At 48.9% G+C, this 138,930-nt stretch overlaps 1 protein-coding gene across 1 annotated transcript; it reads left to right on the top strand.

Moving 5' to 3' along the window:
• Positions 1-71,616: 71,616 nt before the first annotated feature.
• SLCO2A1 (solute carrier organic anion transporter family member 2A1) lies at positions 71,617-138,062 on the top strand. Its single transcript, XM_070433433.1, has 14 exons — positions 71,617-71,979; positions 101,615-101,752; positions 103,883-104,045; positions 120,531-120,758; positions 121,721-121,819; positions 123,309-123,445; positions 124,927-125,002; positions 125,727-125,891; positions 126,859-127,048; positions 128,839-129,004; positions 131,128-131,291; positions 133,425-133,489; positions 134,828-134,951; positions 136,101-138,062. The coding sequence occupies exons 1-14, from the start codon at positions 71,884-71,886 to the stop codon at positions 136,219-136,221; spliced, it is 1,932 nt and encodes a 643-aa protein (XP_070289534.1). The 5' UTR covers positions 71,617-71,883; the 3' UTR covers positions 136,222-138,062.
• Positions 138,063-138,930: the final 868 nt, after the last annotated feature.

The following is a 138,930-nucleotide window of genomic DNA, read 5'->3' as shown; positions in this document are numbered from 1 at the left end:
CTTTGTATTCTTCTAGAATTTTTATGGTTTCCTGTCGTACATTTAAGTCCTTTATCCATTTTGAGTTTATTCTTGTGTATGGTGTAAGTTGGTGGTCTAGTTTCATTTTCTTGCATATGTCTGTCCAATTTTCCCAACACCATTTATTGAAGAGACTATCTTGGCTCCATTGTATGTTCATGCCTCCTTTGTCAAAAATTAATTGAGCATATTGGTTCGGGCTAATTTCTGGACTCTCTATTCTATTCCACTGATCTATATGCCTGTTCTTGTGCCAGTACCAGGCAGTTTTGAGAACAGTGGCTTTGTAATACAGCTTGATATCTGGCATTGAGATCCCACCTACTTTGTTCTTTCTCAGGATCGTTGCAGCTATTCTGGGTCTTTTTTTATTCCAGATGAATTTTTGGAGAGTTCGTTCTAGATCTGTGAAGAAGGCCATTGGTATTTTAATGGGAAGTGCGTTGAATGTATAGATTGCTTTGGGTAGTATGGACATTTTAATGATGTTGATTCTACCAATCCAAGAACATGGTATGTTCTTCCATCTGTTTATGTCTTCCTCTATCTCTTTTTTCAACGTCCTGTAGTTTTCTGAGTAGAGGTTTTTAACCTCTTTAGTTAAGTTTATTCCTAGGTATCTTAATTTTTTTGGTGCGATGGTAAATGGGATTGTTTTTCTGATCTCCCTTTCTGAAAGTTCACTATTGGTGTATAGAAATGCCTCAGATTTCTTGGGGTTAATTTTGTATCCTGCTACATTGCCAAATTCATGTATTAAGTCTAGTAGCTTTTTGATGGAGTCTCTAGGGTTTTGTATGTATAATATCATGTCATCTGCAAATAAGGACAGTTTTACTTCCTCTTTTCCAATTTGGATGCCTTTTATTCCTTCTTCTTGCCGAATTGCAATGGCTAATACTTCCAGTACTATGTTGAACAGGAGTGGTGAGAGTGGGCATCCCTGTCTTGTTCCTGTTCTTAGGGGAAATGGTGTTAGTTTTTGTCCATTGAGTATGATGTTGGCTGTGGGCCTGTCATATATGGCTTTTATTATGTTGAGGTATGATCCTTCTATTCCCACCTTTCTGAGAGTTTTTATCAAAAATGGGTGTTGGATTTTGTCGAATGCTTTTTCTGCATCAATTGATATGACCATGTGGTTTTTTTCTTTCAATTTGTTTATGTGATGTATCACATTTATTGATTTACGGATGTTGTACCATCCTTGCATCTCTGGGATGAATCCTACTTGGTCATGGTGTATGATCCTTCTGATGTACTGCTGGATCCGATTTGCTAAGATTTTGTTGAGGATTTTGGCATCTATGTTCATGAGGGATATTGGCCTGTAATTCTCTTTCATTGTGATGTCTTTACCTGGTTTTGGTATTAGGGTGATGCTGGCTTCATAGAATGAGCTTGGAAGCGTTCCTTCCTCTTGAATTTTTTGTAGTAGTCTGAGGAGGGTAGGTTTTAGTTCTTCCTTGAATGTTTGGTAGAACTCCCCTGTGAAGCCGTCTGGCCCTGGGCTTTTGTTTGCTGGAAGCTTTCTGATGACTGCTTCAATTTCTTCCATAGTTATTGGCCTATTGAGGTTTTTAGATTCTTCCTGATTGAGTTTTGGAATGTTGTATTTTTCTAGGAATTTGTCCATTTCCTCCAGGTTGTCCAGTTTGTTGGAGTAGAGTTGCTCGTAGTATTGTTTAACAATCATTTGTATTTCTGTGGGGTCTGTTGTTATTTCGCCTCTATCATTTCTGATTTGGTTTATTTGGGACCTCTCTCTTTGCTTCTTGGTGAGCCTGGCGAGGGGTTTGTCAATCTTGTTTATCCTTTCAAAGAACCAGCTCTTGGTTTCATTGATTTTCTGTATTGTTTTTTTGGTCTCTATTTCATTGATTTCTGCTCTAATCTTTATTATCTCCTTCCTTCTGCTCACTCTGGGGTTTTCTTGTTGCTCTCTTTCTAATTCTTTGAGTTGTAGAGTTAGATGATTGACTACCATTTTTTCTTGTTTTTTGAGATAGGCCTGTAGAGCTATAAACTTTCCTCTCAGGACTGCTTTCATTGTGTCCCAGAGGTTTTGGATTGTTGTGTTTTCATTGTCATTAGTGTCCAGGATGTTTTTAATTTCTTCTTTGATGTCATCGGTAACCCAATCAATATTTAATAACATGCTATTCAGCTTCCAAGTGTTTGAGTATTTTGGGTTGGTTTTATTGTAGTTTATTTCTAACATTATGCCATCGTGGTCTAAGAAGAAGCTTTTTATGATTTCAATCTTCTTGAATTTGTGGAGACTTTGCTTGTGACCCAATATGTGGTCTATTTTTGAATATGTCCCATGAGCACCTGAGAGGAATGTATATTCCGCAGCTGTGGGGTGAAGTGTTCTGAAGATGTCAATTAAGTCCATCTGATCTAGTGAGTCATTTAGGATTGCTGTTTCTTTGCTGAGTTTTTGTCTAGTGGATTTATCCAGTGATGTCAGTGGTGTATTAAAGTCCCCTACTATGATTGTATTGTTGTCGATCTCTCCCCTGATATCTTCCAGAAGTTTTCTTATGTATGTGGGTGCTCCTGCATTGGGTGCATATATGTTTACCAGGGTTATATCTTCTTGTTGTATTGATCCCTTTAGTATTATGAAGTGGCCTTCCTTATCTCTGGTTATGGCCTTCACTTTGAGATGTATTTTGTCAGATATAAGTATTGCTACCCCAGCTTTCTTTTCCTTTCCATTTGCGTGAAAGATATTTTTCCATCCCTTCACTTTCAGTCTGTGTGAGTCCCTTCTAATGAGGTGGGTCTCTTGTAGACAGCAGATGTATGGGTCATGTTTTTTTATCCATTCAGCCACTCGATGTCTTTTGGTTGGAGCATTTAGTCCATTTACATTTAAAGTTATTATTGAAAGGTATTTGTTTGTAGCCATTTCTTTTTTGTGTGTGTGTATGTGGCTGTTTTCTTTCTGAGCTTGATATTTCTTCTTTTTACACCAGTCCCTTTAGCATTTCTTGCATGGCTGGCTTGGTGGTGATAAACTCCCTTAGCCCTTTTTTGTCTGTGAAGCTTCTTATTTCCCCTTCAATTTTGAATGATAGCCTTGCTGGATAGAGTATTCTTGGATTCAGTCCTTTGCTTTGCATCACTTTGTAGATTTCCGTCCATTCTTTTCTGGCCTGATGTGTTTCTGTTGAGAAATCATTTGATAATCTAATGGGAGATCCCTTGTATGTTACTTTCCGTCTCTCTCTTGCAGCCTGTAAGATTCTCTCTTTATCCTGAACATTTGCCATGGTAATTATGATGTGTCTTGGTGTGGGTCTTTTCGGGTTCACCTTGTTTGGAACTCTCTGGGCTTGTGTGACTTTTTTCTTCCCCACCTCAGGGAAGTTTTCTGATATTATTTCTTCGAATAGGTTTTCTAATCCATGTTCGTCTTTCTGTTGTTCTGGCACCCCTATTATTCGTATGTTGTTTCGTTTCATGTTGTCCCAAAGCTCCCTTAGGCTCTCCTCCTGTCTTTTAATTTTTTTCTCCATTTGCCGTACAGTTTGAGTGTGTTTTGCTTCCTTGTCTTCTAATTCACTAATTCGGTCCTCCGCTTCTCCCAGTCTACTGTTGATACTTTCAATGGAGTTTTTTATTGAAGCTATGTCACTCTTCATTTCTTCTTGGGACTTACTTAAGTTGTTGATTTTTTCATCTGTTTCTTCTAGCTTCTTGCATAAGTAGTTGAGTTTTTCATCTGTTTCTTCTTGCTTCTTGAACATGTGGTGCATGTACTCTAGGAACCTTATTCTGAATTCTTTTTCCGTCATGTTGCATATCTCTGTCTCACTTAGCTGCTTTTCTGGGGAGTCCTCCTTTTCTTTCCTTTGGGGGTTTCTTTGCCTACCCATGTTTGATCTCGCTGACATATGTAGATGTTGAGATGTTCAGTGGCTGCTCCCTGGGTGGCAGGGGCTCCTTGGGTTGTGGTTGCTGCTCAGATGGTTGCGGTAGCAGCTGCTTTCCAGTTGGCAGCAGCTCCTCTGGTGGGTGTTGTTCACAGCTGTGTTGGCTCTTCTGGCTGGTAGGGGGAGGCTTCAAGTACAGTTGCTGTTCCACAGACAGAGGGTGTGGTGATCAGGAGGCTGTGGTGATCAGGAGGCTGCGGTGCTCAGGGGGCTGCTGTTGCTTGGATCTGCGGTCTGGGAAACGCTCCTCTCTTATGGGCACTGCATGGTCTGATCAGTTCCTCAGGATGCCCCCTTAGTCTCAGTTCTCCGCAGTCACAAAATCCAAATCTCAAATCTCCTGGCGCCAGCAAACCCGCGGAACTCCTTACCCTGGTCAGGGTCTGTGTCTGTCCCAAGAGACGCGGCTGTCTGCCATGCGGTCTCCCTCCGACCCTCTGGGCTCAGGTCTGGCAGACTTTCCTGCCCAGATCCCTGGTTTTTAACCTTTCCAGGGGAGGTCTGCCCTTCCAGGCTGCAAGCCGTCTCACCAGCTGAGTAAATTTGCCAATTCGGGGTGGGTGTTATTAGTTTCAGCTGCTTACTCCGTTTGCTCCGGGACAAGACCTGGGACGCGTCTGCCTATATCGCCGCCATCTTCCAACCCCCCAGTTTCTTTCTATCCTTGAAAATACTTGTCTTTTTTCATCTGTCTTTTTTTTTATCATAACCATATTAGTGGGTATAAAGTGGTATATCATTGTGTTTTTGATTTTCATTTCCCAAATGGCTAATGATGTTGAGCATTTTTTTTCAAGAAACGTCTCTTCAAATTATTTGCCCATCTTTAAATTGAGTTATATGCCCTTTCATTATTGAGTTGTAAGGTTTTTAAAAATATATTTTCTTGATAGTAGACTCATATATGATTTGCAAATATTTTTTTCTAGTCTGTGGGCTGCCTTTTCACTCACTTTTTCTTAAATCCTCACCCAGGATATTTTTTCCATTGATTTCTAGGGAGGAAGGAAGGGGGTGAGAGAGAGAGAGAAAAACATCAATGTGAGAGAGACACATCGATTGGTTGCCTCCTGCACACATCCCTACCGGGCTGGGGAACCTGCAACCAAGGTATGTGCCCTTGACCAGTAATCGAATCCGAGACCCATAGGTCCCCAGGCCAATGCTCTAATCACTGAGCAATAGGCCAGGGCTTTACTTTCTTGATAATGTTCTTTGAGGAACAAAGTTTTTTAGTTTGATGAAATTTAACTTACCAATCTTCTTTCTTATTGATTGTGCTTTTGTGTTATGTATAAAAAAACCATTGCTTCACCTACGATTGCAAACATTTACTCCTGTGCTTTCTTCTAAGAAATTTACAGTAAAACTATAAGCTTTTTAAAATAAAATAGAAATACTTAATATTTACATTTGTGACCCACTTTCAGTTAATATTTATGGTGATCTGAGGTAGGGGGGGGTCCAAATTTATTTCCTTGCGTGTGGATATTCAGTTGTTTCTAAACCATTTGTTAAAAAGAATATTCTTTTCCCATTTAAATTTTTTGGCCATTTTGTTGAAAATCAATTGACTATAAATCTTAGGGTTTATTTCTGGGCTTTCAATTCTGAACTGTTGACCTATATACCTATTCTATGCCAGCATCACAGTGTCTTGATTACTATAGCTTTATAGTAAGTTTTGAAATAAAAAAGTCTGAGTCTTCTAACTTTATTCTTTTTCATGATTGTTTTGGATATTCTGGGTCCCTGTATTTCCACATGAATTCCTAATTATCTTTTGTTGTTATCAGTTTCTAGAATAAGTTCATAGTGGTCACAAAGCATGCTCTGTAGTTTTCATTCCTTTGAAATTTGTTTTATGGCTTTATCGTAAATTTTTGTAAATGTTCCCTTTATGCTTGAAAAGAATGTGCATCTAAAGTTTTTAGGTGCAACAAATATGTCCATTAAATCAAGTTTCTTAATAGCATTGCTCAAATCAGCTAAAAAATATTGCTGCTTTTAGTGTACTTGTTCTATCAGTTCCAAATAGAAATATATTAAAATTGGCTAAGCCAGCTTTCTTTTAGTTAATATTTTCATGATCTATTGCCCTCCTTTTTACTATAAACCTGTCGGGGTTTTTTTTTTTTTTTGCTATTGTTGTTAATCCTCACTCAAGAATATTTTTTTCATTGATTTTTTTTTTTTTTTTTTTTGAGAATGGAAGGGAGGGAAAGACACCGAGAGAAACATCGATGTGAGAGAGAGACACCTATTGATTGCCTCCCACATTCTCCCTGGCCAGAGCTGGGGATTGAGCCTGCAACCGAGGTACATGCCCTTGACCAGCATTGACCTTGGACCCTTCAGTCTGCAGGCTGACGTTCTGTCCACTAAGCCAAACCATCTAGGGCCTGTCTGCTTCTTTTTAAATATAGCTTGTAAATATTATCAGTTGTATTTTGTGTTGATTTAAATAGTCTGACTATTGCTAATATCTTTCAATTTAATTCACATCTATGTGCTTACTGTTTGTCTCAGGGGTCCCATACTTCTTTCTCCCTTCTTATGTTTGACTAGGCATATATTTTAACATTTTTATTTCCCTTCAACTAGCTTCTAAGTATACCCTCTATTTTTATTGTTAATAGTTAACCAGGATATCCTAACATTCACTTTTTGATGTTCCCAAAGATTAATGTTAATACCTTTACCCAGTTCTTGGACAATGAAATGACTGTAGGACACTTTAATCCCATGTATTCCTTTCCCATTGTTATCAAATACAGACTGTTCCACTGATATGTTTTTAAAATGAGGATTAGCTCATACATGACTGATAAACAATGATGTCAGCATAATACTGAAATTCTGCTAGTGTGTGTGATTTTCTCTAGCACATGAGTGTATTGAAGTGTGTTTTCTCTAGCATGAGAAAGCAAGCTTGCTTATAATGAAAACAAAGCCTAATGCTATGTGAAGATGTTTAGAAAAAAAGCTAAACATTCTGCAGAATGCTAACTTTAGGGCAAAAAACAGGCTGTTTTAGTGGATTTCAGAAGCCCTAAAAATAGTTTCTCCCTAAAAAAATTCTTTCTCCCTAAGAAATGGTGCATCATTGATTTTTCATTCTTCCTGTTTTCAAGATTTTTTTCCTTATCTTAAGTTTTCAGCAGTTTGATTATGAAGTATTTGGCATGGATTTCTTTGGATTTATTATCTTTGGGATTTATTTAGCTTCTAGAATCTGTACACTATATATCTTTCACCAAATTTGGGAAGTTTTCAGCCTTTTTTCTTCGTGTATTTTTCCTGCACTACACTGTTTTCTCCATCTGCAACTGTGATAATGCAAGTGTTTCACCATTTGATATTGTCCCACAGGCCTCTTAGGCTCTGTTCACTCCCCTACCCCCCCCCCCCCCCAATATTTTTCTCTCTGTTGTTCAGATGAAATAAGTTTTATTGCTCCATCTTCAAGCTCACAACTGTTCCTCTGTCATCTACATTGTTACTAAGTCCATCCAATAAGGTTTTATTTTTTTACAACTATTTTTTAAATAATTCTTTATTGTTGAAAGTATTACATATGTTCCCCTTCCCCCCCCCCCCCCATTAATCCTTTCCAGCCTGCCCTCACCCTTTGCCCCAGGCTCTCACCGCCCCATTGTCTGTGTCCATTGGCCATGCATATATGCATACAAGGTCCTTGGTTGATTACCTCCCACCCACCCACCCTCCCCCACCTTCCCTCCTAGATTCCAATGAGGTTTTTGTTTCAGTAATCGTATTAGTTCTAAAATGTCCAAGTGATTCTTCTTTGTAGCTTCTATTTCACTGTTGAGGTCTCCTTTCCTTTTATTTAACAACTAGAGACCCAGTGCATGAATTTGTGCATGGATGGGGTCCGGCTGGCCCGCACTAATGGGGGCCGATAGAAGGTGGGGCTGGCTAGGGGGAGGGGCCGTGGGCGGTTGGCAGCCGAGCGGGGGCGGGCTAGTGGGGCTGGGAGTTGGGGGGTGGGGGGCGAGATCAGGCTGGTTGTCTGCTGCAGTGCGCTTCATAGCCACTGGTCTTTCTGGCTACTGGGCTTTTATATATACAGATAGCTATTTTAAAGTCTTTGTCAGATAATCCCAATATTTAAGTCATGTTGATGTTGGCATCTATTTACTTTTTCCATGAGAGTTGAGATTTTACTAGCTGTATTTTGTGGGGGTTTTTCTGTATGCCAAGTAATTTTGAATTGTGTCCTGACAATTGTGATTATTATGTAACAGTATTCTGGGTCTTGTTTGAATCCTATAAAAAATGTTGTTGTGTTTTTTTTTTAGAGGCAACCACTCACTTGGGTTCTGGCTGCAAGTTCCAACCAGCCTTCTGTGGTTTGTGGCTTTAAATGAATTCCATTTTCAAACATCTGCAAGTGCTCTTCAGATCTGTCCTGCATGTATGACATGCGTGGGTCCTAGGAAGCAGTCCATCTCTTGGTTTAGCTCTCAAATCCTTTGGTATGCTCTTTGGGATTAGACCCACACATGCACACGGTGAGTCCAGGACTTCGTCAACTTCATGAGTAGTTTTCCCAAGCTCCTGCTGTTCTGCAGCCTTTCCATGCTGATTCCCTGTGGCTCCCCATTTTGGTCCTCTTGTCTAGGAAACTAAAGCTGGCGCTTTAGTTACTCCACTTCCCACCCTTGTCCTCACGTCTTGGGCTAAGTGGCAGAAGGACAGAGGGGTAAAAATACCAACAATGGAGGCTTGAGTTACCCTTTGGGGACACTATTGAGACCACAGATACTCTTATAAAAAGAGTAAGGTTCCCTCTCTCTAAGTTGTAGGTCCATCTGTATTTCCTTTCTGGGAATTGCCTGTTCCTAGTTTTTGCCCACCTTTCCATTGGATAGCTTATCTTTTTTTCTCTTCTTTTCACTATAGTTCATTATATATTCTGGATATTATTTACTGTTTGATATGTACTATGCAAATATTTTTCCCAGTTTATCACTAGTTTGTTCACATTTTTTTGGTATGGTCAACTTCATTAGTGTGGTGTTTTTTTTCCTTTTGTAGTTTTTACATTTTATGTCTTAAGAACTCCTTCTTATCTGCTAATTTTAAACATATCAGCCGAAATTTTTTCCTAGTACTTTTATAGATGAATTTATATTTATGAAGGGGTAAGGTAACTTTATTCTGTTTTCTCCTTTCACATTATATACTTAATTGTTTCCAAATCATTGTTTGAATAGTTCATCACTTTAAAAACTCCTTTGCAATGCTCAGTTCCTGTGCATGCATGGATTTCATTCTGTATTCTCTATTCAGTTTAATTATTTACTTGTTTTACCTGAATCAGTAACTTTTTGGTAGAACTCTCCAGTGAGCCCTAAGGTCCTGGATTTTTTTTTGTGGGGAATATTTTTGTTTACTGATTCAATCTCCTTGTTTGTTATTAGTCTGCTCAGATTTTCTATTTCTTCTTGATTTGGACTTGTTATGTTGTATGTTTCTAGGAATTAATCCATTTCTTCTAGGTTATCCAATCCATTGATATATATAGAATTCTTTTATACTTTTTTTACTTCTATGGCATTATTTATAATACCCCCTCTTTCATTTCTGATTTTAGTTATTTGAGTCTTTCTTTTTTTCTTAGTTAATCTAGCTAAGATTAGGTAAATTTCATTAATCTTTAAATAAACCAACTCAATTTCATTGACTTACAAATTGTTTTTTATTCTCTATTTTGTTACTCCTCAAATTGTTATTTCCTTGCTTCTGCTAGCTTTGGGTTTATTTTTTTCTAATATTTTCTAGGTATTTAAGTTGTTGATATCTTTTTTAATATACATGTTTACAGCTATAAACTTAGCACTGTTTTCATTGTATCTCATAAGTTTTGGTAGGTTGTGTTTTCATTTTCATTTAACTCAAGGTATTTTCTAAATTTCCTGTGCTTCTTCTTTGACCCATATGTAGTTTAAGGGAGTATTGTTTAATTTCCACATATTTGTGAATTTTCTGTTTCCCTTGTGCCCTTGATTTCTAGTTTCATTCCATTTGTGATCAGAAAAGACACTTTGTATAATTCAATCTTGAATGTGTTAAGACTTGTTTTGTGGTCTCTCATGGAGGATGTCCCATGTGCACTAAAGGATGTATGTTCTGTTGTTACTGGGTGGAGTGTTCTGTGTATGTCTGTTAGATCAATTGATCTGTAGCATTCAAGTTCTCTATTTTATTCCTGACCTTCTGTCTGGTTTTTCTATTCATTATTGAAAGTAGGCATATTGAAGTCTCCTACTATTATTGTATTGCTGTCTACTTCTTCCTTTGATTCTGTCAAAGTTAGCTTCAGATATTTAGGAACTCTGAGGTTTAGTGGAAAATATTTATAATCTCTCTATATAAAAGCCTAAGCGACTGGCCAACCAGCTGACCGTTGAACTGTCTGACTGGTCACTATGACACACACTGACCACCAGGGGGCAAACACTCAACACAGGAGCTGCGGTGACTTGGCAGCTGTGGTTCTCAGGTGACAAGCCTGATTCCGGGGTACGTCACCCAAGAACGGTCCTCTCTCAATCTGGGGCCCCTCAGGGGATGTCAGAGAGCCAATTTTGGCCCGGTCCCCACAGGCCAGGCCGAGGGACCCCACCAGTGCAGAAATCCATGCACCAGGCCTCTAGTTGTTATACATTCTTGGTAAATTGACCCCTTTATATTTTAATGTACTTCTTTACGTCTTATAACAGTTTTTGACTTGAAGTCTCCATTGTCTGATGTTAGTGTAGCCCTCCTCTCTTTTGGTTCCCATTTGCATAGAATATCTTTCCATCCTTTCACTTTCAGCTTGTGTGTGTCCTTAGATCTAAGTAAGTCACTTGTAAATAGTATATAGTTGGATCCTGTTTTTAATCCATTAAGCCAATATATGTCTTTTGATTGGGGAGTTCAATCTGTGTACATTTACAGTAATTACTGATAGGGGAGGACTCAGTATTGTAATTTTGTTAATTGTTTTCTGTATGTATTGTGGCTTTTTTGTCTTTCCTTTCCTTCCTTACTCCCTTCCTTTGTGTAGTAGTGTGTTTTGATTCTCTTCTCATTTCCTTTTATGTATGTTCTACAGATATTTTCTTTGTGACTACCATTGCAATTGCATAAAACCTCCTAATATAACATTCAATTTTACACTGACAACATAAGTTCAATTGCATATAAAACCTCCGCTTCTTTATTGCTCCACCCTCCCCAACTTTATGTTATTGATGTCACAGATTGCATCTTTATGTATTGTATACCCATTAGCGTAGATTTATAGCTTTAAAGAATGTCTTGTCTCAATCACATATGTATATAAATTCTGTGCATTAGGATTACAGAAGTACAGGTTATATCTATCCATGTATTTGGTTTTCTCAGATATGATTATATTTTCAAACAGCTTTGTGCTGCTCTCTACCATCCTTTGTTTCAGCTTGAAGGACTCTCTTTAGCATTTCTGGTAGAGCAGGTCTAGTGGTAATCAATTCCCTCAGCGTTTGTTCATTTGAGAAAGTCTTAATTTCTCCTTCATTTTTGAAGGACTTTTTTTTTTGCCAGATAGTATTCTTTGTTGACAATTTTTTCTTCTTTCAGCACTTTAAATATAGTAGCATCCCACTTCCTTTTGGCCTGCAAAGCTTCTGTTGAGAAATCCGCTGATAATCTTACGGATTTCTCTTGCTGCTTTCAAGATTTTCTCTTTGTCTTTGACTTCAGACAGTTGGATTATAATGTGTCTCAGTGTGATTCACTTTGGATTTATCCTAGTTATTCTTTAATCTTCTTTAATCTGTCTGTCCATTCCTTTCTTCAGAATTGGGAAATTTTCAGCCATGATTTCCTCAAATAAACTCTTTGCCCCTTTCTCTCTGTTTTCCTTCTGGGATCCCTATAAGGTGTATGTTGGTGTCCTATACATCCCTTAAGTTCTCTTCATTCTTTTACTCTCTTTGCTCCTCTGACTTAATGATTTTAAATTGACCTTTCTTTAAGCTTTTTTTTCTGTCTGATCAAGTCTGCTGTTGAAACCCTCACTAATTTTTCATCCCAGAATTTTTATTTGGTTCTTTTTATAGTTTCTATCTCTTTGCTGATAGTCTCATTTTGCTCATGCATTGCTTTGTTTTGTTTTCTGTGTGTATTCACTTTTAGTTTATTGAGCAGCTTTATAACACTTATTTTAAATTCTTCGTGAGGCAGCTTATAGATATGCATTTCTTTAGGGTTGTTTTCTGCAGTTTTCTTTTGTTCTTTTGATTGGGTCATGTTTTCCTATTTCTTTGTATCCCTTGTCATCTTTGGCTGAAATTTGGGCATTTGAGAAAACAATCACCTCTCCCAGTCTTTGCATAGTGGCTTCATGCAGGAAAGACCTTCAATGACAAGCTCCGCCAGAGGTTCTAAGACCTCAACCTGTTCTGATGGCTTGCTGTAGCTGGTGTCTGCTATGGCAGTGCAGCTCTAATGTGCTGCTTGCCTCTCTTTTCAGTGGCTTCCAAACTCTGGTGCTAGACTGTCTGTGCTCCAAGTCAGGCAAGACAGAAATGAGTTCCTCGGCAAACCAGAATGTTGAACACACAATCCAATATTTTGTTTCTGTGCCAAGGAAGGGACACCAGAATTCACGGTGGTTCCTGGTTGCTCCAGACTGTGCTGCATAGCGAAAGGGGCATGAATGGGCCCACCAAACATCACACATCTTCCTGTCCTTTTCACTTGATTTTACAGTAGCCTGGTGCTGTAGCTTCTCGACTGACTTCCAGAGTTCTCACCGAGGTATTCTGGTCCATATGTTCTTTTTAACTCAGTGTCTCTGCGAAAGGGAACAGGGCTTGTAGTTTCCTAGTTTACTGTCTTGCTTACATGACACCTCATTCCTACATATCCTATAGTCTGATTTTGTTGGGGTTTTTGGTAACACCCTAAGTAATTTAGAGAATTGAATATCTTTTCCAGGTGTGTGTGTGTGGGAATTCTTGGAGCTTCTCTTTGTGGCTACTATGTGGTATGTTTTTGTGAAAATTTTATGTGTATTGTGTGTGTTTTTATTTTGTAGTACAAAGTCCTAATTTTATCTTTGGGATCCAGCTCCTTACTTTACTTTTTCTTTGCTTTCTAAGTTCTGTATTACATTGCTTCTTACTTTAAACCACATGATCTGCCAATTTCTAAAAGAAATTTGAGAGAATCTGATGAATATTTCTGGGCCTTTTATAGCTACCCGTTTTTATTTAATATATTGCAAAACACGTTTAGTGCATAATGGTTCATAACTGCCATGTTCTATTTTTAATAAGAGGGATAATCTTCTTATCATAACTCTTATCCAGTATCCTTCTTTGTTCCAGTTTGTGATTTTTACTTTGAATTCTGTTTTGACTGATACTAATACTATATGCCTACTTTCTTCTTATTAACATTTGCATATATCTTTACCTGTAGTCTACTTCCTGCATCATTTTAGTATGCTATATTTTCTTAAAAGAGCATAATTTTTACTCTTTAAAATGTAATCTGACAAGCTTGTAAAAATAGATGAATTTATCCAGTTACATTTACTGTGATTGTTGATATCTTATGACAGTCATTGATTACCACCAACCAGAGACCACCAGAAACACATTTGCAGTCAAATAAACTTGGGTTTATTGGTACTTATTGCCAAGTTCTTCCTGCTGTGTGGTCTCCCTTGTTTCAACAAAGACCAATAACTTTGTTTAACTTGTGATCTTTGACATCAACATAGTAAAGTGCTGTGTGTGTGTCTTTCCCTTGTTCTGTCTCTATTTCTGTCTCTATCTTTGTCCTAAATACATGCCATCTCTCCAAATGTGTCTTACTATCTAGCTACCTTGGGTCTCCGTTTCTCTTTTTTTTTTGTCTTTACCTACATAACTGTTTATGTCTCTATGTGTTGCTCTGTCTCTGACTCACACACACACACACACACACACTTAATTCTGCCACAGTTAGTTCAGCCAGATTTATCGGTCAGAGCAATGCTTGCCTTTGAGTCTGGGAGTGGGCACTTGAGAGGAGAGATTGTGGACAGTAACTTAGCTGAGCAAAGAAGCTATTTCAAGAGTTTTCCTTATATGGTCACAATAAGAACCATCTCCCATCTTGATTATTCTTGATCGTTGATGACCCTGTATACTCTTATTGCTTGGATTGTATTGACCTGTGTAATTAAGATCAAAACAATACAGTCTGTACTTTTTTTCCTACTTCCACTTCCTTCTACAGCTCTAGACCTCAGGTGTCCCAGGGCCAGCACTTTTACTTGTGATCTTTGGAACAACATTTGCATGATAGATAATCAGAGTTAGGCTAGAAAGAATCGGATGGAGCCCTAGTCAGTGTTGTTCAGTGGTTGGAGCATCAGCTCAGGCACCAAAGGGTCAGGGTTTGATTCCCCGTCAAGGTCGCATACCTGGGTTGCAGGTTCCATCCTGGCTCCGGATGGGGCATGTGCAGGAGGCAACCAACTGATCGATGTTTCTCCCATATTGATATTTCTCTCTCTTGCCCCCTCCCTCCCTCTCTCCTTCCCTTCTATTCTCTCTAAAGTCAATGGAAAAAATATCCTCGGGTGAGGATTAACAACAGCAACAAAAAGAAGAGGGTGGAGACTTGGGGGAGATGAGACAGAGGCCTTGGACCAGAAATCAAATGTGGAATGACTTTATTAAGCTCTCCCACCCATATTCCAATCATCACTAAAAAAATGCCTTCCATCTACACTGTACGCTCATAGATACTATCTCTTTTGCTTATTGAAACAACCCTGTGAGATAGATAGGAAAAATATCAATGTATCCTTTTCACTGATTGAGAATTATTGTTGTGATTGGATGCATGCCTTGTCCATTCATTATGTGTGCCTACTGTGTACCTGGTTATGACCAAGCCTTATGAATTGAACATGCTGGCTCTCTGGAGGAGACAGGCATGGTGAAGGAGGCAGACTGTCAAAAGTCCATAGGAATGATCAGGGCTAATGTAGAGGCCAGGTAATGCCTGGAAGTGGTTGAGGGTATACGGCTGGGAGAGCAGGCTTACTTAGCCCCAGGTACTCTCTGAGGGCTCCAGGGCCATGAACATGGCCTTATAGCAGGGCTATTTCCTTCTCCTCTGGGGGAGACCTACAGCTCAAAGGCCTATGTACATTACAAAAGCCTTCTCCTGTGAAGTTGTTAAAGCCAGCCTCAATCCCATCCCATTCCATTCCATGGCCACCTTCATGAGTACTGCCAAGCAATTCTGTTAGGTCAGGTTTTTGTCCTGATGGAGCTCATGAGGGGATGGACAGGAGAGAGGGTGTGGTCCTGCACATGGAGGTAGGGGTGAAGGGCCACCCCGCTTCCTGGATTAGGCTTAGAGAGGTGCATCCATAAGTCAACAAGCTTTCATCTTCCCCTGGCACGCCCAGGTTCATTCTTCCTGCTGACCTGGTCCCTGCCTGTCCTGAGAGCTGGCCTTGGGGCAGCCTCATCGGGGAGTGGACTACAAGATACAGACAAGCAGGACTGATACGGTGGCAGGTGCACTTTATGGCTTCCTTTATCCTAGTTTCTGTCTGTTTTCTCCACCTTACTCAAGATAATACCTCCTATTATCCCATTAGCCTGGTATGGTAAGGGCCAAAGCCCCAGAAGGAAAGTAGGTTTGACTCCTATTCCAGGAAAGGTATGAAGAGGAAGAAAACTGGAAAATTCTGCTTGTCCACATAACAATCTGATTGTCACACAGGATAAAGGTGAGGGTGACGCATTCTTGGACCAAGAGAGGGCTGTGCAGGTTGTCAACACTCTATACACACAGTTAATTACTTGCTGGCTAATTAGCTGGAAGGCCCATGAAGGTGGGGCCTCTGTAGATCACATTGGATCCTCTGTACCCAACACTGTGCCTGGGACATGCTAGATGCTCGATAAATTTGACAACCGTTTAGTAGTGAAGGAACTTCTGGGTAAGAGAGGGCTCTACACAGAGCAGAAAGGGAAAGGTATTGATGAGAGCGGTTTTGCCAGCAGACCTTTCTGCTGGGGCAAGGCGCTGACAAGGCTTTCTCTGTTCCAACTGAAGCCCTGCTCCACACAGGGCCTGGCATCCCCCAGCCTTCGGGGCTGCCTTCCTTCTCCACATTGTCTTCTGCCTCTCAGATATGTTCTGAATGCAACCTTCCCAGGGCTGGAGACAAACAAGTCCCGCGCCTATGTAATAAAGTCCCTGCACTTGGACGGTGCTGGGAAGTCACCCAGTCATTTATTTTTTCTCACAGGCATATGAGAAAACGGTATTCCCAGTGCCCCCTGCTTCTGGATGGGGTCATGTGATTAGTTCTGGCCAATGGAATGCCATTTCCTGGCCCAGCTCCTAGGATTTCCCATGAACTCTCCAGCTGCTCTCCTTACCTGTGAGGTCTCTGTATGAATGCAGAGGACTCAGCAGAGGTCTGCAAGGGGATGGAGGAGCCAGAAGGTGGAAAGGGCCCCCAACCAGGAACATCCACTTCGCTTATGTGGGGGGAAGGCTTTGTTCGATGAAGTCACCGAGATTTAGGTTTGTTGTAGCTGTTAGTCCATCCTGACTGATGCAGAAATTGGTAAAGGAACTGGAGTCTTGGTGAAACAAAATCCTACAATATGTGGCACTGGCTTAGTAGTAGGTGGTAAGCAGTACAGAAGCTATATTACTTAAAAATTTTAATTATTTGAGAAAGAGATATTTGTTGTTGTTCCACTTATTTGTGAATTCATTGGTTGATTCTTATATGTGTCCTGACCAGGGATTGAACCCACAACCTTGGTGTATCCTGATGATGCTCTAACCAACTGATGCTACCTGACCAGGGCCTAAGGGGAAGCTATACTGGGGTCTGGAGAAATGGAGATCCGTGTTGAGAGAGAAAAACCATTTGATAATGTAATTGCTTTTGAAATGTAAGAAGAAGGCCACATGCCTAGTGAGTCCTGGGTACCAGAGAAAGGATGGGGAGCAGAGTCTCAGCAGATGTGGATGTTACTGGCTGTGATGACAAGAATTGCAGCGGTCACATGTGTTGAGGAAAGACTCCGCCAGCGTAAAAATAGACATGAAAGGAAATTGAGAGTCTAGAAATTTGGCACCTTGAAGGAAGGGAAAGGCTGATATTTTAAAGCACCAAGTAGGAAGAGAGAGGATTTGTAAATAAGCATAAAGGCTCAGTAAAATGTATCTGTTGAGTAAAACACTTAGGGAAAATTTTAATTTTGGTCTTTTTATTCCAACTGGATAGGCTCCAGGTAGCTTTCTTTACATTGAGAGAGAGGTGTGAGAAAGCATTCTGATATTTGAGTACTATGACCAGGAAAGAGCCTTAGGTATGACTAATACATGGAACTGAAAGCAAGTAGATTAGCAGCCCTGTACTAATAAGTGTTTGGAGGAATTAAATTTTGTAAGCTACCACAAGCCCAGACAAAAAACTGTTTCAACTATTCAAGACTTAAACTAATAGTCAGAGCGGCAATGGCGGTGTGGTGGGAGGTGAGCCTGAACTCGACATTCCTCCATGCACAGAACACCCTGGATGTTCTAAACGTCTGTCAGCAGCCAAGGTGTTGGCAGCAAGTTCCAAGGAAACAGGCACAATGGACTGAACATGTTGGTGCCCACAAAGCCTTTGACTCATAAAATCAGGGCATCTACAGCCCCAGGATCACTAATAGACATTTTAAACGTATAATATCAAAAGGTAAACATTTGTGACTTCTGATTCTGACGAAGATGGATTAACGGATCAGATTTACTTCCACCCAAAATCACTAAAAAGCTGGGCAAATACAAGAAACAATGTCATTAAATCATTGGGTATTAGACAATGAAGGACAGTGATTTCTGAAAGGTGGGAAGCAAGTGAGGTGAACCCTGTGATGGCTCCAGCTTAATGCCTGGAGGGGAACCCAAGGGAGCTTAGCAGTCTCCTCAAGTTGAGAAGATGGAGTTGGAAGACCAAGGTGACTTGAGTTTGCAGGGCAGACCATCTGGAGGAATTGCAGGGAGAGCTCTGGATATCTGCAGCACTCTCTGGAGTATGCAGTCGAGTCCTGGCCATGCATGTATACGAGGACATTTCACTAGGCAGCGGAAAGTGTCATGTAAAAAACCAGAGGAGAAATCCCTGTAGTTCACGTAGGGACAGACATAGTGCCTATTCTCACCATCTAGAGAGGAAAATTTCTTAAGTTTCCTAATTTCAAAATTTCCTAATTAAGCATAATTAGTCCTAACTAATAAAGCTTAAAAGCAAGATCTGAAGAATTAAACTGGCTCCATGTAACTTAATCATGCCCCGTAACAAGAGTCAAACATTTATAAGGATACAAAGCCATCTAGCACCCAAAAAAGGTAAAATTCAAAATGTCTTGCATTACCCTCAAAGATTGCCAGGCATGCAAAGAAGCAGAAAGGCATGATCCATGATGAAGAGAAAAATCAACCAACAGAAACTGACCCAGAAATTACATAGATGACAAAATCAGTAAATTGGGACCTTAACTGTTATTAAAACTATGATTCGTATGTTCAAGAAGGCAGATGAAAGATTAACATGTCAAGTAGAGACATAGAAAATATAAAGAATATTCAAATTGAACTTACAGACATGAAAACTACAATGTATGAGATTTTAAAAAATACGTTGGATGTTACCAAAGGCATATTAGATATTATGGAAGAGGAGATTAGTGAATTTGAAGACAGAGCAATAGAAACTATAGAAAATGAAACACAAGGAGCAAGATGGCGGCATAGATTAACGCAGGAGTTTGCTGCCTCAAACAACCACTTCAAAAATACAACTAAAAGACGGAACGGACATCATCCAGAACCACAGGAAGGCTGGCTGAGTGGAAGTTCTACAACTAGGAGGAACTGAGAATCAGAGGAGGCACAGTGCTGAAGTAAAATACTAAGGTGTGGAGTGCGCGCTGCGTGGGCTGGTGGCTGAGGGCGCAGTTGACTGTTTCAATCCGGAGAGAGCCCCAGACTCTGAGCTCCAGATCCGGGCGAGTCTCTAGGGACCCAGACTCAAACGGGAGAAGCGGGACTGTCTGGCTTCGGTCCCTCCAAGGTTTGCAGCGGTTGCGGGGACAGAGAGGCAGAGCCCCTGGGGACGGACTGAGAGCAGCCATAACTGCTCCCTCCTCCACCCTGTTGATCCAGTGGGACCCGCCCCGCCCAAGCCCTGCACAGAGCCATTTGCCGGATAGCCTCAGGCAAAGGCTAGATTATCACCTCCCTAGAGGACAGAAGTTCTCCCACTGCAAACACAGCTGATTCTCACAGCCAGTTGGCCTGGAGGTCAAGTAGTAATTACCTACAACAATCAAGGCTTGACTACAAGACTGCTCACAGAGACCACAAGGGGGTGCACCAAGAGTGTCTACCTCAGGTAATTGGGACACTTAACACGGAAAGCCACTCTATCGACACAGCGAAGCATAAAAAAATGCCAAGACAAAGAAACAGGCCACAAAGGACAGAACCGGAGGAAAGCAGGCTACTGGATATTGAATACAAAACCACACTTTTGAGGTCTCTCAAGAGGCTTCTAGAGGCTGTCGATAAACTTGATGAGATGTACAGGAAATCTAATGAGACCCTCGATGGTGTGATAAAGGATCAACTAGAAAGTAAGCATACACTGACTGAAATAAAGAATATTATACAGACTCCCAACAGCAGACCAGAGGAGCACAAGAATCAAGTCAAAGATTTGAAATGCGAGGAAGCAAAAAACACCCAACCGGAAAAGCAAAATGAAAAAAAAATCTGAAAGTGTGAAGATAGTGTAAGGAGCCTCTGGGACAGCTACAAGCGTACCAATATCAGAATAATAGGGATGCCAGAAGATGAGAGAGAGCAAGATATTGAAAACCTATTTGAAGAAATAATGGCAGAAAACTTCCCCTACTTGGTGAAAGAAATAGATTTACAAGTCCAGGAAGCGCAGAGAACCCCAAACAAAAGGAATCCAAAGAGGACCACACCAAGACACATCATAATTAAAATGCCAAGAGCAAAAGACAAAGAGAGAATCTTAAAAGCAGCAAGAGAAAGAAACTCAGTTACCTACAAGGGAATACCCATATGACTGTCAGCTGATTTCTCAACAGAAACTTTGCAGGCCAGAAGGGAATGGCAAGAAATATTCAAAGTGCTGAATACCAAGAACCTACAACCAAGAGTACTTTATCCAGCAAAGCTATCATTCAGAATTGAAGGTCAGATAAAGAGCTTCACAGATAAGGAAAAGCTAAAGGAGTTCATCACCACCAAACCAGTATTATATGAAATGCTGAAAGGTATCCTTTAAGAAGAGGAAGAAGAAGAAAAAGGTAAAGATACAAATTATGAACAACAAATACGCATCTATCAACAAGTGAATCTAAGAATCAAGTGAATAAATAATCTGATGAACAGAATGAACTGGTGATTATAATAGAATCAGGGACATAGAAAGGGAATGGACTGACTATGCTTGTGGGGGGGGGGGGGGAAAGGGTGTGGGAAATTCGGGAAGAGACTGGACAAAAATCATGCACTTATGGATGAGGACAGTGGGTGGGGAGTGAGGGCGGAGGGTGGGGTGGGAACTGGGAGGAGGGGAGTTATGGGGGGAAAAAAGAGGAACAAATGTAATAATCTGAACAATAAAGATTTAATTATTTTAAAAAAAACACAAGGAATAGGAATACTACAAACAAATTAATTAGTGGGCCATGAACAACTCCCAGCATCCTAATATACATGAAGGAAAGGAGAGGAGGAGGAGGATGTGAACAATTTTTCCAGCTTTATTGAGATATAGTTGACATATAACATTGTGTAAGTTAAGGTGTTCAATGTGTTGACTTGATGCACATATGTATTGCAAAATTATAACCCCCATAGTGTTAGCTAACACCCTCACCACATCACATAATTACCTTCTTTTGTGGTTAGAACACGTAAGATCTACTTAGCAACTTTCAGGTATATAATACAGTATTGTTAACAATAATCATCATGTTGTACATGAGATTCCCCAGAACTTATTCATCTTAAAACTGAGAGTTTTTACCTTTTGACCAACATCTCATAACAACCTGTCTCCTTCCCTAACCCCCAGCCTCTGGTAACTACCATTCTACTCCGTTTGACTTTTTTAGATTCCACATATAAGTGAGATCATACAGTATTTGTCTTTCTCTGCCTGAGTGATTTCACTTAGCATAATGCTTTCAAAGTCCATCTATGTTGTTGCAAATGGCAGGATTTCCTTCCTTCTCATCGCTGAGTAATATTCCATGGTGGTTACATACACAATAAAGATATCACATCTTATCCATTCATTGTTGACAGACACTCAGGTTGGATCCTTTAGAGCGCCTGTTTTCATTTCCTTTGTACATATACCCTGAGGTGGGATTTCTGGATCATAAGTTATTTATTTTTTAATTCTCACCCGAGGATATTTTTTCCATTGATTCCTCAGAGTGGAAGGGATGGAGGGAGGAAAGGAGAGATAGAGATAAAGATAGAGAGAGAGAAATATCGATGTGAGAGAGACACATTGATTGGTTGCATGAGCCCTGACTAGGGCCAGGGATCGAACCTGCAACCCCAGATATGTTCCCTTAACTGGGAATCAAACCTCAGACACTTTGGTGCATGGGCTGATGCTCCAACCACAGAGCCACACTGGCCAAGGCAAGGTAGTTCTATTTAATTTAAAAAATATTTTTTTAAGAACTAGTGGCCAGTTATTTTCTAAATTAGATAAAAACTACAAACCCAGATATTAAAGAAACACAATAAACCTTGTGCATAAGAAACTAAGAAAACTATAGTGAGGTTCTTCACAATAAAATTGCTCAAATCAAGAGAAAAAGAGAAAATCTTTAAAAAGGCTAGGGGGAAAAGAGGCATATATATATTTCTTGTTAAGATAATATAAACCAGAAATAGTCTGACATCTTTAAAGTACTGAAAGACAAGAATTGTTACCCTAGAATCTATTACCTAGTGAAAATATCTTTCAAACATGAAGTGGTATCACTTGAAAGTAGAGTATGACAAACATTATATGTATAGGTATGCTACCAATTCTATACAGCAACAACTAAACCAGCATAGAGTTATTGCTTGTAAGTCAACCAAGGAGATTAAAAAAAATTCTAAATTGATCCAAAAGAAGGCAAAAAATAAGAGAAAAACAAACAATGGCTGGATGAGATCTGGCCCTGTTAGAGCAGAGTCTACCCTGACTAATACAGGTAAGTAGGCAGATGAGGGTGTGATATAGGTGGCTGGGTGGTTGGCAGGCAGATGGGTAGGCGATGAGTTGAAGGTAGTTGAGTGGGTACCCTTCTCCATAGGTCTCAGACTCCTCCAGAGCTTGGAGCCTGGCTCTTGGTCCCTCATACTCTCCCTGACTAATGACTGTTTCATTCCAGCTTAATTTCTTCTCAGGAAGATCCATAAAGAGCTGTGTCAGGAAGGATGGATAGAATTTAGGCACATAGAAAGGGAAGGGGATGGTGTTTCAGAAAAAATAAAGCATAAGCAAAGATATACAGCCAAAAAAACCAAATCTCTCAGAGTCAGTTTGGATACCAATCAGGAGTGAATGAAGACATAGAATTAGGAAGCTATGAAAGCAAAAACATTGAATGATAAGCCCTTGTGCAATGATTGAAATGGGTGCTATTACTGTTGATTTATTGAGCACATCCTATGTTCTAGGAGCTATGCTAGAGGTGCTACATGTTTTGTAGCTACCCTCTGAAGTTAGTATTATTATCCCAATATTATAGGTAGGTAGATTGGCAAAGACAGGTCAATTAACATGGCTGTGGACACACAGGTAGTGAATGTCTCAGCTGGAGTTCAAACTCGGTTCAGGGTGACCCCACACTGGCTTCTTTGCTGCCTCGTTGAAGAAACCTTCTCCCCGGATGGACCATGCAGTGGTTTGGGAGGTCCTACTGACTTCGAGGCACCCTGCTGGATAGGCCCTAGGAGAAGCCATTGGGAGGCTGGGGAGGGTGGCTGGCATCTCCCAGGGACTGGCCCTGGTTGCACTGAACTAGGGCTCCCAGATACAGTGGGAGGAGCCTGGAGGGGGCAGCCTTTAACTTCAGACAGCCCCGGGTTCAGAGCCCTGCTCTGCCACCAACCTACTGGCTGTGCCTGCACTTTGTACAAGTTTTGAACATTTCGGAAACAGTTTCCTCCCCTCTGAAGGGGGACGGTCACAGGCTACCTTGAAGGGGTGTCAGGAGGACACAGTGAGCAGGTGTCTGTCGAAGCCTGGAGCTGGGGACACACGTCTCTCTGGTTGGTGAGCACTACCACGCCTGGTGCCAGGTGAGAGGCAGTGCTGGCACACAGCACAGGGAGCCCCTCTCCTTGCTCCTGCCAGCCTCGGGTCGGCTCAGCAACGTCAGGGTTGGTGACTAAAGAGAAGCAGGAGGGTGGGTGCCTTTTTCCTGTGTGGCTGAAGCAGGCTTATTAGAGACTAGCTGGGGGTGTCAGGTGTCATAACCCTAGGAAACGCTCTGGGGGAGTCTTGAAAGGAGCCCTGAATTGGCTGGGTCTGGGCCCCTCCTTCAACCCCGATCAGCTCAGCTCAGCGCTGCCTCCTGTGACCTCTTTGCCTACTGACCAGGGCTCCAGAGTGTCTCTGGGTTTGCCTCTAATTATTTGCTTAACAGTCTTCTTTAAAAATCTGTTTAAGACCCAGTAAAAAGAAAATGTATAGGCAATTGTATTAAGAGGAAACTTCATATATGCCTCTAAATGGAAAACCCAACAAATAGGAAGAGTCCATAAAAACCAAACCATACGTTTGGAGTAACGGGTGTGTATCCTGTGCGACCTGCAGTGATCCCACATACCACCCTTGGGAAGTGCACCTGCTCCTCTGGCTCCTCCCAGCGGGATGTGTCCCTGACCTCTACCTCTCCTGCCCACTGGGAGTGTGGCCCCGTTGGGGAGCACATCCACCGCCATTACTCATTGCCCCCTGTTTGCTTCGACCAACAAATCATCCCTGTGGTTTTGCTGGGCAAGGGGCAGAAGTCTGGGGCCCCTGCCTCTAGAGGGGCCTCTGATGTTGGGACAAACGGTATGTCCAGTTCAGTCCGGAGAATCTTAGCTATTCCGTAAGAATAGCAGCTGAGATTACATCAGGAGCAGGACGGGAAGGTAGAAGCCAGGGACATGTGCGCACTCATTAGATGTGTCCAGAGCAGAGAGGGGACCAGCAGAGCTATGTGGGGCTTCTTTGTCGCTAGTAGAAGAGCATTTAATACCACTTGAGGCCTGGGGTGTGCTCAGGCCTTGCAGATGATCTCACCTGGGCCTCATCTCAACCCCTGAAATCAGCCCTGTCAGCATCCCCTCCATAGAAAGACTGATGTGAGAAGTGAGGAGAGCTGTGAGTGGCAGAGGGACTCCAACCAGAGCGGTTGGAGCAGCCTTGCTGCTACCTTGCCTTCGTAGGGTGTCATCGGGGGACCTCTCTCTTCCCACCATCATCTCCTATAAGAAAACCAGCTGGAATTTTGATTGGAATTGTATTGAATCTGTAGTTCAAATGGAGGAGAATTGACATCTTAACAATGTAAGGGCTTCCAACCCATGAACATGGTATATATCTCTGTTTTCTTTAGTTTCTCTAAATAATATTTTGTAAATTTTAGTAAACAGGACTTGTACATACTTTGTTACATTTACTCTCTAAATATTTCATTATTTCTTAATACTATTGTAATTGGTATTTTTTAAATTTTATTTTCCAATTATTCATTTCTGGAATATAGAAATAAAGTAGATTTGTATGTATTGACCTTGTATCCTGCAGCCTCTCTAAAATTCTCTTATTGCTTCTAGGATCTGTTTTTGGCAGATTCCTTAGGATCTCCAACATATATGAGCATGTTGTCTGCAAATAAAGGCAATTATATTAAGAGGAAACTGCATATATGCCCATGATAAATGGAACCTGACAAACAGGAAGAGTCCATAAAAATCAAAACATACGTTTGGAATAACAGGTGTGTATTCTGTTATTTTAGTCTTTCTTTTCTAATCTTTATCCTTTTCTTCTCTTTCTTGCCTTATTGCCCAGGATTGTATTTCCAGTATTACGTTGACTGGAAGTGGTGGGAAATACAACTTAGAATAATGATTGATTTCGCATATCATGCAGTTACTAGATCACCATTATTCTTCCTTAGAAATGCATCAGGAGTCAGATGACCTCTTATGCATTCTATTTAGTGAGCTGGTTGAATGTGCCTGCTGCAGCCAGAATGCCTGGGTTCCAGTCTTGACTTTACTAGTTACTGGTAACATGTGCTTGGGCAGTTAACTAACCTCTTTGGTTTTCTGATTTGTACAAAGAGCGTGGTTATAATGATACCTACTTCGTTGTTGGTTTTGGTGAGGATTAGCCTAGGCTCCTGGGAAGTGCACATTGACTGTCTATACCCAGTGGCCTCCTAAGGAGTCTCATACTTTTAGCCCTTCAGTCTGTTCTCATCACAGCAGCCAGATGGATCCTGTTAAAAAGAAAGTCAGATCATATTTCTCTCCAGTTCAAACCCCCTCCCCCTCCCAGTGGTTCCCACTTCATTCAGAGTAAGAGTCAAAGACCTTCCAATAGCTGTTAACCCAGGCGGAGAAAGCTCCACGGAAGCCCCCACCTCACTGTTTCCACGCTCCTCTGCGGGGAGTGGACTACAGGGCAGCCTGTAGCTCAGCAGAAAGTTGTGTGAGGTTTCAGGGTCAGGTAAGTAGCTGCCCTCTCCCATTGTGGAGTTGCCCTGCCCTCCGGGATTGTGTTCTTGCCCAACCCACTCTCCTGTTCCCACCTGGAGGTAGCAGGGTCTTGCCACTGCACACAGGCCGGTCTCAAAGGGGTATGGGCACAAAGTCAATTTCAAAGGCCAGACCGGTAAGCCAGGAAGATCCCAGAGGGGTCAGGCTCTCCAGAGCCAAGCTGGCTGAATTCTTGGTGAGAGAGTCTTGTCTAGATGGCCCTGGGCCAGAGTTATCCGGCCACAGCTTCCTTCATTTTGGAGGGAGACAGGTGTCTGTAGGGCAGGGTCTAGCTTGGTGTTTGAAGGTCCTCACTCCATGTTGGGGCCCCAGAGGCTGCACCAGAAGGACTCTTGTGCTGGGTGCCAGGGACACAGTGATGAACAAGACACTCATCCTTTAATGGGGAGGACTGGACCAGCAAGGACTCTGAGGAGGGCCACCACCCGCCCTGAGGATGTGGCAGGCAATCGGAGAAGGCCACAACCCAGTTGCTTAGGAATAAAGGTTGCACCAGTCTTCATTGATGTTTTTTTTTTTTAAGGAACGGAGACTCAGATGATTTCCTTTCCAACACTCTGATAAGCTGAGCACAGTCACCCACTTCTTACCACTCCTGCACTGATGTCACCTGGCCATGCTGGATGAGTCAGCATGGTTGGCTGGGTCAACATGACTGGCCCCGAGTTGTGGCTCTCTCATCCCCAGCACAGCAGACAGGAAAGGGTCCGGGTGGACACCGAGTGGGCAACCGTGCTGTGCTGGGCCCACCTGTGTGTGATCGCCTGTTGTCTGCAGGGCTGCTCTGTAGGTCAGTGTAATTACTCCCGTTTCAGAGAGGAGCAAACCGAGGCTCAGAGGGGTTGCATTTTGTCTCAGGTCATGCAGCACGGAAGAGGCTAAACCTGTATTTGCACAGGGATTTGACAGCAGCCTCCAAAGTGGGAGCCCTTCCCCCACAACTCGGGATCTTTCTTCACGCCCTGTCTCACTCCCCAGCAAGAGGACAGTGAAGTGTCCCAGAAGCCAGGGCTGTGATTCAGAGAGTTCTCTTAGGCAGAATTCTTACTCAGCCTCTAGGGGAGTTTTGGGCCAACTCCCATGACAAACAAAACTCACCCGCGAGCCCTCATCCCCTCACCGCCTGCCTAGCAGGAACCCGCACTTGTGTTGGCCAGTCACAGGGGAGACAGCCAGACTGACCCAGAGCCACCTCCCCAAAGAGGCTCCCCTTGCTGCTGGTGATACACGAGGGCCCACGTTAAGGCATTAACATAGGCCCTCATCTATCCAGCCTTTTCTGGGTGTCAGGTAAAGTAAGAGTCTCTCTTAAATCCTTACCTCAAATCTCTGAGGCTGTCAGAATTTCCATCCTTATTTTATAGAAGAAAAGGAGGAAAGAGAGGTTAATTTTTCAAGTGTGCAGTGTCTAATTTGAAACCATGTTCTTACCCTGCAGTCTGGTCCTCCTGCCTGCCCCCATCCCCTTCTCTGACCCCATCAGGAGCAGGACATCTGCTGCCCCACTCAGGGTTGTCCTGGGCAGCGGGCGCTCTGCCCTGTGCCAGCCTAAGGAACTGCTAAGGAATCGCAGTCCAGCAGCGATGACCGTAGAGTTTAAGTCAGGTGGCCGGGATGTCTCCTGGCCGGAGGCTCACCTCCCAGCCTTGCCTTCACACCACCTGCTTACCTTTCCCCGCAAGAGAAGCTGGGAAAGGGCAATTAGAGCTGGGCCGGGGGTTCTCTGTCCTGGTTCACATGGCAATCTCCTAACCCGAGTCCCACCCCAGGCCTCTGATTTAATGGGTGGGGCAGGAATATTGCTATTATTTCAATCTCCCTGATTTGCAGCGCAAGGTGTGGAGCCCTGGTGTGCATGGTGCAAATCCCTGCTGACACCCTCCTCCAGCTCAGACCTACCCACCCAAGCAGGTGGCTCTGAACTGGAGTCAGGTTGGTGTAGGGGCCTGAGCCGTGGGGCCTCTGCTGAGCGGACTCCCGGTGCCCACTCTGGCCGCCTGGGCATCTGGAGAGCCAAAGGGTATTTGAGGCCCAGGAACTGGACAGAGGCTGAGCACGTCCTGGGAGAGCCGAGTCCAGTCCCTGGCTAACCTCTCCCTGTAGGACTGAGGAGTTTCGGTGCCTTGAACCTTTTCCTTCTGGAAAGCTGGCTTTGCAGCCCTCTGCCTTCGGCTGAGTGCCAGCTGCTTTTGCAGCCGTGGAACCAGCAGCCAACTGAGCAAGGCACTGCCATCCATGCCTTTCTTCCTCTCTTCATTCATCTGTCACTCAGGCCTTTGCAGTAGGCCCTCACTGCTGTAGCGTCAGAGAACTCATGGACGGGGAGATATGCAGGTGACACCCCCACGGGTGACAGACAGCTGAGAGGCTGTGACAGAGTGTGCAGGATGCAGTGGGTGATGGGAACAGGCAGGGCCAGTGTGGGACATGAGTGTGCACATTTGCCAGTCTGACCAAACGGATCAGACTCCCGGCCTGCATCCCCAACTGCCCTATGGAAACCAAAGGGAAGGCAGTGGGGATGGGCAGGGGCGGGGTGGGGGGGGGGGGGGGCGGGCGGAGGGGAAGGTTTGAGAAAGGCTAGAAGTGCGTGGGTTCTGCATGTCCCTGAGTGAGCGACATTGGAGTTGCTGGACTCAAAGGGGCTCTTTCTTGGCGCCCTGGGGACCCTTGGACCTCATCCTGCCTGTGCTCCCACATCAGGAGTGGGGGCCAGGCAGCTGAGAGGGGCAAGGGCATCAGAGCTTCTCCCAGGCAGAGTGCTGCCAGCTCCTCCACCCACAGTCCCTCATGGGGGCGATTTCCTGTCTGGTGGCTCCTTTCTGCAGGGCATGCTGGCCCAGCTGTGTGCACAGGTGAGTGTCCTGGGAGGTCCTTCGTTTCTTCTCACCTGGCCTGCTCTCACATACTGCCAGCCAGGCTTTCCTGGGCGGGAGTCTGTGTGGGTGCGGGGAGAGGGGTATGGCCCTTTAATCAGAAGGCTTGGAAATGCTGGGATGCTGACTGGTGGCTTCCTACGTTAAGGAGCAGCTGGGCCAGCCCTGATGAGCTCTGAGCTCTGATGCAGGTCCCCTAGGCTCTGAGCCCTGATGCGGGTGTCTGGCCTCTGTCTGAGGCTGGTCCCTCAGGCATCAAGTTCTGCAACATTGAACTGGAAGTTTTCAGCGGGAGGACTTTGTCTTAGGCACTGCAGTTCAGCCGGGGCAATTTCGGAATGAATGAATCAGTAACTGGCTCCCTCCTCCCTGCGCTCCTTGCCCTGGCATCCGGATGAGCGCCTGCTGACCATCTGCTGGCCATCTTCAGGACTCGCCCTTCACTTCACCAGTCCTTGTAGACGGTGCCCCCTTAGAGGACATTTAAGCTCATCCTTTTCCTTTGGCCACATGCTGTGCTGACCCTCCACTCTGTTCCCTCCCATTCCACGTGCACCACCTCATTCTTCCATCAAGGGCAGCAGCCTGCAAAGGACGAGGGCGCTCAGGGGGCTCCAGCCCAGCCAGCTTGCCCGGGAAGCCAGCGCATTGCAAGAACTGGTGTGGATTTGGTGCTGGGCCCTCAGGAACACACAGGAGGCTGCCTTTCCAAATATTGGTGGCGAGGGAAGGCCCAACTGGAGACCCAGAGGAGGAAAAGTGAGGATGGAAGGGAGGATCCATGGGGGTCATGGGGTCAAAGATCATGGCCCTTCCCTGTAGTCTGGGAGGACTGGGGCCCCTCCAGGTGAACAAATTTATAGCAGGGCCAGGAGTCTGGCCCCTGCTCACACTATGTCACATACCAGTGGCTACAAGCCTGGACACAGGAGCTAGAGAGAGGTGGGCAAACAGAGAGAGAAGAGGATGGAACCAACATGAGTAAGCTGGGCCCAGGAGGGCCCAGTGGCATGGTCCGTGCAGGCTGAGAGGTACAGGGAGGGTACCAGGTGGATTCGTCGGGGTTGGGGGGGGGGGGGGGGCCTGGTGGCTGGGGTGGAGGAAGCTGGGACAGCACCCAGGAGGGCATGCCTGCTTCTCCCAGCCCAGTGACTTCCAGTCTTCTCAGTATTCTAGGCCCTTTTGATTTCTGAAAATCCGTCTTTCACATGATTGACAATATCTTTACCTTCTCTTTATGCTAATAACTTCCAGAAAGTAAATGAGAAGCAGATTGTCTGCTTAGGTACGGGCATGGGACAAAATGTTCCCACATGCTGTTTAGGATGAAATTCCCACAACCTGCAGAAAGTCAGCTTCATTTCAATAGGATTAAGTCCTCCTCCTTACCTTGGCTGCACTGGTCTAATTCCGTCAAATACAGTTATTATGTGTTTGGATTTCCTTCGTTGCATATTTAAGAAGCCCAGGAATAGTACCATATTGCTTAAAAATCCTTTTTTACTATGGAAAATTTCAATCACAGAAGTAAAGAAAGTAGTTAAACAAATCCCCATGTGCCCATGGCCAGCTTTAATAATCACTAACATATGACCATCTTGTTTCATCTCCAACCCCCACTCCCACTCCTTCCCCTGACTCACATCATTTCATCTGTGAAGACTCAGTCTTTTTCTTATAAAACATGACCACATGCTGTTGTAACACCTAAAAGTTGACAGTTATTCCTTAATATCACTAAATATCCCATCATGGTTAAATCCCCCCATTGGCTCATTAATGGCTTTTTCAGATGGTTTGTTTAAATCAGGATCCAAACAAAGTTCACACATTGATTACATCTGGTTGACATGCCTCTCATGTTGCTTGTTGTCTCTAGCAGTTCTGCCTCCCTCTTTATTTTATTCTTTTCTGGCCATTTATTTATTGAAGAAACCAAGTCATCCGTCCTGTAGAGTTTCCCGTATTCAGGACTTGGTTGATTGTGCCCTCTTGGTAACATTACCAGATTTCTCTGTTTCCTGTGAATAGTAGTTAGACCTGGAGGTTTAATCAGATTAATGGGCAATTTTCTATAAGAACATTTCAGAGATGGTATAAGTTAATTCTTATTTTATCACAGCAGGAGTCACATGCTGTCTGTTGTCTGTTTTTTGTAAAATATTCCTTATAGACTGATGCATTGTAGAATTTCCATCAACATTTTAGCTGGTAGCTTTAAAAGACAGTCATTAATGAACATGGTCTACATTCATTATTACATTAAAGTATGAAAAATGATGACTTCCCATTTCTATCCACCCCTTCTAGATTTATTCAGATTCTTCTCCAAAGAACTTTCCTACATCAACTATTCAGTTACTCTGACATAGAGTGTGTACAGAAATTACAATAAATGCTTGTGTGTGTGTGTGTGTGTGTGTGTGTGTGTGTGTTTACCAATTTTCAAAATTATGAGCTAGTATCTTCATGACTTGCCCAAGGTGGCCAGTGAGATGGTGAGTGTCTGGGACCTTGGCTTACTAAGTTAGCTGCCACATGTTCAGGGATGTCAGCAGAGGACATGCAACTGGGTCAGAGACAAAGGCCCTTTACTCAGCACTCAGCATGAGCTTCATGCGAGAATCAGTTCCTCTTGTCGCCCAAGTCCCCTAGGTGGATGCTGTACGTGCACTGGGATTTCATCGGAGCTGAAAAGCATTGAACTTTGAGGCTGAGGTGTCCTAGAGGAAGACATTACCCAGCCTTAGGGGCAAAGTTGCTCTCTGCTAACGTAACACTAATAAAGGGCCCGAGACTGAGGAGCTTCCCAGGGCTTGGGACATTCTGTGGGTAAAGAGAGGCCAGGGCCTTGCATTCTTTGCTTACCCAGCAAGAACATGGAAGGGCGATCAGGGCCATGGCCTGACTGTGTTTTTTGTTTTTCTTTCTTTTTAAAAAATATATTTTATTGATTTTTTACAGAGAGGAAGGGAGAGGGAAAGAGAGTTAGAAACATCGATGAGAAACATCAATCAGCTGCCTCCTGCACACCCCCTACTGGGGATGTGCCCGCAACCAGAATTGAATCTGGGACCTTTCAGTCCACAGGCCAACGCTCTATCCACTCAGCCAAACCGGTTACAGCACAACTGTGTTTTTCTGGTTTTGTATTATGTATAGACTAAGTTATTTTTAATATATTTTATTCCATTGCAGCAATGGTTATTTTTGATGCTCAAATTGACCCATCTCTGGCCAATGGAACTTAGACATGACCCCAGTAGTCTTGGGTGGTGCCCTTGCTTTCTAGTTCTATAAGGTATTGCAGGATCAACTTGTACATTTCCTGCTTCAGACCTACAGGCATTTCTTCATGAAGCCCTTTGCTGGAGGGTGGTATTTAGAAACCATAATCTAGATGCTAGGGATGCCCATTGCTACTGGGTGGGTCATTGATTCTAGTTCTTTTCAGAACTAGGCAGAACTAGGATAAGTATTTGTTTTAAAATATAAAAATAAATTAGGAGTCAATATTAATATAACATATTAAACTTTAAGATTATAGAATTTGACTTAACTTTTTAAACTTTGTATCTCTTTTATGCTGAAAATTTTGATTCCTATTAACACTAACAATTATTTATTCTATCCTAATATATAATAGTTTCAAAGTAATATAACTAATATTATTACCACAATATGGTTACTGAAGTAACCAATTTAGAATTTCTTTGCAGTTATATCTTATTTGGAATATTCAGCCAGATTATTGTTATTTGAAAGTTGCTTTAATAATTCTCTGTATGGATAAACCACCAACTTGATATTCAATTAGGCTTATTTGTTTTATTTTTTGTGTGTGCACTTTCTTCTGACTTAATTTTGTGTAGTTATTCTGTAAAACATCCACATGATTCAAAGTCAAAGATATAAAGCCAGGTAAATTCAGAGAAATTCAGCTTCCATTCTCTTGCCCTAAATCAGCAGTTCTCAACCTGTGGGTTGCGACCCCTTTGGCGATCAAACGACCCTTTCACTGGGGTCGCCTAAGACCATCCTGCATATCAGATATTTACATTACGATTCATAACAGTAGCAACATTACAGTTATGAAGTAGCAACGAAAATAATTTTATGGTTGGGTCACAACATGAGGAACTGTATTTAAAGGGCCAGAAGGTTGAGAACCACTGCAAATCCTTTATACTCCCTCCTATATAGGAAATTATTTGCATTTCCTCTTAAACTGTTTTTGATTTTAAAATATAGGCAAATATGAATATATACATGTATGTTCCCCAAGACCTTATAAAACAGGTAATATATTATACCTTGCCTTTTTCATTTTATACCCTGTAGATTATACCAAGACTATATTTAGAAACTCTTCTTATTCCTTTTTATAGCCACATAGCATTCCATTATATTGACTTACTGCAGTTTATTAATCCAGTTCCTGACTGCTGGGAATGTGGATTTCCAGTCTTTTGCTATTATAAACCATGCGTTAGTGAATAGTCTTACAATATGTCACTTTGTAATTTTTGTTAGTATCTTGGGGATAGATTCCTAGAAGTAGGAGTGCTGAGTAAAGGCATAAACACTTACGTAATTTTGCTAGATATGACCAAATCCCCCTCCATAGGGTTTGTGCTATTATTATGTTAAGAGTGATGAGATAATTCTATTTGATATCATATATATATTTAGAGCAATTTAGACATAGGATAAAATAGAGTTAAATTTTAAGAAATTACAAAGCTTGCCCTAACGGGTTTGGCTCAGTGGATAGAGCATCGGCCTGCGGACTCAAGGGTCCCAGGTTCGATTCCGGTCAAGGGCATGTACCTGGGTTGCGGGCACATCCCCAGTAGAGGGTGTGCAGGAGGCAGCTTGTCGATGTTTCTCTCTCATCGATGTTTCTGACTCTCTTTCCCTCTCCCTTCCTCTCTGTAAAAAATCAATAAAATATATTTTTAAAAAAAGAGAAATTACAAAGCTTTTCAAAAACATTTTAGGGTTTTTCAAGCAAAGTTTTAAGACAAGTGGTGTGAGAGCATGTAGAATAATTGTTTTATATTCATGTTGCTCCAGGTGAGAGGTGAGACGTTGCTGTCAGATAGACCTGTGTCCCTGCCTCTCTATCTACTGGCCGAGAGACTCTGGGTAAGTCATGTCATGTCTCTGGGACTCATGGGGAAGCATTTGTGGAGAGTGTGAGATGCGATGGCATGAATAGCCCTGACAGAGTCTGGAGCCGGTGGACCACCATGTGGGAGAAATTATTATTATTGGCTGGTTCTTGCCAGGCCCACACTGCCCCTCCCCCTCCTCACGGGTCTGCGGGGAGGAGGCAGCTACGATGGGACTGAGTGATCAGAGAGTAGGTTAAGCAACTTGTCCTGGTTTGCCCGGAACCTTTCTGGTTTTCGCTCTGAAAGTCCCCTGCCCTGGGAACCCCTTCAGTCCCTGTCACACTGGGACACGAGGTCACTCTCTCGGGAAGACAGATCTGGGTGGAAGGCCGCAGGGACCTCTGCCAGAGTTTGGAGACAGCCCCACCCTACTGTTCTCAGAAGGTCAGATGGCAGAACAAATCAACTACAGCCACAGGGGGACCAGAAATGTTGAAGATAAAATGGGACCCTCATCTTGAAAGGCTGAGCCGCCAGGGGAGCTCAGGGGTACCCGGCTCCTTTCTCCTGGTCTGGGAATAGCTTTTCATAAAGCCTTTGGGTATCAACCCTTGCCTGTTCTGGAGTGGTGGAGGTTAATATTATTATTTTTTTTTTTTTTTTCTTGTTTCTTTTCTTTTTTTTTTTTTTTTTTTTTTATTTTCCTCTTAAAGTATTACAAAGGGTATTACATAAGTATCCTTTTCCCCCCGCCCCGCCCTTGACAAACCACTACCCTCCCTTACCCCCCAGTGTCTTATGTCCATTAGTTATGCTTATATGCATGCATACAAGTCCTTCGGTTGATCTCTTACTCCCCTCCCTCCTGCCCCCCAACTCTCTCTGGCCTTCCCACTGCAGTTTGACAATCAGTTTGAGGCAGCTCTGCCTCTGTATCTATTATTGTTCAAAAGTTTGTAATGGTCTTTATTATCCATGAATGAGTGAGATCATGTGGTATTTTTCCTTCATTGACTGGCTTGTTTCACTTAGCATAATGCTCTCCAGTTCCATCCATGATGTTGCAAATGGTAGGATTTCCTTCTTTTTAACAGCAGCATAGTATTCCATCGTGTAGATGTACCACAGTTTTCTAATCCATTCATCTACTGATGGGCACTTAGGCTGTTTCCAGATCTTAGCTATGGTGAGTTGTGCTGCTATGAACATCTGGGTGCATATATCCTTTCTGATAGGTGTTTCTGGTTTCTTGGGATATATTCCTAGTAGTGGGATCACAGGGTCAAATGGGAGTTCCATTTCCAATTTTTTGAGGAACCTCCATACTGCCTTCCATAGTGGCTGCACCAGTCTGCATTCCCACCAGCAGTGCACAAGTGTTCCTTTTTCTCCACATCCTCTCCAGCACTTGTCGTTTGTTGATTTGTTGATGATGGCCATTCTGACAGGTGTGAGATGGTACCTCATTGTTGTTTTGATTTGCATCTCTCGGATGATTAGTGACTTTGAGCATGTTTTCATATGTCTCTTGGCTTTCTGAATGTCCTCTTTTGAAAGGTGTCTATTTAGATCCTTTGCCCATTTTTTGATTGGATTGTTTATCTTCTTTTTGTTAAGTTGTAAGAGTTCCCTATAAATTTTGGAGATTAAGCCCTTATCCGATATGACGTTGGCAAATATGTTTTCCCACGAGGTGGGTTTTCTTGTTGTTTTGTTGATGGTTTCTTTTGCTGTGCAGAAGCTTTTTATTTTGATGTAGTCCCATTTGTTCAGTTTCTCTTTAGTTTCAACTGCCCTAGGAGCTGTGTCAGTGAAGAAATTGTTTTGGCATATGTCTGAGATTTTGTTGCCTTTGTATTCTTCTAGAATTTTTATGGTTTCCTGTCGTACATTTAAGTCCTTTATCCATTTTGAGTTTATTCTTGTGTATGGTGTAAGTTGGTGGTCTAGTTTCATTTTCTTGCATATGTCTGTCCAATTTTCCCAACACCATTTATTGAAGAGACTATCTTGGCTCCATTGTATGTTCATGCCTCCTTTGTCAAAAATTAATTGAGCATATTGGTTCGGGCTAATTTCTGGACTCTCTATTCTATTCCACTGATCTATATGTCTGTTCTTGTGCCAGTACCAGGCAGTTTTGAGAACAGTGGCTTTATAATACAGCTTGATATCTGGCATTGAGATCCCACCTACTTTGTTCTTTCTCAGGATCGTTGCAGCTATTCGGGGTCTTTTTTTATTCCAGATGAATTTTTGGAGAGTTCGTTCTAGATCTTTGAAGAAGGCCATTGGTATTTTAATGGGAAGTGCGTTGAATGTATAGATTGCTTTGGGTAGTATGGACATTTTAATGATGTTGATTCTACCAATCCAAGAACATGGTATGTTCTTCCATCTGTTTATGTCTTCCTCTATCTCTTTTTTCAACGTCCTGTAGTTTTCTGAGTAGAGGTCTTTAACCTCTTTAGTTAAGTTTATTCCTAGGTATCTTAATTTTTGGGGTGCGATGGTAAATGGGATTGTTTTTCTGATCTCCCTTTCTGAAAGTTCACTGTTGGTGTATAGAAATGCCTCAGATTTCTTGGGGTTAATTTTGTATCCTGCTACATTGCCAAATTCATGTATTAAGTCTAGTAGCTTTTTGATGGAGTCTCTAGGGTTTTGTATGTATAATATCATGTCATCTGCAAATAAGGACAGTTTTACTTCCTCTTTTCCAATTTGGATGCCTTTTATTCCTTCTTCTTGCCTAATTGCAATGGCTAATACTTCCAGTACTATGTTGAACAGGAGTGGTGAGAGTGGGCATCCCTGTCTTGTTCCTGTTCTTAGGGGAAATGGTGTTAGTTTTTGTCCATTGAGTATGATGTTGGCAGTGGGCCTGTCATATATGGCTTTTATTATGTTGAGGTATGATCCTTCTATTCCCACCTTTCTGAGAGTTTTTATCAAAAATGGGTGTTGGATTTTGTCGAATGCTTTTTCTGCATCAATTGATATGACCATGTGGTTTTTTTCTTTCAATTTGTTTATGTGATGTATCACATTTATTGATTTACGGATGTTGTACCATCCTTGCATCTCTGGGATGAATCCTACTTGGTCATGGTGTATGATCCTTCTGATGTACTGCTGGATCCGATTTGCTAAGATTTTGTTGAGGATTTTGGCATCTATGTTCATGAGGGATATTGGCCTGTAATTCTCTTTCATTGTGATGTCTTTACCTGGTTTTGGTATTAGGGTGATGCTGGCTTCATAGAATGAGCTTGGAAGCGTTCCTTCCTCTTGAATTTTTTGTAGTAGTCTGAGGAGGGTAGGTTTTAGTTCTTCCTTGAATGTTTGGTAGAACTCCCCTGTGAAGCCGTCTGGCCCTGGGCTTTTGTTTGCTGGAAGCTTTCTGATGACTGCTTCAATTTCTTCCATAGTTATTGGCCTATTGAGGTTTTTAGATTCTTCCTGATTGAGTTTTGGAATGTTGTATTTTTCTAGGAATTTGTCCATTTCCTCCAGGTTGTCCAGTTTGTTGGAGTAGAGTTGCTCGTAGTATTGTTTAACAATCATTTGTATTTCTGTGGGGTCTGTTGTTATTTCGCCTCTATCATTTCTGATTTGGTTTATTTGGGACCTCTCTCTTTGCTTCTTGGTGAGCCTGGCTAGGGGTTTGTCAATCTTGTTTATCCTTTCAAAGAACCAGCTCTTGGTTTCATTGATTTTCTGTATTGTTTTTTTGGTCTCTATTTCATTGATTTCTGCTCTAATCTTTATTATCTCCTTCCTTCTGCTCACTCTGGGGTGTTCTTGTTGCTCTCTTTCTAATTCTTTGAGTTGTAGAGTTAGATGATTGACTACCATTTTTTCTTGTTTTTTGAGATAGGCCTGTAGAGCTATAAACTTCCCTCTCAGGACTGCTTTCATTGTGTCCCAGAGGTTTTGGATTGTTGTGTTTTCATTGTCATTAGTGTCCAGGATGTTTTTAATTTCTTCTTTGATGTCATCGGTAACCCAATCAATATTTAATAACATGCTATTCAGCTTCCAAGTGTTTGAGTGTTTTGGGTTGTTTTTATTGTAGTTTATTTCTAACATTATGCCATCGTGGTCTGTGAAGAAGCTTTTTATGATTTCAATCTTCTTGAATTTGTGGAGACTTTGCTTGTGACCCAATATGTGGTCTATTTTTGAATATGTCCCATGAGCACCTGAGAGGAATGTATATTCCGCAGCTGTGGGGTGAAGTGTTCTGAAGATGTCAATTAAGTCCATCTGATCTAGTGAGTCATTTAGGATTGCTGTTTCTTTGCTGAGTTTTTGTCTAGCGGATTTATCCAGTGATGTCAGTGGTGTATTAAAGTCCCCTACTATGATTGTATTGTTGTCGATCTCTCCCCTGATATCTTCCAGAAGTTTTCTTATGTATGTGGGTGCTCCTGCATTGGGTGCATATATGTTTACCAGGGTTATATCTTCTTGTTGTATTGATCCCTTTAGTATTATGAAGTGGCCTTCCTTATCTCTGGTTATGGCCTTCACTTTGAGATGTACTTTGTCAGATATAAGTATTGCTACCCCAGCTTTCTTTTCCTTTCCATTTGCGTGAAAGATATTTTTCCATCCCTTCACTTTCAGTCTGTGTGAGTCCCTTCTAATGAGGTGGGTCTCTTGTAGACAGCAGATGTATGGGTCATGTTTTTTTATCCATTCAGCCACTCGATGTCTTTTGGTTGGAGCATTTAGTCCATTTACATTTAAAGTTATTATTGAAAGGTATTTGTTTGTAGCCATTTCTTTTTGTGTGTGTGTGTGTGGCTGTTTTCTTTCTGAGCTTGATATTTCTTCTTTTTACACCAGTCCCTTTAGCATTTCTTGCATGGCTGGCTTGGTGGTGATAAACTCCCTTAGCCCTTTTTTGTCTGTGAAGCTTCTTATTTCCCCTTCAATTTTGAGTGATAGCCTTGCTGGATAGAGTATTCTTGGATTCAGTCCTTTGCTTTGCATCACTTTGTAGATTTCCGTCCATTCTTTTCTGGCCTGATGTGTTTCTGTTGAGAAATCATTTGATAATCTAATGGGAGATCCCTTGTATGTTACTTTCCGTCTCTCTCTTGCAGCCTGTAAGATTCTCTCTTTATCCTGAACATTTGCCATGGTAATTATGATGTGTCTTGGTGTGGGTCTTTTCGGGTTCACCTTGTTTGGGACTCTCTGGGCTTGTGTGACTTTTTTCTTCCCCACCTCAGGGAAGTTTTCTGATATTATTTCTTCGAATAGGTTTTCTAATCCATGTTCATCTTTCTGTTGTTCTGGCACCCCTATTATTCGTATGTTGTTTCGTTTCATGTTGTCCCAAAGCTCCCTTAGGCTCTCCTCCTGTCTTTTAATTTTTTTCTCCATTTGCCGTACAGTTTGAGTGTGTTTTGCTTCCTTGTCTTCTAATTCACTAATTCGGTCCTCCGCTTCTCCCAGTCTACTGTTGATACTTTCAATGGAGTTTTTTATTGAAGCTATGTCACTCTTCATTTCTTCTTGGGACTTACTTAAGTTGTTGATTTTTTCATCTGTTTCTTCTAGCTTCTTGCATAAGTAGTTGAGTTTTTCATCTGTTTCTTCTTGCTTCTTGAACATGTGGTGCATGTACTCTAGGAACCTTATTCTGAATTCTTTTTCCGTCATGTTGCATATCTCTGTCTCACTTAGCTGCTTTTCTGGCGAGTCCTCCTTTTCTTTCCTTTGGGGGTTTCTTTGCCTACCCATGTTTGATCTCGCTGACATATGTAGATGTTGAGGTGTTCAGTGGCTGCTCCCTGGGTGGCAGGGGCTCCTTGGGTTGTGGTTGCTGCTCAGACGGTTGCGGTAGCAGCTGCTTTCCAGTTGGCAGCAGCTCCTCTGGTGGGTGTTGTTCACAGCTGTGTTGGCTCTTCTGGCTGGTGGGGGGAGGCTTCACGTACAGTTGCTGTTCCACAGACAGAGGGTGTGGTGATCAGGAGGCTGTGGTGATCAGGAGGCTGCGGTGATCAGGGGGCTGCTGTTGCTTGGATCTGCAGCACTGCATGGTCTGGGAAACGCTCCTCTCTTATGGGCACTGCACGGTCTGATCAGTTCCTCAGGATGCCCCCTTTAGTCTCAGTTCTCCGCAATCACAAAATCCAAATCTCAAATCTCCTGGCGCCAGCAAACCCGCGGAACTCCTTACCCTGGTCAGGGTCTGTGTCTGTCCCAAGAGACGCGGCTGTCTGCCATGCGGTCTCCCTCCGACCCTCTGGGCTCAGGTCTGGCAAACTTTCCTGCCCAGATCCCTGGTTTTTAACCTTTCCAGGGGAGGTCTGCCCTTCCAGGCTGCAAGCCGTCTCACCAGCTGAGTAAATTTGCCAATTCGGGGTGGGTGTTATTAGTTTCAGCTGCTTACTCCGTTTGCTCCGGGACAAGACCTGGGACTCGTCTGCCTATATCGCCGCCATCTTCCCAACTCCTAATATTATTTTTTTTAAAACAATCCTGAGGTGTATAGTTAGCCTACTCGCTGTTTCAAATTGTGGGTTTTAATGTCATAAAAAGCAATTCCACGAAACCTTACTTAGTCATCCCTGTTCTCTGGGGTAAGTCACTGTTTAATATTGACCAAGCAAGTGAGATCCAGGCTTCACAGCAGGACTTTCCATGCCAGATTTGTGTCATTCAGCTCCAGTTATTTCAACATTTTCATGAAAGAAAAATGTCCTTCCATATAGCTGGGTGCCCCTAGATCGCCAAGAAGTAGGCCACTCAGCCAGGAAGTTTGGGAATGTGCTGGGATCCGCTGACCCACCTCTGATGTCCTCAGGCTGCTGAGCATTGGCGCTCGGCCTGCCTTCAACTCTCGTGCCTTCAGCTCTTGTGCCTGTTAAAGACCAAGGAACATCAGGGTGTGGCACGCCAGGCACTCAGAGATTTTAGCCCTGATGGGTTTATAACATGAGTCATACAACCAAATCTCGTTAATTGCCTCTGATATTGTAATTTCATGTTCAGAATAGCTTGCCAGTTCTTTAAGGGCACTCCGTTTACGGGGGACGTGTGCAGTTACCTGTGGCCTGTTAGTCACTCTCCTGCTTCCTTTGATCTCACCATCCGCCATTCCATCTTTCCCCCTGAGTTCCAAGTACGTTGTGTCCCATGACCCATGTGGGGTGGCCTGGCACCTAACAGCACCCAGTAAAGTGATGGAAACTTTCCCACTGTGGGCAGCCCTGGGAGCGATGACCCCAGGCCTGGGCAGGACACTCACCCCCAGCCCACGCCCTTCCCAGCATCAACCTGATGCAGCTGAGGTGGGCACCTCCTCTGTTGGAGCCTTGAATTCCCAACAGAGCCATTCAAGGAGTGACCCAGTGTCTGGACTCCAGCCCACTCCAGCTGCAACTCTGGGAGTGGCTCAGATGTGGCCTGGCTCTTCCGGCCCCCAGCCTCCCAGGGCTCCCACATGCCTTCCAGCCAGAGTCCCTGGTGCACCTGGGGCCTCAGTGCTCTGCTGCTTCAATGGTGAGGAAGGTCTGTGGTCCACCACGCTTGGGAAATGGTTCCTGAAGCAGTCTGTCTCCTTGGAGCCTGGGAATTTAAAAAAATGATAATTAATTTCTTATTTTCATTAAGTAATATGCAAACCTGATACAAAAGTCAAAATGTATAATAAAACAGAGTAAAAATGGTCTCTGTCCCACTCCTGTCCCCCACTCCATGACGCCAGAGTCTTTGTTTCCCAACAGAGGAAACCTACATATCCACTGCTATGGTGACTTTTAACATCACAGCCCGAATCCACCTACTTACACAATGTTCCCGCTCAGCGTTTCCGATGGGAGCAAGTAGTTGGGTGTTTTGCTGGAGGGAACAAGGACCCCTGAAAGGGATTTGTTTCAAGGTGGGAGGCTGGCCTCCAGGGGCCAGCAGGACAGGAGCTGGTGCACCTGTGAGTTGCCCTGTGGCTCTGGCACCACTGCCTGCCTTCTGCTGGGGGAAACAGTTCCAAAGGCCACTGAGCTAGAGCTCATTCAAGTGTGTCTTCTCTGAGAGTGAGAGTGCATGTGTGTACGTGTGAAAATTCGTGTGCATGTGATGCATGGGTATTTCTGACACCACACCTGTGCATGGTGTGATAGGGAGGAGAAAATCAGGCTTCATCCGTCTTACACTGAGCACAGGGCCCTGCAGACCGGGGCCCCAGAGCATCTGGTCATCTCTTCCCACCCCCCACCCCCCACCCCTAGCATGAATTATACACTAGAGCCAATCTGAGGATTGTTCCCAAAACCACCAGCCATTGCTCAGGATATAAGTTTGTTGTTCTGTGTTAGACTTCCTTTCTTCTACCTGGAATATCACCCCAACTTCATCATCGCCTGTTGAAGTTGTGGGCATGCTCTCTGGCCCTCTTCTGAGTGCTTTCCCTGACCAGCCAGGCTGGCCAAAGGCCACAGACGGCCTTCCTCTGTCTCACACAGGACTGCCGGACCCTAGCACTTACACACAGTGACCCCACCCTGACCCTAGTCCCAAACCTGACATCACCACCAGAGACACGACATTCTAACGTAGCACAGTGCCCCACCAGGTCCTGATGGCTCCCGATGGCACCTGGAACCAAGAGGCTGAGATGAGCCTGGGGCCTCATCCATGGATATGTGGTCTTTCCATGGTGAGCCACTCTGAGCTAGGAACTCTCTGTGGGTAATTTCTGTTTCTTTCTATTCCTGACTAACCTTCTCTCTAAAATCCTGAGAAAGAGGGAGCTAGAGACAGACATGAGATTGGCCCCAGTCCCCACTATGCACGTGGGCTCTCTCTCCTCCCCACCACGCACCGGCGCTGGCCCGACCTGGCAGATGTGAGCAGAGGAGAGGAATCCTGGTGGTCTGGAGCTGCCCTCTTGGCATTCACTCACTTAATCATCACTTATTCAGCTTATTTTTTTTTTTAAAAAAAAATGTTTTTATTGATTTCAGAGAGAGGGAGGGATAGGGAGGGATAGATAGAAACATTATTGAGAGAAAAACATCTGTCGGCTGCCTCCTGCACGGCGCCCCCCCCCCCCCCCCCCCCGCCTCCCCACTGGGGATCGAGCCCCAAACCGGGCATGTGCCCTGACCGGGAATCAAACCAGCAACTTCTTGGTGCATGGGTCACATTCAACCATGAACCACACTGGCCGGGCTCAACTTACTGAGTTTCTTCCATGGGCTTCTGGGTATTGGGCATAGAACTGTGAATAACACCATGTCCAGGCCTGAGGAGCTAATGTTCTAGATCAGTGATGGCGAACCTTTTGAGCTCGGCGTGTCAGCATTTTGAAAAACCCTAACTTAACTCTGGTGCCGTGTCACATATAGAAATTTTTTGATATTTGCAACCATAGTAAAACAAAGACATATTTTTGATATTTATATATATATTTAAATGCCATTTAACAAAGAAAAATCAACCAAAAAAATGAGTTCGTGTGTCATAGGTTAGCCATCACTGTTCTAGGGAGAGAGATCAACAATGAACAAAGAAGCAACACACATGGAGCTAACGTGTCAGCAGTGCTGGGAAGCACACAGAGGAGACTAGTGCACAGTGGGGAGGACACGGCAATTCGGGTGGTCAGGGAAGGACTCTAATGAAGGGACACCTGGGAAGGAAGTGAGGCTTGTTTGGGAGCAGAGCCAGGGGGGCAGAGGAAAGAGCTGTGCTGTGCTGGGGGCCTGCAGGGGAGAGGAAGGGCCCATATGCTAGGGAGGGGTAAGCCAGGGGACAGTCCAAGGTAAGGGTGCTGGGGTTGGGTGGAGCGGGCAGCAGATTGTACGGGCCTGCAGGACAGGGCCAGAGAAAATGCTTTGGATCTTACTACGTGTGTACTCGGAAGGGTCCTCTGGACTCTGGAACATTCTAGAAGAGTGACAATATCAGACTTCCATTTTAAAGCGAGTGCTCTACAGCTGTGTAGAGAGCAGATTGTAGATGGGGCAAAGGCAGAAGCTGGGAAACTAGTGAGGAGGCCTCGGCAGTGACCCAGGTAGGGAAGGAGGATGCTTGGGCCAGAGTGGCAGCCAGGGAGGTGATGGAGTCGTCTGATTCTGGGTGGATGCTGACGGAAGAGCCAGCAGGAGGTGATGGATGCGATGTGGGGCATGAGAGGGAGAGAGGCACTAGTAGAACCCCAAGGTTTTGTCTTTAGCACCTGGAAGGTAGAGACGGGAAAGCTATGGGAGTGGCAGGTGCTGAGATGTCAAGGACACTCCCCAGATTTTAACAGCGAAACCTTGGTGGTGGTTAGGAACACAGGCTGGAGGAAAAGCCAAAGTCTTGCTCCTGTCTGGGGCCCGCAGTGCTGAGTGGCTGCTGTGTGAGGCTCCTGATAGGGCAGGGCGCCTGCAGGGCTGCTCTTGTCACTCCCACAGCCTGACAAAGCCTCTTCCATCTTGGCAGGAACATCACCGTAGTAAGTCAACTCAGTTGTCATAGTGAGACTATAATTCTCCAATTTGATACTGGAAGGTAGTGTTTAGACCAGCCGTGGGCAAACTACGGCCTGCGGGCCAGAATCGGCCTGTTTGAAATGAATAAAACTGAAAGAAAAAAAAAAAGACCGTACCCTTTTATGTAATGATGTTTACTTTGAATTTATATTAGTTTACACAAACACTCCATCCATGCTTTTGTTCCGGCCCTCCGGTCCAGTTTAAGAACCCATTGTGGCCCTGGAGTCAAAAAGTTTGCCCACCAGTGGTTTAGACTCTGCTCAATGGCTACTTTGGCAAGTGATCACTTTGGTTATAAACAAACAGCCCAGCTGGCCATCCTCAAGATGTGAGGAATTCTGACATCAGGCCATTGGCCTTTGTGGTGGGAAATAGCCACAGTGCCTTTGGAACAATAGAGCCCACTGAAATGTAAACAGCACCCTTTCCCCTTGGGCATCCCGGCTGGGACATCCCCTCCCCCCTCCTGCAAGGACTCTTGCTAGTTGGGTAGCTCCTTCCAAGGGGTAGCCCCTCCCCTGAAGTCAGAGGTCAGGGCTGAGCCCAGACCTCCTCTACCTCCCAGGCAGGACCCTGACTCTCAGTGAGGAAGTGGGAGGACCTTTGCAGGTCTCTCTGTAAGTTTGGGGAGCAGACAGACCCTCAAGTGTCTGACTCTTCAGACAGACATTGTTGCTTGCGGCTTTGTTCTGGCCACTTAGCTGTGGCTCCCAAAAGGCTAATCATTACTGGGGGGGGGGGGGGGGGCAGTGCTTCCTTGCTCCTCAAAGAAGCCATGTCAGGACTCTGGGCCATGAAGGAAGACAAGGGCCCAGTGGTCTGGAGGCAGATAGTTGTCCTCCCAGGGCCAGCTCTGTTCAGCAGGAATATAATGATGGCGGTGCCTACCATTTATTGAGGGCTCACTGTTCTAAACACTTGGCCTGGGTTATATCATCTAATTCTCACAACAGCAGTGAGGTGGGGGGTGTTACTGTTGCCATCTTACAGCTGAGGAATCTAGGCTTGGTGCAGTTAGGCCCTTTACCTGCGGTCACACACTCTGGGAGCGGTGGGGCCAGGGCGGAAGCCCATGCAGGCCAACGGGAAAGCCTTCATGGTGATGGCTGCCCTGAGCCAGGGCAGGGTTGCACCAGCACACGGTGAATGGGGCATCGACCATCCTGGCACCACAGTACAGAGCACGCAAGCCAGCTCTGTGGTTCAAGGATGAATGGGACAATCCCTGCACCGGGGAGCTTATAGCCTAGAAGAGCAAAGACCATGTACTAAGCCCACCCCCCTGATCAGTGCCCCTGGCACAGTCATTGTTCCATAATGTCCCCTCCAGAGGCAAGAGCGAAGACATGACTTCTGCTGGGATGCTAACATTACTGGGCTGAGCTACCTACCTGAGCCTTCCCATATGTCAGGGTTTCTTAACCCCGGCACTATTTTGCTTTAAATATGTTTTTTTGTTGATTTCTGAGATAGAAGCATTAATGATGAGAGAGAATCATTGACTGGCTGCTTCCCTGCACGCTCCCTACTGGGGATCAAGCCGAAACTTGGGCATGTGCCCTGACCGGGAATCAAACCATGACCTCCTGGTTCATGGGTTGATGCTCAACCACTGAACCACACCGGCCAGGCTAACCTTGGCACTATTAACATTTGGGGCCAGGTACTCCTTTGTCATGGATCCCTGTCCTGGTCATTGTAGGATGTTTAGCAGTAGCCCTGGTTTCTACCTGCTAGTACAAGTAGTAACATTCCCCTCAGTAGTGAAAACCAAAAGTGGCCCCAGACAGTGCCAGGTATCCCTTGTTGGGGGCAAAATCGCCCCAGGTGAGAAACACTGCCATCTACTTTGATGGCACAAGTACTTGCAATTGGCAAGAGTGGTTGTTAGTTTGTCTGTTTTTTAAACCAGCTCTCAAGACACTCCTAGGACCACCTTTCATTAAGTAGAAGTTTCACTCTAAGGTCTGCACACAAAAGTAAGTTAAGGCCCAAGGCCCAAGTTAACATGTTGGTAGTTGTCCATGTACCAGACTTGTATGTCATACAAATGTGCTACATTTGTGTGGGTGGGTTGTTTTTATTACAATTCTGAACAACAGGAAAATCCTCATATTACAAACATTCACACCAAATGTTGGCAGACCCCTCAGCCCTTGGGAGGCAGGTTTGGAGATGCTGGTTTCGCGTTGGGAAGCAGCCGCAGAGAGGCGGGCAGTCGATGGCAGTGTGGAGAGAGGGTCACAGCGCCTTCCTCTGCCCCCGAGACTGGGAGGTTTCATCAGACAAAGCCCGGAGAAGGCAGGGGGTGGGGGGTGGGGGGGGCTCACAGAGGACTGGGGGCCTCTCAAGACAGGATCCACAATCGGGGAGAAGGAAAATAAGATTTAGGGGGTGAGCAGAAGGGAGAAAGGGCCTCTCGCCCCAGGCAGTTTTAAGAAAGAGTCCCATAATCTTGGTGACGGAGGGCCAGGAGGTTAAACCAGAATAACCATAATGAAAACAGTCTGTTTGCATTATGTGATGCTTCCAGACATTCCCGGGAGCAGGTCCAAGGTGGAGAATCCCAGCGGAAGTGCTGCTGGTTGGAGCGGAGAGGGTGGGGGATGCAGGGCGGGAGGGAGGGGGGCATCTCTCCCAGCTCCCCAGGGTGGGGGGCGCCGGCCACCCGGGGGGCGGTGGGGTGGGGGGCCCGCAGGCTGCAGAAACAACAGCTGGCTTTAATGTTCCAGAAAAGAATAGCTCTTCACTGGAATCAATTTGTTCTCCCTCCTCCGAAATCCAGGGCCAATTCCAGGGTTTGCTCCTGGGAAGTCGGCTCAAATGCGGTGGGACTGCTGAGCACAGGCCAGGTGAGGCCTGACCAGGGGACGGATAGCTATCTGTGGCTGTGGTCTCAGCCTCTGGCAGTTCCAGAGGGAGCTGAGGCACCCCCCCCGTCCCTCCCCCCAGATTGCAGGGACAGGGGTCACAGGGCGCCTTTCTCTCCTCTGAACTCCGAGGATATGCATCCGTCACCACAGTCCCTTTGAGGAATTTCATTCATTCTTGTGACACTATTGATCCCTTTCCACAGGTCAGATTTTGGTGCCAAGAGAGACCCAGAGCAATAACGTGGTCCAGCTCCTCATTTAACAGATGGAGGCTCTGAGGCTCAGCCGGGTAACTCCCAAGATCACTGCCCAGGTGTCCTGCCCACCAGCGTGGTGCTCTCTCTCTCAAACCAGCACCTGCTTTCTGATGGGGACTTGTCCAGGGCCTCTCAGCTTTGTCATCTGCCCTGCTGTCTCCCTAGACAAGCGAGCATGTGAGTGAGCGTGTCCATGGATGCACATAGGTAAGTGTGTGTGCCCTGGCAAGAGGAGTGAATATGGAGCCTACCCGTCTTTATAAACTGCTGACAGTAAATCTCTGTACAGACACTCCGTGAAGTGTTAGGATCGAGGGATGGGCTGGAGAAAGGGTTGGGGAGAGGGTGTGTGGGTCAGGCAGTCTTGTCTGGGACCTAGGGAAGTCCTTGGTGGTCTGTGACGGGGGTGGTGTGGGCTGGGTTCAGGCCGCTCAGAGAAGATGTCCCAGGAAAGGAGGTTCATGGAGGATGCTCGGAATGTCAGCTGGTGATGAGGGGCCTGGGAGGACTCTCCCACAGAAAGAACGAGGGCTGGGAGGCTGGAAAAGGGGCACATTTGACAAAGGCGGAATAGTCCACATTGACTGCTGGCCAGGGTTTACTTAGAAACTATTTAGTCAGCTGCCAGATATATTTTTAATTTATTATTTTATTTTATTATTTTTAAAATATATACATTTTTATTGTTGATAGTATTATAGATGTCCCCCATATCCCCCCTCCATCTAGCCCTACACCCCCCAGGCCTTCACCACCCTATTGTCTGTGTTCATGGACTATGCATATAAATATACTAGAGGCCAGGTGCATGAAATTCATGAATGGGACGGGGAGGGGATGCCTCTCAGGCCAGCCTGCACCCTCTCCAATCTGGGACTCCTTGAGGGATGTCCGGTGGGATCGGGCCTAAACGGGCAGTCGGACATACCTCTCACAATCCAGGACTGCTGGCTTCCAACCGCTCGCCTGCCTGCCTGCCTGCCTGATTGCCCCTAACTGCCCTCCCCTGCCAGCCTGGTCACCCATAACTGTCCTCCTCTGCAGGTCTGGTCGCCCCCAACTGCCCTCCCCTGCTGGCCAGTCACCCCTAACTTCCCTCCCTTGCCAGCCTGGTTGCCCCTAACTGCCCTCCCCTGCTGGCCTGGTCACCCCTAACTGCCCTCCCCTGCCGGCCATCTTGTGTCCACATGGGGGCAGCCATCTTGTGTGTTGGAGTGGTGGTCAATTTGCATATCATCTCTTTATTATATAGGATAAGTTCTTTGGTTTATCTCTTCTTGTCCCTCCACTCACACAGCAAGGTGGCAGTCTGCTCCATGCCTCCATACTTCAGGTCTTATTTGGTTGGTCAATTCATTTTGTTCATTAGATTCCACAAATAAGTGAGATCATGTGATATTTCTTTAGCTGCCAGACATTTGTGGAGCCCCAACTGTGTGCAGAGGGCTGTGGGAGGGGCCCCTGTCTGCTTCCAAATCCCAGCCTAATCCTAACTCCCGCAGGCCCACCAGGGTCCTGGAGCCAGATTCTGGTGCACCCCCTCCCCCCCAGGGATGCATGCACATTCCCTGTTCCCATGGAAGTTTCTCAGAGGACTCCTGAACGATCACCGGCCCCCCTGAAACCGAGTCTCAGTGGACAGGAGAGTTCTGCTCAGTCTGTCTGACCTGTGGCCCTGCTCCCCACACTGCTTGTATTTCACAATCAAGGATGCACAGAAGGTCTGCAGACCTTGCCTCAAGTGTTCTCTGGGGCCCGCTGAGCCTTAGGGCAGAGGACCACATGCTTAGCAATGTCTCTGCTTCACATCAAAGGCTGTCACCAACTTGCCTCAGACTCTCTCCCTAGGTTCTCGCAGACTGACATTCAGAAACACCTTCCAGTGTCCCACCTCAGACCTGTCCTCGGGCCTTGGCAGAGCAGCTAGGGTTTCCTTTGTACAGACAAGGCCGCAGAGGCTTGGCGTGGGCAAGCTGGTGCTCGAGGGTGGGCTCCCTCTGAGGGTGGTGACCTCCCTGAGCCTGCTTTGCAGCTTTCCTCACCCCCCCGCCCCTTCCAGGGGGACTTCCCTCCGAAGGTGGCCACCGTGCTCTGCTCCTTTGTGAAGGGAGTGGTTTCCAAAACCAACTGTCAAATTTCCTGAAAGGCGCTCCAGGCCCCCCAACTTCAAGGACTGGGCAGGGCCCTGCCCAGGAAGCCTGAGCCAGCCCTTCCCCGGCAACAGCCTGTGTGTTGACCCTGGCCTCAGGGGTCTTCCTCTCCTCATTAGGGGGGATGCTGGGGAGGAGGAAGGAGGCTCTGGGGAGCCCCGGCCCTTATGGGGATCATCCTGAGAAGTGCGCACTCCTGTGTGGCCTGCCCAGCGCTGGGCTGCATCTGCCTTTGCCTTTGGCAGGGCTTCGGTGATGGAAAGAATACGTCTTAGCCACTGGGCCCTGCAGGAGGCAAAGGCCCCCACTTCAGGGCTCAGCCTTCCCCCTTCCCAGCAGACAGAGGCCTGGGTCCCCTGAGCTGTGCCGGGAGCTGGTGGTGGGAGGGTGTGGGGACCGACCGACCAGCAGCCTCCTCTCTGCCAGGCAAGGCTCTGGGAGCTACGTGGCCTCTGCTGACAGGAACTGACATGGGCGCCTCCCTGCCCAGGAGTGCAACGGGGCCTCCTACCACTGCCTGCTCCCAGCGCCTGACCCAGCAATTGGAACCTGGCTGCCAGAAGGTTAGGACAGTGCTGCTGGGTGTGTGCCAGGCCAGACCCAGTAGGAGGCACCCAGCTGTGTTCCTGGGAAGTGGAATGTTCTAGCAGGATTGTGGTTTCCAGAAGGTACTATAGTGAGGCCCTGCTCACACTCGGGGTGGGAGGAGGCATGCATGACCCAGAGAACGTCATGTGGGACAGGTCAGGTGGGGCTCACACTGAGACGGCTGGCAGGACGGGGTGTCAGGGATGGTGCCGGGCAAGGAGACCAGAGGGTGGCTAGTCCAGATGGCATGGCATCGATGATGGGGACGGGCACGTAATGAGCACAGAGCCACATTCTCTAATAATTATTCACCTTAGTAACTACAGATACATTTTCGTACAGACCTTGGGAAAACGGAGGATGGAACAAGGCTGTAAAAAGATGAGATGCCTCAATGGGTCCATGACTCAGAAAAGAAATACATTTTGAGAACAGACCAAGGACAGGACACACTTTCATTTGGTTGCTGTGCCCGGATGCTGACCCCCTCCAGGAGTTTTTCTCAGGAACGCTGACCATCCTCCGGTGCCAGGCACAGGCTAGGCTGTAACACCAGGCCATTAGCCACCCTGTTATCGGGCTTTGAGCTCCTGAAGGCCAGACTGCAGACCCTCCCCTCCCCTTTCCCTGTTACACTTGCTGCTCGCAGCTGCACATAGCTATCTTCTCCCTCATGTGTATGTAGTCAGCCAAGTGGCGAGGGGGTCAGAGAGCAGAATTTCCAGGATGACTGATGCTCTCGCATACTGCTGGCGTTACTGGAATAAACACTCATATACGATTTAACCCTGTCTCTGCTTAATTTGGCTCAAGTAGTGACAGGCGGCCTCGGACCCATTGTGTCCTATTTCAAAATGTCTTAGAGTAGGTTTGCGGGAGGGGAGAGACCTGTGCCCAGTTGGGGGGAAGGGGAGAGGAGGGGCAGCCAAAGGTGGATTCCAAGCCTTTGTGCAGTGCACCCAGGGTCTCCACCTGACAACAGAACTTCCTCCTGCAGGGAGATGGCAGTGGGTTCAGCGGCCATGGGTTCAAATCTGCTCCCACCTTCTCCCTGGAGACCCCCTTTCCTCATCTGTAAAGTGGGGACCACAAGGCCTGACTGATGGGGTGATGGTAGGTCAGCTGAGGAAATGCTCTCCAAAGGTGAATCAGATGTCAGTTTGCTTTTTCCTTCTCTGCAGAATCACAGGCCAGCGGTGAGGGCCAGGGAAGGGAGCCCTCCTGGCCCATGGAAAGTGGTCATCACCGTCTGGGTAATTGCCCTCCAATGGATGGTAAGATCGCAAGCCCTGCTGCTAGGACTCCTGGCTCTGGGAAGAGAGCAGAAGCAGGTTCCTGCGAACTTGGAGGAGGTGGGGACAGTTTTCTTGTCTCTCCCAGCCCCGTTGTTCACAAGCAGGAATGCACGCAGCCCTCTCCAGGGCCTGGGCCTGGGGCAAACGCATGCAGGCTCACTTTCCAGGGCCCAGGGAGGCCTGGCCCTGAAGGGAAGCAGACTTGGGAGGAGGGTGCATGCTATAGACAGCTGGCCCTATCACTCCTTTGTGTGGGAGAGTGAGGCCCGTCGTCACCTCCCCTGCTCCTTGGAGATGCAGCCGGTCCCTGGCTTTCAGTCCTTCGCTGCATGTCTCCAGCCCAGACTCTGGAAATTCAGGCTCCTATAGCCAACTGCCACCATCCTTTCCCACATGGCCACTGTGTCCGGTCACTGCTCTGGTCAACAATACGGGCTAAGGGTCAGGGCAATGCTGTGACGATTGACCCTTGTGGGAGAATTTCCAAGTCAGGTGCCGGGGTAGAGGTCCTGTGCAACCTTGGCAGAAAATCCTCTTTCCTTCTTCTTCAGAGGAAGGGGGAGAAAATGAGCAAAACAAGGTTTTTCTCGGCAAAACAAGGCCACCCACATACACTCCCCTTTAAACGCCAGGCCTGTTTGGCGTAACTGGGACCACGTGTCGCCCCGCAGTAGTATCTGGAGGCAATCTCCTCATTTGACTCGCCCTCGACTTAGGAAAGGGGAGCTCGGGTCCAGGCCAACATCCCCCCAGTCCCGGCGCACACCCCCTGGCCAGTGCATCCGGGGGCCATGCGGAGAGGGGTCTCAACTCCATCCCCACCGCCTTGCTCCCAATTGCCTCCTGGTTGAAGGAGACGAACGGTCAGCTACCCTTGGGCAGCTCAGGGGACAAGCCCCAAAGGAACGGACTGTCTGGTCAGAGCTCTGGCTCCGCGGCAGCTGCGGGCCTGCGGGGTTTCCGATCCGCAGGGAACCTGTTTGTCTTTGGACCCGTGTCCAGAGTTCAGGCTGTGGCTTTGGGTGTGAATATTCGGTCCCGCGTAAGCACTTCCAGTGAAGGGTTTTGGACTTCTGCTCTTTCCTTCGCGCTTCTCCGTAAACATGGTTGTTTTCTAACAGAAGCTGGACAACACGCAGATGTCAAGGTCTGTGACCTCTAATCTATTTGTGCAAAGGATCAGATTGAAATGGGCTTTTCCTGACAGTTCCAAGAGTGGATTAGCAGCCTGTGCTTGTGGGTGTTACGGGCTGAGTGACCCTGAGACCCCAACTTCTGTTCTTTGGCAGCAGGAACGGCTCCCGGGAAGGGAGGTGACCAAGGAGCGGGTCCAGGCCCCGCATGTCTGAGGAGTCCCCAGAGGGCCCCCCTGCAGACAGCCTTCGGCAGCCCGAGCCTTGAGGTCCCAGGAGAAGGAAGCCGCACGCCCCCCAGGTCTGCCAGCATTTGCAGCTAATCCCACGAGGACATCCGTGTTCCCTGGAACTGGCTGCCAGGGAATTTCCTTCTCCTTCACTTAAAGTGAAGGCAAATAAGCAACCAGGAATGCAGTCTAAATCGCTGGTTAGGGAGTTTCCTCGCTGACACCACACATCAGCTCTCCACACCTCTTGCTGTTGCCGCCTGATCCAGTTGGAATTCAGAATAATACCCCAGGAATCAGAAAATCCTGACTAATCTTTTTAAAAACTCAATTATGCTGAATAGATGAATCCTACCAAGTCAGGAAAATGAAAGATTTGTTCAGCAGAGGTTCCCAATGACAGCATTTGAAACTGCACTGGTCAATCTGGGGTGGGCAGTGTCTGCCCACCCACAGGGGCTCCTATGTCCCCATCGCAGCTGTCTGCTCCACCCAAGGCAGCTGCTCGCTGGTGGGAAGGACAGGAGCTGGTGCGCCGGCCCAGCCTGGCCAGGCCTGCGCTTTCAGCGTGGACCCATCCTGGCTGAAGGGAGAGGACTGCAGAGGTGTGGGGAAGTCACCTTGAGAGATGGCAGATCCAGTGTGTGAGCCCAGCACCAGCTCCTAGGAGCCACAGGACGGGGTTCGCCTTGGCAGAGCCGTTCTCCTGGGCTGCATTTACACTGATGCCCTGATGGGCTCCTGACAGCGTGGGAGGCATCCCAGACCTGTACTGCGAGCTGTCAGACTTTGGGCACGTCACAAACCTCTCCAAGCTCAACATCCCCCTTCTCGAATGGACAGTGATGAGAACCTGTTCCATAGGCTGTTGAGTATCCCAAGGTCATGGGCACAGACCATCCGTCACCATGGTTGGGACCCAGGCGGGGCAAGCGCTCAATACATGTTCCCTATCCTCACGGTTCAGGCTGCCTCAGTATTAAACCCAAGCCCGGGTCCTGGCTGCAGGGCACTGTTGGGGTCCTGCCCTTGTCTCTCTGTCCGTCTGTCCTTCCTCTCTTCCTTCCCAATAAACAGCCATCCCCCCACTAGCTTGACTGTGTCAGTGCTTCTTGCATCTTGAACGAGCCTCTTTAACGTGGACGAGAACTGGATCGATCTGCCAGAGCCCAGGTGGCCAGGATGCCGGGTGCCTCCAGCACTGGGTCAGACACGTGGGAAAGCAGGTGGCAGGGCCTGGCTTAGCCTTTGAAGGGTTGGGTCTCAGTGCCTGTGGGTCAGTGCGAACAATGAAAGGCAGTTGTGGGCACTGCCCAGGTGGTGGAGGGAGAGGTGGTGGAGGCCATTTCAGGACTGCAGTGGAGGGAGGGAGCTGATGTCCCATACCATCCAGAGGAAGAATGGCAGCACCCAGGGGCCTGGTGTCCATCAGCAGTGAGGCCATGCGTGTGTGTGTGTGTGTGTGTGTGTGTGAACTGGGCATGAGTGTAGACAGGGATGGACATCTGTGCTGGTGCCAGGATGGATGTGTGTGAAGGCGGAGCTGAGCGGATGGGGTGTGTGCACTTATACCTGGGAGAGCTGTGGGGGTGTCCAGGTGTGTGTACCTGGGTATGGGCAATGTGCATGGGTGTGAGTGTGGTCCTGTGTGCACAGAGCCATGTGTGCCCAAGCATGTATGTGACTGTGCATGGCTGGTATGTGAGGAAGCAAGCCTTTCCTTCAGGGGCTGTGTGGGGCCGGCCTGCTGGTCACCTGGCTGACAGGGCTGGCCACCTGGCTGACAGGGCTGTAGTGACAGCCTTTATGGGGCATGCTGTGTCCCAGGAACTGCTGACAGGAAACCAGGAATGAGGAAATCCCAAAGGTTTCTGTGTGTGTTCATTTCAAAGGGCAGTAAGTGACCTTTGCCTCTGTCACTGGGGCTTGCTGCTGCTGCTTTGTCCCTTACCTCTGGGGTTAGTTTCACTTTTGTTCCAGTTGTTTTTAGTTTCAAATTCCCTTGAGAAAGGTGAGGCAGCCGTGGCATGATGTGTTTCCGCTCAGGTGCCTTCGTGAGGGCCTTGGCCCGAGGGCCGGCCTGTGTGGAGAGGGGCTCAGGGGCCGGCCTCGGGTGCGTAGCAATGGCCATAACGAGCCAGCCTGGCCGACCCCAGGAGGGAGGCTGTGACTTCCCAGGGCACACTGAGGCCTTTGTCCAAAGTAACACCCAGGCCGGTGTCGGAGCCGGGACCAGACCAGCTGCCAGGCCGCCTGGTGTTGGTGGAGCACATCTGGCTGATTGGCCAACGGCAGGGGAAGGCGGGAGCTAATGGTCTGCGCCAGACAGCATGGCTCCCAACACCTTTGTCTAGCCGGGTGGCATTTGGGACATACTTATTACTAAAACATATTTGTTGTTTGTTGGAAATTCACACTGAGCGAGCTAGGCATCCAGTATTTTATCTGGCAGCCCTACCCTGGAGCCTACATCCTCACATGTGTGCTGTCCAGGGTCAGAGGCAAAGAAACTGTCCAAAGAGCTGAGGTTTGTCAATGATTTAACATGAGGACAGACTCGGGCCTCTCCTGGAATATTGCCTCTCTTGGGTTCTAGAATGTGCGTTCGGTCGCTGGCCAAGCTATGGATGCCCAGAAGCTCAGTGTCCTGGAGGTCATTCCGGGCATTAGCTCATGTGGCATTACCAGCTGCATAGTGCTCCAGGCTTTATACTTCTACCATTTCTCCTGCTTCTCTTCCTCATTGCTATAGACTGAATGATCGTGTGTTGAAACCTACCCCACAAGGGGATGGTATTTGGAAGTGGTAATGAGGGTGGAGCCCTCATGAATGGGATTAGTGCCCTTTTAAGGGGCCCCAGACAGCTCTCTCCCCCCTCCCACCAATGAGGACACAGCAAGAAGGCAGCTGTCCATGCACTAGGAAGTGGGTTTTCATCAGACACCAAATCTGCTGGCGCCTTGATCTTGGATTTTCAGCCTCCAAAACTGTGAGAAATAAATTTTTGCTGTTTGTAAGCCACTCGGCTACAGTATTTTGTTATCGCATCCCAAGTGGACTCAGACACTCGTGAACACATTTTTAGAAAGTTAGAGGTGAGCCTGATGAAGGCAGTTTGGCAAGAGCACCACCCACCTAGACATTGAACTTGGGCAAGGAGGGTGCCGTGAACATCTTTGTGAGTGATTCCCACATAAGAGCAGAGCTGGACGTTGGTGTGACAATATCTAGGTTATTGACACCATCAGACATATTTGTAAATTAAATATTAAATAAAGTTTCTTTATTCTTAGTCTTCAATAGCACTTTGAAACCCTACTAATAACTGTGGATTGGAGATATGCAAGCAAAAACAATGTCTGTTGCAAAATATTCAATATTTAGATTGATCTTGTTTTGTTTATTTATACTGTAAAGTGTCACACCTAGCCCTAGCCGGTATGGCTCAGTGAATAAAGTGTTGGCCTGCAGACTGAAGGGTCCTGGGTTTGATTCCAGACAAGGGCACATGGCCAGGTTGCAGGCTTGATCCCCAGTAGGGTGTGGGCAGGAGGCAGCCAATCAATGATTCTCTCTCATCATTGATGTTTCAATCTCTCTCTCCTCTCCCTTCCTCTCTGAAATCAATTTAAAAATAAAATAAAATAAAATGTCACATCTTAGGCTGATTTGCTTACTCATCTGCCTGTGAAATGCTTTGGGATGATTGCCCCAAATATGATGTCTGTGGCACACTCTGCTCTGCTTCCCGCCCCACCCCTCCCACCCCCGTGTTTGGGGGATGTCAACACTTCAGTCTGCCCTAGGATGGGGGTCATAGATTGGATTTCTGCCTGCTCCCCGGCTTGGAACAGATCGACAGCCACATTTCCCTCGACATCAGCTTTGGCTGAAATCACTGGCAGGTTGGCTCACAAACCTGCTAGAACCTGATCTTTCTTCTTGTCATGGTTTCCCTAAAGATGCCAGGTCACGAGCTGGATCAGATGTTGCCAACACTAGTGAGAAATGAGGAGCCGCCCTGCGCATAGGCCAAGGGCCACGCTGGGAGGGCAGCAGGCAGACCCCGGCCTCGGGGGACTGGACAATAGACTTCCTGCCAGCTCTGCTCTCAGGATTTCTGCTCCAAGAAGTCACGTTGGCATCTGAGCTCAGAGAGGGAAACCTGGGGCTGTGCCCGGGGGCCACACCCTCTCTAGCAGGAGCTGTGCCCTGCCTGGCTGGGGACAACAGTCCTCTGCTGGGGTAACAGGTGGGGATCCTTCCATGGCCAGGGACCTGGGACAATATTGCCCAAAGAAAGGAAAGAAGGGCGGTTGCCATGATTTTAGGCACACAAACTTTAGCATTTTTGCCAATGGTTATACATTTTTTCAAATGTATTCAGAACTAGAGAAATGTGACACCGAACTCAACAATAACCATTTATTATGCCACGGTACGCTATAGAGTGATTTCTTTAACCTCTGCCACACCATCACACTATTTATCCAGTGTCAGTACGATGGCTGTACCTGCGCAGCGAGCCCGCGACCTCCTTCAGGGAAGGACCTCTGCTACACTGGTGTGCATCGGCCCTGAGAGCCTGGTCGGCAAGGTGAGCCGGGCGTGACAAGAAGCAGAACTGTGAGCGCGTCTTCCCAACTCTTGGCTCCACTGCAGGTTTGTTTTACACATTACTAACTAAACCAGTGTGTGTGTTTTTATTTTATATTTTATCTGCCATTTATTGACCCTGACCCCCACCCATCGTCCCTCTTTGTTTTTTAGTCCTCCTTTGAGGCCCCGCATCTCCTGAGGGAACATCTATCGGCGGGGAGAACCCTCTCACAGTAATCAGAGGACACCCACCCTTGGGTTCCCGGAGCTTTAAGCCTCTGAAGAAGGGGAGGCAGCCCTTACATCCAGGTGAAGGGCCATTGGAAGGTGGGGTGGTGGTGCCAATGGAGGGGAGGCTGGGTTGGCTGAGTGGACAGGCAGCCCATGGCCTTCCCCGGAAGTTCATTTGTGCATTGTTGAGGGACCGTTCCATTGTTCCCCAGCCGCCAGCTGCAGGCTGGAAGAGGAGTTGTTGTTTTTGCCCCATCTGAGAACTTTAAAAGGGGAAGGATTACAAGAAACAGGAAAAACTCAGTTTAGATAAGAGTAGCCAGGAACACATTAGATCTTCTGGAACGCATAGATTACCCCAGAATAAATGCATTCATTTATTCAACAAATATTTATTGAGCACCATTTTTTTAATCCTTACCCAAGGATGTGTTTTTTTTTCCAAGTACATTTTTATTGATTTCAGAGAGGAAAGAAGAGAGAGAGCTAGAAACATCAATGATGAGAATCATTGATCGGCTGCCTTCTGTACGCCCCTTCCTGGGGATTGAGCCTGCAACCCTGGGCGTGTCCAGGGAATCCAACTGTGACCCCCTGGTTCATAGGTCGATGCTCAACCACTGAGCAACCCTGGCCAGGGCCGAAGGATATGTTTTTATTGATTTGAGAGAGAGAGAGAAACCTCAATGTGAGAAACATCATTCGTTGCCTCTCATATGTGCCCTGACTGGAAATCGAACCCACAACCTTTTGGTGTACAGGATGATGCTCCAACTCACTGAGCCACCTGGCCAGGGCATTAAGCATCTCTTGAGTGCCACGCAATGATCCAGAATTGTGCCATGGGTTTGTGAAAGTGTGGCTGTTTTGAATGGTTGAATCAGATGGGAGACTCGGTAAAAAAAAAAAAAATGAGTACCATTTTATTACAGTATTTACTAAAGAAAATATCAAGTATTTTTAGGCTCCATCCAAAGAAATTCAACCCCTGCCCCAGCAGCTTCATTCGCTCACGAACACACATGCGTCAGGCCTCTGAGAATGAGCCCCTTTCTTCCTGTGCAGATATGATCAGCCCCTGTAGGCTGTGGGAAGCAGGGCAGACACTTGGCAGGGGGCTCAAGGTTAAGGCCGTTTATTTAGTCCCACAAACGGGCAGAAGGTAGAGAGGACAGAGTCAGGGTGGCTCTGAGGCTCTGAGGCTCTGCCCCTGGAGAGCCTGGCTGGCCTCACTGTTCGGGCAGTCCTCACGCTCCTACATCAGCAAATGTTCACTCTGTTTCCTCTCCAGGGCTGGCCTCTGCCCGGTGTGGAGAGTCCTTTTGACTCTCGGCCCCGAATGTGGGTGCTGGGGCGGAGGCTCGGGGGTGCTAGAGGAAACTGAGAGAGTATTCCAAGTGCAATTGATAACGTTTTTAGGCCTTTGCAGAAGCATGGCTCTATGTCCTTTTAAAACACACATGGGCCCTGGCCAGTTTGGCTCGATCCCCAGTAGGGGCCGTGTAGGAGGCAGGCGACCAATGATTCTCTGTTATCATTGATGTTTCTATCTCTCTCTCCCTTTCCCTTTCTCTCTGAAATCAATAAAAACATATTTTTTAAAAAATTTAATTCATTAAAAAAAAACATGGATGGGGCATAGAGAAAAAGCAATGGTCAGAAAGGAAGGTCTGCATCTAACCCGGGAGCAGGTGCAGCCCCCCTGGTGGCATCTCCGCCAGCTACCTGCGCCTCGCACACTGTAATGATCATTAATGCCTATCTTCTGCTCTCTGGCCATAGAAACAACGGCCAAGAGTGAGTTGAAAAAGGAGCCAAGAGTGAGTCCAGGCACATGAATAAGCCAATGTCAAGGGACTCGCCATCGTCACGGAGCCCCTGCGTGGCAATGGCCCGTGTCCGTGTGAGCCAGCTGAGCACTGGCCTCTAACACCGTGTTCTCAAGGTGTGGTGCCCAGACCAGCAGCAGCGGCGCCTGGGAACTTGTTGGAAACACCAATTCTCAGCCCCACCCCAGGCTCCAGGGCAGGGCCCGGGGTCTGTTTCCGATGACACCCACAGGCGAGAACCACCGCTCTACAAGGACCCCTCCTGGCATCTCCTGGTACCAGGCCAGCATTGTCACACGTTCCCTACACGTGAGAACAGCATGAGGCGTTTGGGGAGAAAGGAGGTGCACTCAGCTCCATTCCAGACAGCTGTGGGCTGTCCAGGCGTGCGGTCCGGAGGCCCCTGGGCGAGAGTCCTGGCAGCAGCAGGTGCTGCTAAGGCTGTTGAGTGGGACGCTGAGCGGGATGAGGAGGGTCAGCACTGAGCGCAGGTGGAGAGGCGAGTGCTGGTCCTCACCCTGGTGAGTGGCAGAAACAGCGCCAGCGGAGAAGCAGGCAGAGTGGGGGCAGGAGAAGCAGGAGGGCGGTGTGTAGACGGAAAGGCAGGAGGCTCCCCCGGGAGAAGGAGCGAGCTGTGGCGGAGCGCCCACCAGGAGCAGAACCCCGGTGTCCAGGGGGTATATTACAAGGGCCCTCGGTGAGCTTGTCCAGGGCAGCTCCGCTGTGATGTGAAGTCTCCACGCCGGCGTGCAGTGATGCGAGCCGCAAATGGTAAGTGAGCAAAACAGAGACAATCTCAGGAAGTTTGACCATAAAAGAGGACAAAAAACAGAACCGTGGCGAGAGGAAGCCAAGGGTGAAGAGTGGCTGTTATTTCGGTGGAGAAACCTGGAAACATAAGCAAGTTTGCCGAAGGCAGTGGTTCGAAATAGAAAACGAGTTGAAGATGCCGGGGGAGGGAGGAAATGTGAAGGAGTAAATGACTTCCCCCCACCCCCCCAAAGTGAAAGGGGATGGGCCCGGGGCACAGCCCAAGGGGGTGGTCGCTCTCAGACAAGAAGAGGGGCGGCCCCTCCACGGAATTCTCTGGGTTCCAGGCTGAAAGGAAGTGGAAGTAGGTGGGGACAGACGGAGAACTGGAGGCTTTAAAGCACTGTGTGTCTGTGAAGTGCAAGGTTGGAATGAGGCCAGAGCAGCAGGTGGGCGGGCCAGAGGTGGAGCGGCTCCTGGAGGAGGCGGCCCGGGGTGGGCACAGGTGACCAATGCGTCCATCCGGGAGGTAAGGGCCTCCAAAGTGGAGGAGGTCAAGGACTGAGGATGTGGGGATGGGAGGGTGATCATGTGGTGTGGGTGGAGGCCGAGAGGAAAAGCTCAGGGTCAGAGCAGCAGCCTGGAAGAATGAGAGGTGGGACCGCAGAGGGATGGATGACAGAAATGAGGAAGGGGCTGATGGGGGATGGGCTGGATGTCTGAGCCTCCGGAGAGGAAAGGCTCCAGGAGCAGAGGCAGGGAAGTGCCCTCAGGAACCCAGGAGACCAGCTCCAGCCAGGCATCCCGCCCCCGCCCCAGCCCCAGCCTGGTCCTCGGTGTGGAAGGAGCAGCTCGTCTCAGAAGGGCACAGGGAGTGGGCCCTCCAGTGCTGGTGGAGGGAGCAGAGGGCACAGAGGCTGAGGAGGTGGGGGCTGGGAGGGGCTAGAAGGCACAGGGCAGGGGGAGCAGTGGGTCTGGGGGGGAAGCACTGAGTGGCCTGGGGGGAGGAGGCAGAGGATCTGGATTCAGGCCTTGGGCTTGAGCCATGTCCCAGGCCAGGCCAGGGTGGAGGCCTGGCTGCTGAACTGGGTGGGCACAGGCTGGAACCACAAGGACCCTACGGCTTGGCAGGGCTCGCTGATACTCTGCAGGCTCCGAGGCTGGGAAGGAGGCAGGGGCGGAGGGGCTCCGTCCCATGCCCTGAGTTATAGTTATGCTGGGCATATCCCCAAATGAAACCCTGGCTGGCCATGTTCTCTTGTTGTCCTCAATGCTCTCTTCCCTCTTTCTGCCTGGATAAGGCCTCCCCACCCCCAACACCAATCTTAATGCAGATCCCATCCTCTCTACACGCGTTTCTGATCATCCTGATATATAGTCTCATATATATATAGACTCAAATAACATTTGTGGGTCTTTCCTGATTACATACCAATCAACGATGTATCTCATGGTTTATGTGGATGTTACTATATCATGCATATTATAAATACATAAAAATAGAAATGGAAAATTATGAGACATCCCTGAATGGGTTGCTCAGTTGGTTGGAGTGTTGTCCCTTACACCAAAGGTGGTGGGTTCGATTCCCAGTCAGGGCACATACCTAGGTTGTGAGTTCAATCCCCAGTTGGATTGTGAACAAGAGGCAACGGATCGATGTTTCTCTCTCTCTCTCAAATCAACAAGCATGTCCTCAGATGAGGATTTTTTAAAAATTGTGATACAGGAAATAGCTATAAATTGAATGGAGATGAATTCTGCCCACTTCCCTCGGGATGGTCCTGTGCGCCTACCAGGGTGGCGTGCTCCCCTTTGAGATGCTGAGCTGTGTTTGAGCTGCTGAGCATGCAGCATAGCTCCTCCCTGTCTCCTCTGTGAGCAAGAATCAAATCATGTGCGCAGCAGGTGCTCGGTAAATATTTGTGAAAGGGACAAATAAACGAGTCACCCAGGAATGTTTGGAATAGAGGCAGTGTCCCAGCAGGCCAATGGCTAGGTCTTTGGAATCAGACAGGTTAGTAGCTCAACTCCCAGCTCTGCCCTGCGATGGAGGGAAGTTCTCAGGCTCCCTGAACCTCAGTCTCCCACCCCCCCCCCCCTCCCCCGCACTTCCTGCCCTCGAGAGGGGCAGAATGACTGGCACTCCCTGCAGGCTGTGGTGAGGATGGAGCACGCAGCACAAGGGCTGTGTTCTCAGTGAGGGGACCCCTGGGAGCAGCAGTGGGTCAGGCTGTCTGATTGGAGTGCTCCAAGCAGCCCAGCTCTGGTGGGAGGGTACCGGGTGAGTGTGAATTCGGCAGAGTTTAAGGCAGGCTGGACCAGGAGCAGCGTCCCTGACTCCCATCCAGACTAGGGACTGATTTGGTTTCCATTCTGAAAGTGGTCCTTATGGAAAATGGCTCCATGACCAAGTGATTTCTTCCTTCTTCTTCTTTTTTTTTTTTTTTTACCAAGTTTATAACATTTGTTTCATTATAAAGCAATATTTATCATAAAAATTAGAAAGATGTTGAAATATGAGATTTAAAAAAAACCCTCATAGTCCCATCATTGTTATTAATATTTTTTTAAAAAAATTCTATGCATCAACATTTTGAAAAACATAATTACAAGTATTTTATGTATGTGTGTGTAATCCATAAATCTGTCTGATTTTTTATTTGATTTCATGACATAAGTGTTTTTCTCATTATTACAGATTTTTTATGAGCATGATTTCCAGGGGCCATGTACACCCACGGAGCTGTTTCTCCACATGTCCTCAGAGCCCTTTGCAGCCCAGCCGTCTCCCCGTGGTGCTGGGCACCATGTCCCCAGGGCCTGACCCCAGCACAAGGTCTGTGTTCCGAAGACCTGGGTGCCAGGCCACACGAACCACTCACAGGACGGGCGAGCCCCTGACCTGCCAGCCTTAGTGTCTCTTCTTCGAAACGGGGTAATAACCACCAGACCAGCTTGGATGGCAGCTGCGAGGTGCAGGGAGGTCCCGCCTCTGAGGCCGCTCTGGGAATTGCCTGGTGCCATCCCAACCTTGGTCTATGGCAGTTTTCGGCAAACTCATTAGTCAACAGAGCCAAATATCAACAGTACAACGATTGAAATTTCTTTTGAGAGCCAAATTTTTTAAACTTGAACTATATAGGTAGCTACATTGTTATTAACTTAATTAGGGTACTCCTAAGGCTTAGGGAGAGCCACATTCAAGGGGCCAAAGAGCCACATGTGGCTCGCGAGCCACAGTTTGCCGACCACGGGTCTATTGGATTCCTCAGAGCTCTTCAGATGCCAGCAACAGCAGGAAGTCCAGCTTAAGAAACTCAAACCATAAAGAGAACCCATTGGTTCATAGGATTGCCAACTCCAGAGGCAGAGGCCCGATGGGACCCAGAGCCGGGAGGACATGTCACAGGTCTCCTGGGGCAGATTCTCCGCTGAATGCTCCGGACCCCAACACTGAAGGAGGTGCCCGCACTGCTGGCAGCACTGGGAGAGAGCACCCTGTCTGACTGCTGTGGCAAAGGGCCGAGTGGCCTGGCTCTGTGCCCTCCCACCCCAGTGACGTCAACCCACCCAAACTCAACACCTGAGAGCAGGGACATGGTACCCCAAAGGAAAGTCAGGTGCTTTCACCAGCAATGGGACAGACTCAGGGAAGGGCCAACAGCAGATGTCCTCTCCGTGGACCATCTATACCTAACCCCAGGGCCGGAGGGAGGGTCTCAGAGCTGGGGAGGCCAGCAGCCCTGGGCGGTGCACACAGGTGTGAGAGAGCTTTGGTCTCCCCGGCCGCAGGTCGGAATCCTCCCCAGTCACCCTCCTCAGCCTCCTCTCCTGCTGGCTGTGCGGGGAAGCCGTGAGCACTCTCCACCTGAATCCACAGCAGTGGGGCCACACCCCCAGGTGCTCCTCCCTGTGACCCATGAACTGGGAGGAGGCCTGACTCCCAGTAACCTCATCAGGTGACTCAGCACACAGCGACACAGCCCAGGGTGTGTTAGGGACCCCAGGCCCAGAGCCCCACAGAACGTTGTAGTCCCCAAAGTGTACAGCTGAGAAAGCAGAGCTGATGGGGCTTCGGGGTGAGACAGCTGGGGGCGGACACAGGGAGAGGACAGGGATGCCAAATAGGTCATTATTAGAGTAACCACCGGCTGCTGGTCTGGTCAGGGAGCTGGGAAGGTCCCAGCATCCTCCTCCCAACCTTTGTTCAATTGGGAAATAAAGTATAGGTGTCATAAGTGCATCCCCACAGGCCCCTCACACCCAAAGTGGGGAGAGGCAGGCCCTGTCTCCTGCAGGTGGCATCCTTCTAGCTGCACCTGTGTTTGTACTTGGTCCCTGCCCTGAAGGCTCACAATCCACCTGATATGGGGTCAGTCCAAACAGCACAGGGAGGGTGTGTGCACAGCAGGGCAGGCCACCCACTCCCTTCCCCAAGGGAGAAAGAAACAGGCCTCACAACACCGTTGGGAGCCGAGGAGTGGGTGCTGAGAGTGAACGGAAGAAAACAGAGCGATAAAGTGGTGAGGAGGCCACAGGCCTGGGCACATGAAGGAGGAGAAAAGGGGTGAGACACAAGACTGAGGAAAGAGGAGATTCCTTCCAGAAGCCAGGGGATGTGTCAGGTGGGAGCAGGAGCCCAGACCTAGATTCAGGACCAGGGAGAGGGCACAGGGCAGGAGGCAGCTGCCCCAGAGTGATTAGCAAAGGAATACAGGCCGTGGGGAAGCCTTCGAAAATGAAAGAGATGCTCAAGCACCTCTATGAGCAAGGTAAGGGAGAGGTGAGGGTGGGAGGGGCACCTCTGAGCAGGAAATGCTAAGAAGGCTTTTAGGAAGCCTGTCAGTGGTGTGTGTGTGTGTGTGTGTGTCCATGCTGCAGCCATGGACCTGGGCTCCCAGGGAAGAGGGTAGAATTCCAGAGCTGTGCACATAGAGGGTGGGGCCTTCGAGGAGGTGAATCCTAAAGTTGCCCTCCTGGATCCCCAGCTCCATCCCCGACACCAGGAGAGGATGGGGCTCCAGCTAAGCATCCTTAGGGATGGGTTCTAACTTGACCCCTGCCTTCTGTCACTCCATGGCACCCTTTATGCCTTCCCCACCTCTGGCCTGGGATGACAGGGGACAGCCCCACTGCCCCCAGATTCAGCTTCTGTAGAGGGGGCTTGGATGAAGGGTTTCCCGGGGCCCACCAAGCAGAAGCCTTTGGGGAGGCGTTCTTATGGAGAAAGCGGGGCCTCCTAAGGAGAAAAGCAGGGAACAGCTGAGGAGGGAACAAGGAAGTACTGCTGAATTAGCAGAAACAACAGCAATAATGGTGACCATTATGAGGATTTGTGAGTCCAATGCACTCCTCACACAGTTCTAAGAGGCAACCGATGCACAGAGAAATCAAGAGACTTGCCCTAGGTCACACAGCTAGTGACTTAGCGCAGGGAGGGAACAAGGATAACCCCCGCTTGGACCATGGAGTCTAATGCCTTGTACACAGGTGAGGAACCCAGCTCTCTCCTGGAAGGTGCCCACACAAGGCCTCTAACCTACAGTCCTGGGTGCTGAGTTCCTTCTCCAGAACTAGGGGTGGAGGACTGGGGTTTCAAGGCAGCCACACCCCATGGCATCCTTGGGTCAGCCCCTCATTGGCTGTCTGAGCACCAGGGCTTTGTCTGGGCTCCTGGGGACAAGGGAGACCTCGGTGCCTGGGGGGCTCTACGGCTGGAAGAGCCACATCATTCCCCCTGGGGTGCTGGGCTCCCTCTACAGGCACCAGGCGAGTGTCACTGGTGAGGAAGAAGAGACCTAAGTGGTGAAAATCCAGCGTAAGGAATCAGCCTAAGCCTGTGATATTTTGAATATCACAGAGGAGAATTTCTAGAGGCATTCAGATCACACTGCTGGCCATCAGTTAGTTATAAGGCAAAGAACCTTTTGCAAAGAGTTAACTATCAGGTCACTGTTTGTTAAATACAGAAGAGATATCTCCAACATTCAATAGGAGCAGAGGCTTAAATAACACCTGGTGGCCCACGTCGCCATTCAAAGAGCCCCTCTCAACATGGAAGAATGCTTATTGTAAAAAAGGAGGAGACAAGTGGTATACTGTGATTTTTCTAGTAAAGACATGCTTAGGGGAAAGAATTCAAAAAAAAAAGAAAAAGAAAATTCAGAGGCATTTAAATAGTGGTATGGCATAATGAGGAAATATTTTATCTCTCCCAGGAGAGTTAAAACACGTGGTTTTTTAAAATTTTTATTTTTTATTGATTCAGAGAGGAAGGGAGAGGGAGAGATAGAAACATCAATGATGAGAGAATCATTGATGGGCTGTCTCCTGCACACCCCCTACTGGGGATGGAGCCCGCAACGTAGGCCTGTGCCCTTGACCGGAATCGAACCCAGAATCAAATCCGGGACCTTTTAGTCCACAGGCTGACTCTCCAACCACTGAGCCAAAAACCAGCTAGGGTCAGAGTTACTTTTGAAAGAGTATAATATAAAGATTAACGACGTTTGGAAACAAACACCGTGGCAAAGAGACAAGGCACGGATTTTCTGTTTACTTGGCAGCATCCAGATGACAGGATCCAGCGGGTCCCAGGCCTGCACGTGGCCAAGGACAACAACGTAGGTGCTCGCTGAATGCGTGCCTCAGGGCCCAGCAGGATCTGCGCGGAGGTGGAGTCTGAGCTCTCTAGGAGTGGCCGGTTACGATTATGATTACGATTAGGGAGCAGGGCTGGTGATGAGCCAGCACAAGAGGACAGGCTGTGATAGCACCTCGGGATGACCTAAACTGGGCGGGCGGGTGGAGTGCAGAGGACAGGGCCAGGCTGGGCTCCTCACCCACAGGGAGGAGGCCGCTGAGAGAGCAGCCGTGGGAGAGGTGCAAGGCCAGGCCTGTTGGGATTTCTCCTTTTCCTGCCCCCGATCACCTCCTGCCAAAGCCATGAATGACCTGCTCTGGGTGAGACCTGGAGCTGGGACAGGACGCACAGCCAGGCCTTGAGTAGTCTTTCCCGGAGGAAAATGGAAATCTCCTCTCTGGGTGCCGTGCCCTGTGCCAAGGTTTAAGAGACCCCAGGTGAAATGCAGAGGGGCTGGGGTTCCAGGAGGCAGCCACCCTGGTGCTGTACCACCCCTCTTCCCCTCACTGCATTTTCTCAGGGCAGGGCTCAAAGTGAGCCTCAGGTCCTGAGAGGGAGGTGTGGGGATGGTAGGGGTACAGGTGGGGCCCTGGGTCACCGTGGAAGAGAAACAGGCAGGGACTGTGTGCTGGGGACTAGCCCTGAGCCTGTTTATTCATCTGCAAAATGGGGATAATGTGTGCAACAGGTCTATGCCACTGCCAGACATGTTTGTACTCTTGTTAAAGGGCCCAGACACAGGTACTAGCAGTAACAGGAGGTGTTCTTGAAGGGTAGAAGCCAAGCACCTGAGGCAGGCAGCACAGGCCGGGGCACAGCATGAGCAGAAGCCCAGAGGTCCAGCATGAGGCCTGGGATAACGACACAATTTGGCTGAGAGGAGAGCCCGAAGCTGCTCAGCATCTCCCTCTCTCTTTCCCTCTGCAAACGCCCCCTACCCCCACCCCCACCCCCAAAAGTTGCTGATGGCTTCTGCGTGCACTTTCCCTTCAACCACCATAAGCTGGCCTTCGCACACATCACCCACTGGAAACACCCTTGCCAAGGTTCTCAATGCCAGCTGTTGCCAGCCTGATGGTCGTCCTTGGATCTCATCTTCCCTCCTCAGCAACCTAGATGGGCTCCTTCTCTTTGAAACGCCACCCTCGGCTGCTGTACTTCCCTCCACAGTGGACGTTTCTCTCTGTTTCCTTTGCTGGCCCCATCCCCTGTGCCACCCCTGGATGTTGCTGTGGCTTTGCATCTACACATTCTCGCTGAGAGACTCGTCTGTTCTCAAGGCTTACCCACCGCCTCTGGGTGGGATGTCCAAGTTCCTATGTCTAGCCCAGTATACACCGGAGCCCTGGGCCCACATGCTTACCTGCCCGCTGTGCATCTTGACCTGCATGTACCCCAGGCAGCCTGAACTCAAACCGAGCCCAGGGGAACTCTGTTCATTCCCCCAATAGCTGCTGCTCCTCCTGAGCTCCTTCTGCCAGGGGTTGGCATCACCAGTGCAGGTTGCCCAAGTCAGATCCTGAGAACCATCCCTCATGTCTCCCTCGCTAACACCTGGATGTCCTTTCAACATCTCAGTGCCTTCCTCACTCTCTCCTTCGCTGCTGCAGAACAGGCCTTCATCTTAGCTTCTGGGTTTCTTTCCACAGACTGCCCCTTTGCACCCTTACCCAAATGCCAGAGAGGGCTGTGCGAAATGCAAATCAGGCCAGGCCACCCCAGGTCAGAAGTCTTCAATGGCTCCCCGGGGAGCAGATTTACTTTCCTTCACCTTATTCCTCCCGATCCTTCTAGTCCTTAGGGCTCAGCTTGAGAGTCACCTCCTCCAGGAAGCCTTCCTGCCGCCCCAGGATGCATTAGGGCCCTTCCTCTGTGATACCATGGCAGTTGTGCACAGCAGCTCTCTTCCTACATCACACTGATGCCTTTCCTTCTCTCTCCCCACCGAGACCACCACCGAGCCTTAGAAATCCGCAAGTGCCCTGTGGTTGCTTTCTAAGGTGCTCAGGAAGATTTGCTGAAATCAAAGCATCTGGGGAGGGTTTTGGAAGCAGACCCCGAGGTGCCTCTAGGGAAATGGGTGAGTCTATGTGCAGATGCCGACCTTCTTTCACAATAGACTTTCTTCTCTTTTCCCTAAGAGAGCCCCTGTTCTGTTCAGGAGGCAGCAATAGTGTTAACTATGTTCCTCAGACTCCTTCGCAGAGGGCAGCCGGGAGACCACTGGCCCTGGGTCTCATGCTCCAGCCAGACTGAAACCACAGAGCAGATTTACCTTCCTTCACCCTATTCCTCCCAATCCTTCTAGTCCTTAGGCTCAGCTTAAGAGTCACCTCCTCCAGGGAGCCTTCCTGCTGCCCCAGTTTGGGCCAAGAAGACGTACTGAACAGCAGATAAGCATGCCTGGGAGAGAGTGGCTTCCCTGATGTGAGCACAGCCCGCTCCTAGTTCTGTCTTTCACTTCCTCCGTGGAGTTAGGCGAGGAGGCAGGAGGTGGAGCAGCCATCTTGTGATGATGAGCCAGCCATGAGGATGAGCCGTACATTAAGGAATCCTGAAGGGGCCCCAGTCATGACCCCTAGATTAGCCACTAGGAGGCTTCTTGTTATTAGAGACAAAGAAATCTCATTGAAGCCACATTGGTTAGGTTACCATTACATTGAGCTGAACTCCACCTGATAAAATAAAGGCTGATGAAGGCAGAATAACCATCTGTGAGCACTTCTGGCCTTTCCTTTGAAGACGATGCTGGTCCTGGCCGCGGGAGAAGGGCAAGGTTAATGGAGCAGGACGAGTTGAGGGCTGGAGACGCTGCCCCTGCCTGGGATTTGATCACAGGGCCCTGGCAAGGCTTCGGGGCATGAGGAAGAGGCTCCAGCCATGGCAACCTGTGACCTTGGCCTTCTCTGTTCTCCGCTTGGTTTCACTTGTGAAATGAGGCTGCTGGAATAGATAACTTTTCAAATGGCACAGTGCTCACGCCTGGGCTTTGGAGTCAGACGAAGCTGGGTTCAAGTTCCAGCTCCATCACTCGGTAGCTGTGTGTCTTTCAGTCACTTTTTTTTTTTAAGTTGACCTCCCTATCATTGTCGCCTGCAAAATCCAGACTGTCATAGTACCTATAACACTTGGGCTAATGCTGGGGTTCTGTGGAACCACACACGGGGGTGCCCAGCAGAATGCCTGGCACAATCCACCGTGGGCGCCACAGCCCAGTGCCCAGCATGCTTTGAGTGCTCCGTGGTGGCCGTCGTCCTGGTGTTCCAAGTTCCCCTAAGGGGGCAGCCTGGTGACCTGGGGTTTCATGCCTGCTCTTACTCTGGGGCTGGGGCAGGGCCCTGGAAAGGCGCTCCGGAGGCCCTGTACTCTGTGGGAGGCTGAAGCGGCCAGTCTGCCTGCGGTCCAGTGGTTTTTCCTTTAGCACTGCATGCTGTTGTGTCCAGGATCCTTGGACCACAGGACACAACGGCACGGTGGACAGGAAATAGAAGCCCCAGGGCACGGGCCAGCCCAGACCAGGCCCAGAACGGCATCAGGCCTTGGGTAGGAACAAGAAATCTATGAGGTCCATGCGGCCTGTGTTGTAGCCAGAGCTTCCTGGGTGTTGAGGGTGGGCTCCTGCCTTTCCTGAGAGTAGGGCGGGCTTGCAGGACTACTCTGCAGGGAACTCCTGGAATGGGGGAGCTGGAAAAACACCTCCAGAACTGGATTCCTTACTGCAGCTGCTTTCAATAGAACTTCCTTATTTTTCTCTGGAAAGGCCGCACCTTTCTCTTCGCTGCACTGGGAATCCTGGCAGGAAAATAACGTGGGGGGAAAATAGAGCCCCAAGAAGGGGCTTTATTCCAGCCCGGAGAAGGAGGTCCGTGGGGGCGTCTGTTTGCGCACCCACCCCCTCCCCCATCTGCCCCGCAGGACTCCAGGCCAGCCCTGGCTGAGCTGACACTTGACAGCGTCTGCAGTTTACCTTGGCGCAGGTCCACAGAGTTCGGCCCAGACTGGGGCGGCCCCCACCTCCCCACCTTGTTACCAGCCCCCCCTCTCCAGCGCAAAGAACAGTTTAAATATAAATCAGCCCTTGACACAAACAGAACCTCAGCGAGTCTCAGAGCCATCACCGGAACTGAGCGTCCAGGTTTTCTTTCGGCGGCGAGTGCCAACAAGCAGAGGCCGGCTCCGTAAATCTCCCCAGTGCGTCGGGAGGGGCGCGGGGCTCCCCTCGCCTCCAGACTCCCCCGCTCTCCTCCCACACCCCTGGCTCCCGTGGGCCCCTCCAGAACCCCTGGGTCCTTCTCCTGCCTCCTCCTGCCCCCATAGCCCTGCAGACCCCTTCTCCGGTCCCCTTCAGTATCCCTCCCGCCCCCCACAGCGGGTTTCCGTTGCACCCACCCCCGCCCCGCAGCCCCCCAAACCCCGGAGACTCCACCCTCCTGCAGCCTCCCGCCCCCTCCAGCCCCCACCTCTCTGCCCGCGGGCCGCCACACCGCCGGCCCCCTCCCAGCAGGCGGTACCTTCCCCCGCGGCGCTCCAGCCTCACGGAGCAGAGACGCATCCCGGGCCGGGAACCAGGTCAAGTGCGGCCGCCGCCGCGTCACACCTGTCCGTGGGGACGGCGGGGGCGGGGGCTCGCAGCGCCGGGGACACGCGAGTTGGAGAGGGAGGAGGGAGGGCGCGTTTCATCATCGGCGGCGCCGGCGGCGGCCACTTATAAACTTCTGGGCGCGCACTCCCTCGCTCAGTCCCCGCGCCGCGCGCCTCCTCCGGCCACCGCCGCCGCACCGGCCCGCCGCCCAGCCCGACGCCTCGCCCCGCTCCGCCGGCCTCCCGCCCCGGGCCCTACCGCGGCCGCCCTGACCCGGCCAGAGGGGACGCCGCCCAGCGCCGCTGCTGTCGTCCGGCACCGCGCCCGCCCCGTCGTCGCCCGCCACCATGGGGCTCCTGCCCAAGCCAGGCGCGCGACAGGGCAGCCGCGCCTCCTCGGGCTCAGCCGGCCGCTGCTCCCGCTCCTTCTTCGGCAACATTAAGGTGAGTGGCGAACCAGGGACCGTCCGGACCCGAGCCGAGCCGCGCCGCCGGGTGCACCTTTCGCGGAGCCCAGGGGGCTCTGGATGCGCTGGGGCTCCCTGCTCCACCCTCCGTGCCGGTGCCGTGCTCCCGGACGCCTGCCCGGGTCCTGGCTCGGCGGGCGAGGGAACCCCTGGACAAGCGGACACGTGCTGGGTGTGTGGTGGTGGTGGTGGGTGTGTGTGTACACACGCGCGTGTGCGTGCTCACACGCCCTCATCAGTGTAAGAAACTGGACATTGAAAGTACCTGCTTATCGGGACAACTCTATTTAGATAGTCCAGGCACCAGCCCAGGGAGTGTTCTGTTCTTTGATTGAAAAAGAACATCTCGTGGCACTTTTTCGATCTCCTGCAGGCAGTTACTTCCTTAAGGGGGGGTGCTTGGTGGTGTCGGGGTCTGGGACCCTGCAGGGGAAGGCGGTGGTCCCTCTAAGATGGAGGAGATGAAAGCCCGCTCATCTGTGGTGGGTGGTGGAAGGGATGTTCTCCTTCTCCAGGCTTCCCTCATCCCCAAGAGCAGCAACGTGGAGGCTCTGCTCCCTCCCTGCCTGCATGCAATGTTCAGGACTCCCTCCCCCACCCACTACCCCCTCCCCCACGTCCCCAGGGCTCTCAATCCTGTGCACTGAGGCCAGCCTACCATGACTGGAAATGGCCCCTGGAAAGCAGTGGATTCTCACGGGCTGCTCAGTAACAGATAGACAAGTTCTGGGGAGCGGGTGAAGAGAAGATGGGGTGAGGCAGCTGCGTGGTGAGGACACTTTCTTCTCCAGGGGGTCAGGAAGCTCCCCACTCCATCACAGTCCAGGAGGACCCAGAATGGCTGAATTCAGGCTCAGACTTTTTTGGTGGCGGTGCACCACCTTGAGGGGGCAAAGCTGGTGAGACTGTGGGAGGTTGCAGAGCCCACAGCAGGGCTCCTTGGGGTCAGGGTGGGGATTGTGGTGCAGAGCAGTTGTTTTGGACAACCAAACAGTCAGATGTGGCTAGGTGAAGCCTCCAGGGGTGCAGCTAGGGGGAATCCAGACGAGAGTGTCCCACAGAAAGGAATCTGGAGCCCTAGCCAGTTTGGCTCAGTGGATAGAGTGTTGGTCTGCAGACTGAAGAGTCCAGGTTCGATTCTGGTCAAGAGCACATGCCCAGGTTGTGGGTTCAATGCCCAGTAGGGGTCTTGCAGGAGACAGCCAATCAATGATTCTCTCTCATCATTGATGTTTCTATCTCTCTCTCTCTCTCTCCCTTCCTCTCTGAAATCAATAAAAATATATTTCGAAAGAAAGGCATCCGGAGGTCACAGTGGATCTCACCTACTTACTTACTCGCATTGTTGGCGGTGGATCTGGATTTTCACTCCTGCTTCTGCTTTTTCCCTACACCACAATATATAAAGGCTGAATTGATGCCTTGGTTAGATATAAATAAGACACAGAAATTTTTGTATAATTTAAGATAATCCTCACTTTCAGCCAGACCTGGAGGAGAAAGAACACTGTGCGGTTTTGGTCTCACCATTTAAAAGAGTCTTGGAGAAGTTTCAGCAGAGAATGGTGGAAATGTTGCTGTTTGTAACTTAGGAGTTGGGAGGAAATGGTGGGGGAAATAGTTGGGTGGTCTGAAAAGAGAGGGGCTCAGGAGGGAGCCAGGGTGGGAGCGACTTCTGCTATTTTTACTAGAAGGGCAGGAAGGACGCCTTGTTCCAGAACAGATTCCTGACAGCAAGGGTAACCCCAAATGAGATAGATTCACTGAGACCCCCCCAGCCCCTAAAATAAATACACAGATGGCAGCCGTGTCTTTGAAGATCTGCACAAATAAGACAATTTATCACATGCTGATGATTGAGCCACACGTGCCAGAGGCCTGAGCCCAAGCCAGTTGGCCTCCTAAAGCCTCATACCAGTTGAAAGTTTTTCTTAACTCTAAAAACCAGATTTTCTTAATTATTGCCTCTGCTGATCCATAGTAAGTCTTAGAACAGAGTTTGGCGAGACTTCCACTTGGCTTCACGTATCAGCCTGAGACCAGGTGCAGGGTGGGCTATCTCGAGGCAAATAGGGGGTCTGGAATTTCATTAGTTAAACTTCATTAACCCTTTTCTTCCAGGGGATGATACTGGCCATCTGGGGGCTTTGCTATGAGAGGTTGGGTGGCTGCCCTACATCCTCCTAGTGGGGTACAGACTGGACACATCTTGTGATATGTGTGGCGTGGAGAGGGGACAGGTGAAACCCAGCCTGAGAACCCATCCTTTTTCTAGGTTCCTTTTTGCTGGGACAGATGAACCATTTGACTTTATGACCTTCCTGCAAAACCCCACATACCATATGGCTTAGGGGAAGGGGTGAAATCAGGGGACTCAGATCCAAGTCCCAGTCTAGGCTTTTACGGACCAGGTAACACAGGAAAGCACTTCTCACCTGTCCTGGGCCTCAGAGTCCTTCCATGAAAACACTGGGTAATAGGAACAATCTCTACCTCATGTGGCTCCCTAAGGATGACGTGGGGTGAGGCACAGGAGAAGGGCTTTGTGAACCTCTCTGGGATTGCCATCAACGTGAGGCTAGTGCAGGGGTGGGCAAACTTTTTGACTCGAGGGCCACAATGGGTTCTTAAACTGGACCGGAGGGCCGGAACAAAAGCATGGATGGAGTGTTTGTGTGAACTAATATAAATTCAAAGTAAACATCATTACATAAAAGGGTACAGTCTTTTTTTTTTTTTTTAGTTTTATTCATTTCAAACAGGCCGGATCCGGCCCGCGGGCCGTAGTTTGCCCACGGCTGGGCTAGTTCTTGCTTCAACGAACAGGACTGCACATTCAAACGCCATTTAGGATCTAGTGTTCCACTAATTATAGTTAACAGTTAAGAAAAACTATAGTCAATAATAGTAATGTCCAAAATAATAGCAATATCTAACAGTGATGGAACTGTCTGAATGGACCAGGAACTATGCAAGTATTTTACCAATATGTAATCCTCATTACAATACTCTCAAGCGGGCACAATGATTGTCCCCGGGAATGATGAGGAAAACAAGGCTTAGTAAGATGGGTCCCTTGTGCATGGAGGCATAGCCAGAGAGGGGCAGTATAGAGGAACCAGGTCTGAGACTCCCGAATCAGTGCCCCTAATGGCTGTCCTCACCATCACATGATGCCGCTCCATCCTGGACCCACATCCCAGCCATGACCAAGGGGTGCCGAGGTGGCTACAGCCTGTCTGCTCCTAGTTCCCTAGCAGGCTCATACCCTTTCATTCTTCATAATCTCATCTAAAGAGCCAGGCAACTCTCACTCGGGGTGAGTTTGTTCTACCTTCTTCTGCAGGAATCACTCACAATGGCATCTCATCTAGAGACAGTCTCTGTGTCTCTGGCTTACAAGATTCTGAAGGGGCAGAGGATCCATGCACCAGTCATTGTCAGAGGCAGCAGTTCGGCATCCAGAACTCTTAAAGCTCTAAATTAGAAACAGGTTCACTCAATGATTATGGGGGCGGGTGGTGAGGTAGGAAGGAGCCTTGTGGCTAACTGATCCTGGCAGCCTCACAGAGATCTGTTTCTCCTTAAAATGAAATGTCTGGGGGCAAAGGGAGGTTATCTTATAAAAGGAGTGGCCGATTGCTGACTACTGCCCAATTTCAGGCAAGTACACACCCAGGGTTCCAGGGTAGTGAAGCAATGTCAATCCAGCGAGTGGGGGTGGAGGGCTGGGGAAGAGCAGTGGGAAGAAAGGGATAGACAAATCTGACCTGACTGGCCCCCGGTGACTTCTGACCTTGGGAGGAGGCCCAAAAATGAGGGAGAGGTGCTAGTTCTGGCCTCTGGCCATAGCCTCCTGAGGTCCCTGGGCCCCACCCCTAGGCTTAACCTCAGTTTCCAGAGGAATGTGCTCTATCCCAACAACCTGTAATTTTTACTCAGAAAAAAAGTCTCAATAGAACGCCTGGAGCCAAAAATTCCTTAACTGACCCCCTGGGTTAATATGTGTCCTCTCCCCCCCAGGCATGGTGTTTCTCTGACCCAGGTTAGCATTTACTCTATTTTCCTGGAATGGATCCCAGCCATGCTCCGCGCCCCCCCCCCCCCCCCCCCGCCTCAGGGGGTGAGCAGGGAGAACAATGGGAGTGGGTGGGGTGGGGGTTGCAGGTCACTCAGACCCTTTCCTCTTGTCACGATGCTCCAAGTGTTTCTTAGCTTCCATTGTCTCTCCTGGTGATGAATTTGTGACCCACAGCTGCCACAGAACAAATGGAAAAGCAATGTGGGTCTCATCACATAGGTAGCTCATGTCCACACCCTGATCATTCTCTTTTGTCTGTGACAGTAACTGCTTTTCTTTCCATCTTGGGCAACCTAGATGTTGGGAGGTTGGGATGGGAGTGTGGCTTCCCCTCACCTTCTTCTGCTCTGCTTGTGCAAGAGGTCATGGTCCACGCAGAGGAGGGTGGGCGGCACCCCTCCTTGTTCTCCCCCTTCACACCCCTGCTTGGTTTTATCCTGTCCCGTGGTTTTAACCCTTATTTCATCCCCCTTCCCGCCTGTGGAGACTCTGGCCTGCAGAGAGCCCCAAAGCCCAAGAGATGGTACTGGGCTAGGTTGGCCCTCAGTCTGCTCGGTAAGTTCACTGGCGTGCCCTTGGGCATTGCACGGTCAGTTTCTGTTGAGGAAGGATGTGAAGAAACAGCTTGTGAATTTACACTTGTCCCTACCTCACAGGACCGGCACCGGTGGGTGTCACTACAACACGTGGGAGAAAGCTGGGTTCTTAGGATCAGACAAAGCTTGAATTATTTTTTGAGTTTTTTTAAAAACTTATTTGGAAACAATTGTAGATTCACAGGGAAAATAGTACGGAGAGGTCTTGTGTACTTTCACCCAGTTTCTCCCAATGGTTCCATCTTACATAAACTACAGTGTAATGTCAAAAGCAGGGAATAGACATTGCTGGGGTGCATATGTAGAGGTCCCTGCCATTTTATCAAATATATAGATCATGGAACCACCACCCCACCACTTCAGGACACAGAGCTGTTCGGGCACCACATAGTCACACCCGTCCCCTCTCGACTGCCATCCCTAACGCCTTGCAACCGCTAATCTGTTCTCCACAGCTATAATCTTCTCATTTGGAGAATGTCATGTAAATGGAATCATAGTGTGTGACCTTTTGAGGTTGGCTTTGTTCATTCCGTACAGGCCCTTGAGAGCCATCCCGGCTGTTCCTTTCCATTCCACGGCAGGGACGCACCATGGTTTGTCTAACCAGCCACCTGCTGAAGGACATTGGGTTGTTTCCAGTTTGGGGCAAATGCAAATCAAACTGCTATGAATGAAAGGGCGAGGAGATCAGTAGGCGTCATTACTACGCCCTCCATCTTGCCCTGTGTCCTCCATTTTGGGGCAGCCATGTGCTTGGCAAGGAGCTTCTTCCCGGAAGTCTAAGCCTCTGCTAGCCACACCCAGGAACAAGACACCGACTTGCGCCTGGCCAATCGGCAGGGCCCACAGTCCTTTCTCCTCCCCTTACTCCAACCCCCCTATAAAACCTCTCTCCACACAGAGTTCTCTCTCTCTCTGCCACTTGGCTTACCGTTGCATCGGTGAGTGTGGTCGGGGAGCCGAACTAGTTCGAATAAAAGACTCTCTGCTTTTGCATTGGACTCGGCTGGCTCCCTGGTGTGGTCTCATGGGGATCTTGAAATCTGGGCATAACAATGAAGAGTCGTGTACAGGTTTTTGTGTGGACATACATTTTCATTTCTTTGGTGTAAATGTCCAGAAGTGTATTTGTGGTTACATGTCAATTTTTTAAAAAGAAACTGCCAAACTGTTTCCAGAATGGCCATCCCATTTTACATTTTCACCCGCAATGTAGGAGAGATCCAGTTTCTCTATATTCTTGCTAACATGTGGTGTTTTCACAACTTTTTATTTCAGCTATTCTAATGGGTGTGTGGTAACCTCTCAGCATGGTCTTAATTTGCATTTCCCTAATGGCTAGTGATGTTAAACACCTTTCCATGTATTTATCTGCCATGTGTATACCCTCTTCAAGGAAATGTCTGCTCATCTTATTTTGTTAATTTTCTAGTTGGATTTTTTTAACTATTGTTTTGAGAGTTCTTTATACTTACAAGATACAAGTCCTTTGTTAGGCACATGGTTTACAAATACTTTCTCCCAGTCGGTAGCTTTTCTCCCCCTTAGCAAGGACTTTCACAGAGAAAAAGTTTTTGATGTTGATGAAGTCAAATTTATAATTTTTTAATATTCTGGATCCTGCTTTTGGTGTGATGGATAAGACTTCTTCACTGAGACCTAGTCCCTAAAAGTTTTCATCTAAAAGTTTTCTAATTTTGCATTTAAATCTATGATTCATTTTGTGTTACTTTTTGTATAAGTGTAAGGTTTAGTCAATATTAGTAGTAGTAGTAGTAGTAGTAATAGTAGTAGTTTTTGCCTATGGTTATCCAATTACTCCTGCACCATTTGTTGCAAAGACTAACCATTCTCTATTGAATTGCCTTTTTTAAAAGCATGTTTTTATTGATTTCAGAGAGGAAGGGTACGGGAGAGAGAAATAGAAACATCAATGATGAGAGAGAATCATTGGTCGGCTGCCTCCTGCAAGACCCCTACTGGGCATTGAACCCACAACCTGGGCATGTTCCCAGGCCAGGAATTGAACCGTGGCTTTCTGGTTCATGGGTCGATGCTCAATCACTGAGCCACTCCGGCCCGGCTGAGTTGCCTTTTTAACTTTGTTGAAAATCAGCTGGCCTCACTTGGTGGGTCTGTTCTGGGTTTTCTATTCTGTTTCACTGATGGATGTGCATCTCTGCCAGTACCACCCTGACTTGATTACTGTAGCTATACAGACAGTCTTGAAATCAGGTGAAAGCTTGATTTTTATTGTGCAATGGTATGTGTTAACCTATGGATGCCAAATTTCATAACCCATTCAGTGTCCCTTCTACTTTGCCTTTTAGGAAGTTTTAAGGGCAGCTCAAAGCTCATTTTTAGTAACTGGATGGGATTCTATGCATGTATGTGCTCCAGCTTTCCTTCTGGCCTTTGCTGAGTGCTTGATTTTTTTAAAATTGTTTTATTGCTTAAAGTATTACAAAGAGTATTACATATGTCTCCTTTTTTTCCCCCCACCCTTGACAATCCCCTGGCCTCCTCTACCCCCCAGTGTCTTATGTCCATTGGTTATGCTTATATGCATGCATAGAAGTCCTTCGGTTGATCTCTTACCCTTCCCTCCTGCCCCCCAACCCTCCCCGGCCTTCCCACTGTAGTTTGACAGTCTGTTCGAGGCTGCTCTGCCTCTGTATCTATTTTTGTTCATAAGTTTATAATGATCTTTATTATCCATAAATGAGTGAGATCATGTGGTATTTTTCTTCATTGACTGGCTTATTTCACTTAGCATAATGCTCTCCAGTTCCATCCATGCTGTTGCAAATGGTAAGAATTCCTTCTTTTTTACAGCAGCATAGTATTCCATCGTGTAGATGTGAGTGCTTGATTTTTAAGTTTGTGTTCCTAACTTCTTCCATGCGACTGCCCTGCCCTGAGGGAGGTATCAGCATCTCCATTTCACATTTGAGGAAACTGAGGCTCTTCCAAGACCACATACCCGGCAAATGGCAAAGCAGGAGTTGCCACTCAGGGTCTTATCACTCCCCAGTCTCTCCTTCCCAGGGCCACAGAATGCCTCTCAGTTCTGTAATCTCTAGTAGGTGAACATCTGGGCCTGAGCTCAGTGATCTCTGATGGCCTTTCAGGTTCTCAGATTCTCATCTCATTGCTGTTCCGTTGCTGATTGAGATGAGACTAGGAGCAAGGCCAGTTGGGTCTGGGCTTAGCTGGGAGACCTGCCTGCTATGAAATCTTGGCTGAAATCTTTGATCAGTTCCCAGCTCTCACTCTCGGGTTAAGGACCTTAATTCCCTGGTTGTGTTTTACTGGTCAGGATGGATTAAATTTGATCGGGGGAGGGGGGGGGGGGGAGGAGAATGAAAGCAAAGCAGGGCCTCTCAACCTCCACTGCAGGGTGGAAGGATGGGACGATACTGTCAGTGGGCAGCTCTCTTTCCCAGCTGAGCTGTCTCCCTGGCCTCTTCACCTGGTTGAATGGAAATGTTAAGGAGGCCCAGGGCGAAACACTGGAGGCTCATACACAGCCGGGGGGCACCCGCCCAAGACTGGTGACCTTTGGGACATTCAGTCTGGTCAGCATTGGCACCGAGCCCCGCAGGGCTGTCCCCTGCCTCGGGAAATGTGGGCAGACTGACTCTTTCTGAGTTATTTAGTGTGCACGAGTCCTGTAGGAGCCCAAGAGTCCCGATGACAAGTCTCAAGTTGTTTACCCAAACAATACCCTTGGGAGGTGTGGCCCAGAACAGACAGCCTCGGTGAAAATACAGCTGTTGTGGGGAAAGCCACCGTCAGCCAGCGTTGTCAGACTGCCCCACACCATGCCCTGAATCCTAGAAGGGAGTGAGCCAGTTTCCACAGAGGGGACCAAGGGAGGTGTCTGGAGATGCCTCTTGACTAACCTTGAGTATTTCTGTGATATTTTATGTTTTGTCTTAAAAATTAAGTGAATATTATACTTTTCCACAATATCTGTGTGCTCCCAAGTAGCACAGAGTCTTTTCCCTCAAATCTTGGAGTGTCACTGACGCTCTAAAAGACTGTGCACGTGTGGCTCGTGGCTCCCAGATGTGGCTCCATGTAGAGCCAACCGAGTTCAGGAAACACAACGCAGGCAGACCTCAAGTCAGAACTAGTTTATCCGGTTAGTTCTCCCAGCCAGCTCGCTGGGTGCAGAGGGAACAGGTACCCAGAAAGTTTAAGAGGGACAGATGTGGGGTGTGGATGTCAGACAATTCCTGGGCTGAGCCCTGTGGACACCCCAGGAGAGGAGCACCCTAAAGAACGCAGAGAAGCCCCTGTGGGCCCGGGGAAAGGGGGTGGTGGCAGAAGGGTGGGGTAGGGAGGACAGCAGGCTTCTAGAGTCACTTTTGTCCTGCCGATAGCCTGCCAACGAGATTGCAAGACAGGACTACACTGACCCCTTTCTCAATCTGTTTTCCAAGTCATTCCTGCCCGGTGCCTCGGGCCCTTTTGAAATCTTTCTGCTCTGCCTCTGAGTCACAGTGCATTTGAGAGAAGTGCTGGGAGCCTGGGCCTCACTCATGCACAAGCCTTGTGTAAGGCTCTTTACCAAGTGTCACTGCGGCCTCTTCGCTCCATAAGAGGCTCCCAAGCTTTCATTGCCTCTAAGTTCCCTGCTTCCCATTGTGACCAGCTGCCTCACTTTGCCCAGGTCTGAGGGGTTCCTGGACACAGGACTTTCAGTTTTAAGTTCTGGTCAGATTGGGATGAATTGGTTATGCACTGCCTCCTTTGCTATGACATTTTACAAGAGAGGACTTCCACCTTCTGACTGTGGGGCAGGGGAGGTCCGATGGAGGGTCAGGGCGGTGCCCAGGCACAGGAATAAGCCTCAAGGATCCACTGCCAGGAGACACTGGAGGCTTCCTGAGAGAAGGGAACGAGCCGAGCAGAGGCCCACTTCTCCCTTGTTTGAGGCGGGAAGTCCTCCGGCCCAGTCCTGCCTTTATGGCTCACGGTGATATTTATGGCATTTTAAACTCTTCATGATATAGAATCTATGCAAATGATGATAAAATGGAGCTATAGAACGATGGCGCTTCCTCGCTTATAGAATTACTAGAGGCCTGATGCACGAAATTCGTGCAAGGGGCTCGGCCCTCACAGCCCCTGCTTTGTCCGGAAGGTCATTTGGAAGGACGTCCAGAAGGTCGTTCAGCTGTCCGGTCTAATTAGCATATTATACTTTTATTATTATAGATTGGATTTCAGAATTGAAATGGACTAGGAAGCTCATTTGCTCAAAGAGGCAAGAATCCTCTTTCTGACGATGTCCTTGCCTCTGCTTGCATAGCCCCTGTGATGGGAAACTCACCACATCCCAAGGCAGGCTCAGCAACGGGTAGCACCACAGGCTTTTAGCCAGTCTTTCCCACGCTGAGCTGAAACCTGCCCCTGCTCTTCCATGGACACCCCCAGAGTGAAACAGGCAGACTCCCCTCTCCTGTCACTCTCGTGGCTGTTTCTAGAAGAAAGCAGTTTCTCCTCCCCCACAGCCTCTCTAACTGAGGAGCTGCCACCCTCCTCTGAAAGCCGAACCTGGCTCTGAAAGTGGGCCTTGCTGCGGGGCACATGTGGCCCCGGGCTCCCAGAGCGCAAAGTTTTCCTTGCTGGTTCCAGCCACTGTAAGGAGCTTGGCCGTCACTCAGGAGGAGACCTCAGGCTTTGTGAGGCCGGTGGGCTCAGGGCTTCCTAGAACCAGCAGAGACCTTCCTATGATGGGGTCCCCACCCATCAAGCCCTGAAAGCCTGCTCCCACCCCATCTCCCCATTCTCCCTCCTCACCCATCTTTCTCTGTCTTCACCCCCCTAACCCTTGCTTTTCCCTCACTTTGGGAGCTTTCCTGGCGTGTCCATGCCAAGCCTGGAAGACCCCGGACAGGTCATTGGGTCCACCCTACAGCGAGATGACGGGGCTCTGGAGGAAGGAAAGGGGCTCCCTGGGGACCACAGGCCCTGACTGATCACCAGAGGGCCCAACAGAGACACTGACAGTGGGCATCTGGCCACAGCTTTGCTGCTTCAGTCCTTCATACCGACGGGCATGGGCAGGGCTGCTTCTTTATATGCATCGTTTTATTTTCCCAAACCAACTTGACCATGGTGGCTCCGAAAGTCTTTGTTGCTCAGTTTCCATCTCTTGCTGCACATTCCCGTACCCCTGGTCATAAGACCAGACCAATACTCCAGATGTCCAGCCCACAGCATTTAGACCAGGGGCCCGGCGTGGGGGAGGGCACGATCAAGTGGCTTGGAAACACTTCCTGAAAGAGTAAGTGTCACTCCTTCACTCAGGAACTTAGAATGAGGACACGACTTGTATATGTAGCCATTGGAGAGTCAATCAACAGATCCTGGGATGTCCATCAATGGAATATTTACAAATCGTGTTTTGAAGTTTTATTGAGAATAGTTTAAACTTGGGGGAAGGCTTCATTCTATATTAACTAGAGGCCGCAGAATGGACAACGCAGGTAGAGCTGATCCAAATTCTTAAGGAGACTTGAAGAAGGGTTACCTGAACAGAGAGAGTTCTCTGTGTTGGAAGCCTATAAGAGCCTTTCTTGTTCTTCTTTGTGACTTTCTATGTTTTCCGTTCTTCTACCATAAGCATGTTCTGTATTTCTAATTAGAAAAAACTACCAATTAAAAAGCCCCAATGTCTGTGGCTACTAGCCCCGCACCCTCCTTTGCTGGGTGCAGTGCGATACCTCATTGTAGTACATGCAATGCTATGTAAAGCGAGGGGTGACTGGTCTCCAGGTTCCCGAGGATGGACCAACGATGTGGCCAGGACGGCAGCCAGGGGGGCGGGGTTATCTGGAAGGACCATTCCTGCAGTGCCCATCACGGTTCCCACCGCATTGATATCTTTTATCACATTTGAGTCTTATGGCTCCCCAGGGATGGAGGGAAAGTCAGATAACAATGCCTTCACTCCTAAAGAGAGGGAACACTGTGGAACATTTTCTTTTTTTTGGAAGAGCAAGAGGAGTTTGTGTCCAGGAAGGCCTCTCTGCTCTTCTGGTGCCCACTCCCAGAGGCTGGCTCAGGGCTTGGGAATCCAGCCCACAGGGTTGGCCAAACATCTCAGGGAAGTGAGTGTATCTGATTGGCTTTGTGCCGTGTAAGAAGAGTGGGCCTGGTTGGGGAGGCGGTGAGGACAGAGGCTGGGACAGGATCTGCTGAGTGTTGCCTGAGGTCTGGTCCTGAGCCTGGAGTTTTGCACCTGGGAGGACGTGGGGGCATCCCTGGGTGGGCTTTCACCTAGTCATCTGGTGAACTTTGATTGCCCACCCATTGTTAGCAAGGCAGTACTTTGCTAGTGTTATAAAGAACTCTAAGGCAGGAATGGTGTCAGCATGTCTGCCTGAGAGGCATTCATTTGTTCACTCACTTATGTGGCCGGTAATTATTGACCACCTACCATCAACCATTGGAGGTACAGTAATGAACAAAACAGAGCGGGCAGGCGGCCAGGAAAGGATGGTCACAGGCATGGGCTGAAGCTGCTGTCCACAGTCTCCCTCCTCCCTCACTCTGTCCTGCTTTTAAGGCCTTCTGATTGATTGAATCTGACCCATGCAGATTTTCTAGAATACTCTTCCTTATTTAAAGTCAATTTATTATATACTAGAGGCCTGGTGCACGAAATTCATGCACGGGTAGGGTCCCTAGGCCTGACTGGCGATCAGGGCCGATGTGTGGGGCAACCAGCGGGGCAATTGGAGGGCTCCCACTGGCATCCGTCTTGGCCTGCCTGGTGCTGCCCACTCACTGCCCCCCCCCCCCCCCCCGCCCCAGTCACCGCTGGTCACCTCCCTTTTCGGGGCAACCGGCAGGGTGATTGTGGCCCCCCCCCACCCCATCCCTACTGCCTTAGCTGGCCTAGAGCCTTCGGGCTGGGGGAAGCTCCTACATTGAGCCTCTTCCCCCTGGTGGTCAGTGTGCATCATAGTAACTGGTCATTCCACCAGTAGTTTCATCACTTGGTCAATTTGCATATTAGGCTTTTATTATATACATTTTTTAAATAACATCTGCACACCCCTTCCACAGCAACCCTAAATGAGTCTTTGGCTGAATAACTGGTAACTGTAGTCTAACCAAATTAAGACACTCTATCAGCTGAGCTAAACCAGCTAGGGCAAGAATTTGCACTGTCCCAGGGTCAAAGGGCAGTGACCTTCAGGATAGGTACGGGACAAAATGTGGCAGCAACCCATGGAGAGCTCTAAGAGAGGTGCGCACCCTGAAAGGAGGGGTGCAGGGCCCAAAGAGGCTTTGCTGAAGTCACTGATGGGAGGAAGGTGTGCTTAGAGGCGATCTTCTGCTAGGAGCCTGGAATGGGGCATCCCATCTAATCCTTCCCAGAGTTTGACAGTCCTGTGATCAGGGTCTGCTTCCCTCCTCCACACAGCTCAGGCTCCCAGCCTCTCACCAGCGTCTAGGTGCCCCTTCCTTAGGTTACTTTTCAGTTTTTGTTCTGTGATCCGCTACTGAGGCCACAGGCCCCTGGGCTGCAGACATGAGTTGACAGTGGTGGTGGGAAGGTGAGTGAGCTCATGTCTGCGACTCATTCAAGTCTGCCACTCACTCATGTCTGCCACTGTCTCATAGGGCTGCAGCTGGTAGGTGATATGTTTTTGTTGCGCTAATCTTTCCCCATCTAAATCATCTTATTTATGATTTCATTCGGGAGTCTCAAACCCTGCAGGTAGAAACCCCAGCCAAAACCAACCAGCTGTGAATACATTTCCTTGCACCTGCCTTCAAGAGCTCTAGGTGAAGCAGAGTATTCAAAGGAGTTGGGAGGTGGATGGAGGTGCACAGCCAGGGCTAGTTGTGGGGGCTCTCAGCAGTCAGACCCTCACTGAGTGGGGAGACCCTGTGCTCAGAATGGGCAGATGGTCAAGGGAGGGCAGAGATGGTCTCAGTTTTACCCCATTCCTTTGGGGTAAAGGTTGGGCCTTGTCTCCGGGAAAGAGATGTCTGGAAGGAAGGGTTAGGTTAGCATTTAGGAGAACCTGCTTGAGCCTAAGGCGTGGTTCCCAAAGTGTGGTCCCCTGCCAGCAGCATCAGCATGGCAAGAGTTTGTTAGAAATGCAGATTCTTGCCCTAGCTGGTTTGGCTCAGTGGATAGAGCATTGGCCTGCGGTCTAAAGAGTCCAGGTTCGATTCTGGTCAAGGGCATGTACCTCAGTTGCAGGCTCCTCCCCAGCCTGGGCCCTGGCCAGGGCACGTACAGGAAGCAGCCAATCAGTGTGTTTCTTCCACATCGATATTTCTCTCTGTCTTTCCCTCTCTCCTCCACTCTCTCTAAAAATCAATGGAAAAATATCCTTGAGAGAGAGAGAGAGAGAGAGAGAGAAGAAATGCAGATTCGTGGGCCCTATCCCAATACAACACTGGAGGTAGGGACCAGTAGGCTCTTTCAACAAGCCCTCTAGGTAATTCTGATGCACCTCTGCTGTGAGGCGAGGTGTATATCCCGGTACTGATTCACGTGCAGAGGTCACTGAGGTGTCTGTAATATCCTGGTCCCTGAGACATTCATTAAAGTTGGGAACTAATCATATTAAACTGGAATGGTTCCCAGGGAATGGAAGTCACTCATGTGGAGCTGTAATTGATGGAAGAACTTTGGGGAGCATCCTAGATTGGCCAGTGAAGGCCTCTGAGAGCTTCCTGCTGTGGGTGGCTGTGGGCCAAGCCAAAGGCTGTGAACCTCGGGCCCTGGGACCTGCCTCTGAGCCAGGAGAGCGGAGAATGCGGAGGGGGCGGAGGGCAGTACCTTTTGGCCAGGAGGAGCTCCGAGGGCCGCATGTTGGATCCAGGGATCTCCTGGGATTCTCCGGGCATGCAGCCCTGCTGTGCCAGGCTGAGTTCTATGTCAGTCACTTTTTTCCCAGGTAGTTTGGTGACGGCAAATGTGCTCAGAGGTTGAGGAGAATGTTCTTACTACTGATATTTGTAGCTTTAAGTTAAATGCTGTAGGTAAGCAGAGGATTTGAGAAGTTGGCTTGTTTCCCCCCCTTGCTCCCATTCGTTCTCTCATTTCCGGTGTCTAGACTGGACATTTCATGGTGCAGAGAAGGCCTTGACATCCTGAACGACCTCTCCCAGCAATGTTGGAAATCACTGTGGCTCACTCCCCCATGTCGCCCCCTGGAGTCCTCGGCTGTAGGGAGTGCCAGAGGGTGTGGATACCAGGGAAGGATGTCCCAGTTGCTTTTATCTAAACATGGCATTCTGATGGGAAAGAGGTTAGCATGCCCTACTTGACCTCCTGCCTTGACCTTGCAGTTTCCGTTCCTTTGTCACGCCAGCCTGGGACTTGAGGAACTGTTTCCAAGACAGGCTTTGGGCCGGAAGGGTTGCTGGTTCTATTCCCATTCAGGACACATACCTGGGTTATGGGTTTGATCCCCGGTCAGGGAGTGTGTGGGAGGCAGCTGATCCCGCCCTCCCTCCCAGGATGTCCTCAGGTGAGTATTAGAAAGAAAGAAAGGCTTTGGGCATTTTCTGTGGGCATTTCCGACTGAAGCCTTCTTCTCTCGGCCTAAAGGCTGCATCCCACTCAGATTTTTTACCTTTCCCCATCCAGCTCCCACAAATGTTCCTCCCTCCCCCTCCTCCTTGCCCATCTGAGGAGTGGAGGGGGAGGAAGGCAGAAGAGGGGAGGGGAGAGGGACCACCTTGGGAGACACATAGAAAGTCAGAGACTGGAGGCTACAGAAGGCAGAGCCCTTTCTCTGGAAAAGTCGAGAAATAAGTTGAAATGATGGAGAAAGTGGAGCTGGACTAGAGGCTGGCCAGGGATGACCACAGAGGACCAAGCAGATGAAACTTTCACTGATCTGGCTGCCCACCCTGGGGTAAGGATAGGGCAGGGTCTGTGGGCAGCCCTCTACCCATCTAAAGGCTAGATAGAATACTCCACATGGACCAAATCATGTATGCTGTTAGAAATCACACAGCCTCCAGATCCTTCATCTTTCAAGTCAGCATCAGACCTCCCAGAGAGCCGTGTCAAAGGCCCGTTGGTCCTGGTTCTCTGCAGATTTAGCAAGTGGAGTTCTCCTGGGGTATCCCTGCGGCTCCATTTCAGGCACAGCCTCCAAGCTGGTGACTGGCAGCTGCATGGAGTCTAAGAAGGCTGGAGGCGCTGGCCTCGGGGAGCAGGAGCAGAGAGAACTGAGGTAAAGTGACGAGACACCTTCCCACAGCTGCGACCTTGTTCAAGGAGAGCCAACATCACATGAAGCCCAATGGGGATCTAGTTCCAGACCCCAAAGGCAGCTGCTGAGTCACTATTTTAATATGAGGATTGGTCCTTGGACTCCATGTGGTCCTTTTTTCTAGGCAGGGGCTGAATAGCTTTCAGAAATGGGGCTCTTCTCCTAAAGCAGCGGTTCTCAACCTGTGGGTCTCGACCCCTTTGGTGGTGGAACGACCCTTTCACAGGGGTCGCCTAAGACCATCCTGCATATCAGATATTTACATTACAGTAGAAGGGAAACAATGACCCATTTCTACAAGGACTTTGTGATCCATTCTGATCCATTTACATCTGCTTACTTGTGGCTGCAGAGGTCACTGGTGGTGACATTCACTGAAGTTTATTCGTTCCCACTGATTTATTCATCATCAAATATTTGCCCAGCGGATCGCCGCTTCCTCATAGAGCAGCAGCTGCGCTTCTGTGGTCAGGTCCCTCCCCCACCCTGCTGGCTGACTAGACAGGTACACGCTGGGTGCCAAGATTGTGGAATCGAGGTGCTTGTCATTGCAATCTAGGCTCAATGCCCTGAAGGAACAATAGAGAATGTGCAACAGGAGGGACTTTCTTTGCCACCAGAAAGATAGGTGAGCAGGAGCTAACCAAGGGAGGGGGTGGGAGTGAAGAACCCCAGGCGGAGAGACGGCCTCACCCCCAAAGGCTCTGGGGCCCCACATCATCTCACTGGGCCCCCGATGCTCCACTCACTACAAGCTCCAGCTGCTTCCCACGATGAGTGTAGGTAGCTCAAAGGTGAGGAGAGGCCACTGTGGCGGGCAGCTCGGGGAGAGCCAAGTGGATTGGTCTGGGGCAGGAGGGCTCTGGAAGGTGGGATCCTCTGCTTGATCTTCATCTGAGGGGGTGGGGTCCACAGAGGGTGTTTCACAGGGTCCTGACAGGCTCTGGTTTCCGTTTCCGGTGGATCACACTGACATACTATAAGACTGTATTTCCGTGAAGTTCGAAACAGGCAAACTGACCTGTGTGGCTGGGATTCATGAGAGTTGTGATCCTGCAAGTGGGTGGTGACTGAGAAGGGCACTGGGGGGCTTCTGGGAAGCTGGGAATGTGCTATTTCTTTTCTTTTTATTAATCTTCACCCCAGGATATTTTTCCATTGATTTTTTTCAGAGAGAGTGGAAGGGAGGGGGAGAGACAGAGAGAGAGAAGCATCGATGTGAGAGAGACACATCGATTGGTTGCTTCCCACACATGCCCTGACCAGGACCAGGGATTGAGCCCACAACCTACGTATGTGCCCTTGACTGGAGTCAAACCCTGGACCCTTCAGTCCACAGGCCGACCCGCTATCCACTGAGCCAGACCAGCCTGGGCTTATTTCTTGATCTGAGTACTGGTCCCTCAGGTGTTCCCAGCTTGTAAAATTTTATCAAACTCTGTCTGTATGACTTGTAACTTTTTGTGTGAACGTTATACTTAACCTTTCTTAAAAGGTTACTGTGGCTGCTGGTTAAAGAATAGGTTGGAAGGAGGACTACACAGGTACACAACGGGGTGCCAAGATTGCAGAATTAGGGAAAAGGTAGGAACTTGGGATGGTGGCCAGATGGGACCTGGCGGTGACACAGACTGGAGGGCCGCAGTGGAGATGGAGAGCGTGGTGTGGATTCGAGGGTTGGTTTGGAGGTTAAAGCACCCACTAGAGCAAGAACCGGAATTGAGAGGGGGGCTCGGTGTGGGGTAACAGTAATGCTTTGGGGCAGGAATTTCAGAAACGGGTTGGAAGTCAGAGTCGAAACGTGTGGGATGCAGTTTAGTGCAAGGCCTTGAGTTGAGGAGGGCTCCAGCCCACAGGCCTCAGACAGTGGCCTTTGGGGTCATTTTAGGAGAACCCTGACAGGCAGGCAGGGGAGGCTGGCAACGGCGATGCTGGAGAGAAAAGTTGCACAGGACAATGGGAACTGTCGGGTCTGGCTCAACTGGCCTCCCCTCCCAGGTCCAACTCTTCAACTTCCCTCTTAAGGAACAATGAAGCTGCGATGGAAATCTGTGTTTTGTTTTCCTTTTTTGATTGCTCAGATTCTTATACCCCCCCCTCCCCCACCCCGCCCAAGCCTTCCAGGACCCTGTCTTATTAAAGGCTTCTTCTAGTTTGTAATGATACTAATAACGCTGCTGTGAATACCGCCGACTCTGACCCGAGGCTGGCTGTTTGGAATCTCGGAGCTTTATCTGGTTCAGGCATTCTTCCTGTGTGGGAACATATTCGATTTCCTGAATCACTTCTTAAAAGAGGCATTCTCCTCTGGGGCCACCAGGCCATGATTGCGATCCAAAGTCACACCCTGCATAAGGTACAGGCGGGTAATAAGCGGGCCGACCGGTTAAAGACGGCCTTCCTTCCAGGACACAGCATTGTCCTTGCTTTGTTTCCTCCTTCTTCCTTTGGAGAAATGACCTCCTGCTTCCCGCCAGCTCTGAGGGGCCTCCCAGGTGGGCCTCAGAGGAGCCCTCCTCCCCTTTCAGACGCCTGCACCTCTGAGGTCCTGAGGCCCATGGGAAGCTCCCGGAAGTCACCCTTTCTGAGTTCCCTTCTTTGCCTCCATTGCCTTAGGGCCTCTTGAGCCCCAAACCTCACCTCCCAGGTCTTACCCATTTGGGGAACTGCCCACAAGGTCTGAGAAAGGGCTATGAGGGTAGAGAAACGGAAAAATAGAAATATAAGCGGAGGTGGGCCAGAGCCAGCACCGTTCTGGCCATGTGCCTTTTCCTGGAGACACACCAACCACTTTGGAAGATTCTAGTCACATAAATGTTTATCAGGATGCTTGGGTGTAGTGGGGCGGGGCGGGAAGGAGGGTGGTGGAGAAGGACTTGGATACACTTTGGGGTTTGACTACTTAGTCCACCGACAAGTATACGCCACTTTTCCCCCCATTGAAAACGTGGGGACAGAATTATTGATTTGTCTGCTAGACTTAGCAGCAGGAAATAGATTGGGTTTATAATTTAAGAAGACAGACTGGCACATGTTTGAGTTCCCTCATCTCCAACACCCTCGTTATAATGGAAGTATTGAGTAAAAAACAATGGTGAAAACTAATAAAAGAAAAAAAGACAGGGAGCAAGACTGTGAGTGGATAGAGTCAGCTAGTGAGGGGGTGTGCACAGGAGGGAAGCCCCGCTCCTCCCGGCTCCCAGCTTGCTTCACTCGCCAAGTGAAGTGACCCGATCATGATGCAAATACTGATAGAACCATTAAAAGTTAGGAAGAGGAGGGAGAGGGGTGGGAGGTGCAAGAACAAGTGACCTAAATCCTCTTCTATAATGGTTTCCGTCTAAACGGATGAATCAAGAAATTGCAGAACAAGCATATTGTTTTGAGATGTGTGCATGTAATCCACAGGAAAACTCAAACCAGAGGTGGTGGTCCCTGAACTGCAGTCCGGTTGGTTGGCCTGAGCTGAGCATAGGGCTGCGTCTTGTCATTCGAAGCCCTTGCATGTTTCTTGATTTTTCACGCATGTGCATATAATACACTGTCAGGGGAAAGCATGAAACAGTGCGAAGAAATGTAAGTGGATTTATGATTATACCGGGGCTGACTGGGAAAAGGGCCTTCTGAATGCCAAGCGTTGCTCAAATTGAGTTGTCAGCTATGCTGTTCTGGGGTTTCCCTGGAGAGATGCGAGCCTTGAAGATGTTCCTGCCTGTCTGGGGTACAGTCAGCCCCAGCCTAGGGAGAGAAGGAGCAGAATGGACTCTGGGGCCAGATTTTGACTCCCAGAGGTGGAGAAACTCAAGCAAGAGGCACCTCCGAGCCTCCTCCCTCCCTCAGACAACATCAGTGGCCCTTGGCACACACTACACGCTGAACTCTCCTTGCATTGCTGGGGGTGGGGGGTGGGGAGGCACGACACAAGGAGGTTGCCTTGTGCTCCTTTTTTCTCTTTCTTCTCTCTCTCTCCCGCTCTCTTTCCTTTTCTTTCCTCCCCCCCCCCTTCTCCCTCCTTTCCTTCCTACCTCTCTTCCTCCCTTTTTAAAAAAATGTATTTTTATTGATTTCAGGGAGGAAGGGAGAGGGAGAGAGAGATAGAAACATTAATGATGAGAAATAATCATTGATTGGCTGCCTCCTACATGCCCCCCACTGGGGACCAAGCCAGCAACCCCGGGCATATGCCCTGACCGGAATCCTGGTTCATAGGTCAATGCTCAACCCCTGAGCCATGCTGGCTGGGCTCTTCCTTCCTTCTTTCTGAAGAGTAGTTTCATTCAGATTGCTGGCAGACCTCACTTACATATAGAATTACTTGTTCCCAACTAAGAGGTCACAGCCTGTGTCACAGTCCAGCCCCATCGCCTGCTTATGAGGGGGTTTCTCTCCACATTCTAGGGGACATAAGGCATCAAAATGTTCTAGAGTGTTGCATGTGGACAAAATCAGAGTTGGTTGACAGCTGAACCAGTGGTTAAACAGGTAATACCCTACGGGGATCACATTTCAGAACTTCTGCCGCGTGTCCTAGAGCCATAATTAGATGCCTCAGGTCATAGCTCCAATGTTTAGTTTGGAAAGAGGCTCCTGAATGTGTGAGCAAAGGAAACCAGGTCTAGGCTGCACATTGACCCTTCTCGTTCCTCCTGAGCTGCGAGGGTTTCCCTCCTAGTCCTTACGGTTTCCCCTTCGGGATAATACTTACATCTCTGAAGCTTGGCAGGGGCTTGGGATCCCACGCTGAGCCTTCACTTGGCATCTCAATATCTTTTCAGCCTTTCTTAGCTCTTTGGCACAGATGGAAAAAAGATTCCTCTTTATTAGAGGAAGAATCTTTATGGCCACTCTGATTTCCCTGCTTCCTTCCTCTCCAACTTCCTCTTCGTGCTCCCTAGGACTGGAGAAAGAGGGGAGCTGTGAGCCCGAGCATTTGAGGTCTTAGAGCTGCCCACCCACCATGCCATGCAAGAATGCTCTTCCCCCGGCGTTAGCTTTCTCTTCGAGCTTCCTTCTGCAGCATGGGCCTAAAGACCTATAGTTTTAACACATAGATGTTTACATTAGCACACACACACAAATGTAGATATTTACATGGGTATTGACCCTTTCAATACACAAATTGAAATTTTGAATAAACTCTCCTTGCATTGCTGGGGAGAGGAGAAGGAGGGCTCTTTGAATAAACAAATTTATTCCAATGACATTGCAATGCTCATAATATTTTTTTGTTAAATCTGTGGAATTCCCTCTAGGCCTAAGAACATTATTTTGACTACTTTCACGATTGCAAATCTTTTTAAAATGAATTTTTTCTTAGCTCGACTTTATTGAGATATAGTTTACATATAATCAAGTGCACAGATTTTAAATGATTGAGAAGCTTTGATAAATGTGTTCACCTGTGTAAATACCACCATGATCAAAATATAAACGATTTCTACCACCCCAGATAGTCCCTTCGTACATAAATACAAATTTTTAACTTTTTAGTTTGGGTTTAGAAATATCCAAAAGTAAGTTAGAGTTGATCCAAGTAAATAAGTGGGGCAGCCAAGCTAGCACAGGCCGTTTTGTGCTTTGTAAGTTTTGTGGCGTGTAGACTGATGGGAGACAACACTGACGGGGGAATTCATAAATGAGTAAGGACAGATCATTGGAGCAGACAGCTACTCTGCTGGTTGAATATTCTGGAGCAAGGGTTCAGCCCCAATTATGGACTGTTGGGGTCCAGCCCCAGCAGGTCCAGGGGTTCCCAAAGGTGTGGACAGAGTCGGCGAAGAAGGAATGACATGGAGGCAGCGTTCAGTTGATCAGCATAGCCAGGTTCTCCTTTTATTGTCCTGTTACATCTGTATTTATACCATTTGATCCTACAAGCATGCCTCTATAATCACATCATGGTATGTTTTGGGTAACCTTATACAATTCATTGTTTCATTTCCATAGTTTCTTATCTGACCTTTGCCAAAAATCCTGTCTCTATCTAGTTCTGTTGATTTTAATCTTGTCTAGGTTAATCTCTGTCCATTATAAGGGCTACTACAAGGTCACTATTCTACTGCTCTACTGATAAACTACAAGGAAGTGACTGAAGGAGATTATCTTTCCCAGTAAAGGTTATGTCCTCCCAGCCCCACTGCTTGCCTTCCCTGGGACTGCCCTGTGTCGGTGGGTCTCCAGGGGTATAGGCTTTGGTGCTTTCCTTGGTGGGCAGACCCCTGGGGATGTGGGCCCAACAAGTCCCACATTTATTGCCAACAGTCTTAGTCCAAGTTCTTCATAAGTAGTGCATGGTATTTCTGTAACACTAGGGGGTTTTACTGATTTATTCTCTTCCTTAGGCCTGTTAATCCCTAACTCCAGGGAAAAATCCCCACCTGGGGAAACAACCTTTCTCAGGGAGGTGGTTCTGGTTATAACACATAGCCCTAAAAAAGGGGGAGCAAACATATTAAGCACAGTATGCCGTATACGCCAGGTACCTTGAAACATATGCTGTGCAGATGTTTCTTCCCTGCAGTGACTGTGTCAAGCAACAAGGATGGACCGGCCAATAGCAATGGACCAAGCAATGGGAATATGGCACCCTAAAAAAACTCATTATCTTTCCTCTATGAAGTCTATATCCTGGTGAAGGTAGATGTCAAATAGTGAGAAATCAAACGTATGATATAAACAAACGTATTAGTAAGCAATAGTGCTTAAAAAAAAGTAGACTGAGGAGATAGAAAACTATGGCATGTTATTTTAAAGAAGATAATACAGGAGAGAATCGAAGATGGCGGCATAGGTAAAACACCAGAGACTGCCGCCGTGGACAACCACTTCAAAAATACAACTAAAAGTCGGAGCGGACATCAACCAGAACCACGGGAAGGCTGGCTGAGGAGAGTCTCTTCAACTAGAAGCAAGAACAACAGCATTCCGACGCTCAGCGGAGGCGCAGTGTGGAAAATTTAAAGGTACGGCGGTGCGGTGGTGAGGGTGCGCACGCAAAGCGAACTGGCGGCTGAGGGCGCGATTGTCGTTTTCAATTAGGAGCGAATCTCAGACTCTGGGCTACAGATCCGGGCGAGTCTCTAGGGACCCAGACTCAAACGGGAGAAGCGGGACTGTCTGGCTACGGCCCCTCCGAGGTTTGCAGCGATTGCTGGGACAGAGAGGCAGAGCCCCTGGGGACGGACTGAGAGCGGCCATAGCTGCTCCCTCCCCCCGCCCTGTTGAGCCCGCCCCGCCCAAACCCTGCGCACAACCATTTGCCGACCGCCTCAGGCAAGGGCTGGACTAGCACCTCCCCTGAGGACTGAAGTTTTCCCACAGCTGATTTCCACCGCCAGTCGGCCTGATGGTCAAATCCCTCTAGTGTTAACTACAACAATTAAGGCTTGGCTAGAACAAGACTGCGCACAGAGACCACAAGGGGGTGCACCAAGAAAGCATAAAAGATGCGGAGACAAAAAAACATGACAGAAATGGAGGATATGGAGCTAAGAATCGCAATTTTGAGGGCTTGCCATAAATTTGTGCAGAGCCTCACGAAAACTAATGAGACCCTCGATGCTACGATAAAGAAATTAGAAAGTAAGCATACATGGACTGAAATAAAGAATATTATACCCAATAGCAGACCAGAGGAGTGCAAGAATCAAACCAAAGATTCGACAAAAAACACCCAATTGGAAAAGCATAATGAAAAAAGAATCCAAAAGTGTGAAGACAGCGTAAGGAGCCTCTGGGACAGCTTTAAGCGGACTAATATCAGAGTCATTGGAGTCCCAGAAGATGAGAGACAGCAAGATATTGAAAACCTATTTCAAGAAATAATGGCAGAAAACTTCCCCCACCTAGTGAAAGAAATGGACTTACAGGTCCAAGAAGCGAAGAGAACCCCAAACAAAAGGAATCCAAAGAGGACCACACCAAGACACATCATCATTAAAATGCCAAGAGCAAAAGACAAAGAGAAAATCTTAAAAGCAGCAAGAGAAAGAGGCTCAATTACCTACAAGGGAATACCCATACGACTGTCAGCTGATTTCTCAACAGAAACTTTGCAGGCCAGAAGGGAATGGCAAAAAATATTCAAAGTGCTGAATACCAAGAACCTACAACCAAGATTACTTTATCCAGCAAAGCTATCATTCAGAATTGAAGGTCAGATAAAGAGCTTCACAGATAAGGAAAAACTAAAGGAGTTCATCACCGCCAAACCAGTATTATATGAAATGCTGAAAGGTATCCTTTAAGAAGAGGAAGAAGAAAAAGGTAAAGATACAAATTATGAACAACAAATATGCATCTATCAACAAATGAATCTAAGAATCAAGTGAATAAATAACCTGATGTACAGAATGAACTGGTGACTATAATGAATCAGGGACATAGAAAGGGAATGGACTGACTATTCTTGGGGGGGAAAGGGGAATGGGAGATTCGGGAAGAGACTGGACAAAAATCATGCACCTATGGATGAACTCAGTGGGTGGGGAGTGAGGGTGGAGGGTGGGGTGGGAGCTGGAAGGAGGGGAGTTATGGGGGGAAAAAAGAGGAACAAATGTAATAATCTGAACAATAAAGATTTAAAAAAAAAAAAAAAAAGAAGATAATACAGCCCATGTAATATATCTTTATTTTCTTTTCCTTTTGTGAAGAAATCACAAGACTCAGATTCTACTATAAGCTGCTTTCTGAAAGGGACATATCTTTCCCTAAAGCAGTGGTTCTCAACCTTCTGGCCCTTTAAATACAGTTCCTCATGTTGTGACCCAACCATAAAATTATTTTCGTTGCTACTTCATAACTGTAATGTTGCTACTGTTATGAATCGTAATGTAAGTATCTGATATGCAGGATGGTCTTAGGCGACCCCTGTGAAAGGGTCGTTCGACCGCCAAAGGGGTCGCGACCCACAGGTTGAGGATTGCTGCCCTGAAGTATATTTTGCAAAATACTAGTATCTGTTATATATAATTTAAAAATGTGTATGTGTTGAGGGGGTTCCATGGTTAAAGTATGGAGAAATTTGGGTAAAACAAAAGTTAATCAGGTCTTTACGGAAGGTTTTCTCAGAACCTTTAAAATGCTAATGTGGACTGTCAAGGGGGGGGGGGGGGGAAGGACACATATGTAATACCCTTTGTAATACTTTAAGCAATAAAACAATAAAAATTAAAAATTAAAAAATGCTAACGTGAACTATAAATATTCATGAGGGACGATTATAATATGCAAAGTTTTCAAACATTTTTTTTCCTGGAAATCCTTTGAACTTGGAGCATCTCAAGCCGGTGACACTCTGTGTGCACACTGTGGGAACCTCTGTCCTCGGGTTCTCATGCCGCAGGAAACTTGAAAGCATCAGAGAGGTTCCCTTACTTGGGCCAGAGGAGCCAGTGGGAGAAGTCGCAGCTTATACATATTCCCTCAGTGTGTGGGCTAGCCAGGGTGCCAGGTGCTTTAGAGACCCTCTCTCATGCAAACCTTCCAACAGCAATGTGAACAGGTGTGATTATAGCTCCCCTACGTGAGGGGGAAACCACTGTCAGAGAGGACAAATATGGAGCCTGAAGTCAGCACATGAACCGAGGTTTGTTTGACTCCCAAACTCAAACCATCCAAACCTGTAAGACTAGATGTTCTAAATCAGCAGTTCTCAACCTGTGGGTCGCGACCCCTTTGGGGGTCGAACGACCCTTTCACAGGGGTCGCCTAAGACCATCGGAAAACACATATATAATTACATATTGTTTTTGTGATTAATCACTATGCTTTAATTATGTTCAACTTATAACAATGAAAATACATCCTGCATATCAGATATTTACATTACGATTCATAACAGTAGCAAAATTACAATTGTAAAGTAGCAACGAAAATAATTTTATGGTTGGGGGTCACCACAACATGAGGAACTGTATTAAAGGGTCGTGGCATTAGGAAGGTTGATAACCACTGGTCTAAATGATGGTGGAGGGTGGGATGCAACCCAACCAGCCAACCTTCCCCTTCTCCCACCAGTCCATCTACATAGATTCTTAAACCCCATGCTCTCCAGGGGTGGTTTCTGGTTCTGCATTGTGTCGAGGGGGTTGTCCCTTCATCTCATGCTGGCCATGGGTCAGGTCCTCGGTAAGTTCGAGCAGCCTGGGTCGTGGTCCCAGGGTCTGGTCCACCTGTGCTCAGGAGGCAGACGGAGGGACCAGGTGGCTGTGCTGATCCTGAGTGGCTCAGGGTCAGAAAGCTCTGTGGGAACTATCCATTCCCTTCCCTCTCTTTTCCTGGCATTTTCTCCTTGCTCTCCCCTTCTTTGTAGTCACATATCTCATATCTCCTCCATCTGCTGAATGCATTAGAACCTGAGGGCCCAGATACATGCCAGCACTTCTGCCAGGGCACCCGTAGGGCACCAGCCCTGACAGGCTGCAGTGGCCAAAAGCTGGCGGAGAGGTGAAGGGGTGTGGGGCGTGGAACGGTGCCAGCTGATGGAGGTGGAGTCTTCCACCTAGTATTTGGAGGGAGAAGATGGGGAATTTCTGTATTTACTGGAAAAAGCAGCAACATGTCTTTCAGGAAAAGATCTGAGACAGATTATTTTCTTCTACTGTCCTTACCTTCCTCTCATGAGACTCCTGGGGAATTTGGTAGCGATTAGTCACTCCTGCTAATTAATTGCTAATTTGGTTAGAAGGAGGCAGGTCTTTTTGAGCTTTATGCTCAGAAATTCAAGTGTTCTGAAACTGAACTCGCTGTCTCCCTATCCGTGGATACTCCTCTTCCTGGGGCCTCCGTCTCCACACATGGTGTTGCCCCCTTCCAGACCCTCAGGCTAAAATGCTGCCCCTTTTCTTCCACCTCGAACCATGGACAGCCTTGTCAACTCAGCCTCTGCAAGAGCCCCTGATCGGCTCCCCCCTATTCCCCACTGTGCTGGCCTTCGGTCCAACCCTCACTGTGTCTCCCCTAGGCCCTTACTCCTCTGCTGAATGCTGTCCTTAATGTCAGCCATGTGCCAAGCCGTCGAGATGCCTTTGTGCAGGAGTCAGCAGCAGGCTGCTGGGATTTTTAGAAGCAACCTTGAACTAGACACATAACTGAGCCCCAGGCTGGCAAGGGGTCCCTGAAGGGTGAGGAAGAATTATCCAGACAAATAAGAGAAGGATGATTCTGCACAGATTGTGAGCAAATACACAGACAATGAATGTGTGCTGTGGGGAACTTGACTAGTAGGACCTTGAAGAAGTTTGAAGGGCAAGGTGTGGCAGCAGGTGTTGCAGCTACCTAGTGCTGTGTAACAAAGTGACCCCAAACTTAGTGCTTAAAACGATGACGGCATTTAGTTTGCTTACTCAATCTGCCCTCTATCTAAGGCTCGGTGGGGAGAGCTCAGTCTGTGCATCTTGACATCAAAGATGGGCTGGAATCCTCCGAAGGCTCGCTTGGTGACATGATGCTGGCTGCAGGCTGAAACTAGCTGGAGTTGTCACCTGGGACATCACCTGTGGCCTTTTCATGTGTAGGAAGCCTGGGCTCTCTTATAATGTGATGTCTGTGTTCTGAGGGTCCTGAAAGAGAAAGAGCCAGGTAGATTTTCTGTCGACGTTCAGGACTTAGCCTCAGGGGCTGCACAGCATCACTTTTGCTTTATTTTCTTCATAAGAAGCAAGCAGTTAAGACTGACCATATTGAAGGGAAGGGAACAGAGACTCCATCTTTTGATGAAGGAATGTCATTGTCACGTTGTAAGAGGTGTATGTGGGACAGGAGATTGGCGTGGCCATCTTTGTCAAATACAATCAGCCACAACAGAGTATGAAGCCAGAGTCAGTTGAGGTCTAGAACGTGTCACGTCTTGGATACCATGCCAAGGACATTCGTTTTTATCTTGTAGGAAGTGGGGAGCCAGTGAAAGGTGTTAATGTGGGTGTCACCTGCTCACGTTTGTATTTGAGTCAGCTCTTTCTGAAGTGGGGTGGGGGGGTGGTGGAAGGTTTGATGGGCCGACAGAGACCTGTGAGAGGCTGTTGCAGTAAGCCAGGGAGAGAGGGGAGGCTGTGAGGCAAGGCATAACAAGGAGACGAAGGGCAGGTCAAGCTAGAGAGACACCAAGAAGACATCACAGGACTTAGCAGAGGCACCAAATGCCAAGGGATGAGGAATGGGGCATCTAGGAGGATTCCAGGTTTCTGGCTTAGGGAACTGAATGGCAAGAATGGAGAATGAAGGGAAACGGGAGAGATTGGAGAAGGACGGTGAGCCCTATTTGGGAAGTGATTAGTCTAAGGCAGTGGTTCTCAACCTTCCTAATGCCGCGACCCTTTAATATAGTTCCTCATGTTGTGGTGACCCCAATTTTGTTACAAATTGAACATAATTAAAGCATAGTGATTAATCACAAAAACAACATGTAATTATATATGTGTTTTCCGATGGTCTTAGGCGACCCCTGTGAAAGGGTCGTTCGACCCCCAAAGGGGTCACGACCCACAGGTTGAGAACCGTTGGTCTAACAGATGGACTGGGGGGCATTAGCCTTTAGGGGATGGTCAGAAAAAGAGGATCTGGCAAGGCATCCAAGATCCAGTTGCCTCTTCCCTGGATTTGGCTTGGACCAGGGACTTGGGGCTTGAGCATGCTCAGATGGCCTGTGTCCACGGGAAACAGTGACCTGGGCAAACCCCGTCACTCTCCCCCTCACTATCCGGGAGCCCCAGGCTGGCCTCGCAAAGGCTCTGCCGTGGCAGGTAGGAGAGGAAATGTCAGCTCTGATCCCACAGTTGGCAGACTATGAAACGTACCGCACCCCACCCTTCCCTGGAAGAGCAGTGCAGTCCCCAGAAGGGGCACCTTCCAGGGGGCTCGGGGAGGTACGACTCCTGCTTCCCAACCTGCTGGGGCCTCGCCCAACAGCGGAGAACCCAGGAGGGCCCGGGGCTCAGCCTGGAGCTGATTCCAGATGCCACCCTCCCCGCTGTGCATCTGTCCCCATTAAGCACAGAATTCACATTTACTCACACCCATATGACAGGGTATATGGGCAGGATGGAATGCAGAGACAAGGCCTTATCACCCATCCAGGGAAACAGCCAGCACAATCACAGGTAGTCCTGACAGAGGTGATAACAAGCTTGGGACATTCATTAAAACCTGGTGGTCTGTGCACCTATCTTGGTGAGCCATGGGGGTATTAGAGGTGGGCCTGTGCACAGGGGAAGGGAGTCTGGGGAAGGGAGGACAGGTCAAGAGGAGTGGCACCCCGGCATGGCGTGTGTCAGGGCCCTGGGAGTGACCTGATTGGCTGGAGAGTGACTTCGGCCCTCGCGGGACAGGAGGAAGGACAGCAGCAGTCCGCAGGGCACTGAGATGCCCTCAGAAAACACGTTAAGTGATGTGGCTGATTAGTCAGGCCTTTCCCAGAGGTGCTTCTCCACCCCTAGTTTACGGGCCGTTTATGGCAGCAGGATGGTGGGAATGGATGGCTGAGAGCGCACTGAGTCCCAGGAGAAACCTGATGTGACCATGATGGCATTTCACCCTCAGGACTGCCTGATCAAATCAGTGTTTCTAAGTAACGGGTGAGAAAACAGAGCAGAAACAGAACGGGAGGCCCAGGTGGGCAGCCAGGGCTCACTGTCCAGGGACCTCATGCGTCACACGGTATCTCCCCAGGTGTTCGTGCTCTGCCATGGCCTCCTGCAGCTCTCCCAGCTCCTGTACAGCGCCTACTTCAAGAGCAGCCTCACCACCATCGAGAAGCGCTTTGGCCTCTCCAGTTCTTCCTCGGGTCTCATTTCCAGCTTGAATGAGGTAAGCAGCAGGTTCTGGCCCATCCGACCCCACTTGTGCACCCTGGTCTCGAGGCCTGGGAGGGGGGTCCAGGAAGAACAGTTCATGGGGAGCTGGGATAGACACCTGGGGAAAGGAGACAGCCAGGTGCAATGGGCATGGTGGAAGCAGCTACCAATTCCAGGGCTTCCTGGCACCAGGCACTGAGCTCAGAGCCTCGGTGGCTCCAGGTAAGGAGATGGGGTGCCCAGGCTCAGCTTCTCTCTTCTCCTTCCATGAGGCCCACTGTTCTGGGATCCCTGACCTGGGGCCTCCTCACAGCAGCCCTGTGAGCAGGTGCTCTGCTTGCTCCTCCCACCTGACAGATGAGGGCACTGGGGCTCAGCAAATGCAGCAGCTTGCCCCGGGTGTGCAGGGCTGTTGGCTCGAAATTCTGAGCCTCTAATTGAATTCCCTGACCACCCACGAGTTTATGTGACCTCTGCCCATCCCCAGTCTAGGAGGAGGTGAGCCCCACGCATGCAGGTGGGGAACAACCCCAAGCCCAGCAGCTCCAGTATTATGAGCTTCACAGAAGCCAGAGCTTTTACCCCCAGAAAAGTCAGATCTCTACGGCCGCCCAGCAATGTGGCTTTCACACAGTCCCTCAGTGACTACACATCCAAGTTTGAGAAGATAGGGTGGGCTGAGAGGTCAGGGGTGGGAGGGTCAACTAGGAGTCACTGGAAGTCAGTGAGAAAGAGGCATGGGAGGCAGCAGAGCCCTTCCATCATGGCAGCAACGTTGGTGGCTCCAGGTGAGGAGATGGGATTCCCAGGCCCAGCCCTCTCTTCCATGAGGCCCCCTGTTCTGGATGAGCTCACCAAGACCAGAGTAGCGGTGCAGGGACTGAGCTCTGAGAGTTGAGAGTTTGGGGAAGCGAAGAGGAATCAGCCAAGGAGATTGAGAAGGAGCAGCCAGGGGAAGGAGACTAGGAGGAAGTGGTGCCATGGAAACCCAGGGAAAGAAGTGTTGCAGGAGAAAAGAAATGCTCGACTGTGTCAAATGGTGCTGAGAGATCAAGGAAGAGGAGAGCTGAGAACTGACAGTGAATTTGGCAATGAGAAGGTCACTAGTGATCTTGGCAAGAGCCAGGTACCAAGACTCTGGCCCTATGTCCTAAGACAAGGCACCTGCTTTTCGATCCACGAGGAGACTGTGGTGTGGACAGGGCAGGGGCAATGGGTGCTGACATTCAGGGCTCCTCGAGTCCAGGCGAACATAAGTTCTGGGGCAGAGGGTGATGTCCTTGGATGTAGTTGTAGTCATAAGATCTGCCAGCACCCCTTTTACCATTTATGACCCTTATCTCCAAGTTGGGGCCTTCGGTTCCCTTCCCTGGCTCTGGGTGGAGCTCAGAGAGCACGCCTTCCAGTGAGCACCAGGAAGATGGAGTTACTGGTGCGCTCAACTGGGAAGGGATGTAAGGGTGCTTTAGTCCTTGTCCCCCACTGATAGAAGTGGAGGCAGACCTAGGGAGGGCCAGGGGCAGGTGAGGAGCAGAGCTGCTGGGACAGAAACCCCCTCCTCCAAGAGGCAGTGGGGCTAATTTAGTTAAAACTTAGACAGTATCTGTTCAAGCCACTTCCTAACCTCATGGACCTGGACAAGTAACTTAATATTCCAAGCCCCAATTCTGTCTGTGAAATGAAAGTTGTTGCATGATGAAACGAGATAGTGCATGTTACTTGGTGGCTCTTCTGACTACCAATTCCAAGTCCTCGGGGAGTTTAAAGAGGGAACACGTGCTGTTTCCAGGAATCAGCCAGAATGGGAGGCACCCTTGGATTTTGCCCCAAAGGGCTTGGTCCTAAGATGGTTGAAATTAAGGCCACGAGCTTTTAATTGTCTCTAGAGACTTCCCTTGGTTTAGTCTTGAAGGGTGAGGCTGGGAAGAATTTCTGACAACAGGGGAAAGCTGAACTGTGCGCGCTTGTCCCACGGTGAGGCTCTCTGGGCAAGGCTGACCCTGGGACTCTGCCTGGGCCCCAGCTACCACTGGGCAGCCTCCTCCCTCTCTGCTTTTCCTGGAAAAGGTACAGTCAGGTCTCCACTGTGGGTGGGTGAGGACGGAGTCTCTGGTCTCACTCGGTCCCTCTGCTCTCTCCACAGATCAGCAACGCCATCCTCATCATCTTTGTCAGCTACTTTGGCAGCCGGGTGCACCGTCCACGGCTGATTGGCATTGGGGGTCTCCTCCTAGCTTCAGGTGCCTTCATCCTCACCCTCCCACACTTCCTCTCAGAGCCCTACCAGTACACCGTGGCCAGCATCGGTAAGTGGCCTCCAACCGCTGCCCTAAGGCAAAGCTGGCGCCAGTGCTTCTGGGGCAGTGGATACCACACTGAGCCACACCGTCCTCTCCCACCAAAAACTTCCTTGGATTTTATTGTTTTGTTTCTCCCCAAAGCCCATCTGAAACCAGGATATGCAGAATCATGTGGAGCTATGAAGCAACTGTCCCAGCTCTGGCTTGCTGAGGGTGGAGCCTGCAGTGGATGGCCCACCTCCTTTGTAATTCCCTGTGCTTCGTGCCAGGAATGACCCATTGTACACAAGTAGAGACACTGGTGAACGGTGCTGTGATGGGTTTGGCAGGATGAGGGTCAGAGCATTGACCATGATGAGGTCTGTGGAATTTTTTCATGTTTAATTGTGTATTTAACACTTCCTGACATTGGTGCATTCACCATTCTTTAGGTTTAGAATACACTTGCACGATGATCTCATTTGATTCCTCTGGACACCTGTGATGAGGAGAGAAGAGGTCTAAGATGAAAACATGGCGCTCAAAGATGTCTAGTAACTTTCCCAAGGACACCAATCAGGGAGGGACAGACTCAGGCCTCCTGATTCTGAGACAAGTGGCCCTTCTGTGACACGGAGCCTCTGGTTCTTAGTGATAGGCCCTGTGGCAGGGAGAGATGAGTGAGGATTTTAGGTAATTCATGAACACGAAGTTAAAAACCACTGCATTGCCCAGTAAGAGTTCCCCTATTCTTTAAAAATTGTTATATTTTTTAATATAAAAATTTCAAACTATAGCAAAGAAAATAATATAACAGACAGATATACTGACCATTACGATTTATCAGTTTTCCTTCAGATACCTCTTTTTTTTTCTTTTTCTTTTTAACAGCTTCCTTGAGACATAATTCACATACCATACAGATCACCCATTTAAAGTGTAAAATTCAATGGTTTGGGTATATTATATTATTTTTAATTGTGGAAAATATATATTTTCTTGTAATATATCTTTTTTCTGTAAGTTTGAACACATTTATAGATTTGTGTAACCACCACACAGGATACATGAGTAAGAAACTCTCTAAGTCAATGTCTGAAAATGTCTTAATTTTACCCTTGCTTTTGAATTATAGTTGAGATACAAACAGGATTGCATTTAGTTATTTCCTCTTAGCACTTTGTATCATGCCTCTATCTTCTGGCTTCTCTTGATATTGGAACTTCTTCATCAGTCTTTTTAGGTATTCTGGGTTTTTTCTCTCTATTTGTGTTTATGAGTATCTCTCTTCTTTGCTGTTCTGCATGTCCACCATAAGGTGTCTAAGTATGGGTTAATTGTCACTTATCTTTGGAAGTTCCATGTGCTATTTCTTTTGAAGATTAAGGTTTTTCTTTAATTCTCAAAAATTTTCAGCCAAAAATGTTCCCAGTATTGATACCCAGATTTCCTCCATTCTTTCTTCTAAAATGTTGGACATTTTTATTTCTGGTCTCCATGTCTCTTAACTTCTCTTTCATAGTTTCTAGTGCTTTGTTCATCTGTGCTGCATCCTGGGTGATTTCCTCAAGTATGTCTTCCTGTTCACTTAGTCTTTCTCTAGCTATGTTAATCTGATGTTTAAGCCATCCTTTACATTTTAAATTTTAATGGCTCTCTATATATTTTTTTCATTTCTAAAAGTTATTATAATAGTTCAAATCTATGTCCTAGTTACATGGTTTTTTGATATTTCCTTATGAATTCTAGTTTTCCTTTGTTCTCCTCAATTATTTTAAATATATTTATTTTATAGTCTTTCCAATTGTTCTTTTTGCTTAAGTTTTGAGAATGCTAATCCTCCAGTGCTTTGTGTCTGCTTGCTCTTGTTTGTGGTGGATTATTTTCTTGTATGTTCTATGATATTTGACCTTGGGTTCATTTGCAGAGGGATTTTTTTTCCCCTGTAGAAATTTTGTGTGGTCTGTGTTGGGAAATAGCCATATGGAATGGTTTTGCATTTGCATTTACTTGGCACCCCAAGAGCATCACTACTTTGGAGCTCATTTTATGATAATTTATTGGCTTGGGATAAATTTGCACTTCTTTTAAGGGATGTGGGAAATGGCACTGGTTTCATGATGAGCAGCAGTGAGAGGCCCAGTCCATAAATGCTCTTCCTTAGTCCACTGTATTGGGGTTGAAGATGTCTGAGGATAAATGAGCCAGCTAGGGATGTGCTGAGGGAATAATTGATTCCCCTGTGTGTAAGTACCAGACTTTTTTTTTTTAAAGTCATATGTACAGATCAGGCTCAAGAGATGAAGCACTTAGGATGACAGAAGGGACTCTTTTATAGGTTGTGTGACTTAACTGGGGTCAGGTAGGTGGCTGGAATGGGGAAAGATGGAGTAGGAATAAGGATGTCTAGTGATGAAATGTCTGCTGGGTTCTGGTCATGGGAATCTTCTCTCCACCTCTCTGTAAATCGCCTGTGAACTAGTCATTTCTCATAAGTGCACTGTGGCCTTGGATCCTTCTAGACTACTTAAGGGCTACGTCCTGCTTCAGATAGGCACAGGAGGAAGACTGACCTGACCCTAGTGTCCTGCCATGCTCTTTCTCCTCCTCGGTCTAGACAGGTGGCATGAGGCCAGCTCTGAAGGAGAATCAGGAATTGCTGGCCATCAGCGAGGGTGGTCAGGCCCACTGCGCTACTGTCTTTCCAGACCTGAGGTCCCTGCCGCTTCCATCAGCATGAAGACTAGGATAATGTAATCAGCAAGGGAGCCTAGGGCACTTCGGCCAGGCCAAGGGGAGGGCATCCTGCTAGGTGCCACACATGGTGGCCTGCTTAGCCTGGTGAGTTGGCTTCCCGCAGCCATAGCTACATCCCAATGGCATTTGCTTCACATAGAGCAGCCACCACAGAGGGTGGTTAGAAATGGGCAGGCCTCTGAAAGCAGTCATTCTGCTCCTTGTTAGCAATTTGGTTCAACCCGCCATGATCCTCAGTTCCTGCCTTGAGCTCAGTGCACTGAGCCAAACTCCACTAGAGAGAAACCAAAGGGGACTTTGAGGGGAGCCACAGTTTGCCTCTCAGGCCTGCAGGGCGGAATCGCTGGCCAGGAAAATGAGCATTTTTGTTGTTCATTTTAATTGTGTAAATCCTACTTGCAACAATAGGGCACAGCAGTCCCTGCCACTTTGGGATCAGAGCAGCAGCTGGAAGTGCTCAGGGTTGAGCCACCTTGAAGACATCTTCCTGGTGCCAGAGGGCAGCATGAAGAGGACTTTGGCCCAAGAGCCACATCTGTGGGATATAGTTGGGACTGTGCCCTGGGTGCCAGAGCAACATGGGTGTGTGCTTTGCCAATATGTCCAAACAAAAATGTTCACTTCAGGGGAAAAGCTTGAAATGTGACTCTTTTTTTTTTTTTTTTTTTTTAATATATTTTATTGATTTTTTACAGAGAGGAAGGGAGAGAGATAGAGAGTTAGAAACATCGATGAGAGAGAAACATCGATCAGCTGCCTCCTGCACATCTCCTACTGGGGATGTGCCCGCAACCCAGATACATGCCCTTGACCGGAATCGAACCTGGGACCTTTCAGTCCGCAGGCCGACGCTCTATCCACTGAGCCAAACCGGTTTCGGCAAGAAATGTGACTCTTACTTCAAATGTAGTCCTCTGAGAACTTGAGTTTTCAATTATGCAAGGTCATCAGGAACAAATGCATTTTATTAAAAGCACCACCCTGAATGGAGTCATGAATCTGAACTGTCTTCTGGATTCAGGTGGTCCTGGTCTGAATCTGGGCATTGAAGTTCCCCAATGATGTGGCCTTGGCCACCTTGTTCTCAGCTCTGAGTCTCAGTTCCTTCCTGTATGAGATGGACCCCCTCTTGCTGGGCTGTGAGGACTGAGAGGGTGAATGTTCAGGATTTAGCCTGGTAGCTGGCATGTGCAGCAACCATTAAGTCATAGTTCTTGTCACAGTGGTGTATCGTGCTGGGTAAGCTAAGGTCACAAGTGAGGAAGCCCCCTGCTTCCTGTGGAGAGGGAGTCTGACAGCTCGTGGCTGACTGGCTGGGTGTCCTGGGGCCATCTAAAGGCAGCTTCTCCCTGGTCCTCACTGTGGGTCCTTTGTTCTGGCCTGGAGCAGGGTCCATCCCTTGACATGGATGAGGCTATGGGATCCCACAGGTGAGGCCATGGGCTTTCTCTCTATGGAAGATTAGGCTGCTGTCCCCAGATCCTCAGGTGGGACAAACCTGGTATGATGGGTAAGAGCATGATCTTCAACATTTAATTCCCAGCTCAACCATTTCCTTGCCACGTCTCCTTGGCAAGCCAATGCTTCGCCTTCCTGAGCCTCAGTTTCCTCATTGTAAAACGGGAACAATACCCCTTCCTTTGCAGGGTGCTCTGAGGGGAAAATCCAAACCAAATAGCCAGGTAAAGTGCCTGCCTGGCCCGCGTCCGCTGTTCAGCAGACTTCTCTCCGCCTGCCCTTGTTGTGGTGTTTGAAATCTGTTGCTCATAAGGAATGACCCCCAGATTATTACCACCTGTTGACTGAGGAGTTCTTCGCCATAGAGCCGAAGCACTCCAGAAACAACCATGGGAAATGAAGAGTAACTATGTGTTTTAGGGAAAAAAATTAAAGAGGGCCTGAACATTGTGGGAATCACGGAGACCTTTAACAACTAATTGCCGATTTTAAAAAGGCCACGCAGACATTTATGAATGTTTAGATTTTCTAAATGTCAGTGTGGTCCGGAAATGTGTCCTGCTGGCGCCTTTGGAGAAAGGGCGAGCTACCCAGCCAAAGCCTCTAAGGCCACTTCTGGGAGGCTGGCGAGGTTTGGGTAGATGGGCAACAGGCCAACGGGAGACCAGTTCTCCCAGGAGATCAGGGAAGGGTCTTCGGAAACCAGTGGCTGGGAGGACTAGGTGTGACCTGTGAGAGCCCTCAGCCCAGTCCAGGGGAAGTCTGCCCGCCTGCAGACAATGGCTATGCACAGGCAGGGAGCTTCCTGTCGGATAAGCAGGGGAGGGAGTCCATTGTATTTTTAGAACAGCCAAGAAAAGAAAGGGAAGAGTCACCTTCTAGTCCCTTGTTCATGAAGTGGCCAGCCCCTGGCCCATGCTCATTCATCCCAAGGGTGTCCTGGAGAAGAGGGTGGTAGGTGGGTACACGGAGGGGAAGCCTCCGGCTCCTATGTGTCTGTGTCCCTTCCTTAGTGGAAGACATGCAGGACCTGGAATCAGTTCCCCAACCCCCAGAGCAGAACCCACTGTGCTGAATCATGGGAGCTATGCAGGGTCCTTCCATGAGGGAACTGCTCCAGGACAGTGAGTTCAGGGCTGTTCAGCAGTGAACACCCAGCCGAGGTGTGAGGTGAATATGTGCGGAGACGTGTGGGTGTGTTTGGGGGTAATTGTATGTGTGAGAGGCATTTCTATGTGTAGGAAGTGGAGTAGTGAGGAGGTGTACAAGTATGGAGAGGAGGTTGATGTATGTGAAGATGGAGAAGGTGGAGATAGGAGGGAATTTGAGAGAAGAAGTGGGTGTGTATGTGGGGGGGGCTATGTGGAGGTTGGAGACAGGGATGTATGTGAGCGGGGAAAGCGTATGTGGCAGGAGTTGGGGTGTGTGTGGAGGTGTATATGGGGGTGAAGGGGAGAGTGTGCTTGTGTGTTGGGAGGTAAGTGGGTGGAAGATGGTCAGGGTGAGAGTGGCATCTGGCCAGTTGGATCTATTGAACCTGAAAAGGAAAACAACAAGAGGGGTAAAAAAAAAAAAAGACAAAACACATGGGTGTTATTAAGTCAACGGAGAGAAAATAGCCTCAAACAGATGTGCAAAACAAGGCCTAACGAGATTTGATGCAGAGCATGTTTTAATGCATAATGTCAGAAAGGAGAGAAACCAGCGTGGAGAATGATAGAAAACACTCGGCTGCTGTGCTGACCATGAGGGAAAGGCCAGGCAAGGAGCTGGGCTCTGCAGGAGAACTGGTCGTCTCCATGGCAATGGCACGCGGCCTCACTGAAGGCCTCACAGCTATGATATGAGAGCAGTTGACTCTGTTAGGCTTCTCTTAACATCGGTTTTGTGGGCACATCACAACCCCCCACTTGGCAGCCTAGAAACGTGCCCCCTTGTTCTGGGTCCCCAGCTCAGGTCTGAACAGAAACATGAGTGTGGCTCCGCCTCTCCATGGGCCCCTTCAGGCTTGTTTAGTCGTTTCCCTGCTCAGTAATGAGGCTTGGGTGGCAGGCCTGCTTGGGGTCTGGTGGGGAAGGGAGACCTAGGCAGCAAGCTGCCTCCTACATCCTGCTCCTGTGGGAAGAGTCACTTCTCTGGGACCCCTGGCAAACTATGTGTCTTGGGCCCACCCATGGTAGTGGGGAGGGTCTCCTTGGGATGGTCAGCACCCAGGGTGGAAAAGGAAGGCTGGACCTATCCCAGGGACTTTAGGCACTCCAGGAAAACTGTGAGAGAGTGGGGGATAGCCTTACAGAAACAGGATACATGCCCCTTCTGGAGAATGTGGTTTTGAAGAAGCCATTGATCCATCCTTCCTGAAAGAGGCCTTGGGCCCCCCAAAGACCCCAGAGGACATAGGGAGGATCTATCCTCTCTTCTTGCCATGCTTGGTAGAACCAAGGCTTCTAGTTGTGGCCAGACGCCTCCTGTGGCCCAAAGGCTTGAAAAGGGAACACCAGACGTATTTGGGCAGTTTGCCACCCACCAGGAGACAGGAGACCAGCAGGAGCAGGTTCTTTCTCTCAGGAAAAAAAAGGACTTTTCAGGATTCAGAGTTTGGATTGGCCACCATCAGAGAGTATGTGCAGCTCAGATCTAAAAAGGGGAAAAACAGCAAAGAAACATCAGGACCAAGGTGGTATTTGGAGTTGGGGCCTTTGGGTGGTGATTAGGTCATGAGGGTGGGGCCCTCCTGCATGGGATTAGTGCCCTTGTAAGAAGAGACCAGATCACTCTCTTTTGGTTTTATGAAGAGACAAAAGAAGTCGGTAGTCTGCCATCCACAAAAGGCTCTCAGCAGAACCTGACCGTGCTAGCATCCTGATGTGGGACTTCCAGCCTCCAGAACTGTGAGAAATAGATTTCTGTTGTTTATAAGCCACACCGTCTATGATACTTTGGTACAGCAGCCCAAACTGACTCCATTAGATTCCTTCTCCTTGGTCAGAGCCCCTTCTTTTTTTAAAAAAATATATTTTATTGATTTTTTACAGAGAGGAAGGGAGAGAGATAGAGAGTTAGAAACATCGATGAGAGAGAAACATCGATCAGCTGCCTCCTGCACATCTCCTACTGGGGATGTGCCCGAAACCCAGGTACATGCCCTTGACTGGAATCGAACCTGGGACCTTTCAGTCCGCAAGCTGACGCTCTATCCACTGAGCCAAACCGGTTTCGGTCAGAGCCCCTTCTTATAGTCTTGGGTCTAATCGTGAATTTTTAGCCTTTGGGCTATCTTATTAGGCATTCCTATCAGCTTAGTGTCATTCATAAATTTACCAGCTATTCCCCACTTTCACCCAACTCCATGACAATGATGAGTGGTACACAGTTTGGGCCCGTCTTTTAGGTCACACTGATCTGTCAACTCCTGTACTGGGCATGCCTTTAGCCGGTTCTCCCAGAGGACTCTGAGGCACGTGTCTGCATCTTGTCTACCAGGATATCATAACAAGCTTTGTCAAAAGACTTCCTCCAGTCAAGTAACACCATATTACGGCTTCCTGCTGGTCTGGGAGCCCCATTAACAAAGGAAATGAGGTTGGTTTGGCATGAATGGTTTTTGATGAGCTCATATTGGCTCAGCTAATTGCTTTTTTTTTCTTCTTCAAAGAGTTCCACATCAGCCAGTTTAATAAATCTGTGAACAATAAGTTCTGCTTCACTTCCAATTCGGGGGTGCAAATTAAGCACACATCTCCAAATATTAAAATAAAATGGCTCTGAGCCGCATTCTGCTCGCTCGGGTATGTCTTCCTTCCCCCCGTCCACTAAGAAACAGTTTTGATGATGAACTGAGCCAGGTGATGCCTCCTCTGGCCTACTGGCGATTTCTCAGGGTGCAGGCACGTGTGCAGGGGCAAGGGTTTGGATGGGGAGAGCCCCTTGCCAGCAGTGTAATGTCCCGCCTTGTGGTACCATGCTCAGTGGACTGCCTTCTCACCCCCGGCTCACTGGCCACATGCACACCTCAATACAAATAGGCATTGGCCGTGTGGGAAGGAATGTCCAGCCTCAGCCTCAGCCTCAGAACTAGTTTTGGAAACTCAGTCTTGGGAGCAGAGCAGAGGAACTCTCTCCTTCCACCACCACCCCACGTTTGCTCTTTTCTGCACAGAGGTGAATGAACTCTTTCAAGCCACCCATGCGCCTCACCACTCCTTTATTCCAAGCCTCCATTGCTGGTGACCTTGATCTTACTTGTCTCTAGTTTCTGGACCCAGTCCCCAGATTCTTAAAAACCTGAGTAATATTGCCCGTCTCCAGGGTTCTGTCATCTCCCTTATCCATGGAAATTTCTGGCCTCTTTGGATGAAAATTGAGCTTATTGTATGATCACTATGTCCCAACTTATAATACGCTCATTATTTTTTACCCTAATGACAGTATTGCAAGGTAGGTATTATTATATCTGTTTTGGAGATGAAGACACTGAGGTTCTGAGAGGCTCCCAACCATTGAGCAGTAGAACCAAGATTGGAACCTGGTCTCTTTGGCTTCAAAATGTGAATTCCTTCCATTGCCCCAGGATGTGTCCAAGGCTGACAATCCCAACTCTGTTGGTTTCTGCTGGTACAGAAGGGTATGTTCTCCTACTTCTCCAAAATGAAGCTCAGAATGCACATGCCCATAGAAATTATATTATAAGTAGAGGCCTAGTCTAGTTGGAAGCGAACACATATCATTACAGGAGCATTATGGATTAGTAAGGCCTGGTGAGCTCCACTGGAAACTCAATCGCTTCTGACATACATACAACCCACTTTACAAACAACTTCGAGGTCTCAAATCGCGAGTGAGGTCGGGACAGCCTGTTCCAGGCCTGCTGGTGGGAGTTGCCAGAGTTTCTGGTAAAACTGTTGAGTAGCCAGATTTAGAAGGATGAGGAAATAGGTCCTTCAGAGTGGAACATTCTGAATGAGGTTCCAGGAGTTTGCCGAAAGCCCGAGGGCTTAGCACCTTGGCGGTACTTCCAGAAAATTCTCCGGAAGCACCCCTGCCTTTCCCTGTTGTTCTCATGGATTGCTTCTGAGCTATAGGCTTTGCAAATCTCCGCCTCATTTGACCCTGCTCACCCACAAGCCTAGCCCCCTTCTCCGCAGGAGGTGATGGTGGTTCTCAAGAACCATGACTTGAAGGAGAAGTCACTGCTGCCCTCCTATTTCCTGGCAGAATCCTCTCTTTTATTTACCAGAATGATGAGAATGACGTCAAAGGAAAGCCCCACTTGCCATGGCCTTCCTATGTTGCTTGACCCATCCAGGGATCTCCCTCAGCCTCATCTTTGGAACTTCATGCAGAGACCTCTCATTATACCCTGACACCTCCCAGCCAGCCTCAGCCTGGCCACACCTGGAACGCGTGTCCTCGTACAATGGAGTGGCCGGACCATGGTCTGCCCAGATCTGGCCCATCTCCCTAGAGTCCATTCTAGGGAAGTAGACCATCCTAGGGAAGTGACCCCCTCCCTATCTTTCCAAACCCCCTGAGGGGTCCAGAAATCAGAACTGAAATTCTGCATATTTAAATTGTGGGAGGATGAGTCAGAGGGTTGACGCCATGGTGCAGCCGGGGTGGTGCTGGGGCAGCTGGGGGAGGGGAGAGGTCCAAGCCTGTTTCTACTTAGCATTTCATAGGCCTGTGAAAACTGGCACAGCCAGACCTCTGGTGTCTTGCGGGTAAAAGAATGTGCTCTGAGGAACTTGAGCCTTCCAGAAATCTGCCTCGGGGAACATGAGCAACAGACTGACATCCAGCTGATGAATAGACTCCCCTCCCTCCCTTCCGCAGGGCCCTCCACGATGGAGGCAGGTGGCCTTGGGTGGGCAGGCGGGCTGTGCAGCCTGGTGGCAGGAACAGGCTGGCATTCCCCTTAGTTTACATGGTGGGAAGGTCAGAGCTAAGCCCCCTCTGAGGAGGAGGGTGATGAGCTTCCATAAGTCAGTGGAGAGTAGCTGGGCCCCAGGTTTTTGCAGGAATGCTTGAGAAATGGGGAGAGGTTGCTCTTTCTTCCTCCACATGGGCCCAAGCTCCCGAGGAAAGCCCCCCAATTCTGTGACAGGCTCTTGACACACATCTTTTTCTCCCCCTGCTTCTGGCCCTTGGACTCACCTCTCCCTGTCCTCTTATTTTCAAGAGAAAGACCCAGTTAGTGGTCTAAATTCTAGAAAACTCCGCTCTCACCAGCGTGATCTGGCCACGGCCTTCCACTGCAGGGAGTCCCAGGCCTGAGTTCTTGGGAAGGCCAGTGTCTGCCTCTGACATAAATCCAGGCAGAGCTCATTTTAATGCACTTCACTTTATTGCGCTTCACAGATGTTGCATTTTTTTACAAAGTAAAGGCAAGACCCTCCACCAGCAAAACGCTTACAACGAGTGTTACTGCCATACTCATTTTAGTGCTGGTGGTCTGGCACCAAACACACAGTATCTCTTAGGTATGGCTGTACCTGTCCCCACATCAGGCCAGGGAGCAGCGGGACCTACCCACTGTTGAGCCCTGCTCTTCCTCGCTACAGGGCCGCCTGCCTCCAGGACAGCCAGCTGCTGCTCCTCGAGGACAGGGCTCCCAGGGGAAAGGAGCCTCGCCCTCTGTGGGTGATTAAAGCCCTTTCCCGTTGACGTGTCAGAGGCTGATGTGGGATGGATTTGGCCCCATTCACGGCTGGCGTAAGGAGGAGAGTTTGCTGGGAGATCTTCTGGCAATATAGGATACAGAATAGCCAAAGAGGAACTCAGTAGACTTGGATTTAATTGGGGCAATTAATTATTTTTTATATACCCTTTTTAAAAAAATTTCTTTATTGATTAAGGTATTACATATGTGTCCTCATCCTCCCATTACCCCCCCAATCCCCCTCACTGGTGCTCTCACCCCCCTGTTGTCTGTGTCCATTGGTTAGGCTTATGTGCACGCATACAAGTCCTTTGGTTTTAAAAACATACCTGAGGATATTAATTGATTTGAGAGAGAGAGAGAGAGAGAGAGAGAGAGAGAGGGAGAGACATCGATGTGAGAGAGAAACATTGATCAGTTGCACCCAGACTGGGGATAGAATCTGCAAACTAGGTATGTGCTCTGACTGGGAATCAAACCCACAACCTTTTGTATACAGGACAATGCTCCAATCAACTGAGTCACCCAGCCAGGGCTAAAATACATATTTTTAATAAAGGCGGTAAGTATGGAATCTGACATTTTAAAAATAAATAATAACAGTTAAACAATCTCTAGAGAGTTGGACCTCCTGGACACTTCATTAGATGAAATTTCATGAGGGTTTTGTGGCATTGGTGAGCCATGCAGTGTACCATGTAAAGACTTAATAAGGGAAAAAAAAGACTGACGGGAGCATTTGAGCTCTTGCTTGCTGGCATATGTTGCTGGTTGGCTCAAATAAACTCATAAAAATTCTCTAAAAAAAAAAAAAAAAAAAGACTTAATAAGCCAGTCAACATTTTCACAATCTTCGATGACTATTAAATGTCACACACACACACACACACACACACACACACACACATTTAGCCTGCGATGCCAACAGCAATGATCTAATAAATGTGAATTTAGCCCTAACCCGTTTGGCTCAGTGGATAGAGCGTTGGCCTGTGGACTGAAAGGTCCCAGGTTCAATTCCAGTCAAGGGCATGTACCTTGGCTGCGGGCACATCCCCAGTAGGAAGTATGCAGGAGGCAGCTGATCGATGTTTCTCTCTCATCGATGTTTCTAACTCTCTATCCCTCTCCCTTCCTCTCTGTAAAAAATCAATAAAATATATATTTTTTTAAATGTGAATTTAATAATAAGAATCTGCAAAAGCAAGAACTAGAATTCTTAAAAGCAACACTTATTCTCAGGTCCTTTGATTCTCATGTGCCTGCTCTCCTAGGACACGCCTGGCCTTTGTATCTTACACACCTGCTCTGGGCTGCGCATCACCATGTGCACAGCTGTGGAGCCCGCACAGCCATAGAGCTGGCCAGCATCCCCGCCCCTCCTGCAATTCACAGCATCACCTGTGTTACCATGGAAATGTCTCTTGACTGGGTCATTTCCCCTCCTTATTCATGGGCCTTGGAAACTGGCTTTAATCTTTCCAGTGTGTTTATCGCGCTGTCCCCCCACCCCCGACCCCCCGCTGCCCATGATCATCACCATCTGGGGTTTTTCTTTCAGGCCCCTTCCCAGGGCACACAGGCCCTCCAGGAGTGGCCATGCCTCACCCTAGTTGTGTTTCAGGCTGACCACACTGAACTTCATTTTGTGATATTGAGGGTGCCTTTCACATCTCCGAGCCCTCCTTATGCTGTCCCTCTCTCCTCCTCACCACGGATCTTCTGGCTATTCCCTTTAAGTCTTCTCAGCTCAAAGGCCACTTTCTCCAGGAATCTTTTCCCAAACCTTCTCCCCAACTTCACTGGGTTTTCTGCCCCTCCCACATCTCCCCGACACCCTGTCCTCTCCCATCTCTGTGATACTAGCTGGTTTTTTTATTGTGATAAAATATGCATAACATAAAACTTACCATTTTAACTATTTTTACTTTTTAAAAATATATATTTTTATTGATTTCAGAGAAGGGAAAGGAAGAGAGAAATAGAAACATCGATGATGAGAGAGAATCATTCATTGGCTGTCTCCTGCACACCCCCTGCTAGGGATCGAGCCCGCAACCCCAGCATGTGCCCTGACCAGGAATCCAACCATGACCTCCTGGTTCATGGGTGGATGTTCAACCACTGAGCCACACCAGCTGGGCCATTTTAACTATTTTTAGGTGTACAATTCAGTGGCATGAAGTACATTCACACTGTTGTACAACCATTATTGCCTTCCATCTCCAGAACTTTTTCATCTTTTCCGACCGAAAGTGTACCCATTAAACCCTAACCCTCTACTCCTTCCCCACCCCCACCCCCAGCCCTGGCAACCACCAGTCTACTTTCTGTCTCTATGAATTTGCCTATTCTGGGTTCCTCGTGTAAGTGGAATCATGCAGTGTTTGTACCTTTGTATCTGGCTTATTTCAGTTAGCGTGATGTCGTCAAGGTTCATCCACTTTGTATGTAGCATGTGTCAGAATTCCTCTGTTTTTACAAGCCTCAATAATATTTCATTGGATGCATATATCACATTTTGTTTAGACTTTTCACCCGTTGACGGGCACTTGGGTTGTTGCCACCTTTTGGCTATTGTGAATAATCCTGCAATGAACACTGGTGTACAAATATCTGCTCAAGTCCCGGCTCTCAGTTCTTTTGGCCTTATGCCTGGAAGTGTAAATGCTGGATCATATGGTAATTTTTTATTTTATTTTTTTTAGGAACTGCCATACTGTTTTCCACAGTTGGCTGCACCATTTTACATTCCTACCAGCAATGTGCAAGGCCTCTGATTTCTCCACATCTTACCCAATACTTGGTTTTTTAAATAACCATCCTGGTGGGGGTGAAGTGATATCTCATTGTGGTTTGGATTGGACCAGGCAATATTGTGGTTGCTTCTTTGTGTGTGTGTGGTTGCTTCTTTGATGACCTGTGCTCCTCGGTACCTTGAAGGTTTGTAAGGTCAGCACCTGGGCCTGTCTCAGTCACCTCCATGTCTTTTCCCCCAGCAGAGTGCCTGCCCACGGTCAAATAGGGCCAAGAAACCGAACAACCGAGAGTGAATGAAATCTGGTCCAGGTGTCTTTTCCGACCCCAGGTCCAGGCGTTGCCCGTGCGAGGCAGGCGTCATCCACGCTGCCGACAGGCCTGGGTGTGCTCCCTCCGTGGCTGACCTGGGAACGGGCCAGTTCTTTGCGCCACTTTCCCAGGACGGCCATTTGCCTTCAGGCGGTCTTTAAGCCACTCTTGCACCTAACGTAGACCTGGCCCTGCACCTCATCACCTACCTGACAGCATGCAGGAGGAGGTGCTGTCACACACCTAGACAGCGGAGACAGGCAACTCAGTTCAGAACATTTGCAGGTGACACCAGCCCACAGTTTAGAGTCATACACATGAGATCATACACTATTTGTCTTTCTGTGTCTGGCTTCTTTCACTAAAACCAATTCCTTGACTCCCTATACTGTGTGTTTGTTTCATCTCATTGTCTCAGATTTCATCAAAAATCCCAGTCGCCAGCCCCTTTCCAGGACACCTCTGTTGGGGAGGAAGTAGGTGTCAGGTCCCAGCCAGCTGCGGAGGTCAGAGAGCCATGTGTCTGATGTGGCTAGGGAACGGGAGATCCCCCCTGGCCCAGCTCCTCCGTCCCTGCAAAATGTGACTTCACTGTGGACGTTGAGTCGGTCACATTCGGGTTCGAACGCCAGCTCTGCCTTAAACCAGCCACTTAAGTAGCCCAGTCACTGCTGTGAGCAAGAGCCAGTGTCCGTCACAGCCTTGGCAGAGTCGGCCTGTAAATAAATGGATGTTCAAAATCCTGGCGCTAGAACTGGGGTCTCTACAGTAGAGCCTGTAAGTTGGAGAAGGCTCAACACCCCACAGGGGAACGGACGGGGTGGGGGGACAGAGAAACACAGCTCGGGTTTAAGGCCTAAGCCAGAAAGAAGGGCAATGTCATGGAACAAGACATTGTTAAATTTTGGCTGTATTTACTAATGATGACATTTTTTAATTAGCATCTTTTACTGTTGCTTTATTTTAAAAGTATCGTGTGTTCTTTACAGATAAATTAGGAAATACAGAGGCAAACACACACACACACACACACACACACACACACACACAATCACCATCGCCACAGTCCCATCACAAAGAAAGCCTTAGTCTTCCTGAGTTCTTTTCTGCATATTCTATTAGTCCATATGAGTTTTCTAAATTAGAGATCATACTCTTCCAAACCACTAGTTATTTTTGGGAACCTACCAGATGTTACAGCGTCTTTCCATGTTAATAAGACTACATCTCCACCCTGATTTGAAGGGGCTGCCTCCCATCTCACCGTAAGGTTGGACCACTTTCTATTTGAATTCTGCATGGAAAGGTGGGCTAGTGGGTGTGGTGTGAGAGGAAGAAGGCACAGAGGGACACCAACCAGAGTCCGGGAGCTGGTCATTCTTCCGGGTGCTCTGTTCTCTGCACACAGCTGGTGTCAAGTTTGGATGCCCTTGACCAGACAGAAGTTTTGTCCCCTTTGCTTTCTGGTCAGTCAGGGACCCTTGGCCAGCAGTTTTCCAATGTGTCCTATGCAAACACCAGTAGAGAGGACAGGCAACCATGTGGCCAGGCTGGATGAATGTGCATGTGGGGGAGGGGAGAGCACCAGGAGGAGGGCTGACCTCCCCCCAGCACCATGGTCCCCAGCAGCCCCGAGCTCAACAGCACTGAGCAGAGTCCAGTGTGAGAGGCAGGTCTAGTCCACAGCCCTGTTTTCCTCTGTGTGGGATTTTGATGCCCACCTAGTTCAGGGCTCTCCCCTCTCGGGGAGCACCACAAATGAGAATTAAACTGAATCCCATTAGTGCTAAATGAAAAAACCCACAGAGTAAGGTCAGTAATGCGAGTGGTTGCCATTGGCCTAGACAAGGCAGAAAGAAAATGCATCTCATGGAAAAGAGCCCTCAGGAACCTTCAAGATCTTGGAGAGCTGACAGTGCTGACTGTTCACTGTGGGCCAGATTTCAAACGGCCTGGCCACGACCCCACAGCCACAGGTGGCAGGGTGCCCACAGACCACACTGGGACCCTCACAGAGGGTCTCATGGTGTGGCCTGGCTCCGATGGGTGCAGCCTCAGCTCTCCATCTGCAACTGGAGGGGTTGAACTAAAGGGTCTTACAGTCCCTTCCAGCTTCCCAAGGTCTCCGAATCTTGGGAACCACCCAGGTTTCAGAAGGATGTTAAATGCCTTTGGCAGGAGGCTCTCCAGTGTGATACAGTGTTTTGTCCAGGAGTGAGGGCCCTGGAGGACCCAGCTGCACACATCCCAGGCCAGGGTGACGCTGCCTTCGGAAGAGAACCACATCCTAACCTGAGGCTGAGCTCAGGGCACTGAAGGCTGGCAAGCCTGGGTTTCTACCTTGGATCCCCCATTTCCACCTGGGTGGCCCTCCGTGCTCAGCTCCCTGCCTGGACCATAGAGGAGAAAGAACGGATGCCCATGAGAGGAAGAGTCCTCTCCCACCCTCTCACCTTTCTCTCACCTTTGTTCCCAGAGTGACTCCCAAAGGCCTGGGGGAAAGGCCAGGCTTGGAGGCCAGCGGTGGAGCCAGGAGACTGGGTGGTGACCGGCATGCACTCTCATTGCAGGGAACAGCAGCCTCCTCCACACCGAGCTCTGTCAGAAGCATTGGCAGGACCTGCCCCCCAGTAAGTGCCACAACAGCACCCAGGACACCCGGAAGGAGACCAGCAGCATGTGGGGTCTCATGGTGGTCGCCCAGCTGCTGGCAGGCATTGGGACAGTGCCCATTCAGCCGTTTGGGATCTCCTACGTGGACGACTTCTCGGAGCCCAACAACTCGCCCCTGTACATCGGTGAGTCACAGGCTCGAAGAGGGCTGCAGGGAGGGGTCGGGTCCTGATCTGACACTTAAGCTCTGAGGGGCTGATTTGAGGTCTTAACCCTCTTTGCCCCACAACACAGCAAACGAGTGCAGAGGTTTGGGGATCAGACAGACCTGGTTTGAATGGCAGTTCTGTTACCTATCAGCTATGGGAACTGTGCAAGTGGCTGAGCCCCAGGGCCCCAGGTTCCTCACCTGCAGAATGGGGCTGACAGTATCTGTGTGCTGAGCAGCTGTGGGGTTACATGAGGTCAGGTATGTAACCATTTAGACCCCTGTCAGGCACAGGGAGGCTCCTTGACCAGCAGTAGCTACTGGTGCTGTCAAGCCCTCCAGGCCTGGGCCGGGGCACACATGTCTTTCCGAGTCACCCACTTATGGACAGGTTGGCCCCAAAGAAGCACATGCAGAGAAGATAGATGACTATCTGACTGCTCAAATCCTTCCCTTAGCATAAGCCATGTTGAGCGTCCTCAAGGGTGTGGCCTGGCTCCGATGGGTGCAGCCTCAGCTCTCCATCTGCAACAGGAGGGGTTGAACTAAAGGGTCTTAGAGTACTCCAGACCAAACAGACCACACCCACTGGCTCTGTGGCCTCACAGACTCCTGCCAGGACTTCCAACATGGTCCCTGCACAGACCTTTGCCCTCCAGCACTGCCCTGGGCTGGCATCTTTAAATGCCAAGGAGACGTTACCCTCCTGATAAGTGGATCTCTCTGGCAGCTGGCTGGAGGAGAAACATCTTTGGTTTTGCACATCTTAGGATCTTGAGTGGTTCTAGCACTGCCTGGGGGAAATGCCATAGGTGTGGACTTGTCAGGGTCAGAGGACAGATGGCGTGACATCTCAGGAATCCTTCGCTAGGGAAGGAGCCTGGGGCTGTCACACCCTCTCAGCTCCCCTCAGCCTCTTTACCCTGCTCTCCTTCACAGCCATCTTATTTGCCATCTCCGTATTTGGACCGGCTTTTGGGTACCTGCTGGGCTCTGTCATGCTGCAGATCTTTGTGGACTATGGCAGGGTGGACACAGGTGAGTGTGTGTGATGATGCCTATCCCATTGCCAATTTCACGAAGCAGTCTCCCTGCCCCCACCCCCAACCCCTCACTCCACCGCACCCCCAGCCAATCAGGGCAGAAAGTGAAGCTTCAATTGCAAATGCTCACTGCCACTTGCTCATTCCTGTGCTCACTCCTGCTGTCTTTCAGACAGCCCGGAGCAGATGGCGTGTGCCTCCCCTCCCAGGGCCCATGTTGGACTCTAGGAAGAAGCGGGGTGCACTGCTGAAAAAAAGCACACATTTTCTGCCTTCAGGAAGTTTGCAACTCAGGTTAGCTGCAGGAAAACCTTGAGACCTAGGGAAGTTGCCATCACAGCTGCCTGTCTTGGTGGTGGTATTAAAATCATTCCCACCAGCCAGACGGTGTGGCTGGAAGGCAGGTGTGAGCCAGACCCTCAGGAATAACACCTCTACCTGTGCCGGGCACACAGATAAGAGCCTGCCCACCCCACAAAGAATATGGGCAGGTGTTAAACCCGGCCATGCTGCCAGAACCCACAGAGTCCTGTCTCCTGGTCCATCAGACCATGATGTCATCTTCGTGATGTCCTCTGCCTGTACTTCAAACCAAAGGGGAAAGCCAGGCGGAGCTTCCTGCCTCAGGGTCAAGTCATCTTTGCCCTTTCACTGGCACTGCCCGCATTGGTTCCTGGCTCTTGGTTGACCAAAAGAATATCAACTGAACTCCTGGTCCACCAGGGACAGTGCCCAGGGATGCCTGTCATTGTTTGGCTGAGGTCCATTCTGCTGCTTCTCCTTCCCTCCATGCCTAGGTAGTTCCCTTACAAAGAGAAACACAATGGCAGACTCTTAGATGTGGGTGGAGACTTGCCAGGAGAAAGCACCTCCTTTGGAGGCCAGGCAGCCCGCTCTGTGGATGTTGTTTCCTCGGGCTTCTGAGGATTATGAGGCCTCCTTTCTTAGCGAGCAATACAGTTGGGCAGCAAGAGTCTTCGGTGGGTTAGAGCTCACATTTGGACACCAGGAAGACATAGGTTTGAAATCGATCAATAATCTTAACCTTGGACAAGGACATGGTTAACCTCTCTAAGATTCAATTTCCTGATTGGTTGGAAATGGGTGGAATAGCCCCTCCCTCACAGACTTACTGGGAGAACCCAGCAGGATAATAGACGTGAGCATGTGGTCTAGTGTCTGGCCCATGGTAAGCCTCAAGAGAGTTACTGCCAAGGATTGGGAGTAAAATAAGGTGAGGCCAAGGTTATGATCCCTTCAGCCTGGGATTAGCTGATGCTCTGCTTCATGTGCGGTGGCCTCCATTTTCTGGGAAGACCAGAATGGCCAGGATAGGGAATGTCATCTTGACCAAGGTTCTAGTTCATGGCTTTACCTCTTCTCCATGGTGGGGAGAAAATCCCCCTGATCAGAGAATTTCTTCTCAGTAAGGTGAGATCGTGCATTCATTCAACAAACACTTGCGTCCTTTGCTTTCTCTTCAGCGTTAATTAACTTGAGCCCTGGAGACCCCCGATGGATTGGAGCCTGGTGGCTGGGCCTGCTCATTTCCTCGGCCTTCTTGATTTTCACCTCCTTCCCCTTTTTCTTCTTTCCTCGCACAATGACCAGAGGAGTGGAGGTAAGGTTCTGAAAGCTCATAACTCTAGGTATAGGAGTTTAAGAAAGGGAGGTGAGGGTAGAAAATAAACAGATCTGAGAAGCTGCAGCAAGTTAAGCAACTTCTGAGTGAAATCTAAATGAGTCTCATGATGCAGGACTTCTCAGAGGCCTTGAGAGGTAAGAGTGCTGATGAATTTCCAAAAGACAATATCCCATCAGTCTGCCCTTCCCATGGTAGCATCCAGGGATGTAGTTAGGGAAACACTGAGCTCATCTAAACGGGGATAAAAATAAAAGCTGAATATGTGACCTGGTGCAGTTGACTTTTGCATTTCATAGGGCCCATCATGCCTGAAGGACTGAGTAAGAAGGGAGTCTTAATGCTTGAGTGAGAGGGTGGGTTGGGAGTAGATCTTAGTTAAGTAGATTGACTTCCTACCTATCTTTCAGTCATGTCTGTTGGGGGGGAAAATCAGGGAAGGATGAGAATGGAAAACAGAGATGAGAAGTCTGGGTATGGGCTTTGGTGGTGGGCTGATGGTTCTAAAACCTGTTTTGATCCCATGGAGTTCTGGGGTACTGCAGTGATGGGGCTACCAGTCAGGTGGCAACATGGTGGCTAGGTTGAGGATGGGATTTAGGAAGGAAGGAAGACTGGAAACCTGATGAGGCCAGTACAGAGACGGGGGATGACGGCTGAGGCCAGGGCAGCCATAGACATTCTTCGGAAAGCAAAGGGCACAGGTGTTCGCCGGCGGTGCTGAGAAGGACTCAGCAGTGACCTGGATTGCAAGAGAAGAGGGGCTACAATTAGACCAAGGTTTTGAGCCAGACACAGAGCTCAGCGCTCAGCAATGCGGTGTATGAGATCTTGGCCCAGTCTTGGGATGCATTCGGAAGAGGTAGGCAGGTTCCCTGAGGGGGTATGCACAGAAAGTTCAGGCACAGGGCCAGGACAGAGCTTTGAGCAGGACTCAACTCTGGGCCCAGAAGGAAGAAGGGACTCCATAGAGGAGGCAGGAAAACAGAGCTGGAAACATACATTCTAGACTAGAGCGTCTCAGAAGCCCACAGCCCCTGGAATCTGAGGACAGGGAAGAAACGTAGCCATGACAGACAGGCAAAGGGTGAAATCCAGTCAGACCCTTTTGGGCATTAGTTGTAGGAAAGTTATATATGAAATAACATGCCCAAAGCTATCTTGGGAGGCATTGGCATGGCAGCATTCTGGTCAGCAGCCAAAGCACTGGGCTCACTAAATGCAGGTGGCATTTCTTTCAAGAGACATTCTCTGGACACCCTCCCATCACACCTGGGGCAGCTCACTGCTGCCCAGCCCTGAACCTCTGAGACCAGAAGGGTCAAGGGCCCAGGATTCTGGGGAAACCAGAATGGCCAGGATAGAGAATGACCAAGTTTAGAACTTGCTTAACTTGCTGCAGCTTCTCAGATCTGCAGGGAGCCTGGGCCATTAACACTGATTTCCTTTGCTGCCTTCAGACATCTCCTGCCATGACAGACGAGGCGATGAAGATGACGGTCAAGCCAAGAAGCTCTCTGGTGGATTTCATTAAACGTAAGTGACCCGGCAAAGCCCTGGGTGGGCTGGCTTGGTGGGGGGGCAACCAGGGAGTGCCCAAACCCATGAGGTATTGTGTATGATAAGGGGCATTAAGAACAGGTGGCCTATAATTGGCCCATCTCACAGGAGGGGTTCTGCTAGGAGACACAGATTCAAGCAGAGCTAGCTCCACCCCATGTTTTTCTCTCTCCTCCCTTTACATGGAGGTAAATGTCCCCACTGTTAGTCTTATTTCTATCTACCCGACACTTGATTTCTTCCAGACGCGTTATTTTTATTTATTTATTTTTAAATATGTTTTTATTGATTTCAGAGAGAAGAGAGAGAGAGAGAGAGAGAGAGAAACATTGATGAGAGAGAAACATCAATTGGCTGCCTTGTGCACGCCCCCTATTAGAGATCACACCTGCAACCCGGGCATGTGCCCTGTCCGGGAATCAAACCAATGACCTCCTGATGCATGGAACGAAGCTCAACCAACTGGGCCACACTGGCAGGCCATATTCTTATTATATTTTACCCATGAGTATGTTGAGTGGGGGGTCTGAGAGGCTGTGTGGCCCTGGCCGGGCCAATGAACTCCTCAGTGCCTCAGACTCTGCCCTGAGGAAGACAGGAGCATGGTCTGGAGGGAGGAGGAAGAGCAGTGGCTGGGCTCCCAGTACTCTGACGACTGTGGCCCATGAAGGCCTGGCCCCTGATGGTGGTCTATTTGCAGGGTTTCCCCGCATCTTCCTGAGGCTCCTCATGAACCCTCTTTTCATGCTCGTGGTCCTGGCTCAGTGCACCTTCTCCTCCGTCATCGCCGGCCTCTCCACATTCCTCAACAAGTTCCTGGAGAAGCAGTATGGTGCCTCCACGGCCTATGCCAACTTCCTCATCGGTGAGTCCCGGCCAGACCAGACACAGACAGGAGCCAGAGGAGGACTTGCCCAAGACAAAGACGTTTAAGGACAATTTTCTTGCTTGGCAATCTAGAGTGCTCTCAACAAACTGCTGAGACCCTGTCATTCCAGGCAGGAGTGGGTGGGGGCGGGAGCTGCCTTCCTCCCCATCAGGGGCTGGAGGCCTGACAGCCTCCCAGAGGCCCTGAGACAGTAGGGGCAGCAGGGGAAAGAGAGAGCATCAGTTTCAGGTAAAATGCTCCTGGTTCTGTTCCTTCTTCTCAGGGACTTGAATACATTTGCTTGGTAGGGAGTATGTGACCCAGGGATTCTGGGCTCTGGCTGCACTTCAGGCTCTCCTGGGAGCTTTAAATAATACAGATGCCCAGCCCCACCCCCACCCACAATATAGCAGAGTCTCTGGGTGGGACTCAGCATTGAGTTTGTTTGCCAGTGAGGTTGAGAGGCACTGATGTGGTCCCACCAAGTATCCAAGTGAATTACTGGGCTCAGTCCACAGGTGCGTTGGACTATATAGATGAGGCAAGGAGGTCAGGGTGCGAACGCCGACCCCTGTGGGGCCCTTGGATGTGACTTGACTTCTCTAGCTTAGGCCTCTGACTAGCAGGCAGGGGGCACCACCAGAGCCTGGCTAACCTTGTGTGGTCACAGTTAGGATGCAGTGAGCGGTCAGGCAATGAAAGGCACTAAATAAATGCACATTCCACCCACATCCTTCTGGACACAAGGCCCTACTTCTTTCTTTATTCTTTGCACAGGCAGGGTAACCCTCTGGGTCAAGGTAACTCTGTGGGTGTGCCTGGCACACAGCGAATGCTCAATGAATGTCAGGTATTGCTACTGTCATGGGACATCTCCAGTGCTCCTTCGGGAAGTTGTGCCCCTTGTTTGTGCTCGGTGTGCCTGCCCACACTGACCCGCTTCTCTCTCTCTCTCTCTCTTCAGGTGCTGTGAACCTCCCCGCCGCGGCCTTGGGGATGCTGTTTGGAGGAATCCTCATGAAGCGTTTTGTGTTCTCTCTGCAAACCATCCCCCGCCTGGCTACCACCATCCTGACCATCTCCATTATCCTATGTGCCCCCCTCTTCTTCATGGGATGCTCCACCCCAGTCGTGGCGGAGGTCTACCCACCTAGGTAACGGGAATGAGGGGTGAGACGATACCCTTTGCTAAAGGCCAGAGCCTGGGTCTGGCTGCCATATCTCTTCCTTTCTACCTTCTCAGCTCTCTTCTCTCTATCACTCCTTGACCTAATCTCTTATGCGGATACTTAGAAAATCAGGTCCTTGAATACAATGCTGAATTATAAGAAGTCAGAGGGTCTTACGGGGCCACCAGTAGTCAGGGTTAAGATTCTGTTTTTTTAAGAAACACCAAAAACTAATTAGTTTGGTTTCAGGGTGACTCTGTAGGGCTGTGAGCCTCAGGAACCAAGAAATGAGCTATGTTTGGCATCAGCTCGGTGCCAGCCAGAAGTAGAGTCTCACTGAGCTGCTGAAGAAAGATGAGAGAAGGAGACTTGGAAAGATGCGGAAAAGAACCATGAAAGTGAGGGCAGACTTTTAAAATGAGGGCAGGTGAAGTATACCTGTCCGTTTGCAGAAAGCAACATGGTCCTAAGTTTTAAGTCTGGCTTCAGGTTCAGAAAGAACTTTAGAGGCTTGTGAAGGGAGCTTTTAGCTTTTTCCTGGGTGCTATCTTTCAAGCACCTCTTCTTTTAAATTTTGCCTAATGAGGTTACAACATTGGGAGACGCCGTACCTTTCAGCCTCGGTGCTTTCTCTGTCTCTCTCTTTGAAATAACCTCTTCTGTCTTTGGTGGGGGAAGGAGAGCAGGGGTGTGGTTACTCAGGATGGGAAACCTCTGGTTTGTATTGGTCTTCTGCAGGCTGACTGTGGATTGAGAGAAGCTGAGAAGGCCCTGGGCCTTTGGGTGTCTTCACTGGGAGTTAGCGGGTTTTGTCATCCGCTCTGACGCAGCCCTTACTAGTTGGGGAAAGTTACTTATCTAATCTTCAAATCTTCAGTGTTTTTATCCATAAAAGGAGCATAGTAATTATAGAATTATTGTGATGACGTGCGTGACAAACCCCTGGGCACAGTGCCTGGCGCATAAGAGAGGCCCCGTTCATGTTAACATCCTTAGTATAATTATTTGAGCAAAGCTCTGGACTGTGGTTTGTCAACCCTACCCCAGCCCTCCCTAAAGAAGATCATGAATATCGGGTAGGAGGAATGGCGGGAATGGTGAGATCATCCAGTGAAATCTCCTTGTTTGAGGCTCAGGAGGATGGAGGGCAAAATCTACATAGACCAGTGGTTCTCAACCTTCCTAATGCCGCGACCCTTTAATACAGTTCCTCATGTTGTGGTGCCCCCCAATTTCATTGTTACAAATTGAACATAATTAAAGCATAGTGATTAATCACAAAAACAATATGTAATTATATATGTGTTTTCCGATGGTCTTAGGCGACCCCTGTGAAAGGGTCGTTCGACCCCCAAAGGGGTCGCGGCCCACAGGTTGAGAACCGCTGACATAGACCAAGGGACAGGAACCAGGTAGACCCCAGATCGCTTCAAGGAGCCCCGCCTGTCCCTCTGCCTGAGCCCAGGTGGAGGAGAAGGGAAGGGAAACGTTGCCCGTGACTTTTGTGCAGCATCTGCACTCTCTCCCATCAGAGTCCTGCTTGGTTGTTTGTCTTGAGCGCTTCTGCAGTGGGGGGGTTGGGGAGGGAGGGTTTGCTAGCGGAGCCTTTCTGACTCGCAGCTGGCCCCAACAGGCGTAATTCATGGTGTTGCTGGCCCCAGACGCACCGAGGGGCATAGCGCACCAGCCGGGCGAGCACTCGCGCTGGGCCGGAGTGGAGAGATGTTTCTCTGGCCTTGCTTTGTTTGAGTCCCTGTTTCCTGTTTTCCTGGCAGCACATCAAGTTCTATACACCCGCAGCCTCCTGCCTGCCGTAGGGACTGCTCGTGCCCGAACTCCATCTTCCACCCGGTCTGTGGAGACAATGGGGTAGAGTACCTCTCCCCGTGCCACGCTGGCTGCAGGCACATCAACGTCAGCACCTTAGCCTCCAAGCAACGGGTAAGGGCAGGAGGAGCCCCACCGGGTCCCTGAGCTCAGTGTGTGCCCTCATACTGCACCTGGGCTCTGGGATGAGCAGGGCACCACCCACACCATCCTCATTGCCCCATCCTCGCCTCCAGGCCACACCCGCCCTCTCTTTACCTCCCCTTCCCTAAGGTCATGACCAGATGCCTGCAGCCTAAAGTCAATGAAAGATTGGCCAATATTCAACAAATGCACATTCCTGTGGCTCGCAGTAGAAACCAGCCGGAGCACTCCTTCAGCGGAGACCTCCCAATCTCATCCTGGCGGGTCCTAATGGGCGTCTTTGGGTCCTGCGTCCTGGCCCTGTTGGAGAGCCAACATGGACCAGGCCCAGATAAGTCAAGGACACAGGGTCCTCTGGGATGTGGCCCTGGAAGGTTAGAGTTGGAAGCAGCGATCAAGGGCATTAGGTTCACCCCCTCAGCTCCTAGGTGTGGTCACACAACTGGCCTGAAGTCATGCAGTTATTTAGGGTCAGATCTGACTTTAGAACCCAGGACCCTGTCTCATTCTGGAGGCACAGCTGCTCAAGGTCATGTACCTCCTGGCCACCAGCCTTCCACACATGTAACCCACATTCGGTAGTTCACTTAGTGAGGTCCTATCAGCCCTCTGACGGCTAGGGCTCCTGGCCTTCTAGGATCAGCCAGCAGCAAACTAACTTGAGTCATCTGTTCAGTTTTTCAACAAACAATGGACACCTGGCACAGCCATGCGTGCTGAGGATTTAGTGGTGAACCCATCCGACAAGGTTCCTGTTCTCATGGAGTTTGAATTCTATCAAATAAATGCACAAGATCGTTTTAGAAAGTAGCTCATGCCATCAAGAGAGTTAATGGACAGAGTGTGCCTGAGGGCCTCCCCAAGGAGGTGACATTAGAACTCAACCACCAGAAGAAAACCCTACGAAGACCTGAGGGTGAAGTATTTGCACTAAAGGAACAGCAAGCACCAAGCCCCAGGGCATGGCTGAGCTGGATGTAGGAGAAATGAGAGATGCCAAGGTTGGTGCCAGGCCAGGGAGCAGGCAGGGGCCAGAACCGGACAGGCCAGGTTTAGGAGTTGGGTGTTCTTTTTCCTAAGAGCAATGGGGACCCAGAGGTGCAGTTCCCCTAAGGAGTGGAACGCACCTTCTGCCCCTAAGCCTGTGTGGAGGTCATGGGCAAGGCTAGCCCCCACTTCCCATCCTCCTCTGTAAGGATAAGGGAGGCTGCTTCCACGGCCACCTCTGTGGGCAGAGGTGCGTGAGCCTCAGGCAGAGCGGGGACAAGGAGCTTGGACAAGATGTTCTCTCAGCTGCCTTCTAGCCGGAGGAGTCTGTGGTGGCCTCTGTGGTTTCCTTGTTTTCATTTACTTACCTCTGACTCACCTACTTCCAGAAAGAATCCTGACAAGTTTCAAATAGTATAAATCATCATCCCTTAGCATAATATCAAGAAAAAAAAAGTAAGTTATAAGAAAATGGTCATAGGCTAGTCCGTCAGACACTGCAAGGCGGGGAGTAAAGACCACGTGTGCAGTGGCTCAGTTGTACAATAGTGTTGACCATATGGGCTTGCCGGCTTGAGACGGGACTTCCTTCCCAGCCTGTACAGACAGGAGGAATTCCTCTCTGGCAAAAGCCTGACAGATGAAGAGCTTAGTGGATTCTATTGTGTGTTCTCTGTTGTCTCCCCCTGTTTATACCGTCCTAAGCCTCCCTGCAATGAACACACACACAGCATAAACAACAACCCACAAAGCCACGGCTGCTGGGCATGGGATAGCCTGGCCCAGAGAAGAGCCCTCCCAGTCCCTGGTCCCAAACCAGGTGGGCCTTGCCTGGCAGTGGAATCCTGCATATACGGATGCGGGTGCACCTGCTGGAGGAGCCCAGCCCACACTGGACAGGGGTCAGGGGTGGGGTCCATGGGGCACCTTGAAACCCTCAGCTGACCTCTCCAGCCTCTGAATCCAGCCCCACCCAGCTCCTCAGGGGACCCAGAAGGCAGAGGGGTTGAAACCTGAGGGACTGTCTGGCAAGAGCTGGGGCAGGTGTTTGATGTGTGTGCAAGCAAAGTAATGACGTTTTCTCTTTTTGCCTCTCCTTTTTCAAGATCTATTTGAATTGCAGCTGTGTGACCGGGGGATCTGCTTCAGCAAAGTCAGGATCGTGCCCCATCCCCTGCGCCCACTTCCTGCTCCCGTCCATCTTCCTCATCTCCTTCGTGTCCCTCATCGCCTGCATCTCCCACAATCCCCTCTACATGATGGTTCTGCGGTGAGTGCACCTCTCCTTCCCCGCGTTTGCCTTTTCTTTGTGCCCAGATGACCACTGATCTCTCCTCCCTTCCCAGCTCCTCAGAGGCCTTTGAACATGATGTACAATGTTCTTTGGGGGAAATGGGGAGGTGATGCTCACACGACAGTGCCAGGGCCCCACAAATCTCCTTGCTGCGTCGCCTCCTCCCCCAGCTCTGTGAGCACTTCCATTCTGCACATGGGAGACCACTAACCCAGGAAGGCAGAGCCAGGAACAGCTGAGCCACATGGTAAATCCAGGCTGCCTGACTCCACGCTGTGGAAATACCTGGAGATTCACTTATTTTTAAATCCTGAGAGAACTGAGAGGAGGGAGGCGAATTCAGTTGGACATAAGAAATCGGGGATGGAAAATCAGGAAAGTTCCAGAGATAGATGAGGGCTATGGGAAAAGATGGGAATGATAAAAGTCTAGTGTGCCTGGAGCCAAAACTGAGTCCTCAGGTCAGAAGGGGGAGGCTGGCCAAGGCAGGAGGGGAGGGCAGAGGTGTCCCATTATAGTGGCAGCTAAATGTCTCTGAGGTTTGGACAGGGAATGGCCCTTTCCTCGCCTCACTCTCTGCAAAGGAGAAAACTTTCCAACCAAGTTCACCTAACCCACCCCGGCCTGCCTCCCTCCTGTCCTCACCTGCCTCACAAGCAGAGAGGGAAAACCAGGGGATTTACATACTGGGGTCCAGGGCCCAAGGCCCAGCTCTGCCATACACTGGTTGGATGTCCTTAGGTGTTGCCAACTTCGCTGAGTCTCAATTTCCTCATGTATGGAAGGAGGTTAATGATGTTGACCTCAAAGGATTGGTGTCAGGATTATATGGTAAATTCCTTTGTAAATACAAGGTGCTCTGCATATTGGCTAATTATCACTATTAACCTAATAATAATAATAATAATAATAGCTAGCGAGGTACCAATGACCTATTTTCCCCAAAAGCCTAGGAGCTAAGGAAGAAGCAGAAGCAGCCACTTGTCAGGATCTGGGGTTTTGCCCTCTTTACAAGTTCACTTGCCAACTACTGAGTTCCTGTTTCTGCTACTGTTTCAAGGATGCTGGCAGAAGACAGGAGACTCGGGGTCAAAGGGAAAGGACTTTGCTACTCATAGCACAGCAAGCAGCATGGACCTCATGCTGCATCATCCATCCTTGCCCCTCAAGTCCTAGGGGGTGACATGGAGGGGCTCAGGTGTATGTGTCACATGCAGTGGGTTTATGTCACAGCTGAGGAACGCTGCTCTTGGGAGAGCCACCGCTTCTATAGACCAAGCCTGCTCTTGGTCTAGGGCACTGGTCAGCAAACTGCGGGTCGGCAAACCGCGGCTCTCGAGCCACATGCGGCTCTTTGGCCCCTTGAGTGTGCCTCTTCCACAAAATACCGACTTCTGCGCATGGGCCACGAAGTTTCAATCGCACTGTACGTGCGCACCCACACGTGGTATTTTGTGGAAGAGCCACACTCAAGGGGCCAAAGAGCCGCATGTGGCTCGCGAGCCATGGTTTGCCGACCATGGGTCTAGGAGGTTTTACCTCGTCCTTCAAGGTTGCGCCTTGCAACCATGACCCTGAGAAGTGGTCCGGGACAAGAGCAGTCAGGAGTGTGTGTAGGTCCTTAAGAACGTGTAGGGATTCTCAGAGCTCACGGCATATTGCTTCTCCTAACACCATCGTCCCCCTCTTTTCCACCACTCCCCATCCAGTGCATTCCCAGGACCGCCACTTTCACCTAAGGCCCTTGTAGGGGTTCCCTCCTTGCACCCCAAGTCAGATGGACCACGGTAGACGCTCTAACCCCGAGAAAGATCTGTGGGTGGCCATGATGAGGAGAGGGTCCCCCTCCAGGGCGTCTGATTCTTAGGTCTGGGGTGGGGCCTGAGAATATGAATTTCTAACAAGTTCGCAATGATGCTGATACTGCTGGTCCAGCGATCCAGCTTTGAGAACCATTGATAACAAGGACAGAAGCATGGGCTGCGGGGGATCCAGCCTGCCAGTGGCTCATCGGGCTGCATGAGGGCAGGTTCTGACGGAGGCTGGCTGCCCCTGACTGAGGGGAGGCACGGCTAGAGTCCTCTGCTCATGTCCTGTTTTCCTTTTCAGCGTGGTGAACCAGGAAGAAAAGTCCTTTGCCATTGGGGTACAGTTCTTGCTAATGCGCCTGCTGGGTAAGTGTCTGAGACACCCCCTTCCGGGGGCATGGCCTCGGGACATCTGTGGGCAATGGGGTGCAGGGCAGGGATGGGGAAGTCCTCTCTCATCTCTGTTGTAGAGAGAAGCCGTGCATGATCAATACAACCCCAAATGCCAAAACACTATATGGGCAGTTTCCTTGGTACTTGTGGTTAAGAAAGAGTCCATCTATGGCGTTCATTCCCAACTAAATTATGTAAGAAAAGGGAAAAGCAGACACAACTGAGCATACCTAATAGAGAATTGAAAGCGGGTATTTTTTTTAATAACCTCTCTCTGAGAACTCACCATCAGAACACAACCTTGCATTTCTGTCCCAGCCAGAATGGCAGCTGAGCTCAGCCCTGGTTTCCCTCCCGTTTCACAAAATTCACTCCCACTGCCATTCACAAATGTTCCTCGGTGCATGTGGGGTCCAGTGCGAGCAGCCCAGAGCCCGTGGAGAAATGGGGCAGTGCACACGTGATCAGTAGTGCCCACAGGAGGGCGAGCTGCCTTCCAGAGCAGGGCACACACCAGCCCTCCGCGGTGCACGGACCGGAGCAGGGACGTGCGTGGGTCTCACCCCACACTGCAGGCTCATCCCCAGACTGTTTACGCTGAACTGTCCCTTCTAAACACATCCGGGCACTAGATAAATGAGGCACTAATACAGAGAGCCTTGCAGGCTAAGGAAGGAAAGGGACCGGGTTCAACTGGTACAGCGGTTCTCAACCTGTGGGTCGTGACCATCGGAAAACACTTACAGCATATCAGATATTTACATTACGATTCATAACAGTAGCAACATTACAGTTATGAAGTAGCAACAAAAATAATTTTATGGTTGGGGGTCACCACAACATGAGGAACTATATTAAAGGGTCGTGGCATTAGGAAGGTTGAGAACCACTGGTAGGACCTAGCGGGTGAGCACTGCAGGGGGGAGTATGGCAACTGCAGTGGAGGGACTTCAGTTACCACCGAGGGTACTTTCTGACCTCAAACGCTGAGCTTCACAGAGCCTCTGCGCATTCTTACCCACTTGGCACTGCAGCGCCTTCCATTATCATTATCATTCTGGGGAGTGTCGGGGTGTGACCTCCTGGGCCGGCCCTCACTGACTGAGATTGGGTGAGGTGCTCAGATGCTGAAGCATGAACCAGCTTCACAGAAAGCTACTCTGCTTCCCAAGGTTACAGTGATTCCTAGAGCTGTACTCACACCTGTAACATACAAGGGTGTGGGGGGGCTGGCTCCCAACCCTGCCAGGCATCTCTGCCGGCAGCTCCATGTGACCTGAGCTCTCTGAACTCTCTTCCTGTTGATGCCAGCCTGGCTGCCCTCTCCAGCCCTCTACGGCCTCACCATCGACTACTCCTGCATCCGGTGGAACTTGCAGTGCTCAGGGCGGCGAGGGGCCTGCGCCTACTACAACAACGACGCTCTCCGAGACAGGTGAGGTCTGGGATGTCGTGTGTCAAGGAGGCCAGGCCCCAGGCCTGAACAAAGGGCCGTCATCTGTTCTGGTGGCTGTTGTGGGGGCTGTCAGGCTTCCGAGGGAAAAGACCAGAGGGCAGCTGCCATAGTCAGGGAGCTGGGGCCACCGGTGATGGGCATCTCAGGGCTTGCAGAGAGCCAACCAAGTCACAAGACTTGGGGCTACTCTGATGTGACCCCCCAACCTGGGATCCCCAAGGCCCTTGAGAGGGACAGCAGCAGAAAGAAGTGTGTCCAAGAGAAAGGGGATGGTTGGAGTCCAAGGGAGAGGCTGAGACTGGAATGGTGATGCCAGGCCAGCCTGTCACTGCTCACACAGAGGTGGCCCCATCACAGCTCCTAGAAGAGGTCAAGGGCAGGCGGGTCCAACCTGCCTCCATGGGTCTGAGCCCAGCTACAAGTGCTGCTGAGTTCTGTACCCCTTCCAGCCCCCTCACCTGCTGCCATCATCACACAGACCAGAAACAGGGAGGAGAGTGGGCTTGAGGGGGCTGGGTGGGTCTGGGAACGGTGTTGAGTGAAATAGAAGGCCAGGAGAGGGTGGACCAGGAGGGCAGTGAGAAGGTGCCCTTCTTCTGGCTTGCTGGGAGGACAGGACCCTCAGGGCTGGCTGGGCTGCAGTGTTCCTTTGGCCCTCTAGGGGGCGGCGGTGCAAGGACAGGGCCACTGGATGAGGCTCAGCCTACTCACAGGGAGGTTTGTACCCTTGTGGATCAAAGGAATGGGGAAAATGGTCAACACCTAGGTCAGTGGTTCTCAACCTGTGGGTCGAGACCCCTTTGGCGGTCAAACGACCCTTTCACAGGGGTCGCCTAAGACCATCCTGCATATCAGATATTTACATTAAGATTCATAATAGTAGCAACATTACAGTTATGAAGTAGCAACGAAAATAATTTTATGGTTGGGTCACAACATGAGGAACTGTATTTAAAGGGCCAGGAGGTTGAGAACCACTGACCTAGGTGGTAACAGAGCCTTACCTGAGTCGTGAGGACACATTCCCTGGGCCACTGTGAGAATGACTCTGCTCTTCCTGTTGGCCCTGGGGCGCAGGCTACAGAGCCTCCACAGCCCCTCACCCGTCCTGTGTCCTCCTGCCCACAGGTATCTGGGCCTGCAGGTGGGCTACAAGGTGCTGGGCACGCTGCTGCTCTTCTTCATCAGCTGGCGGGTGAAGAAGAACAAGGAGTACAACGTGCAGGAGAAGGCCGCGGGCCTCATCTGAGCGCCTCATCTGAGCCTTGGCCCTTGGCCTAGCACCTCCGGCTCCAGAGCGTGGACCTGCCCTTCCATGCCTGCCTGTATTTACTAATGTTCATATGTCATTTCCTTTTTGTTTTTTAAATAAGAAAACAACCCCAGTCACCATTTGCCTTCCCTGCCTCCTCCCAAAGGCTCCCACTCAGGCTTACTGTGCTCCTGGGCTGGGTGGGCACAGAGCTGCAGGGCGGGGTCTACACTGCCTCCTTGGGAGGGACCCACATGCCCACGTGCCCCTCAGTGCTGGGTCCTCCAGAGAGGGTGCCTCCGAGGCAGCCTTGACCAGTCCTGTGGGGAGGGAATGGGGGTCCTAAGTGGAGAGATAAGGGGTATCTATCCAGAGAAAGGAGGGAGTGGGCTGGGTGGGCCAGGGAATGGGGGAGCCTGGCTGTAGCCCCCTTTGCATCTGGGTTCAGCATCAGCACAGAACCCAAGAGGGGCCGGCTCCCCTGCTCTCAGACCCTCCTTCCTGCCCCCAGAGGCCACTGGGGAGCTGCCATGTTGGGAAGTTCAGCCAGCTGGTCCCCTCCAGTTACCACACTCAAGCACTAGAGCAGGGACCAAGACACCCGAGGATAGGTCATCCAGATACTGTCCACATTAATTCTAGGCCCTTCTGTACCTGGGCCCGTGCCTGTTTGTCTCTGTCTTTCTGGGGAGATATTTCAAACTACGAAAGCCACACCACAGTGAAGACCCGAGGAAGGCTGTGAAATGGTCCTGCTGCCCAGCCCCCCACCCCCACAGTGTGGGGACAAGACCCCTCATCTCAGAGGGGTGGGACGACCCTCTGCCCGTTTCCCTGGAGCAGATGAGGCAGCTTCCCACGGGCTTCCCTGTCCGAACTTCAGATGCCACAGAATAAAGAGAGGCAGCCCAGGATGCCTGCAAAGCCGGTGACAAAGCTGAGGGAAGGTCCAAAGCTGCCAAGCTGGGTGGTGAGCTGCAGCCCACAAAACAGAGGCTGGCGTGGTGGACTTAGGTGGTTTCACACACACTTGTTTTCATCAATGTTTTCTCGCCTCATCTCACTGCCTCCAGAGGTGGCGCCCTCTATGGCCTGAGTCGATACTGCAGCCGTGCGGTAGAGGTTCAGCGTTAGAGCCAACAAAGGAGGCCTTCCATCCACAAATATATGGGTTGGACTTCGTGCAGGGCGGTGCTAGTACAGGGTTCTCCACTGAGCTTCACTGAGATCCCACCTGCCCTGTCTCCATCGACACGAGGGCCTCCTCCCAGAGTGTGCAGCGGGGGGAACAGGGAAGGCACAGCAAAAATCCGGAGATTGTCAACAGGCTCTTGGCCGTCCATGGTCCTGACTGACCCTGCGCCTGGCCATTTGCCAGGCAGAGGCCTGGCTGCACCGTGTCCTCCGGGGCGGCTGGGCACTGGTCACGGCCACTCCTCATAGAAGACTCCTCCAGGAACATATCAGAAGCGACCTCTGCAAAGGCCAGAAAATTGTGTCAATGGCCAAACTGCCAGGAGACTGAACTCGGTGAAAGCACGATCACAGCAGCCTTATGTCCAAAGCCACCAGCCTTATTTCCAAAGACCTCACTCAGGAAGGGAGGCTCCACGCGACCTCGGGGGCCAGGTTCAGCATTTACAGTGGTCCTGCTTGGAAAGTGATTCCCTGCAACTAACCCTGGTCTTTCTTGCCGCAAGTTAAGTTCTGAAGGCACTGCCGTCCGCTGAGTTCATGAACAGTGAATGCCAACCTTCAGATTCTGGAAGATCAGTCGCCCTCCCAAGCCTTTATTCTATGGTGATGTTGCTATTAATATATTATAATTTTGCTATTGACGTAAGTTGGTCATGAATTTGTACTGTCGTGTGTATCTGTCAGAGAGCAGGCAGAACCTGCACCTTCTGGCCAGAGGACCCTCAGGGGTCCATGGTCATGGGGATCAGAAATAATGCAACTCTCAACCCATCAGCCTGGTACAAAGCAGGCAGCAGGTGCTTCTTGCTCGTTCAGTGACATCCTGCAGGTAACTAACTGTCAAAGGCCCGTAGTGCTGGGCTCTCAGAAGGCCTGATCCCAGCCCTTGAGTTAATTTCCAGAAGTGGGTTTGTCATGAACAGCCAAGTCCATAATATAAAACAGAATTAATATCATAATCATCATTGATCACTTGGTCGCAGCCAATACTACCACTCCCAGATCTTTCCTCCCAACTGCCAGCGGGGAATATAATGGTGTCACCTTCATTCCACTTCTACAGCAAAGCTTAACACACTTCCTTGAGTGCCAGACTCTCAGAGGATGCTGTTAAAATGCAGATTTCCAGCCTCCGCCCATCGTCAGAGTCTATTTATGGGCGTCTGAGGGGGACCCAGGAGTGGCACTTTAGCTTGTGTCAGGCTGATGTGGGTGGTATGAAACCCTGTGTGGTGGGTCCACAGTGCAACCCCACTTTGGGGATGCCCACGTGTGCTTAGGCCATTGAGAAATTTGATAGGTCTTTGGTGAGCCCAAATGGGAGTGAGGAATGACAAGGTGAAGGGGTACCAACAAATCTGATTTCCTGAAGGGCTGCAGTCAGGAGCTAGTGGGCATGTAACACAGTCCAAGAGCTCACACTTATTGTATTGGGCTCTTACCAGTACTGAGAGTGGGATTCTCACTCTCCAAGCTTGAGAGAACAAAATGTGTCACAGTTATTTCTTT

This window comes from Myotis yumanensis, unplaced genomic scaffold, assembly GCF_028538775.1.
Source record: "Myotis yumanensis isolate MYYU_CA2020_CCGP unplaced genomic scaffold, mMyoYum1.0.hap1 SCAF_14, whole genome shotgun sequence".
In the NCBI taxonomy this organism is placed as follows: Eukaryota; Metazoa; Chordata; class Mammalia; order Chiroptera; family Vespertilionidae; genus Myotis; species Myotis yumanensis.
Note: the sequence above shows the minus strand (reverse complement) of the source record. Positions and strands in the feature narration are given on the sequence as shown.

Bases quoted from the DNA above. Each gene is read 5' to 3' on its own strand.
- SLCO2A1 (XM_070433433.1), top strand. From the start codon at position 71,884: ATGGGGCTCCTGCCCAAGCCAGGCGCGCGACAGGGCAGCCGCGCCTCC. The intron at 101,753-103,882 runs GTAAGCAGCAGG...CTCTCTCCACAG, and splicing joins TCATTTCCAGCTTGAATGAG to ATCAGCAACGCCATCCTCAT. The intron at 121,820-123,308 runs GTGAGTGTGTGT...CTTTCTCTTCAG, and splicing joins CTATGGCAGGGTGGACACAG to CGTTAATTAACTTGAGCCCT.